The 144,179-nt window shown below is 38.1% G+C and overlaps 1 pseudogene; it reads right to left on the reverse strand.

Moving 5' to 3' along the window:
- Window positions 1-19,399: 19,399 nt before the first annotated feature.
- On the reverse strand, window positions 19,400-73,966 carry LOC127201793 (proliferation-associated protein 2G4-like; annotated as a pseudogene).
- Between the last annotated feature and the right edge of the window lie 70,213 nt (window positions 73,967-144,179).

Consider the following 144,179-nt stretch of genomic DNA (forward strand, 5'->3'; position numbering starts at 1 on the left):
GAAATTGTGCAAGCAGAACTCTGGTTCTTGGTTTCATAATGGAGTATTGAGGTAAGATGATACTGCACTGTCTCCCATATGCAGTCCTTATTTCTGCTCACCCAAAAAGCATGTCTGTAGAATGAGTGCAACACACATACTTGTCATAGGAGACTCAAATTATGTCTGACACTGAACACTATATCTGTTCCGGCAGTGTTTCTAAGTAAAGTAGAAGGCACTCACATAGGTACTGAACTAAGAAAGAACCTGAGTGCGATTTGAAGGACTTACTCAGAATGAATGAGTCAGAGTTAAAAGGTATTAGGTAGACAAAATAGAAGTATGATGTGGTAGGCACAGTAATACACAGAACTGATATGTCAGAGGTAGAATATGATAAGCATATGGGGCTCAGAACAGGTATATTGTTTCACAGACAGGATCTGGTAAGACACAGGAGGACTCAATACAGATGCAGTAGAAATCAGGTGTATCATAGGCAGGATGTGGTGGGCACAGAGCCAAAGAACAAGGACACAGAGAAACAGAGACCCATACCGGCCAATCCTCTTAGCGGCAAGATGTAGAGAGCTTGTTATAACGATTTGAGACCATCACTTAGATAATATTTGACAGATAACTAGTTTTACTTAGTGGGACACAGTAAATAACATGGTGGTCTTCACCATGCATATTTTTCTTGCTACTTTTGTCCTTGTGTGGCCTTTTATGTTGGCTATGTAAAATTTTACATTTGGTTGATGCAAAGCTTCTTAGATAATTCACCTCAAGTATTTTACAAACAAATATATGTGTGATATATGTTTATCAAAACATAAAATCTAATCTCTATTAGAATGAAAGCATAATTCCCCCAGTAATCTGAGGGAATCTTTTATACATATGAATATATCACAAGAATATCAACTGTTTTCAGATTTGCAATGAGAATGTGATCAAGTCAAGAGTCCCAGAAAGTCTCCACTGGGAAGCTGTGACTGATCCATGACTTCAGAAAGAATGGGGATGACCTACTGAAAGAGGGGAAAAAAAAAAAAAAAGGAAGACTCAGACAGATTTGAGAACACAATACCTTCCCTGTATTTTGACCCATCCAAACTAACACAGGTAACATACAAACTACCATGATTAATCTATGGAAACAATACTGAAGAGAATCCAAGGACACCAAAGAGATCACTAGTGTGTCTCATGCATGATTTGTAAGTCTAGGAAAGAGTTTTGTTTTCAGTCTGAGAATCACAGGCTGGCTGAACTTTTACCAGAGTCGTGATATAGATTTAAGCTAAATAGATGAACCAGGATAAAGAGTACTACGCATGGGAGAACAGCAAAATAAAAGGATCCAGAGGGTCCTAGAAATCTACAAGTAGAACAATATGATAGGCAGATTTGGGCCCAGGGGTCCCGCTCAAACTAAGGCACCAGCCAAGGACAATACAGGAGGTAAACTTTAAACCCCTTCCCAGATCTAGTCAATGGTCAGAATATTCTCCACAGTTGAGTGGAGAGTGTGATACGACTTTCTCACGTACTCTGGTGCCTCACATTTGACCATGTCCCCTGGAGGGGGAGACCTGGTGGCACTCAGAGGAAGGACAGCAAGTAGCCAAGAAGAGACTTGATACCCTATGAGAATATATAGGGGGACGTAATCCCCCTCAAGAACAGTCATAGGGGAGGGGAATAATGGGAAAATGGGGGGGGGGAGGAATGGGAGGATACAAGGAATGGGATAAACATTGAGATGTAACAAGAATAAATTAATAAAAAAAAAAGAAAAAAAAAAGAAAAAAATAATAAAAAATAAAAAAAAGAGTACTACAAACAAATTTTCAAATAGCTAATGAGTATGAAAAATGAATAATATGTGAAATAAACAGTATCAACATGACTGATAAAATAGAAATTTACTATAAAAAGGACTTTTTGTAAGATTCAAGAAAGAGGAAAACAAATATATTTTGTGATAGCATAATCTACCCTGAATTATTACAAGTGAGAAAAGAAGAGAATGTTTAGATTAATATCTGTAATTCTAAAGTCAATTGACCTAATGAAACCCAGGTCCTAGCAGGTATCAGTGGTAAAATGAACATCCAGGTGTCATCTATTTTCTGTGAACTTTACTGTTTGCTTTAATGGAAGGTGAATAAAAGAATGTGAAAAAAATGTGTACATCCTCTTGCATAGGATTTTGAGAAGGATTAAATGAAATGAAGTGTTTAAAGAATTTGGTGCAGAGTAGTTAATCACTAAAGTATATTTGCAAGTGCTTTTTAAAAACGGTAATACTAGTCTAGACTGGCATCTGCTGTCTCTTAATGTTTGCATGGCATTTGTCCAGACCCTTCTGCCTTTCATAGTCGCTGTTTAGAAGTCAGGCGCAATTCTGATGGGCTTGCATTTATATGTGACTTGACCTTATTTTCTTTCAGCTTTTACTATTCTTTCCTTGTTATGTACATTTCATGTTTTAATTATTATGTAGCAGGAGGCTTTTCTTTTTTCTGGTCCAATCTATTTGGAATTCTGTAGGCTTCTTGTATGTTTATGGACATTTCTTTCTTTAGGAGGGGGAGTTTTCTTCTATGATTTTGTTGAAAATGTTTTCTGGGCCTTGGAGTTTAGAAGCTGCTCCTTCTTCTATTCCTATTATTCTTAGATTTGGTGTTTTTATAGTGTTCCAGATTTCTTGTGTGTTTAACACTAGGAACTTTTTAGTTTTAATGTTTTCTTTAATGGATGTATCTATACCTTTGATTGTATCTTCCACACTTGAGAGTCTATCTTCTATCTCTTGTATTCGTTTGGTGTTGCTTATGTCCATGTGTCCTGTTCTCTTCCCTATGTTTTCCAACATTAAGATTGCCTCACCTTGTGTTTTCTTTGTTGCTTCTAATTCCATCTTTAGGTCTTGAATAGTTTATCATTTATTTCTCCTGATTGATTGAAGATTCCTGTAATTATTTATAGGATTTATTCAATTCTTTCATCTGTTTGAATGTATTTTCTTGAATTTCTTTGAGTAATTTATTTCCTTCTTTGAAGGCTTATATCATTTTCATCACCTCATTTTAAAGTCTTCTTCTTGCACTTTATGGATGTTCATATCTCCAGGGCTTGATCTGGAAGGATCACTGTTTTGCAGTAGTGTTATATGGCTCTGGGTTTTGTTGCTAGTTTTCTTGCACTGGCCTCAAAGGCATTTGGTTATCTCTGGTGTTATCAAGCCTAGAGCTTCCCCTAATGAGGTAGCTGTCTTGTCCCAGGTGGGCCAGGCAGGTTGGGAGGAAACAACGAGCACTCTAAGGCACAGGTTGTTTTCTAGGGCTCCCCAAAGGCCTCCTCAGGATGGTGGATAGGGGGTGTGGGAGTCTGCACCCAGCTCATCTCAGCTGGGTTACCTGTCTGTGTCCCAGTTAGGTCAGGCAGGAGAGGAGTAGGATGATAGAATTTCAAGCCCAAATTTGCTCAGGTGCCCTTCAGTCCTTTGCAAGATGGCAGGGCTCTGCTTATGTTCTCTGTGTTCCAGATGGGTTAGGCCAGTAAACATCTAGCAGCCTGCAAGAGATCCAAGCCAAAAGTACTTGAGTGTCCCGCAGAGATTCTTGATATGGCAGCAAATGTACGTTATAGCCCATGCCCACTTCAGCTCTGCCCATCTGTTCTGTGTCCTAGATGGTAGGCAGCCCGAGGATTGAGGAGGATCTGAGCCCAGAGCTGCTGGGTCTCAACAGGCCTCGAGATGTCAGGGCTCTGCTTATCTGCTCTGTGTCTCAGATGTGCTAGGCTAGTTAGCAGCTGGGGGGAGAAGAGAAATTCGAGCCCAAGGCTGCTCAAGGAATGACAACTAAAGTGGAGTGTGTCCCACACAGGTTTCTGCTCTGCTGGCCTGCTCTATGACCTAGGTGAGACAGGCCAATAAGCTGCAGGTGAGCAGAGAGAGATCAGAGCCCGAAGCTGTTCATGGGGTGGCAGGTAATGCAGAGCATGGCCTGGTCAGGTCTCTGTTCAGCCCATCTGCTCTGTGTCCTAGCTGCATCAGACAGGTAAGCTTCACAGAGAGAAAGAGGGGGGGGGGGCGATCTGAACCCGAAGTTTATAACTGTTGCATGGAGTGAGCTCTGCCTGTATGCTCTGTGTCACAGATGGGCCAGGCTGGGGGCATGAGGGAGATCGGAGCCCAAAGCTTCTCTGGTTCTCCATAGGCCTTTTGAAAATGGCAGGAATCTGCCTATCATCTCTGTGACCCTAATGGGCTGGGCTGGTAAGCAGCTTGCGGGCAAAGAGTGATCAAAGCCCAAAGCTGAAAGCAGGATGGCAGCTAATGTGGATTGGGCCCATACTCAGCTCTGTATGTCTGTTCTGTGTCCCATTATCTGGTAAGTAGCAGATGGGCAAAGAGAGCCCAAATCTGCACGGTGTCTCACAGTATTTCTCAAGATGGTAACTAATGGCAGTTGTCCCCCAGGACTTTTCTATGGGTTAGCTGCGTGGCCAGGGGTTGGATCCATCTGTGTTCCACACAATGTGGAGCCCTCTCACCTGGGAAATCAGTAGTACTGTTGTTTTGTCACTCTCGGTGTGGTCTTTAGGTCGTTTTGTAATCCTGATTGTCCTGTTGATCAGAAGCGGTATGTGACCAGTGCCGCCATCTTGGATCCCCTCCGCGCTTTTAAAAAATGAACCGTGGTTGCCATTATTGCCATAAAGATGTTCTTAAACCAATATAACCACCAATGACTTAACATATTTGTAATCACGTTTTCTCGTATAGAGATTTTAAAGAAAATTTATCAGAGAGGACACTCATCAAGAGTCTTAAATGAGAATTTAGAAAGATGTCATAGTAGTTAAGAGCACTCATTCTTACCGAGAACTTGGTTTCAAATGTCAACAAACAAGTAATGGCTCACAACTTCTGATAATTCCTTTTCTGATGTCCTCTTCTTACCTCCAGGGGCACCAGTGACACCAGGCAAATGCACACAAAACATTAATGCATTCATAAAATAGAATATTTCTAAGTAATACTCAACAGTAGTGAAATTAATCTTTATTTTAAAAAAGGTTTATTTATTTATTTAATATGAGCTCTTTATCTCCATGTCTACCTGTATGCCAGAAGAGGGCATCAGATCACATTATAGATGGTTGTGAGCCATCATGTGGTTGCTGGGCATTGAACTTAGGATCTCTGGAAGAGCAAGCGGCACTCTTAACCACTGAGCCATCTCTTCAGCCCTCACAAAATTAATCTTTAACAGTCAATAGCAGTTAAACAATCAAAACTGTCAGGTAAGTATTTTTTACTACACTACTGTCTCTGTGTGGTTAAAACATGAGGTATAAAAAAGTTACCCAATTTATGTAGACAGTGAGTGAAGGAAATGGAATTTGGATCCATCTGCTATAAATTGACACAATTCACCATCTGGCAACTTCCCCTCAGTTATGTCATAATGAGCAGAAGAAACTGTCTGGTACAAAAATGATATTTGATTGATTGATTTTAATTTTTATACGTGAGTATTCAGTGCTTATTAAAAACAAGATGATAAATAGTAAATACACAGAGCTCCATAAATAAGATGATAAAAGAAACTATAGTCCTATAGCACAATGTATATTCATCACATAAATACAATGATGAAAAAGTAGGTCCCGTTTTAAGGAAAATAAGAGATGCTTTATTTGGGAGCCATTTTGACTGACCACAGCCAAGGAACACAAATATAGGTAACCTTAAATTTAATGTTCCAATGCTAAAACAGTTTCACAAAGTTGTATAGTTTTACAGAATCATAGAAACCATTCATCAGGAAAAATTAATAGGTTCATCACAAAGGCAACAGCAAGGAAGGGGTAAGGTTTGTGTGGTTTTGATTTTTAATTTTGTTATTTTTCATAAGCCTTAGAACCTACCCTATATGTTTTCAATTTTTGTTAAATCTAGGTTCAGGATCTAAAGGCCTCTCTTGGCATTCATCCAGCATGTACAGTACAGATATATCCATGCAGCCAAAACGGTCATGCCTATAAAAATAAATGCTTTTAGACAGAACTTGCTTTGTAATATTCTAAAAAAAAAAATCCTCGTGTCATTTACATGCTGATGTATGAGGGCTGGAACTTAAATGCAAGAATACATATAGTACATGGAAAAATAATTGAGAAAATAAAACTTTCAAAATGGCAAACACTGATGGAGTCATTGCACCCACATGACTGGAAAGGCTGCTATGTCATTATTGCATAGCTATCAATGTGTAGATAGGTTAACAAAGAGACTTTTAAAGTTTTGAGAATAAAACCAAAACTAAAACATATTAGTAACATCCATATTGTGAAAAAGATATGACTATCCTTCTCTCTTCTATGTGAAGATTATTTTTTTACTGTTTCATAAATATTGGTCTAGGGTCAGGTGGACATGGCATTAATAATTAGAATCTTATTTCATAATTATATGCCTTGGGGAAATGATTTTATCTTTTTGTGTTTAAATTTACTCATCCATAAGATTCTAATACACATCCACATATTTAAATACCAGATAAAGCATTTGAAGTTGTTGGCAAGCCGAACATGTGGTAAGTTTTAGGACTATAATAAACTAGGCTCTTCACTGTAGTACTGTTTTATTCAGGAAGATAATGATACTTAAAACACTCTGACAGCTCAGAGAACATAAGAGGATTAATTTATCTTCCAGTGATGACTTTTGAAGAACCAAATTGGGTTTAAAAATGTGAACTTTGTCGACATCTGCTTGATCTGATTGCATAAGGACTTATCTCTCTCAAATGGTAGGGATCTCATTATTTACTCCGTATGATTCCACTCTAAAGTCAGTGGATAAAGTCACAGGGAGGCAACACAGTTGGAACAGACAGAATATGTTTTGGACTCAATAGTACACTATAAAAAATTTAAGTCAGAGAACTGGAATTAGAGTTCCGGGCTTGTGTTAGTTTTTGGACATATCTCTACGTGGAGGAGCCTCATATTTCCTTGGATCAAAGAGGTGTCAGTGAGCCTTCCTACTTCTATAGCAGATGTCAATCATAGCCATGAATGAAACCATAGCTACTCAGCTCATTGTAACATTTGTGTATAGAAGTTGTGGAAAGATGAATTCTTAATTCTTCATCACTCTCTCTAAGTATATATTAACACACAACTAATTTATCAATGGGAGGACATTCCCCTAGTTTAAAAATATTATAAAACATAATTTTTGTTATAATGAAAGGGTACTAAAACAGTGTGAGATGTATATACTCAGAGGAAAATCAAACAGGCTGAAATATTTAGAGTTATTATTGCTCTAATGAAACACCATGATCAAGACCAAAACGAAGTTGGAGAGGAAAACGTTTACTTGCCTTCCACTAGTGCTTTGTGGTCTATCATTACAGAAGGTCATGGCAGGCAGAAACTCAAGCAGGTCAGGAATCTGAAGACAGGAGCTGAAGCAGACACTATAAGGAGTGCTGATTACCAACTTGCTCCTCATCACTTGCTCATCTTTGTTTTTGTCAAACCTAGGACTACCAGCACAAGGGCTGTATGTATGACCCTAATAGGCTGCCTGTCCCCATCATTAATTAAGAAAATGCCTCACAGGCTTCCCAACAGCGCAATCTTGTGGATACACTTTATTCATTGAGGTTCTCTCTTCTCAGATAACGTTGAGTTTGTGTCAAATTGACATAAAACTATCCCACACAGGCCACACATAAGAATATGTTAGAATTCCATAGTGTATATGTACCACAGTTTCTTTATCCACTCTTCTACTGAGGGACACTTAGGCTGTTTCCATGTTCTGGCTATTATGAATAAGGCTGCTATGAACATGGTTGAGCAAATTTTCTTGTTGTGTGCTGGAGCATCTTCTGGGTATATTCCAAGGAGTGGAATAGCTGGGTCTTGAGGAAGCCCTATTCCCATTTTTCTGAGATAGCACCAGATAGATTTCCAAAGTGGCTGTACTAGTTTGCATTCCCACCAGCAATGAAGGAGTGTTCCTCTCTCCCCACATCCTCGCCAGCATGTGGTGTCCCTTGAATTTTTGATCTTAGCCATTCTGATGGGTGTAAGATGGAATCTCAGAGTTGTTTTGATTTGCATTTCCCTGATGACTAAGGAGGTTGAGCATTTCTTTAAGTGTTTCTCAGCCATTTGATACTCCTCTGTTGAGAATTCTCTGTTTAGTTCCAAGCCCCATTTCTCAATTATTAAAAACAAGGAATTCCCGAAATTTGTGGATAAATGGATTGAGCTAGAAATGATCATAATGAGTGAGTTAACCCAGAAGCAGAAAGAATCAAATGGTATATACTCACTTATATCTGCATACTAGCCCAAGGGGCATGTCCCACAAAAGCCTTCACTTACCAGGAAACTGGGACAGAGGGGAAGGCATCCTATTGGGACTCTAAATGAGAGACGCATGGGAGAACAGCAAAATAAAAGGATCCAGAGGGTCCTAGAAATCTACAAGTAGAACAATATGATAGGCAGATTTGGGCCCAGGGGTCCCGCTCAAACTAAGGCACCAGCCAAGGACAATACAGGAGGTAAACTTTAAACCCCTTCCCAGATCTAGCCAATGGTCAGAATATTCTCCACAGTTGAGTGGAGAGTGTGATACGACTTTCTCACGTACTCTGGTGCCTCACATTTGACCATGTCCCCTGGAGGGGGAGACCTGGTGGCACTCAGAGGAAGGACAGCAAGTAGCCAAGAAGAGACTTGATACCCTATGAGAATATATAGGGGGACGTAATCCCCCTCAGGAACAGTCATAGGGGAGGGGAATAATGGGAAAATGGGGGGGGGAGGAATGGGAGGATACAAGGGATGGGATAAACATTGAGATGTAACAAGAATAAATTAATAATAAAAAAAAAGAATATGTTAGAAGAATTTATATTCCTTTCTCCAAATTTAAATTTGTGTGTTTGAAAATAGCTAAATTATTTCTTATCTTTTGTACTCCTCCCCTACTGAAGTGATGATAATTATACTTACTATTCTCCATGGTATTTCAGCTATCATAGAGGTCATTTTACATACTATTCTTCTGTTTCCTAATGTGGTTTTGCATTTAACAGTCACACTCAAGGCTGGGCCCAGATAACTCCCAAATATATACCCACTAACTAAGTAAAGTTCTTCTATTGCTGTGATGAAACACTATGGGTTTCAAGAACTTGGATTTATTCAGGATCTGCTTCCCCATCACATCTTATCATAAAAGGAATTCAGGAGAGAAATTCAAGTAGGACAGGGACCTGGAGGCAAGAGGTAATGCAAAAGTCATGGAAGGGTTCTCCTTAGTGACTTTCTCCTCATGGCTTTCTCAGCCTTATTTCTTATAGAACCTGGGACTACTAGGCCAGAGACAGCATCACCCATATGGGCTGAGCCCTCTCTTATCAATCACTAATTAAGGAAATATCCCAAAGGCTTCTATACAGCCCTATTTTGTGGATATTTTTTCTTAATTGAGGCTTTCTTCTTTGATGACTCTAGCTGTGTCAATTTTACATAACCTGCCAATACACTCACCTACCATTTCCCTCTACCAGGGTACTGAGGCTAGGTGGACCTTTCTTTCTGACCTATAGGAGAGACCACTGATTTTGGAATCATGGTTATGGAACTTTATGGGAATAGATATATTTTATACACTTCTCTATAAACATGGCACATTGAACAGACGAGTGAAAGTTAAGATATCATTTCATTGAACAATATAAATTATCAGATCTGAAAGCCAGAGACCTCAGTCCTTAGATCTCTCTCTCTCTCTCTCTCTCTCTCTCTCTCTCTCTCTCTCTCTCTCTGTGTGTGTGTGTGTGTGTGTGTGTGTGTGTGTGTCTCTCTTTCTGTGTGTGTGTGTGTGTGTGTGACTCAATCATTATTCACCCTTTTCTATTCCTATTGCAGATTCTAAATGTCAGCAGTTTCTTTCTTTCTCTCTTTCTTTCTCTCTTTCTTTCTTTCTTTCTTTCTTTCTTTCTTTCTTTCTTTCTTTCTTTCTTTCTTTCTTTCTTCACTTTACTTCCCAATCTCAGAAGGAGCACCCATCCTCTCCTCCAAGTTCCCTAATCAGAAAACCCTCTCCCATTCTCCCCTCTCTTTTTACTAGGAGAAGGGGAGATCCTCCATGGTAACCAACCTGCCCTAGCACATAAAGTTGCTTCAGAAATAGGTGCATCCTCTCCCACTGAGAGCTGACAAGGCAGCCCAGTTAGGGGAATGGGATACTAAGGGAGGCATCAAAGTCAATGAAAGCCCTTGCTCCAGTTGTTGGAGGACCCATATGAAAACATTTTCTGCTACATAATGTGCAGGGGCCTAGGACTACTCCATACATGCTCTTTGTTTGGTGTTTCATCCCCCATAGGCCCAGGTTAGTTGACTCTGTAGATCTTCTTGTGGAGTATTTCACCCTTCCTATTCCCTCAATTATTTCCTCAACTCTTCTATACCACTTCCTGAACTCTGTCTAATGTTTGGCTGTGGGTCTCTGCATCTGTTTCCATCAGCTACTGAGTGAAACCTCTCAGACAAGTTATTCTAAACTGCTCAACTCCTGTCTACCAGCAAATCAGAGTAAGATTAGTAGTCTCCCATGGATAGGTTGCAAATAGAGCCAGTCATTGGTTGATCATTCCCTCAATCTTTGCTCCATCTTTATCCCTGCACATTTTTAAGGTAGACAAATTTTGGTTTGGAGTTTTTGTGGGTAGGCTGGTATCTTATCTCTCCACTGGAAGTCCTGCCTACTATGAGGTGGCCACTTCTTTGTGCCATATCCCCTGCTGCTACGAGTTTCAGCTAAAATGACTTACTACTTCCTGATTCCTCCTGTCTCTGAGGTCTTTTGCAAGTCCCTCAGCTATTAAAAAGAAGGACATCATGAAATTTTCAAGAAAATTGGTGGAACTAGAATATATCATCCTGAGTGAGATAAACCAAACCTCAAAATACATGCATTCTATGGATTCACGTAAAAGGTCATTCTAGTTCTAGGATCACCATGCTATAATCCATGGACCCAAAGAAGCCAAGTTACAATGGGGCCTAAGGGAGGATGATTGAATCTCACTCAGAAAGGAACATATAATAGTTTTTGTAAGTGGATGGAGGGAGAGAACTGGGTAAGAGAGGGGATGGGGAGAGAAGAAGGTGTGGTGATTAGGAGTAGGGAGACCAGAGGATAGAGGACCAGCTGGGTGAGAGAACAGAAATCAGAGGTGGAGGGCATCTTTGGGACTTGCCAGCATCTGTGTTAATAAAGCCTCATTATACCCAATTTTAGAATGGGAATGATAGCCATCTCAAGCATTCGTCATTGTTGACTTACCTTAAGGAATCCAATCACAAGGGCTCTTCATCTGAACACATTCTGAGTGTTTCTCTGAGAAGAACACATTACATTGTAAATGGCCTTGTCTTTTTCAGCATGGTGACATGTGCTTCAGGCTAAATATACATAGAAAATATATTGAAAATAAATATTAGCAGAGAAGTGATTCTGTAAGCTCAGAGACTGTGGCCTGTACTTTTCTCTCAGGGCACTTTGATACCAAAAGAGAAATAAAAGAATAGAACATTTCTTCAAAAGCTATTTTGTGGACACCTTCAATTTTATAAATGCTTTTGTTCCTTGTGGCAACAACAAAATGAACAAGCACACAATAGGAGATGTAGCATAAAATCGTCACAAAGTGCATGAGCTACAGCAATGCTCAGACCTGCATACATGTTTTATCAAGTTCTATCCACACTAGCTGAGGCTGTGCAAGGAAGTGCTGTGGAAATGTTGAAAAAGGCATGCCTGAAGAAGAAATAAGGAAATTATATAAGCCCAGGATTAAGGAGAAATATATGTTAAATGGCAAGTATAGAGTGTGGCAAAAAAAAAAAAAAAAAAAAAAAAAAAAAAGACAGAGCAAAACACTCCATAACGCAGGCATGCCAATGGATGTGTGCTTCACTGGCTCTGGTTTCCAGAAGGAGAAGAATTATAGTAATTAGGTACCTTTATCTGTTGGGTAGTTATAGCATCATGAGATGAAAATGAAAGAAAGAAATGGAGATAAGGATGTGAAGAAGGAAGGAGGATAAATGACAATAAAAGGAGGATGCTTGTCTACAAGGTCATTTTCTAAGGAGGAATAGAAACTTCTGTATAAGAAAAGATGATCATTGGTGTATGGAAAGATGGTCCAGTTGTTAAGAATATTTACTGTTCTTTCCCAGGATCTGAGTTTGGTTCAAAACACCCACATAGCCACTCATATTGGCAATTCTAATTACAGAGGATTCAACACCCTTTTCTGGCTGGAATAGGCACTATGCAAACATGTGTCACAGATATATACTCATACATATAAAATAAATAAATCATATTCACAGAGAAGTGGATGTGTACTACCTACTGAATGGAGGTGTTTCCCAACATAGCCCTGTTGCACTTTCCTCATGGCAGTACCCCAGCAGCATTGGCCTCTATTGTTATACCTTATTCAGAAGTCAATATTTTGCTAGTTGTTAGAAACTCTAATCAGAATGTCTATCATAATGCCTTTTGAATCACCTTAAAAGAGACAGAAGAAAACAGTCTTCCACACAGTAGTTGCCAATCACCCCTTGTCCTTTGGTGTAATAAACACCCCACCTGGACTCAGACAGACATTGATAGATTTCGTTACCTACGTTTGGACACTGATATTAAAAACTAGTCACATTAATTTTTTGCCGCAGTCTTTACCCTTAAAGACAGGCCGTTGGATGAAATTGTAATATCTGTATGGTTGTAATTTTAATAAATTGTATACTCTTAAAATCTGGCTTTTCCTTGGTTAGATAATCCATTACTCAGCACTTGCTTCATTTTTTTTTTTTTTTGATACCATCCTCTTTATACAGAAGAATGTAGTAATTATAATTACTGTACTCATTGGACCATTATTCTGTGAAGTTTAGGATCTCTGGGGATAGCTCTTTTGGTAAAGTGCCTTCCATACAAGTATGGGAACATTGACATATCCCAAGCATACATGTAAAAGCTGGACATAGTTGCACAGCTATTACCCTAGAAGAGGCCCAAGCATGTGAGAAATGATTTAGATCCCTATGGCTTTCTAAACCAGTCTAAATAATTAGTGAGTTCTAGTTCATTCAAAGATTGCCTCAAAAGGTAAGAAAGATAATGATAAATGGAATGTACCCATTGTTAACTTCTCTTCTGTGAATATGTATGTATTGGTACATACATACACAAATTTGTACACACATTTATTCACATATACACAAATTCTAAGTTATGTCTGATCGATGAGTACACAAAGTATTTGTTCCTGTGTACAAAACTATTTGTTCATATATACATAGTGCAGTATTTGTTATATAAAATGAGTTATTTATGCGGCACAGTCTCATTACAACAGATATCATGATTTAACTCAAAGTTCAGTTTCCAAGGTCAACAGCTTAGTTAACTCAGATGAACTTTGGGCTTGTATTTTTATCCTTTCTGCTCTAGTCTGCACATGTGCTGCTCCTTGCCATTCTCACATTTGTGCTGAAATAAATTCAAACCATTCTACCATCTGGCCTGATAAAGTTTCCTTTCAATGCTTTCTTATTTCTCAAAGATTCCCAAAAAGGTGAAATTTATTTATTTTTTTTTTATCTTGGAGCTCAAGATGATCACTCTCTCCACTGAATACATTTACCTCTGTTGTCTGCTTATGATTTGCCTACTGTGATGCCCTGGATAAAATGGTTGCTAGTGATTCAGTATTTCTATTTTGATAAGCACTTACATAAATGCCAGAAATGTACTTATTTAGTATTCATTCATTTAGAAAATACTGAGCTTCAAGTTACACTTTAGTGTAAGTTAATGTAAACAAATAGGGTTTTCTCTTACTTTCACATTAATTATGGAAAAAAAGTAAGTTCCTGAACATCATTTTATACCTTTTCAATGTTTTAAAGTCAAACAAGAAAAGACTTACAGTGCCCGGAGTTTCTCACTGTGACTTGAATTTTCAACTCCTGGACATTTGACACAAATTTCAGGTGCCCAAGGATGCCTGTACTCACGAATCCAAACCCATATGCAGATACATTCTATTATACACATTTAAAAAATATCTAAGATCCCTGGTTTCAAATATGTGCTATAATATAAACCTGTAGTCACCAAGGAAATATAATTATCCTTTCTGTCAAGGTGGGCATGGCTTAGAAACTGAACAACAGCGGCTAAAATCAAAGCCAGTGGAAGTGGCACTAACTCACTGCTGGTGCTAGGATTTCCAAGGTCACACATTTCAAAATAAATGCCTTGGGATATCTGCTTTTGAAAACTCCAAAGCATCAGTCATCAATTTCTCTTAGAGAATAAAGGAGGCCACTAACTGTGGTTAAATTTTATGAACCTAAGTTAAGACCCAAGCAATTATCCAAAATCAACCTTGGGCCACAATGTGTAGCCCTTCAAAAGAGATTTATTATGAGGGTGATCCTGGTCTTTTCTTCCTCTTTGTCTCTCTGTCTCTGTCTCTATCTATCTATCTATCTATCTATCTATCTATCTATCTATCTATCTATCTATCTATCTATCTACCATCCATCTCTGCCTCATTGTCTCTTTGTCTCTGTCTCTCAAACATTTGGTCTCTGTCTCTGCGTCTGTTTCTGTGCATCTTTGTCTTTGTCTATTTCTCCCTACTCATGACCTCTCATTATCATAAACTAAGCATCTTTCCCTGCCACATGCTTACATTATTATGTGCTGCTTCTCCACAGGCCCAGAAACGAATGGATGAACAGATCCCCATAACACTGCCAGAAATTTAAAATAAACCTTTCTTTTTCTCTGGGAAAGCATTATTTGCTTTTTGTTGTTATTGAGATGGAATCTTGCTCTGCAGCCCTCACCTAGAATTCACTATATAGGTAAAGCTAGACCTAAACTCAGTGATCCTGATTTAGCCTTCCCCTTAATTGTGGAATCACAAACATGAGCCCCTAAATCCAGCTAAGACATTCCTCATAAAGTGACAGTCTCCTGTGTTTGTTGCCATAGCAAAACATTGTTTAGCACAGTCTATTGAACAAAAGATGATAGATGTTTCATGAAATCGCTTTAGAAGGCCAATGCAAGATCTTTTGTGCTATTTTGTGATCTAGATCTAGTCTCCTTCAGAATTTATTTTCTTTCTCCAATAAAAATTACATTCCCCAAGTTAGTTTAAATATTCTCACAGGTAAAATTAAGGGTGCTTTTTGGTTGCTTGGGGCTCCCTTGTGGGATCTTGTCTTATCATAACTAAATGAATTTGAAAATGGTCTCAGATGGAGGATTAAGGACATTTTTATTAAGAGTTTGAGAGAAGCAACATAGAGGTCAAGCTGTAAGTCTCAGAAGATGCAGCAAGGAGAGAAATGAAACAGAAAAAGAAAGACATTCCCTTTTCAGTTACTGTCTTTAAAATGAGGCTTTTTTAATAATGGAGGCCAGTGCATAGCAGTATGGAGGAAGATAATTTGGAATCCCAAGAAACAGCAAAAAGGTCAATGTTGAGGAAATCACAATTAAGCTTCTGGCCAGTTTCTTTAAATATAATATAGCAAAAGAAAAGACATTCTCAGTGCTGGGCTCAGTTCATGGTGCATCATATTCCAGGATTCCTGTGCCTGGTCAAAGGATAACCCTCAGCATTTGGCTAGAAACTGAAATACAGATAGTTTACTTAGAAAGGGCAAGCTCTCTAAGAGGTCCAATAGTGCTGAACCATGAGGCCTAGGAATGTTTATATGGCATTTTCATCACACCTGCCTCCCCTGCTTGTGTAGTAGAGGCTGGCCTTGATGTATTCCCCTTGTTGCATGAATCCCAGGTGGGGAAGGGATCCCAGTCTAAATCTGCAAACTGCCTCTGTTACATAATATTGGCCTTGTTTTATTACATCTTTGAGAGTGTTATCCAATGTATCTTGATCATAGTTCATCCCCTTTACCCATCTTCTTTCAGACCTACTCCCTAGTCCAAACTCACACAATATTGTGTCCTTATTTTCTTACGAATCTCATAAAGTACTCTTTGTGCCACCTATATACCCTTGGATGCTTGGTTTTCCATTGATGGATAGCATTGTTGACATACCTGTGGCTACAACTTTAAGAAGACTGACTATCCCTTTTCCATCAGCTCTAATTACCAACAGTATAGCTAGAGGTAGTAATTCATGGCCATTTCTGTTTTCCATGTTGGGACTACGTCTGGTTTGAAATTGCACCTGTCTTTTACATGACTCCAAACTGTTTTGAGCTCATAAAAGAAACTGCAGTACTGTTTTTATGTTCTGGCTATTGTGAACAGAGCAGTGATGAGCATGGAAGAGTGCAGGCTTTCCTTTTCATAACAATTCATTTAGAGTTCTTTTTTATGTTAAGTTTATTTTTAATTCATTCATTTTATATCCCAATTGTAGCCCCTTCACTCATCTCCTCCCAGTCTCACCCTGCTTCCTTCTTTCCCCCTCCCCCCTCACTTAGTCATCAGAAAGGGGAAGCCCTCCTCCCCTACCATCTTACCCCAGCCTATCAAGACTCATCTGGACTGTCTGTCTCCTCTTCCCCTGTGGGCTGGCATGGCTGACCCTCCAGGAGGACGTAAACAATGAGTGGCAAAAAGGGGTCCATGTCAGAGGTATCCTCTATTCCCCATATTATGGGACTCACATGGAGACTGTGCTCCCTATAGACCAAATCAGAGCAGGGGGTCTAGGTCTTCTCCATGCATTATCCTTTGTAAGTGCCTCATCTCTGTAGGTCTCTCTGGGCCCAGGTTTGTTGGCTCTGATGTTCACCTTGTGGCTCTCCTATCGCTTTCAGGTCTTTCTATCTCCCAACTCTTCCATAAGTAGCCCTGCTCTTTGCTCCAAAGTATGCCTCTGAGTCTTAGCATCTGTTTCAATCTACTGCTGGGTGGAGGTTTTCAGAGGAACTCTGTGGTAGGCTCTGTTTCTGTTCCCTCTCTTCAAGAATGTCCAGTGTTTAGTCTAGTTTCCATTCTGAATGAGCATTAAGCATCCTCCCTAGGGGCCTCCTTGTTATTTAGCTTCTTTATGTCTGTGGATTGTAGTGGGATTTTCCAGTATTATATGGCTAATATATAGTTATAAGTGAGTATATACCATGTACGTCTTTCTGGGTCTGGGTTACCTCACTCAGGATGATCATTTTTAGTTCCATCCTTTTGCCTGGACATTTCAAGATTTCCTTGTTTTTAATAGTGGAGTAGTATTCCACAGTGTGGCTGTACCAGTTTCTTTATGCATTCTTCAGATGAGGGACATCTAGGTTGTTTCCAGATTCTTTCTATTATGAATAAGGCTGCTATGAACATAGCTGAGCAAGTATCCTTGCTGTGTGATAGAATATCTTTCATGTATATGCCGAGGAGTAGTACAGCTGGGTCCTGTGGAGTGCAAACTTGTACAGCCACTTTGGAAATGAATCTGGCACTTTCTCAGAAAATTGGGAATAGGGCTACCACAGGTGAGTCTGGGCACCTGAGATAGGAGCTTTATGTTTCTTTCTCAGAAGGTAACCACTTCACCGGAGGGTCTGAGGTTGGGGCCATCTAGCTGCGGTATATGGAATGTCTCTGCTCAGTGAAAGTGTGCCCCTGTGGTTGAAGCTGCATGGCCCAGGACCAGAAGGCCTAAAGATGAGTCCATCATGGCAGGAGCCCATGAGTTTTTTCTGGGTTTAGCGGGGTGACCTGAGGTTGGGCCAGTGTGTTTCTCACGCTCTGGGCTCTCAGATTACCTGGGAAAGACAGCAGCTTAGAGTTTTGAGGTCCACCGCAAGCGTTTCAGTTGTCCTGCTCTCACTGCTGTTCCTTTACATGCATACTCGGTGCCACCATCTTTGATCTCCTTTATTTATTTAGAGTTATTAAATACTTCAACCTCACTTCTAGTCTACTGACTGGAGGAAGAAGAGGACGAATGTTAATAGGAAAAGGAGGTTGTAGACTGGTTTAGATGCAGTTCTATAGGGGCAATTCCACCATGCATTGTCAGGATACCCACAGTAAACAAAACAAAAAAAAAATAGCAGCATTAATCTGTAGCAGTGGCACCATCCAGCAGAAACTGCAATGTTCTATTGAATTGGCAAGAGTCAGCAGAAGCAGCCAGAAGCAGTTGGAGTATCTCAGGAAGTTCTCTAGAATGTTTTTCTCTGTGAAGCGAAGACCAGCAATGGCTAGTCAAGATCAGCAAAGACCAGCGACATGTTGCATGGGGTGGCAATGCGAAATTGTTGTCTGTCTGTAGGGTTCTATTTATAGTCTTTCTAAACATCACATACCCTCTCATGTGTCTGTTTTCAGCAAAATATCTCATGCCCTCTCACAAGACTGTTTCCAGAGAAACATCACATAACACAACTGTATTTGTAAAGAAACCAGAAACTTCCACTTCAGACGAACAAGTATCTCTATAGAAGGATATAGAGGGATAGATGAGTCATGTGTGAGATCTATATCTAGGCTTTTTGAAACCCCCACATTGATTGACATAGTGGCTGCAGCAGTTAGAATCACACCAACAGTGAATACGTGTTTCCCATTCCCCACATCTAGTCTAACATTTGTTCTTTAGATCTTAGTGATTCTGACTCATGTAAAATAAAATTTCAAGGTAGTTTTAATTTGCATTAACCTGATGACATTTGATGTTGAACATTTTTCAAAATGTCTTCTAATCATTTGTATTTCATCTTTTGATAACTCTGTTTTATCCCATGACTTGTTTTTAACTGTTGTTGTTATTATTATTATTATTATTATTATTATTAATTATATCTTCTACTAGCCTAGAAATGAATCCTCAGTAGATGTAATTCTTCTCTGGTATGGTGGTAGTGTTCTTTCCTTTATAGAAGTGTTTTGGTTTTGCCAGACTTCAGTAATGACTAAGAATATTAATGGTATCAAGACTCAGAAAAATTATACATGATCATCTTGATGTTTCATCTCCAGTTCTCATCTCTTACCCAAGCACCTCTTTTTAAAGGTCTCTAAATGCTAAATAATTTATGCTGGCGCACTACAGAGTGCCTTTCCTCACTCCATGGCCTTGATTCAGTCATTTATCCTTATTGGTGAGAATATCACTTTGCCAAGTAATGTCCTAGAGCCCACTCTATGCTTTTGAGTTTAATAGAGCCAAACCTCAATATCCAAGTTTCTAAAATGTTATTGACTAAATGTTATTGACTAAAATAGCACCAAAAATGCTATTCATTTATCAGTTCTATGTTTCACTCCGCTTGTTGCTGGGGTTCATCCAGGTTCTTGTGAATCAAAAGCACATGCTGTACAGCGAGCTACACTCCAGCCATCACTAATGTATTCGTGAGGGCTGGTGTGAACGTGTTTCTAAAAGAAAAACACCATTATGCAACATTTAGATATTAAGATTGTTTCTAAGGACATACACAGATTTTTGACAGGTTAGTTTAGGGTTGATGAATACTCAGTTTTTGACATTCAGAATCAAAAATAACCACTGTGTCTTAGCAATCAATAGCTAATACAACACAGATTACAGTTGCAAAATGACTGAAGATGGGATGTGGCCTCATGAATATGCTTGCAGCTTGTATGGGTTCTTTTGAAGACAAGTTTCTATTTTGATTTGAAAACAGGTGTTTGAGATATATTTTGAAATAAGTTGAACAATGCTTATTCATGAAGCATTTAGCATTTTGTGACAGCTGAAGTTAATATTGACCAAACTAAATTTCCATATCAGGCCCCAGTATTTTAAATACATTGCAATTATAAAGGTGTCAGTAATTTAGTCATTATCATTAGCACAAGACTCTCTGGGACATTTTAATTGCAGATCATAATGACAGAACATTTATAATGTGCTGTTCATTAATACATTATTTAATGCAAACCTATGAAAATTTTAATTGCTGTTAAATGAAGTGTAAGAGATAACATTCCAAGAGAATTGATTTGCCATAAAAGGGGTTGCTTACTGTTTGATGATATGGACCAGTCTAGAAAGTATTATTTGTTGAAACTTTCTTTTATATGAAAATAATTTTAGGGTCTAAAAATATAAACCACTTATATTATAAAAAAAAATCTTTCTCATGCAGTACAGCATAGTTTCAGAAATAGTTACTCGAGGAAATTTCTTCAACTATTATCTAGACTGGAATTGTGTTATTAAGCCTGCATAAAGCCTGAATTTCCTCACCTGTAAATCTGGGTAGTTATGCTGAGCCTCTGTCACATTGAAGGGTAACTGTCCACAGGAAGACCTTTATCTCCCTACAGTATTATCTAGTGGCTTCATTTTGAGGTCACAAACAAAAAAATCATCTTTGCAATGCTCAACATCTTCTGGAAAGGTACTGAAGGCCTTGCCTGGGTAAGAAAACAGAATCAGGAGACTCAGCAGCTGTTACAGTAAAGAGAGAAGAAAAGAAGAGAGATCATTTGTTTATTAATAGCCATGAATGGCTTCTGATGAATTTTAGTGGATTTAAAAAAAAAAATCAGACAGCTTAAGATTAGTGGGGAAGAAAACTGCTTTCATTATTAAATATTTTTGAGTTCGTGTTAAATTGTTATATCTCTTTGTTTCTGTCTCTGTGTCACTCTTTCCTCTCCTTTGTGTGTGTGTGTGCATCTGTATGTGTGTTCAACACGTGTGGGTGTGCACATCAACATGTGATGGCAGTCAGAGGATACGTGAAGATTGAATTCCTCCCTCCAATATGTGAGTTCTGAGGCTGAAGTCAGATCGCCAGACTTGTCTGTAAGTGCCATTAAGACAGTTGCCTGGACCCTAGAATATTCTGTTTTGACTGTTAATCCCTCCTTTATTTACTGGAAAATCTCATTTTTCTGGAATGTAAGCCTTCTCAGATCCAGTCAAGGGCTCCTTTACTGTTAAAATTAGCTGCAGGTTTTCCATCTTTGCTTGCTGGTGGTAAGAGGTCCCACTGTCTTTGAATAACAGATTTGATAGCCTTTCCTTGATACAAGGACACACACCAATAACATTGCTATTTCTTTTGAGACAATTCTGTCCCTTTCATGCTGAGCCCAACAGGTTCAGTATTTATGAATTATTACTAGGTGACTCGGGCTATAACATATGAACTCACTGCCTATAGACTTAATGTAGAAAGATATGAAAATAAACATATTGGATATTTGAGTTCATCCATATGGGAGACTAGTTCACAATGGGAATCATCCCTATGAAATGATCAAATCTTAAAATATTTAAATGCATCAATGAGAGTAAACAAGAACTCCTGAAGATGGTATGAAGACAGAATTAAATAAATTTCAACAGCATGATAAATATAATTTAATGGGCAAACTTTGTGTCTCTTAAATAAAAGGTGGTTGGATATTATACACAGGTGTGATAGTTCAAAAGTATAAGCCTGGGACCTAGAAAGATGTCTCAGTGTTTAGTTGTACTGGCTGTTATTTGACAGAACCAGGAGTTAATTCCCAGAATCCATATGATGGCTCATAACCTTCTGTAGCTCCAGGTCCATGGGATTCAGGTGTCTGGCTTCCAAGGACGGTGTATGCATGTGATACAAACATATATGCAGACAGAACATGCATACACTTAAATCATTCTCTCTCTCTCTCTGTCCCCCCCCCCTCTTACTGTGTGTGCGCGAGGGGGGGTAGGTAGGTAGGTGAGTATGCTCAGAACAAAAGTTTTAGAATCATCTGTCAGGCCATATGTAATTGCAGATTTCATCAGGACGAATAAAGCAAAATACTCCAAAGAGGAGGTAACGGCAATGGCCGGCAGCTACAAGGGCGTAGCAATTGTTGAGTTATCCTAGAACCTGCTCTTTGGGAATTCTCTGTTGTCCAGTATCTTTGTTTCACCACACTGATGTGGTTAGTGGGGAGATGAGCCTTGCTCAGAAACAGCTTCTAAGAATCTTTAACAACCAAATGTGCTTTCAAGTCTTAGATGTTGGCTTTCTTGTTCCTGTACTTCCTTGGTCTCTGCCTGCTGTTCTGACAGACACTGTATAAATCTCTGTTTCCTTTTCTTGTCTTTTTCTATCTTTACCAAACCAATATTTTTCAATCTTCCCCTTGTACATCATTGTTTGTCGAAACAAAGACAGTATTGAGGGTAGATATGCACTGATAACACTGAAAAATATGCATTATGGAAAAACTCAGTAAACCAAGATCATACACCCAAACTTTTTGTTTGTTTATTTGTTTGCTTTGTTTTTGTTTTTTGAGACAGAGTTTCTCTGTGTAGCCTTGACTGTCCTGGACTCACTTTGTAGACCAGGCTGGCCTCGAACTCACAGCGATCCACCTGCTTCTGCCTCCTGAGTGTTGGGATTAAAGGCATGCGCCACCACCCATACACTCAAACTTAACACCACCTAAACAATAATTAAATGGTCACATCCACATTCCACTGCCTGGCTTCACATCCTTATCTTTATTTTCATTATAAATTATTATTATTTTTATGTGTATCTGCACATGCATGAACATGTGTGCAATGTGTACATGAAGATAGTGTGTCTATGTGTATGTGTGTGTGTATATATATATATATATATATACACACATACTTGTGTGGACCAGATGTATCCTCCTCAATCTCTCTCTAACCCTAAACTTGAAATAGGAATTTTAATCTCCTGGTGTTCACTGATTTGTCCACAATGGCTCTCTAGTAAGGCCAGTGATCCTTCTCTGGCTGTCTCCCCAATGCTAGGATTTATAGGTGTAGGATCCCAACTCAGTTCTTTATGATTGTATAGCAATTTACCAAGTGAGCCATCTTCCCAGCTCCGTCTTTGTTGTTTTGATAAAAGCTGTGAAATATCAGAAAGTCAGAAGCCATCACAAGGTGGTTGACCATCTTCCCTTTCTATTTTCCACCCCACAATCTTTCCAAGTCTCTATATCAGATCTCTTTCTCGTTTTTTATATTTGTAAACAGGAACAAACAGTTGCCAACACCTTACCACCTTCTTCTACTCAGCCACTTCTTCTTCAAGCCTCATTCAGCGCTGAGTGACACGTGCTCTTTCTGTTGTGCTTTCACTGGTGACAGCTTTTCAATTGTTCTGTGTCCCTGCAATGTGAAATTCTAGATCTTTAAACCATGGAATTCATTTTTTTTTTAAACCAGGAAATCACTACCAGTTATTTTGAGATTTAGTCTATCTTCTCCACCATTAGGCAAGGTTCCTGAAGATAATGGAGATGGGAGGAGAAATGGTGGTTGAAGGAAGAGAAAAAGGGGTAAAACAAAGATAATGGACCTAGTGTATCTTTTGGCCATTCTTTCTGTTCTTTAGGCATGCACACTTGCTCTGACTCCTTCCCACATGAGGAACCTTGCTGACTAAGAAACAAGCATCCAGGGGAAATGTTTTCCAGTAAATTTGTCCTTTTCTTTGGGTATATGGTAGTTTCTTGGGAACCAGTTTGTGAGCTCTTGTGTTCTCCTGAGGTCAGGACATTCTTGCTTATATGTTTCTTTAGTGAGACCTTTCCTTTTGTTCCAAAAAAGCATCCTCAATATCATGCTGTTTTACCCTTCCTTATTTTCTCCTTGATACTTAACCATTGTTAACACTTAACACTTGCCTCCATTGTTTGGATATCTAAAATGCAACGAACCAATTTTTTTTTGTCAAATTTCTTCTGTTCGCTATTATTTCTGGGAAAAAATGTTGAGGAATCATTGGCATGTAGAATTTAGTAAGTACTGGCTGAATTGACCTCAAGTACCAAATATTAATAAGAATTCAGAAAGTGGGAACTTGGTCTTATTGTTGATTAACAGTGGTTGCTACAATCACTTTGAAGTGCAATTCTGAAAAATCTGTTAAAATTGAAGTGGATATACTCAATAGTCTAGTAATTTTCTTCTGGAGCAGATTTAGGTATAAGGACAATCACAACAGTACAGTTATGATAAAAATGTACCAAAACCGGAGTACCATTTATTTATTTAATATAGGCATTTATAAGCGAATGTCATTAAAAACCTATGAAGAAATTATATGTCCTTAAAGTAGAAAAATGAAAACTTTACATTTATAAAAAATTTAAATCATGTTAAATAGAGATTTTTTTGAAAAGTATGCATATGCCATAATGACATGTGTATAAATCCTAAAATAATGGAACTATGTGTTGTTATCAATATTTCTGAATAATATTTATTATTTTAGTAAAACATAATGAAAAACGTAAAAATTAAGTATTATAGCCAGATGAGAGATACTGCCCCTAGGAAACAGCTCAAGGATAAAGCTCTAAGTGTGTTAAATTACTATTTATTGTTTGAGAATCTGGTTCATACTTGTACTGTGTTTTGATCAGATCCACCCTGTCCCCTCCCTGTTAACTTCTTCCCTCCTCACCATGACGTTAGTTTCAACAAAACGCATTTTCATCAAAATGTCAGAGAGTTAGCAGTCAAACAGGCAAATGCTTTTTTTTATGATTGCTTATGCTTCTCTATGAGTTTGGGACAAGTTTTAGGTAATTGCCAATAAACAGGCAGGCAAAACAACAAAAACCTGACAAAGGTTGACAATCCCAGTGGCAGCAACTCCAAATTACTCTTTTCATTGTCATTTTCATTTCACTAATGAAGTAACCCTCATTAGTGATCTGTCTGGAATCACTTCTCCATCTTTCCTCTTTATTTGTTTTACCCTAATTTATTGAGTCAAGCCAGATTTGGTTTCTATCTTTGACAATCGAAAGGTCCTTTTTCACAGAAAATGACAGCAAAATCAAACCCCTGTTAAAAGACGTTTTAAGAGCGGAAGCAAAGCCAAGGTAATTTCATCCAGCAAGACTAGTTGCATAGTGTTGAGACACCTGTCTGATAACTTAGAATAAAAGATTTCTCATAAGTGAAGCATAGTGTTATGGGATCTAGGGAATGGTCTGCAAAAGCTGTATTTTGGGTTTTAAGTGAGTGAGTTTATTGAGTATACAGCAAACTGAAGTAAAAAAAAAAATGACAAGTAGATTAGCTGGTAGGTGGATAGACAGACAGATGGAGAGACGGACAGACAGACAGACAGACAGACAGACAGACAGATAATAGCAAAACAACAGTAAATTGGGCTTTCAAAACCTCTAATGGCAATTTACTAGAGACAACTTAAAGCTAGTAACTCATGTTTCCTGTGAAACATCCTCTCCGTGACTAGAATTCCGCACTGCTGAGCCTCTAGCTTCTTCCTCTCACCACAGACAGTTATACATCAGGGAATAAGCAATAGTAACATCTGCTAGATATAGCTTCCTTTCATCTGTTCTCAAAGGCACAGTGCTTTTATTTTCATGCTCTCTTACTGTTCTCTTCCTCCTCCCTAGTATTAGAAGAGACCATCCCATTCCTAGATAGGATACACTTGAAACAAGCTTAGGTCTGATATGGGTTGGGGGAAAGCTTAACTTCAGAGTGAGTTTTTCAGTGATCTCAAATAGCTTGTGATAATTTACCAATACAATGTATGTTACAAGCATGAATATAAATTATGACTGGATGTTGTAGCTAAAAATTACATCAATCACAATTTAAAATACTTTTGCATAAAATAAAATTAGCCAATAGTTACTTCCTTTTGTAATGAACAAGAATTAAAAATAACTTTGAAGATATTTTGGCTTATCAGGGTTGTTTCCATGGAAAGGTATAGTAATGAAAACCATCATCCAGTAAGGAGACATTTGATGTCTTTATTTTTTCTTAGGTTGAGTCACTGCAGAAGACATGGGTTCAGTTTATGTTTCTAATCTATCTCCGCAGGTGTCTCCACCAGGTCTCCTAAAGCTCTGTGAAGTGGTCCTTGACATTTATATGAAAGCTGCAGGAGTGAATTATAAAGGCAGTCTACACTTCCCAGACCAACTCTCAGAAGATAGAGCTAAGAACTCATTGGCTCTTGGGAAGAGCTGGTGGTGTCAAGTGGGGAGTTGAACAAAATGAAATTGTACTCCTAAGGTCTGTAAAGGACCCTCATCAGAAAGTACAAGGTTTATGACAGAAGAGCTTGGCCTCAAAGCTCTCAGCTTTTACAAACCTCAAATAATTAAAAGAGCCTTGTTGCAAGAGTGGGAATGCAAGACACAGATCAAAAAGCAAAATTTTATACTATTACTTTTATTTTAAATATAATTTGATCACATTCGTTATATTATTTCCCTCCCAGAACATATTTACCTTCCTATCTACAAACTTCATGTTCTTTCTCTCTCTCTCTCTCTTAAAAAAAAAATAACAAAAGCAAAACAAAAAAGCAAATTCAAACCAACTAACTAAAAAAGAAACCTAATAAAGTCACAATGTACCAAAGGTAAAATTTTAAAATACAACTATTTGATGCAACAAGGTGGTGGTTGCACATGCCTTTAATCTCAGCACTAAGGAGGCAGAGACAGTTGGATCTCTGAATTCAAGGCCAGTGTAGTCTACAGAGTGAGTGCTGCACATAGCAAGCCTGTCTCAGAGAGAGAGAGAGAGAGAGAGAGAGAGAGAGAGAGAGAGAGAGAGAGAGAGAGAGAAACTTTGTCCTAAAATGGAATAATTATATAAAGAATAACATCCTCCTGGATATATAACTTTGAATCTAAAAAGATGAGAATTATACAAAACGAGAAAAAGCACTGGGATGATAAACTTCGAAAGAAGATTAAAAAAATAAATTACTTTCCTTTCTCAGTACACTTCTAATCCACATGAAAGAATAATAAATAACAAGGAGAGTATAATGTCTTAACCAAATTGAAGTGACAGAGAGTGTAATAGAGGGGAACTAAGTGGCTGCAGAGAGGAGTAAGCGCCAGAGATGGGTCCTATGTTACTAGCATAAGGTGTCTCGTAAGTCTGAGGAAAAAGCTATAAACTAAACAATGCTAGGGAAGGCAGCTTGGAGACACATGAGTTCCAAACGCTCAAATGCTCTCTCCTTGTCAAACATTATCGTGTTAATAGATGCATGCTCCAAAAGATAACTTCTTAGGAAAGATGTTGAATCACAACACAACCTCACAACAGCAAAACTTAACCCCCAAAATTAAGAAGTTAAAAGAATACAGCATTAAAAATAACGATTGTCAAAATGCATTGATCTACCAGTAAAGAAGTAGAAAATGTTCATAATTAGAGGCAAACAGACGACAGAGTCAACATTTTGAGTAGACAATAACTTTTAATTTATATGAAATGTATTTTATTAATTAACTGTTATTTGATAGCTTTCTACATGTGTTTAGCATATCCAAGGTACTCTCATTCTGCCTTCTGGAATTTTCCTCACACTATATCAAACTCCTTCCTGTCTAGGAATACTTTCCCATTTCCAAGTATTTACAGTTTTAGTTCATTTGCTTGAAACCCAGTGCATTTAACCTTGGCTGTTTGTATGACAGTTGAACTGAATTAACCGTTGGTACAAATAGGCTCACTAGAGCCTGCACATATGAAGTTAATGACTTTACTTCCCCTAGGAATCCATCAGTAGCTAATAGTTCCCCAGGGCATGAGAGTTCCTGCTAATGTCCTATGATTAACTGTCCAGAGGTCCAGTACAGTGTAGGCCCAATTTAGGCAACCATTGCTGCCCTGAGAACATAATTGTCATCACAGAAGATGGTTTCTATATTAGGATTGATTTATGTTAGTGTATGCTGTATATTTTTGTAATGATTAGGTATATCAAACTAAATATACTTATATATACACTCCCATATGAAAGTTCACACCTAAACACACACTTGCACCAATATACTCTAGGCTTTTAATTATGAGGAGACTTGGAATAGATGCTATTGAGCACAGTCTTTCATTTTTCTTTTTCCTTTTTCTCTCATGACAGCTACTAAGCCTCCTGGTTTTCCTCCTTCTTTCTAGTTAGACACTCTAGTTCTTTATGCTTAGGCTCTCAATAAAAGAGATTTCAACAGTGTATAATCTTACTATGTGGCAGAGGACCCTAGAATGGCCTGTAATTCCTGGGCCCTGTTGATCATTGATCATGTTTTGATCTTCTCTTACCCAAGTGTGTGGCTTCTTTCTTCTTCAATGACCTAAGGCAAAGGTAGAGTGTCAGGCAGCAGCTGGGTTATTACACATGAATGTTTTCAAGCAGTGTGCATAAGTTGCTGCAAATCAGTGTGTTATGAACCACTTACAGAGGAATACATGGAAGGAGATAGCAGGGGCTGGACACCAGCCCACAGTCAGAAGAAACTGATTTGTCTTACAGCTTCAATAACAGAAATCCTAGGCTCCTCCTGAATGAAGTGAAAGTGGAGTATTGTCCCGTCCTTCACTGAGGATATAACATAGACAAGAAATACAAAGCGTCCCCATCAGACGGAGCCCAGCTAAGTCAATCTGCAGGGTTAAAAGGGGATATTGTTTTAAACCACTCACTGTGACTATGCTGTACCTTTAATTTAATATTCCTTATATGTGACACACAAAAATGAATGTTTAGTATATAAAAAACAAATTGCTTTCCTTTCCATAAATCCTTGGGTTTAGAGATAATCTTTTTTCAGTAATGCTTTTTAAAAAGCCATTGTAGGATGCTAATGTTTACATTGATGTCTTTTGATCTCTCTGTTTATCGTGTATGCATTATTTTATTATCTTAAGCTAGTGAAAATTATGCCTTGTTTTATGGGCACTTGTGATTTAGGCAAACACTCCATGTACTACAATGGTTCTCACCTTGCTTTGTTTGCTCCTAATATACTCCTTAAAACTTTAGCATTGTTGTTTTGTTTATTGTTTCTGTTAAGGCAAGATTTGAAAACCACTGCAGTGGTTAGTCCACATAAAATTAACCTTTTCTTAGACCTATGCAGAAATATATTTTATAAGAAGGTGGGCAATCTTCATTCACACTGGGATGAATTAGTTGAAACTGCTACAATATTTCCCTGTATACATAATGAGATTATTAAACAGTCCAGAATGTCTTTGAAATAGGTGGAAAAATCCCAAATATGAGTTGATTTTCTATTGTTCATTTTTGGTAAGTTATCTCTAATCTGTTGCTGAATGGATGGAGTTTTAGTGAGTATCTATACTGGGCCAATTTTGTTATGATGTTATAATCAGCCCAAAGATGATCCAAATATCATCAATAATAAGGATGCTGAGAACAATATGAAATGAGAAGAGTGCCTGGAAGTACAATGCTTCCTTATCACAATCTCTAGAGCCCTGCATATTGTCAAAAGCAGTGGAGGACAGGGAGGATATGCAATGAGTGAGCCATTTATCTGCGCCTGATGCCATCCACAGGATTCTTTCACAGTATCCAAGTACCAGAACATGTTTTATTAGACAAATCAGTAAATAAGGAATTTCAATGACTTCTTCATGTTCACACGGGTTGTAGAAGAGACTCAGAATTAAACTCCAGATTTCAGAGACAGCAAATGGGCTCACATCTCATGAGACAAATGACAGTTTAATCCTATGGTGTTTCAGGGTTCTTTCCTTGAGTTTCCATACAACACTGCCCTCTGCACAGTAAGCTAACAGTTTAAATATGGATCCAATAGTGACGTGTTACACCAGTCCTTTTCAGTGCACTACAATGAGATATCCCCAAGTGCTAATCTTAAAAAGATCCCCTTAATGTGTTAAAAAAAAAAAAAAAAAAAAAAAAAAAACTAAATGCATTCTGACTGAAGATAAGGCTTTTTCAGTTGGGGAAAGCTTTATGGTATTCTCCTCATGTGTGTGGTACCTAAGTGTGCCCTCTTAGGTGAATCGGAGGATAGTTTGGGGGAGAAAATGGCCTCTTTCTGATTGCAAAACTCTAGAAAATTAATTTACCAATTGAGTTCAGAGAGGACTAGAAGCCTGTGAAGGTACCTGTTTGGGCTCAGTTTCAAAACAAGTAACATGCAAGTTAACAACAGCTTAGGGTGGCTAAGTACATAAAATACTAAGTTTAAACTTAGGTAAAGAGGGCCTTTCTTCTATGAAATTTTACAATAGGTGGATCAATCAAACACAAGATCCTTTTGCACTTCAAAGCTCAAGGAGAAACAGCTTACATCTTACAGAAATGAGCAAATAGGGTCAGAAAGAAATATAGCCAAAAAGAAAGTGAACAGGAAATCTGACTGGACCAGAGAGCATGGTCCACTCAGCTAATTCTTTCAGTGCACCAAGGGGAAGAGCTGAACATTACATTGCCAGAATAGAGTCCCAGAGCCTCCACCAGGAGTGGAGAAAGCTTCCTGGACCTAGAGAAGGGCAGGAGTCTGGGACAGGATATGCTGCTGGACAGTTTTACACATGGGACAGTGGAGACAATTAGTCCAGGAGGGCATTTATATAAGAAACGCCCAAAGTCTTAGCATCTGGCTTTAGCATGGCTGAACAAGATGTTCATTCCTGAATTTGATCTTAATTAATAATGGAAAAGCCTATAAATGTAGGTATCTCCCAGAACACCAAGAAACCTCATCCTAGGAACATAGTGCTCAGATAATATTCACAATTGGCCCCCAATTAAGACCCTATCACAGAGAAGTATGGAGCACATTACTGACACTGTCTTTTCTCCTCTCAATCCGGAGTTCTTTCTAAAGAAATGCTAATTTCTGCATATGGTACTTGATACACTTATTTTGAGCTAAACATGGAACCTTTGTCCACTCCTTCCATGCCAGATATTATGAGTCATGTTCTTCACTGGTTTTGCTAAATAATTCAGATAACCATTCATCCCTACTACTTTCTATTTACTTTCCAAATAGGTTGGAAAAGTCAGCTCTCTTCGATCCGGTCTCTTCATCTGAAGAGAAGGGATGATTCCATTTACCTCAGTGGGCCATATGTAATGCTAGTTCCAACTTGTGCTATCTGCAGTTATCTAGGCTTAGACCCACATTACATTATAATGTATAAGCCGTTCCAATTTCCACCAATTTTTAGGGATGCGTTTGAGGTTGTAGGGATGATAGAATGACAGGCGTGGAGAGGGACAGATGCCCAACTAGCAACTAGCTCATGATCTGCTGCATCACAGGCTCTTTAACTAGGCAGATAACTTCAGATTCACAGTGAAAAAAAAAAAACCCTCTTCCCTTGTTCTTTTAGCTAATTAAAAGTTAAGTATATCAAAAGACAAAACTTTATATCTTTTGAAGTATGCTTAGATAAATAGTACTGATAAATAAATACAATAATGATATTTAAGTCAAAATATAACCTCAATATCATTTGAATTAAAATGCAACCTTTTCTTGTGAAACAGTGAGTAATATATGTAAACACCCACACACCACGCACATAAACACACACGTGTTTTTTTTTTTTTCTGACTGCCTTATTGATTTGAAGCAATTAGTCAGTGAAAGTAGGATGTAGCTAGTTAATTAACTCACTATCTCATGCTGATCCTGTGGGAGCCCTTAGAATGTAGATTTACAGCTTTCTGTGAATTAAACAATTATCAAGAGGAACCTGGTATATTTGTTTTAGAGAAAATAAAAGTATGAGAAGTGATCTCAGCAGCTGTATCTAAGAACTGGGTCTTAGAATACAATTTAGGTCACCCGTGATAACATTCTTACTACATAGCTCAAAACGGAGTTTAATTTATAATCACCTGGAGGTTCTTGGGAGAGATGTGTTTATCATGTCCTATGGATATATAAAATGTCATTAGTTATTTAATAACCTTCTAGGTGTAATTGTAAAGATATGTTTTTAAAATGTATTAAATAAGTACTCATAGGGTTAAATTGTATATGGCATTTAGAAGTCAAACATATGTAAGTTTTATATTATCTTATGTTCTTTCTTAATAATATTATAATTTAGGGAAGAGCAGTTTCTGCTCATTAGATGTGCATGCCCAATGACTTCACCAGGTTAGATAATGATGAGTTATATTCAAATAAGTTGTCTTTGTGGATGAGAAGACACTGCAAGTCTCCTGAAAGACGAGAAGGTAAATAGGTGGAGGAAATAATTCAAGCTCTACTGTCTTGATTTTTGTGAGAAAAAGAAATGCATTGTGTTTCTGCATTTTGAAGTAGAACAGTCCCAAAGAACTGTACATCACAGGAGGTGGACTTTCTGAACTCTTGAGATAAATGAAGAAACCAGCCTGAGGACCACAGCAACACTGCTGAGGGAGCTGTAGACCAACAGGGTCTCTGGGCTAGAGTGAGGAGGCTGCCTGGATTTCTGAGAATACAAATGACAGCAAGATTCACTGCATCTTGGAAAACATATTCAAAAATAAAACAACAACACAAACATTGGAAGTAATTTTTTACAATGTAGCATTTTCATTTTTAGCATGTTTCTTATCTTCAAGATTACTTATCAGATACAAGAGAATAATCCTTGACATGTTTTTAAAGTCCTTATAAACTTCAATGACTACTGAAATCATTTCCAAAGTGGGGGCTAAGTAATATCTAGTTATTAATTCTAAGCATACATCACACATTGTATACCTCTTTGAATTTTAACTCTGATTTTTATAATTTTAAAAATACATAGTTCTCTCACACAATACATCTTGAGCACAGTTTTCGCTCCCTCCACTCCTCTCACCCACCTGCCAGCCTCTTCTTTTCTCCAGATCCACTCCCTCTCTACTTCTCTTCACAAAGGATCAGGCCTCCAAGAGAGAACAACCAAACATGACAAAACAAGATACAATAAGACAAAGACAAAAATCTCTTATATTGAGACTTGACAAGACACCTCAAAGAAGAAGAGTGCCAAGAGCATGTAAAAGAATCAGACACACACTAGCTCCCACTGGTAAGAGTCCCACAATAACACCAATAGGAAAAATCAGATGTTTTAGAAAAAAAATAATTTGAGAGTACTGAAGGGAACCCCTTTAGAATCTGTTGTGGTTGGCCAGAAACAGCTGTTTGATTGACAGTTATGTGTTGCTCATTGATATTTCCTAAAAAATAAAAAAAAATAAAAAAATAAAATAAAAATAAAAAAACTTTTTCTTAGTTTCACTGTGAAGTGGATGCACTCTTACCTTTCTCCCTTGGAGTAAAATGAACCATCTTTTCTATGAAGAAAATCAAAAAGGCACAGAATGAAGAGAGAACTGGGAAGTAGCAGTTCTTTGAACTGGTCGCAGAGGCTTTCCTGAAACAGAATTCCAGCAGGAGGAAACCAGTGATGACCGACTTAACAAAATACTCAACTTAGAATCCTAGCTCTGCTTCTAGTTACCCAGGCTTGGAGAAACACTCCTGCTGAGTTTGTTTTAGGAGGCTGAAAAAAATCTCAGATGCATGCCAAATTACTCCACACTCTGTTATAATTTAGGATTCCTCCCCATTTGAAAATCCCAATTACAATGAAAGATGAAAAAAATCTCAGCAACCCATGGTGAAACTTATTTGCCTAGTGCATTTGAAATCCAATACCCTAATTTTATTACTTATTAATTTGTACAAAATCATCAGTTGTGATGTGCTTTCTTAAAATTAGTATTATTTAAATTGCCTGAACTCCATCATTTTATCATTATTTTTAAAGTAGCTTCAGAAAAGTTTGAACTGCCAAATCTCAAGCAATATTGATGACCAGAGAATGGCAAAGGCATAGGAGAGATCAGAATGTCATTTTGGCTCTGGTATCTAAATAATTGGGATTTTGAGATTTAATTAATATTCACTTTTACCAATTCAATCTATGATGATATGTGAGAAGAAAAACAAGACAAAACAAAACAGAACTGCCCTCTTTCTTTGCTCATGGGTATATCCTCACCACAGTGTGTAGCATCAGGCATGATTAATCTATTTGATGGAAAATTAGATAAAAGATAAAACTAAAGTCATTTTGCATCACGTAAAAATTCAGAAGGATAGGAGGCCAGCACTGCCTACCAGATAATTCTGTTGTGGCTAAGGACAGGACTCCAAAGGCTGTACAGCAAATGATGTGAGAATGATAAATAACTTGAACAGATATTAGCTAAGATTTCAAATACATCACTGTTCTGCTGAGATCCCTAAGACTGTGTGTTTGGGGAAACATTACTAATAGTAATGTTACTAATAACATTAGGTACAGTAGCAAAGCACTAATTTGTTATTTTGAAGCATTTTTAAAAAGTTTGATGAAGCATAGAACTAGTTTCAATAGAATTTTGCTAAGTCAAATCAACCAAACAATGTGAGTGTTGTGTATGAGAGTAGTGTATTTTTTTTTTAGTTTTTTTTTTTTTATTAATTTATTCTTGTTACATCTCAATGTTTATCCCATCCCTTGTATCCTCCCATTCCTCCCCCCCCCCATTTTCCCATTATTCCCCTCCCCTATGACTGTTCCTGAGGGGGATTACGTCCCCCTATATATTCTCATAGGGTATCAAGTCTCTTCTTGGCTACTTGCTGTCCTTCCTCTGAGTGCCACCAGGTCTCCCCCTCCAGGGGACATGGTCAAATGTGAGGCACCAGAGTACGTGAGAAAGTCGTATCACACTCTCCACTCAACTGTGGAGAATATTCTGACCATTGGCTAGATCTGGGAAGGGGTTTAAAGTTTACCTCCTGTATTGTCCTTGGCTGGTGCCTTAGTTTGAGCGGGACCCCTGGGCCCAAATCTGCCTATCATATTGTTCTACTTGTAGATTTCTAGGACCCTCTGGATCCTTTTATTTTGCTGTTCTCCCATGCGTCTCTCATTTAGAGTCCCAATAGGATGCCTTCCCCTCTGTCCCAGTTTCCTGGTAAGTGAAGGCTTTTGTGGGACATGCCCCTTGGGCTAGTGTGCAGATATAAGTGAGTATATACCATTTGATTCTTTCTGCTTCTGGGTTAACTCACTCATTATGATCATTTCTAGCTCAATCCATTTATCCACAAATTTCGGGAATTCCTTGTTTTTAATAGGTGAGTAGTATTCCATAGTGTATATGTACCACAGTTTCTTTATGCACTCTTCTACTGAGGGACACTTAGGCTGTTTCCATGTTCTGGCTATTATGAATAAGGCTGCTATGAACATGGTTGAGCAAATTTTTTTGTTGTGTGCTGCAGCATCTTCTGGGTATATTCCAAGGAGTGGAATAGCTGGGTCTTGAGGAAGCCCTATTCCCATTTTTCTGAGATAGCACCAGATAGATTTCCAAAGTGGCTGTACTAGTTTGCATTCCCACCAGCAATGAAGGAGTGTTCCTCTCTCCCCACATCCTCGCCAGCATGTGGTGTCGCTTGAATTTTTGATCTTAGCCATTCTGATGGGTGTAAGATGGAATCTCAGAGTTGTTTTGATTTGCATTTCCCTGATGACTAAGGAGGTTGAGCATTTCTTTAAGTGTTTCTCAGCCATTTGATACTCCTCTGTTGAGAATTCTCTGTTTAGTTCCAAGCTCCATTTCTCAATTGGGTTATTCGGGTTGGTGGTGTTTAATTTCTTGAGTTCTTTATATATTTTGGATATTAGACCTTTGTCAGATGTAGGGTTGGTGAAGATTTTTTCCCAGTCTATAGGCTGTCGCTTTGTTCTCTTGACAGTGTCTCCTGCCTTACAGAAGCTTCTCAGCCTCATGAGGTCCCATTTATTAATGGTTGACATTAAGGCCTGGGCCGTTGGTGTTCTGTTCAGGAAGTTGTCTCCTGTGCCAATATGTTCCAGGCTCTTTCCCAATTTTTATTCTAAGTGGCTTAGTGTTTCTGGTTTTATGTTAAGGTCTTTAATCCACTTGGATTTGAGTTTTGTGTAAGGTGACAAATATGGGTCCAGTTTCATTTTTTTACACATAGACCTCCAGTTAGACCAGCACCATTTGTTGAAGATGCTATCCTTTTTCCATTGAATGGATTTGGCTTCTTTGTCAAAAATCAAGTGACCATATGTGTGTGGATTCATATCTGGGTCTTCGATTCGATTCCACTGATCAACCAGCCTGTTGCTGTGCCAGTACCATGCTGTTTTAAGTACTATTGCTTTATAGTACAGTTTGAGATCAGGTATGGAGATTCCTCCGTAGCACCTTTTATTGTACAAGATTGTTTTAGCTATTCTGGGTTTTTTGTTTTTTCCATATGAAGTTCAGAATTGAACTTTCAATGTCTTTAAAAATTACGTAGGTATTTTGATAGGGATTGCGTTGAATCTGTAGATTGCTTTTGGTAGGATGGCCATTTTTACAATGTTAATTCTCCCGATCCATGAGCAAGGAAGATCATTCCATCTTCTCAGGTCATCTTCAATCTCTTTCTTCACAGTTTTGAAATTTTTTTCATACAAGCCCTCACTTGCTTAGTTAGGGTAACTCCTAGATATTTTATATTGCTTGTGGCTAATGTGAAGGGTGTGGTTTTCCTAATTTCTTCCTCTGCAAGCTTGTCATTTGTGTATAGGAATGCTACAGACTTTTTCGAGTTAATTTTGTATCCAGCCAATTTGCTGAAGGTGTTTATCAGCTTTAGGAGTTCTCTGGTGGAATTTTGAGGGTCACTTATGTACACTATCATATCATCTGCAAATAGGGATAATTTGACTTCCTCTTTTCCCATTTGGATACTTTTGATCTCCTTTTGTTGTCTTATTGCTCTGGCTAGAACTTCGAGTACTATATTGAAGAGATATGGAGAGAATGGGCAGCCTTGCCTTGTTCCCGATTTTAGAGGAATTTCCTTGAGTATCTCACCATTTACTTTGATTTTGGCTATTGGCTTGCTGTATATAGCCTTTATTATGTTGAGGAAAGTGCCTCGTATCCCCGATCTCTCTAAAACTTTAAACATGAATGGGTGTTGAATTTTATCAAATGCTTTCTCTGCATCCAAGGAGATGATCATGTGGTTTTTTATTTTCAGTTTGTTTATATGGTGGATTACATTGATGGATTTCCGTATATTAAACCATCCCTGCATGCCTGGAATGAAGCCTACTTGGTCATGATGAATGATATCTTTGATGTGTTCCTGTATTCGTTTTGCAAGTATTTTATTTAGTATTTTTGCATCTATGTTCATAAGAGAAATTGGTCTGAAATTCTCTTTCTTTGTTGAGTCTTTGTGAGGTTTAGGTATCAATGAGACTATGGCCTCATAGAATGAATTTGGTAATTTTCCATCCATTTCTATCTTTTGGAATAGCTTGAAGAGTATCGGTATTAGCTCGCCCTTGAAGGTCTGGTAGAATTCTGCACTGAAACCATCTGGCCCTGGGCTTTTTTTGGTCGGGAGACCATCGATTATTGCTTCTATTTCTGTAGGGGAAATGGGACTATTTAGCTTGTTTATCTGTTCTTCATTCAACTGTGGCAAGTGAAATTGATCAAGAAAATCGTCCATTTCCCTTAGATTTTCAAATTTTGTGGCATATATGCCTTCAAAGTAGGATCTTATGATTCTTTGAATTTCTTCAGTGTCTGTTGTTATGTCTCCCTTTTCATTTCTGATTTTGTGGATTTCAATACTGTCTCTCTGCCTTTTAGTTAGTTTGGCTAAAGGTTTGTCTATCTTGTTGATTTTCTCAAAGAACCAGCTTTTGGTTTTGTTGATTCTTTGGACTGTTTTCTTAGTTTCTAATTTGTTAATTTCATCCCTGAGTTTGATTATTTCCAGGCGTCTACTCCTCTTGGGTGTTTCTGCTTCCTTTTTTTCTAGGGCTTCCAGTTGTGTTGTTAAGATGCTTATGTGCGATGTTTCCAATTTCTTTTTAAAGGCACTTAGTGCTATGAATTTTCCTCTTAGCACTGCTTTCAATGTATCCCACAAATTTGGGTATGTTGTTTCTTCATTTTCATTGAATTTCAGAAACTCCTTGATTTCTTTCTTAATTTCTTCCCTGACCCAGGCGTCATTTAGCAGAGAGTTGTTTAGTTTCCATGTACGTGTAGGCTTTTTGTTATTTCTGTTGTTGTTGAATTGCAGCCTAAGAGCATGGTGATCTGATAGGATACAAGATATTATTTCAATCCTCTTGTATCTATTGAGGCTTGCTTTGTGACCTACGATGTGATCAATTTTGGAGAAGGTTCCATGGGGTGCAGAGAAGAAGGTGTATTCTTTCTTGTTTGGGTGAAAGGTTCTATAGATATCTGTTAGATCCATTTGACCCATGGCATTGGTTAATGATGTTATTTCTTGGCTTAGTTTCTGTTTCAATGACTTATCCTTCAGTGAGAGTGGGTTGTTGAAGTCTCCCACTATTATTGTGTGGGGATCGATGTGTGGTTTAAGCTTTTTTAGGAGATCTTTTACAAATGTGGGTGCCCTTGTATTGGGAGCATAGATGTTCAGAATTGTGATGTCATCTTGGTTGACTTTACCTTTGATGAGTATGAAGTGTCCTTCCTCATCCCTTTTGATTAATTTTGGTTGAAAGTCTATTTTGTTCGATACTAAAATGGCTACGCCTGCTTGCTTCTTGTGACCATTTGCTTGGAATATTTTTTCCCAACCTTTTACCCTGAGGTAATGCCTTTCATTATGGGTGAGATGTGTTTCTTGGATGCAGAAGAATGTTGGATCTTGTTTATGTACCCATTCAGTTAGTCTGTGTCTTTTTATTGGAGAATTGAGGCCATTGATGTTGAGAGATATTAATGACCAGTGACTGTTAAGAGTCTTAATTTTGATGTTGTTTCCAGTCGAGCGTTTGTGTAGTTGTGTTTTTGCCATGGGATAGTTATCTATTTCCTGGGTAGTTTTGGTTGGAGCTTGACCCTTTGGGATGGAGTTTTCCTTCTAGTACCTTCTGTAAAGCTGGGTTTGTGGATAGGTACTGTTTGAATTTGTTTTTGTCATGGAATATTTTGTTTTCTCCATCAATGGTTATTGATAATTTTGCTGGGTAAAGTAGTCTGGCCTGGCATCTGTGTTCTCTTAGGGTTTGCAGGATCTCTGTCCAGGCCCTTCTGGCTTTTATGGTCTCTGTTGAGAAGTCAGGTGTAATTCTGATAGGTTTACCATTAAATGTTATTTGGCCCTTTTCCCTTGCAGCTTTTAATATTTTTCTTTGTTCTGCATGTTTTGTGTTTTGATTATTATGTGGCGGGCAGTTTTTCTTTTCTGGTCAATTCTATTTGGTGTTCTGTAGGCCTCTTGTATGTTTATAGGCATCTCTTTCTTTAGATTGGGGAAATTTTCTTCTATGATTTTGTTGAGAATAGTTTCTGGGCCCTGGAGTCTGATGTCTTCTCTTTCTTCAATGCCTATTATCCGCAAATTTCTTCTTTTCATGGTGTCCTTAATTTCTTGGATGTTTTGTGTCAGGAGTTTTCCAGATTTGGCATTTTCTTTAATGGTTGATTCAATATCTGTGATTGTATCTTCTAGACCTGAGATTCGTTCTTCCATCTCTTGGATTCTGTTAGAAAAGCTCACCTCTGTGTTGCTCGCCTTCTTCTCTGAGGTCTCACGTTCTCGTTTTTCTTCTGTCTGTGTGTTAATCATTGAATCCATTTTCATTTTCAGATCTTGAACTGATTTTTTGATTTCTTTCATCTGATTTTTTGTATATTCCTGAGTTTCTTCCATTGCCTCCTTATAGGTCTTCAGAGCTTGAACCGTTGTATTTATTTCTTTCATCTGGTTGTTTGCATTTTCCTGCAATTTTTCCAGTTCCACTCTATGTGCTTCTTTTATGTCTCTCACCTGTTTGTCTGCGTCTTCCTGCATTTGATTACGAATTTTATTTGTTTCCTCCATTATCATCCTCATTACTAAGGATTTGAGGTCATTTTCTTGTATTTTCATTGTATTTGAGTTCTCTGGGTTGTTTTCTTTGGGATAGCTGGAAACTGGAGACGCCATGTTGTTTTGGGTTTTTCTGCATATGCTTTTTCGTTGTCCTTTAGACATCTTGCCGTCTTTGTTTTTATTGGGTAGCTTCCAGAGTTGAATGAAGGGTGTCTCACGATAGATTCACTTGTTTTCTCACGATTTCCCTAGGCTGCGAGCTCAAAGCTTCACTGATGTGGATGTTAGGAGGTTAGCCCTGTTGTTCTGGTCTCTCACAGCCAGTGATCCTCAGCCCCCCTCTGCTGTGGATCTTGCAATTGTTCTGGGTCTCTGAAGGAGCGTTGGGTCAGGCCAAGGTATCCACAGCCTTCTGTGTTCCCTGCCAAGTCCAGCCAGGAGCACTGGGACCGAACCACGGGCAAAACTCAGCTAGATTCTCAGGGCCTGAACCGTCTGCCAAGCTCAGCTAGGGATTTTGGGCCCAAAATGCACACAGGGTCCAGCCAGAATTTTTGGGCTGGGACTACGCACCAAGCTCCACTAGGGCATTTTGGCCCAAAGTGCGTGCTGTGGTCAGTTCTTGACTCAGGGCCCGAACTGACCACCAATCTCAGCCAGGAATTCTGGATTCAAACTGCACACTGTGTCCAACCAGAGTCTTAGAGCTGGTGGAACTGAGAGCTCTGTCCAGCCTGCACCACAGCAGGAGAACTGCGGCTGCTCTGAGTTAGCGCCAGTGGTGGAACAAGTGCTCCGCCCAGACTGTGTCACCGCAGGGGAGCTGCCGCTGAGCTGAGGTGGTGCCTAGGATGGAACTGAGCACATCACCAAGCCTGCGCCACAGCAGGAGAACTGCAGCTGCTCTGAGTTAGCGCCTGTGGTGAAACCAAGTGCTCCGCCCAGACTGTGTCACCGCAGGGGAGCTGCCGCTGAGCGGAGGTGGTGCCTAGTGTGGAGCTGGGAGCTCAACTGAGCCTGCGCCACAGCAGGGGAGTTAGTGCCTCAGGCAAAATTGCTTGCTGGGCCGGGCCAGTACCCAGGACTCTGGGGCCGAACTGTCCGCCGAGTCCAGTCTGGGTCCAAAGGCTCCATGTGACCCAAATCCTGCCCCAAGTCCCCTCTCCCGCAGCAATTCCCGCCAGCCACCACACCAATCGCCTCCACAGGAAGGCTATGAGCTGCAAACCTCAGCCGCCGCTGCTGGTGCCGCTGGTGCTGCTGTCTCTGCCGCTGCCGCTGCCGCTCCGATCAGAGAAAAACCACGCTCCTCCCGTGTGCAGGGGCATGCAGGTCCTCCGCACCCTGGTCCCTCCGAACCGTGGAGCACTCCCGCTGCCGTGATGTTTGGACCTCGGTGTTCCTGGCTCAGAAATCTGTGCAATTCCCTGAATTGTTCACTGGAGCCTCCAAACGTGGTCCACACTGCTCGCCGCCATCTTGGATCTTCCCGAGAATAGTGTATTTCTTTCTAAAGGTCTATGATGCTGTGTTTCTAGTTAAGAGTGGCTTATCTATTTGGAGTCATAGGGGTTTATGAGCAACCTTTATCTTGTCGTTCTATTGTGAGAAGATCTTGAAGATCTCCATACGGTATACAGAAAGAGTGAAGGAATGGGAATTCCAACTTACTTCCTAAAATCACCAACTCTGTAATGATCTGAAAGCTAGTGCATTCTGAATGTTGTCGAGGCACTATGCAAGGGAGCTGAGTGGTGTTTAGAATGTGGCGGTAGCCATCTATATGAGGAATGGGAGGAAATATTTAAATAACTAGCTAGCTCCCTTTAGTACATCATATCATGGTATCCAAAGCTAGGGTAGTTCTGGCACTTGGTATATATACACTCTTTGAATAACGTTGCAGAATAGGACACACTATGTACTTCATATAATGGAATAGTAGCCATAAATACATGTTTAGTGTCACTAATATTAAACCCAAACTAATTTCATAATCAAGACTATTAACAGTAAAATCAAGCTGCAGTATAGTTTACTATTCTTTAAGATTAATATGTATTTATTTTCAATATGATCATAGTAGCAGAATAATATTGCATTATATCTCAGGTGGAGCAGTGTTTAAATAAAGTCTAAAATATATTAATTTGTGGATATCACTACTATGCCATACCCTCACTGTGAGGTGTTTTGTTGTTGTTTGTTTGTTTGTTTTGTTTTGAGCATACAAAATTTACAACATGGGAACTACAGAGATGGCTCAATGTATAAAGTGCTTGATATGCAAACACGGGGAGGAAGGAAAAGCTACACATGCTTGTAATTTCAGTACTTGTGAGGTTCAGCAACAGGAAGATCAGGAAACTTGTTTGTCGCCTATTTAGCTGCAGGTCAGTAGGAGTGAATATTTCAAAGGAGCTAAGGGAAGAATGGAAAAGGCTACTTGTTTCCTCCTCTGGCCTCTGCGTGTGAACTCAAATGCTTATGCATATATACGCCTATGCCTCACACAGTTCTACATAGTTACATGCATGCAGAAAATATGGAATTTAATTCTGAGCACAGTTCAAGTAACTGATAAGCAACTATATATACCACATATATTACATTACACCATTATGGGTATATTGTATATGAAATAAATTTCTCTATACATTAGGAGCAGTTTTGCAGTTGGATCAGTGTTATAAGTGTCCACAGCCCTAACGTGCATAGGTGGTTTGCATCCCCAGCTTCCTTGTAGTTATGTGTACACAAATGACTTACTTATAGCATTTTATGCCCAGAACCAATTAATTTTTATAAAATCCTTCCATTACAGTTGTTCACAGAGTTCCTGCTTGCAATGACTATGTAGGTTGTATGCTCTGAGAGATTGAAAGCCACCTGTAAATACAGTGAAGCTGATATTAACTGTGGTCTGTGAGCCATTCCTCAAAGGGCTTACACCTTTTCCAACCTGTCACATAATGAATAAATCAAGCTCTTACACTTCGAGCATGTAAAGTTTGGGATTTAGTTGTTCCTATCCCTTTATCTATGCTAAAGAAATCATGATTACAAAGGTGAGGAGGCCATAATTTCTGAGCTTTGGAGACAAATTCAAGACCTCCTTGCTCAGGTGAAACATTCACAAGGAAGATAGCCAACATGCAAAACCAGGGCAATTTTGTTACCTTCTTCAACATGTGAGTCTTTCATGTGGCTTAGCATCTCACAAAGGACATGGCCACACAGCATGTCTTCTGTGCCATGCCAAGTAAAAACATAAAACAAAATGACCTCATTGAAAAGCTGCTGTTTAATCTGGCTGATGCTAATAGTGAGGTTCTTTTCCAAACCTCTTCAAAGGTTGGTGTGTGGGCAGCTGGTATGGTTGATGCCCCTTCGATTTTCTACACAATGGAGAATTTCCTTCCCACTGAGAAAGTTGGAGGGCCTGTGGATAAGATTTATAGCTTTTGTTAAGCAAGGATATAAATAGTAATTTTGCTAATAAATGGAACCAGAAATGTAGTTTTAAAACTACTGCCTGCCTTGAAATAAATGGTGTTTCTTTGAGTAAATTTTCCCACCAAATAACTAATCCATCACGGATAATTCATTTTATTAAGTAAATTAGTAAAGGGATTTAATTTACTTCTGCTTGTTTGTTCGTTTGTGTGTTTGTTTGTTACAAGATTTCTCTGTGTAGCCTTGGCTGTCTTGGAAGTTGCTCTGTATGCCATGCTAGATTCAAACTCAGGGATCCACCACCTCTGCCTCCAAAATGCTGGTTTAAAAGAATGTACCACCACCACCATGAGGATTCCTTCTCTTTTATTTACTAAATATGTAAAGTTTTTTAAGTAGACATATGATAGAGGCATTTTAAGACTATTTTGGTCAAGAAAACACAAATTCAAGAAATATCACTCAAAAAATGCCATAATTGCTCAAGCTCACTAATTTAGTTAGTCTGTACAAGAAAGAATTTAACTATAGAAGTTTGTCTAAAAAAAGATTTTAACTGACTTAAGAGTGAAGTGGTCTGTCCTCTGGATACGGAGACCTGGTGGCACTCAGAGGAAGGATAGCAGGCTACCAAGAAGAGACTTGATACCCTATGAGCATATACAGGGGGAAGAGGTCCCCTTCAGCCACAGTCATAGGGGAAGGGAGTAAGGGGAAAATAGGAGGGAGGGAGGAATGGGATGATACAAGAATGGAATAACAATTGAGATGTAATCTGAATGAATTAATAAAATATATTTTTAAAAAAGAGTGAAGTGGTCAAGGAGGATAGGGGAAACAAGAGGATTTTGAAAATGGTTGTCATAAAAAAGGGAGCTCCATGAATGCCATTGTGAATTCTTATTTATAGTTTTGTTAATGAAAATATTCACTTCGGGTCTTTAGGAAGGTTTCTATTAAATGAGGTATATGTGCCACAAGTTCTTTCCTATTAGTCATACAAAATATTGGATCTTCACATAGAGAAAAGATGAGAAAGCTAGCAGGATCAACTATTTGCTGAAGATGTTAAGGATGTCATCATAGGCAGGAGAAGCGTATTCTAAGTTAAAGACGCAGGTCACTGAGAAACAGTTTCCTGAATCTCTCTGTAAAGCTTGAACTCTTCCAAGGATTGATAATTTTCTTCAATTCAGACCAGTGGTTAAAACATTTTGGTTTCTCGTTTCTATAACATTATTTTTCATTTAGACACAAAGCCAACAATGGAATATTTGTATTTTGCCAGAGTAAATAATGCATTGTTCTTAGAGATATAGCAAAAAGAAAGAAAAAGAAACTCATTTATTGCAAAAAGAAAAAGTTACAACTCCTATAGTCTTCTATTTGGACAGCTTCAGAACATCTGAGAGTCCGGTGCTGATTTAGTTCTTGCCAAAGGCTTTGTTTTTTCACTTCAATTTTTCATTGGTCTGTGAAAACCAAGCATCTATAGAAACCCAGGAAATCCTATGACTTATGGTCTATTCTTATATTTTTTCCATGCTTTAAAATAGGCCAATGTTTTCAACTCATCTTTCCCTTATAATAACTTGTCAAATACAATCAATAGAAAATATCACACAATATTATGTTCTAATGTGATTGCTTCTCCCTGGAGATAAAAATTCATTAGAAAATAGTATTAAAATGGCTGTGGCAGAGTTCTGGCTTGAACATGGTATAAGCCATTTTTGTCTTCTGGTATCAATGTTAAACACAATTAAAATCTCCACAAATTAAATAAGAGCAATGTGCAATGTACAAAGAGTGTCAGAGGTGTTATTCTCCAGCACCTAGAACTTGAGTTGAAACAAGTGCCCAAGTTTTTAATAGCTGAGTAGTATTCCATAGTATAAATGTACTACAGTTTCTTTATCCATTCTTCCACTGAGGGACATTTAGGCTGTTTCCATGTCCTGACTATTATGAATAAGGCTGCTATGAACATGGTTGAGCATATGTCCTTGGTGTGTGGTAGAACATCTTCTGGGTATATTCCAAGGAGTGGGATAGCTGGGTATTGAGGAAGCCCTATTCCCACTTTTCTAAGAATGAGCCAAATAGATTTCCAAAGTGGTTGTACTAGTTTGCATTCCCACCAGCAATGAAGGAGTATTTCTCTTTCTCTACATCCTCGACAGCATGTGGTGTCACTTGAGATTAGACTAGATATGATCATAATGAGTGAGTTAACCCAGAAGCAGAAATACTCACATGGTATATACTCACTTATAATTGGGCACTAGCTCAAAAGGCATGCCCCCCAAAAGTCTTCACTTACCAGGAGATTGGGATAGATGTGAGGACATCCTACGGAGACTCTAGGTAAGAGAAATATAGAAGATGGGGAAATAAAAGAATTCAGAGGGTCCTAGAAACCTACAAGAAGAACATCGCTGGATCAGGGCCCAGGGGGGTCTGCTCAAACTATTGCACTAACCAAGGACAATACAAGTAGTAAACATTGAACTCCTACACTGATCTACCCAATGGACAGGACATGCTCCACAGTTATGTGGAGAGTGGGGACTGACTTTGACATGAACTCTGGTACTCCATATTTGACCACCTCCTCTTGGTGGGGAGGCCTAAAGGCACTCAACAAAAGTACAAGCAGGCTACATAGATAAGACTTGATAGCCTATGACCATATAGTGGAGTAGGATGTCCCCCTCAGTCTTAGACCTAGTGGAGGGGAGTAGGGTGAAAGCAGAAGGGAGGGAGAAATGGCAGGATACAAGCGATAGGATAACCATTGAGGTGTAATGTGAATAAATTAATAAAACAAAAATAAAATAAAAGAGAAAAGCAAAAGAAAGAAAGAAAGAAAGAAAGAAGTGCTCAGATTTTTCCTACTCAACATAAGAAGGCATTTGCCTACCTTGAATGTGTCCAAGCCTCCTAACCTAAATCTCAGGCCTCTGGATGGACCAAGAACCTTCCTGAAAGCAAGAGCAGTATATTACACCACCAATGAAGAGGACACATTGGAAAGCCTGTTACAACTCTGGACAAAGGAGATGTTCTTCATCCATACTGGTTCTCAGCCCCCAGCTCTGTGTGTGTGTGTGTGTGTGTGTGTGTGTGTGTGTGTGTGTGTGTGTTCACGTGTATCTACTGTACAGGTATGGCCATGTCTCTGGAGTCCAAGAGATGACCTTAAGTGACATTCTTATTTTTGTTGTTGTTTTGTTTTTGTTTGTTTGTTTGTTTTCTTTTTATTTATTTATTTATTTTATTTTATTTTATTAATTTATTCTTGTTACATCTCAATGTTTATCCCATCCCTTGTATCCTCCCATTCCTCCCCCCCCCATTTTCCCATTATTCCCCTTCCCTATGACTGTTCAGTTTCAAGATGCTGACCATTTTTTACTTCCTAGAGAAAGGATACCATATTCATTACAATGCCCTTTTTTTTTTTTTTTGGTAGTACTGGATTTGAAACTCCTGTCCTCATGTCTGCATGTTAAACACTTTGCTGATGGGGCTACCTACACATCCCTACTAAAAGTTTCTTGATAGCACTTTATAGAGGATGAAAAAAAAAGACCCAACAAAATGTGTGTCCAAGCACAGTGGCTTCTCTTACTTCAGGATCTTTAGTTCCCTTTCAACAATTCATTGAGGACCCAGTGGGAATTGGTAACAGCCCTCACAGTCTAAGAGGCACTTGGAGACATGACATTGGTATGAGAGTCATAGAAAGAGTAGTGAATAAACTCAGAATACCAAAATAACACTTCATAAGTTCTAAAACTGAAAATTTCCTTGGACTAACAGCCCATAAAGGTCTGAGAAAGCCTACACTATGCTGAATATTTATAGTATAGTAGATGTACAGAATTCAATAAAAACAATACTGTATCTTATGAACTATGGCATAGTAGTTTGTGTATCAAGAATATCTCAACTCATATCAAGATGAGGATGAATACAATGCTGGAGTGATGCATGCTGGCATGTCCCTTGGTCCTGTACTCTGGATGCTCAGGTAAGATGATCATAAGTTTGAGAACAGCCTATGCTACAGATTTGGTCCTCTGTCTTGGGAATCCAAAACCAATCCAAATTAGATGGAGTCATCTAATAAGAAATTCAGATCAGCAATAAAATAATAATGTATTTAAATAATTCATTATGGGTGTTCTTTTTAAAAGAATAAGAGACAGGACATCCTCCATAGTTGAGTGGACAGTGGGGTCTGACTTTCACACGAACTCTGGTGCCCCATACTTGACCACATCCCCTGGATGGGGAGACCTGGTGGCACTCAGATGAAGGATAGCAGGCTACCAAGAAGAGACTTGATACTCTATGAGCATATACAGGAGGAGGAGGTCCCCCTCAGTCACAGTCATAGGGGAGGGGAGTAAGGAGAAAATGGGATGGAGGGAGGAATGGGAAGATACAAGGGATGGGATAACCATTGAGATGTAATAAGGATAAATTAATAAAATATATTTAAACAAAGAAATTCATATCAGCCATAAAATAATAATGTACTTAATTTATTTTGAGTGTTCTTTTTAAAAGAATAAGAAATAGTATAGAAAATTTTAGAGAGAGAAAAGCGTAAAAAGTAATTAAGGGAAACAATTGAATTAAGAAACCCAAAATAAAGAGTAACAATAAAGCATGTTTTGTATTTAGATGGAATAGAATTAGAATAAAAAAGGTGACAAAGAGAGAAATTTGTATGTATGACAACAACATCAGAAAAGAAAAATAGAAGGAACAAAACTCAGGGGTATACAAGGAAGCAAGATCTATCATATTTACTGTACAGTTCTCAATGAATTAGTCATAAAAGAGAACAAAAGAATTTTTTAAAATATGGTGGCTGGAAATTTTTTAATTTGGTGAAGTAAAGAGATTCAGGCATATGGAATGACCTTCAGACAGTTAGACTCTCAAATTTCAAAGCACACCAACAAAAGTTCATTTTACAACTTTTGTGCTGGCTTACAGTTAAAAAGAGAGAAAGGGGAGATCTCTGCCTTCCCACCTGAAGCATACTGCTCTGATACAGCGAAGACACAAAGCAAATAGCCTGAGCAGAGCCCTGCTCAGGCCACAATTCGCATTAGCCGCTATCCGGCTAGCACCTTCTGACTTTGATCTCACCCCACCCACCACAGCCTATTGGCCTGATTCATCTTGGTCACAGTGCAGACAAGCAGAGCAGAGACATGTGCAGTCCATACCCTACATTAGCTGCTATTCTGTGGGCAGCTTTGAGTTCGAATCTCTCTCCTCCAGCCATCGGCTTACTGGTGCAGCCCAACTGGGGCACAGAGAAGATAAGCAGAAATCTGTGATATCAAGAAGACCTGTATAATAACACCAGCAGCTTTGGGCTCTGGTCCCCCGCAGCCCTCCAGTTGCTTACCAGCCTGAGCCATCTGGGATACAGAGCAGATAGACAAAACTGAGTCTGGCATAGAATAAGACTCATATTTGCTGCCATATCAAAAAGGTCTGTGGGGCATCCAAGCAGCTTTAAGCTTGAATTTCTTGCAGCACCCCAGCTACTTACTGGCCTAGCCCATCTGGAACACAGAGCAGATAGACAGAGCCCTGCCATCTCGAAAAGGACTGTAGGGCACCAGAGAAATTTTGGGCTTGGAAATATATGAGCCTACTCCTCTCCTGCCTGACCCAACTGGGATACAGTCAGGGAATCCAGCTGAGCTGAGTTGAGTGCAGGCTCTAAAATCCACTGTCCAACATCTTGAAGAGGCCTCTGGGGAGCCATAACTAACAGCCTTTGGATTGTAGCCCTCTTTACTTGCTCCCAACCTGCCTGGCCAAAGTGGGACACAGACAGCAACCTCATTGGAGAAACCTCTAGGCCTGCTAATACCAGAGACAACCAGATGCCTCTAAGTCCAGTGCAAAAAGACTAGCAACAAAATTCAGAGCCATATAACACCAAAGGAAACCAGTGACCCTACCATAACAAGCCCTAGAGATATGTACACCCAAGAAGATCAAGGAGAAGACTATAAATATGAGGTGATAAAAAATGATAGGAGCTTTGAAAGAGGAAAATAAATCACTCAAAGAAACACAGGAAAATACATACAAACAGATGAGGGAATTGAATAAATCCTACAAAGAATTACAGAAAATTCAATCAAATGGGAGAAAGAAATGAATAAGACTATTCAAGACATAAAGAGGGAATTAGAAGCAACAAAGAAAACCCAAGTTAAGGCAATCTAAGAGTTGGAAAGCATAGGAAAGAGAATAGGAATGACGAACACAAGCCATGCCAACCAAATGCAAGAGATGGAAGAAAGAATCTCAACTGTGGAAGATATAATCAAAGTTATCAATACATCAATCAAAGAAAACATGAAAATTAAAACGTTCCTGACACAAAACACCCAATAAACCTGGGACAGTATAAAAAGACCAAATCTAAGAATAATAGGAATGGAAGAAGGAGAAGACTCCAAGCTCCAAGCCCCAGAAAACATTTTCAAGAAAATCATAGGTGAAAACTTCTCCAACCTAAAGAAAGAAATACCCATAAACATACAAGAAGGCTACAGAACAAAAAATAGATTCGATCAGAAAAAAATTCCTCTTGCCACATAATAATCAAAACATTAAATGTATGGAACAAAGAAAGAGTATTAAAAGCTACAAGAGAAAAAGGAAAAGTCACATATAAAAGCAAACCCATCAGAATTATACCTAACTTCTCAACAGAGACTATGAAAGCTAGAAAGCCCGGACAGAAGTCACGCAAACATTAAGAGACCACAGATACCAACCAAGACTACTATCCAGCAAAACTATCAATCACCATAGATGCAAAAAACAAGATATGCCATGACAAAACCAAATTTAATCAATACCTAACCACAAATCTAGCCCTACAGAAGGTACTGGAGGAAAAACTCCAACTCAAGTTGACTAACTACACACCAAAACCACAGGAAATAAATAAGCCTAATCCACAAATACAAAACAGAGAAACACATACACTACCATCACCAATATCAATACAAAAGGAACTAACAACCACTGGTCATTAATATTTCTTAACATCAATGGCCTCAACTCCCCGGTAAAATATACAAACTGACAGAATGGATGGGAAAACAGGATTCAGCATTATGTTGCATAAAAGAAACACTCAGCAGCAATAAAGATAGACATTATCTCTGAACAAAGAGTTAGAAAACTGTATTCCAAGCAAATGGACCCAAGAACTAATCTAGAGTAGCCATTCTAGTATCTGATAAAAAAAAAGACTTTTAATCAAAACTAATCAAAAGAGATGGGGAAGGTCACTTTATCCTCAACAAACGAAAAAATATGCCAATATAACATCTCAGTTCTGAACATCTATACCCCAAATGCAGGAGCACCCATATTTGTAAAACAAACATTACTAAACCTTAAATTACATATTGAACTCCATACATTAATAGTGGGAGACTTCAACACCCCTCTTTCCCCAATACACAGTTCATCAAGATAGAAACTAAATGGAGAAACAAGGAAACTAATATATACCATGAAACTAATGAGTCTAACTGATATCTACAGAATATTTCACCCAAACACAAAGGAATACTCCTTCTTTTCAGCACCTCAGGGAACCTTCTCCAAAGATGGCCACATACTTGGTCAGAAAGCAAACCTCAACAGATACAGGAAATTTAAATAATTCCTTTCATCTTATCAGACCACTATGGATTAATTATGGAACTCAACTACAAAAGAAACAACTGAAAGCCTGCAAACTCAGGAAACTGAACAACTCCCTACTCAATGACATCTGGGTAAAGGTCTAAATACAAAGAGATAATAAAAACTTCCTAGAATTCAAAGAAACTGAAGGCACAACATACCCAAAGTTGTGGGACACAATGAAAGCAGTACTTAGAGGAAAGTTCATAGTAATAAATAGTTTTATAGAGAAACTAGAGAAATCCCATGCTAGAAACTTAACAGCACACCTAAACGCTCTAGAACAAAAAGGAAGCAGACACACCCAAGAGCAGTATATGGCTAGAAATCATCAAACTCAGGGCTTAAATAAATAAATTGGCCACAAAGAGAAAAATCCAAAGAATCAAAGAAAACAAGCACTGGTTCTTTGAGAAAATCAACAAGATTGGCAAACCTTTAGCCAAATTAAGAAAAAGTCAGAGGGAGACTATTCAAATGAACAAAATCAGAAATGAAATGGGAGAAATAATGACAGACACTGAGGAAATCCAAAAGATCATCAAGTCTTACTTCAAAAGCCTATATGTCCCAAATTTGAAAACCTAAATGAAATGAACAGTTTTATTTTTATTTTTTTAATTTTATTTTATTAATTTATTCATATTACATCTCAATAGTTATCCCCTCTTTTGTATCTTCCCATTCCTCCCTCCTCCCATTTTCCCCTTACTCCCCTCCCCTATGATTGTGCCTGAGGGGAACTTCCTCTCCCTGTATATGCTCATAGGGTATCAAATCTCTTCTTGGTAGCCTGTTATCCTTCCTTTGAGTGCCACCAGGTCTCCCCATCCAGGGGACATGGTCAAATATGAGGCACCAGAGTTCGTGTGAAAGTCAGACCCCACTCTCCACTCAACTGTGGAGAATGTCCTGTCCATTGGCTAGATCTGAGTAGGGGTTTGAAGTTTACAGCCTGTATTGTCCTCGGCTGGTGCCATAGTTTGAGCAGGACCCTGGGCCCAAATCTGCCCATCACAATTTTCTTCTTGTAGGTTTCTAAGACCCTCTGTATCCTTCTATTTGACCACATCCTCTTGATGAGAATGCCCAGTGGCACTCAGGGGAAGGATAGCAGGCTACCAAGAAGAGACTTTGTACCCTATGATCATATACAGGGGGAGGAGGTCTCCCTCAGTCACAGTCATAGGGGAGGGAAATAGGGTGAAAGTGGGAGGGAGAAAGGGGAGGATAGAAAGGATGGGATAACAATTGAGATGTAATATGAATGAATTAATAAATAAATACATTTTTTAAAAAGTCCTGGAGAGAGCTGGCATACAAGGCACATACCTAAACACAACAAAAGCAGTATACAGCAGGCCTATAGCCAACATCACACTAAATCTAGAGAAACTTAAATCAAATCCACTGAAATCAGGGACAAGACAAGCCTGTCCACTCTCTTCAGATCGCTTTAATATAGTACTTGAAGTCCTAGCTAGAGCAATTAGACAAGTAAGGGAGATCAAGGGGATACAGATCAGAAAGGAAGAAGTCGAACTATCACTATTCGCAGATGATATGATAGTATACATAAGTGACTCCAAAAATTCTATCAAGGGACTGCTACAGCTGATAAATATGTTCAGCAAAGTGGCAAGATAGAAAATCAACTCAAAAAAAAATCAGTAGCCCTCCTGTATACAAGTGATGACAAACAGGCTGAGAAAGATGTTAGAGAAACTAAACCTTTGACAATAGCCATAAATAATATAAAGTATCTTAGTGTAACTATAACCAAGGCAGTGAAATATATGTATGAAAAAAAACTTCAAATATCTGAAGAAAGAATTTGAAAAAGATTTCAGAAGATGGAATGATCTCCTATGCTCATGGATCAGGAGAAGCAACATAGTAACAATGCCCATCATACCAAAAGCAATCTACAGATTCAATGCAATTCCCATTAAAATACCCACAAAATTCTTTACCGACCTTTGAAGATCAATTCTTCTGGACAGAACACCAACAGCTCAGGCCCTAAGGTTAACCATTAATAAATGGGACCATATGAAACTGAAAAGCTTTTGTAAGGCAAAGAACACTGTCAACAGAATAAAATGACAGCCTACAGACTAGAAAAAGATTTTTAGCAACCCTATATCTGACAATGGGCTAATATTCAAAATATATAAATAACTCAAGAAATTAAACAACACCAAACCAAATACTCCAATTAAAAATGGGGTACAAAATTAAGCAGGTTTCTCAACAACAACAAAAAATCAAATAACTGAGAAACACTTAAAGAAATGGTCAACATCCCTAGTTATCAGGGAAATATGACTCAAAATGACTCTGACATTGCATCTTACACATATCTGAATTGCTAAGAACAAAAACACAGGTGACAGAACATGCTGTCGAGGATGTGGAGAAAGGGGAACACTCAAACTTGTACAGCCACTTTGGAAATCAATCAAGTGCTTCTCCAGGAAATTGGGAGTAATTCTACTTCAGGACCCAACCATATCACTCCTGGAAATATACCCAGAAGATGCTCCACCACACAACAAGGACATTTGCTCAGTTATTTTCATAGCAGCTTTATTCATAATAGCCAGAATCTGGAAACAACCTAGATGTCCCTCAACTGAAGAATGGATAAGGAATGTGTGGTTCATTTACACAATGTAATATTACTCAACTATTAAAAATAAGAAATCTTTAAATTTGTAGGCAAATGGATGGAACTAGAAAAGATCATCCTGAGTGAAGTAGCCCAGACCCAGAAAGACATGCATGGTGTATACTCACTATTAAGCAGATTATTAGCCATATAATACAGAATAACTACACTACAAAACAGAGTCAGAACCATCAACCAAACCATGTATGATGTGGACCTAGACCCTCTGCTCAGACATAGCAGCACGGTGTCCTTGTGCATCCCACATGTGGAGAGTAGAGACTACTTTGGACATGCACTCTGGCCACCAAACTTAGATCACTTTCCCCTGGCAGGATGTCCTTTACAGACTACAGAGGAAGAGGTTACAGGCAGTACAAATGAGATGTGGTAGGCTGAGGTCAGATGTTAGGGGAGGAGGGCTTCCCTTTCTGAGGACTAAGAGAGGGAGGGAGAGGGGATAAGGGAGGGAGGGGGATTGGGGGGATGAAGGAGGGGGATACAATCTGGATGTGAAGAATTTAAACTACAGAACAAGCAAGTAACTTATATTGATAATCCTACTATATGGAATAGCTCTGAGACTGGCTGAGACATGAATGTCTAGGCATAGACAATGCTTCTTGTTGGCTACAAAACCCCTATGAATTACTATGAGATGCCATTCTTCATATGGCATGAATGAAGATTTACAGATGTCTTTTTTGTGCTCATACAAAGAGTTGAAAACCAGCCTTAATTGTTCTGTGCATCAGGCACACTTTATACATTTGTAATTTTAAGACTGTGAAATGCTTGTGAGAAATTATATGTTTTCAGCACAAAAGAACCAGACACTGACATTGGATCAGATCTGATAGGATTCATTCCTCTTACCATGTTGGACACTGACATCCTATATCCTTCATGTGCCAGCATCAAGTGGTTCAATTGCTGTTCCTTCTCAGAACAAAATAGCTCCCAGGACACTTTCAAAGAAAGCTTCCAATCCCAATTGGTCCAGCATTTCAGACTGTCCCTCACAAGATTCTAATTAAGTCGGCAGTTTCTCAACAATTAGGAACTGTACCACAAATGCTATTCCTAGCTTGTTTAACTATTTCCCTAATTTCACTTTGGCCCCTACAAAGTTATTATTTATCCCAAATCAGCTGAAAGAGAATGATGCCTTTAAGGGTGGTCATGTAGGTTTTTGGTCACTTTCGTGGCCTATAGAGGGTTCTTATCAATGGGAGTTGCTTACAAGTTATTATTCTTATTTAGAAAGAAAACAAGGTAAGACTCAGATATTTCTCTCTTCTTTATTTTACATTCTTAAGTTTGGAGATAGGGGTTGAAAAGAAAGAAGGGAGAATTTAAAAATATACAGGGAACATAGAACGAAAGGTATATTAGTGAATCTGCTCCTCAAATTAATGCCTCAATTGTCACTCACAAGGTTATTTTTAATTCACTGATATAGAATTGTGTATGTAGATGCAAAATAAGTTTCATTTTAGTTAAAGTGACATAGAATTCAAATTTAAGATTATTCTTCACACACACTATTTCTACTCTAATATGAGGCATTGTACCCATATAACTCAATTATAACACAAGGGTTACTTCCAATACTTTGAAAGTGCTATTGCAGGCTATTTAGGATAAATAAGTAAGACAAAGTAATTGTTAGTTGATCAAATCATTGTCATATCAATTACTAGTCTACTTTTATCGCAAGAATATACATCTTAGTTGTAACAGATAGATGTGATTCTATAGAAAGATAAGCTAAAATAGTTAGATAAGGTCTTCAAAAACCTCAGAGACATACAGAATATGACATTTAAAGTTTTTTTTTTATTGTTTTAAATATTCACTGACAATGAGACAAAGAGGATGATGAGCATCTCCTTATGGAGATGGCTACAAATGTAGCAAACAAGCCACTGCACAAAATGTCCTCCTTTCTCCCACAGACAGAATTATGCCTATAAAATGGCAAACTTGGATGCAGGCAGAGTCGACTTGATGGCCAAACTCTGCCAAGACAGAGTAAGGAAGTCCTCAATAGTTTCTGCCTCACAAATATGTCTGTCAGATATATGGGGCCAGAAGGCTAAAGACGATGCTCCAAAATTATAGAGAGTTTTGGGTGACCATTCGGATAGAAAACTCTCTGTCATCTTTTCATTTGGAAAGCTACTGAACAGCACTTCTGGAATATTCAGGTAATCAAGTTTATTTCTTCTGAAGTCTCTGATGGGGTTGAAGACCAGGTAGTTTAGTTTTATAACAAAGCTTGGTTTTTTAGAGGTTAAGATATTTTTAGGTCTATATAGATGTTTTAAGTTGATAATGATAAGATGTGGTGTAGATTGATTTACGTTCAAAATTTTAGACACACCAAGATAGGAAAGATGTCTTCCTCAAGGCTGTGAAATAGAAAGAGACAAAACACTAAGGATGTAACATTTATGTAATTCCTGATTGTGTCATTGTTCTTCTTGATATAGGTAGTTTATTGTATGTATGCATCATAAACACACTGTCCCAAACTAACTGGACTACCTGAAAAGATGTAAAAGTTTCCCAACATATGGACAAGGAGAACAGTGTATGAATAAAAATAAATATAAATGGGGCAGCATCTATATTTTGTTGCTGGTATAAACAATTTTAGAAATGTGAAAAATAAAATGAGAATGCAAAAGAAAGTCCGGGCTCTCCTGTCACCTATAACTATTTTAGTTTTATTTGTCAGTACTATATCCCTTACCTAGGATTTGAGAATTGTTGTGCATTTTCAGTTATTCTTCTCTTCTTTGTGTTTTTGAAAAACATTTTCTCTATACCTAAATATGTTGGCATGGTGGATCCACAAATAAATCTGTCTTCTAATTTAGTACTTCTTGTAAGTAGGTGGGTGGCAGTCCCACTCTACTATGAAAGTCAGGGACACTGGTCATTGTCATGAAAGGAGTTGTAATAGGTTGAAGCAAATTATTCCTTTTAGTAGTAAGAGAAGATCGTGAAGCTTAGCTGTATTAGTGTGTGTGTGTGTGTGTGTGTGTGCGTGTATGTGTGTGAGTTTGTGTGTGTGTGTGTGTGTGTGTGTGTGTGTGTGTGAGAGAGAGAGAGAGAGAGAGAGAGAGAGAGAGAGTTGTGATTTTTTTTACCTTCTATATCTATCAGTATCCTTAGCTCCATGCATTCTCATTTGTCATCTCTTTCCTAGCTTTGTCATTAAATATAGTCATTAAACATACAAACAGGACAGTTAGAGAACACTGTACATAGAAAAAAAGGTAATATTTCTTGTTCAGATGCATCCAAGTGAAGACAGAAATCGGAAATCACTTTTATGTGACAGATTTATAGTGTAATATTCCCTTTTTCTCAAAAAAATATTTCAGTGCAGTACAAACTTCTTGTCCATAAATGAGTTCTCACTGTAATATTTCCTATGAACATAAAGTTAGTGACTGATCAGACTGTCTTCACAGTGGACATGGAAGTGATGGCAGACACAGAAGCATAATATTTGGTTGGGTGTACAGCTAATCTGAAGAGACATTGAGGATTTTGTATGTAGTGTGAGTTATTGTGAGTCCAGGTATGGTTTAGCTCCTGTGCAGACATAACTTGCATGGAGAGAAGAGTTAGTCAAGACCAGGAAAACCTTGTCAGTCAGTAGACTCCCAAGAAATCAGAATGACATGGAAAGGATCCAACTATGTAGAAGTAATGCCCTAAATCCAAGGACATGGTATAATTTGTTGAAACATGATTGAACATTATGGCTCATGATTTATGTTGGATTAAAGCTATGGTATGTTGCATTTCCAATAAACTGGTGCATGACCATGGATATTTCTAGATAAAAAAAACATTAAAGCTAAGTTATCCTGTCTGGAGTGGGACTATAAGGAAATCAGAAATACATATTTAAAATACAGATAAATAACAATGTTATTTTAAAGCACATTTGACAGTAAGTGAGGATGAAGAGTCTCATTGACTGTACTTTTAAATTGTGTCTGCAATGACCCTATCCCCAGTAGCTAAAGGATTGGACCTTGTCCTTGAATTCTATGGCTAGGTGATAGAGCTATTGAAGGTGCAGTTTAGTTGAAGAGAGTATATAAGTGGCATATGATTCTTTAATAATTTAATGTTAAGATTTCTCTCATTCTCTTTAGGCCCTCGCCATAGGCGCCACTACATGTTTCTTACCACAGAGATGACTCCTTTCAGGGTCTAGTGCAGTGGACAATATCTGTCATGGAGCAACATCTCCAGAACTGTAATTTAGTTTGGTACCTCAAACATTTGAGTATATATATACATATGTGTGTGGGGGGTATCCCCACAAGAAGAAGGTAGTTTCACAAGGGGGTGGGGGGAAGGCCATTTAAATAATTAAAGTCTGAACATTTCCATTTTATGGGAAGGTATGGTCTTCCAGGAACATGAAATTCAAAGTTCTTCAAACAGCTCCAAGGCTGTCCTTCTTATCCATGATTTTTTAAAAATGTAAATAGATTAAAATATCTAATCAAAGCTGTAAGACATTAAATGAGTTATAATGGAAAGAAAGAGACACTTACATTCTGCCTACATGAAGCTAACCAAATCTTTAAGGACACAAAGGCTGAACATGGAGGAATAAAAGGAATTTTTCTATGCAAGAAAAAATCAGAATATAAAAGTTGCATAAAAATTAATTTTTGGCCAATATATGTTACAAGAGAAAATGTGTTCATCAGAGAATTAAAAAAGAATTGGGTTATCACTGGGTATAAAAGGTATAAATATATAAATACCTAGGCCATATGCTTAAATATATGTGTAAATATAAGACAATGAAGATATTGGTAGAAATATAACAGTAGGCTTCAATTTCCATCTTTCAGGTGTATAGATAATTTAGGCAGAAAATTAGTAGGAGCCATGAAACTTGAGCATCAGTTCAACTGGATGTATATAATACAGTAGACCATTGCATCTAACAATAAGTGACACCTTCTTAAACACTAGAAGAACTGAACAAAGGAAATAGTCAAAAAGCAATTATAAATACATTTTAAATATATTTCAAAACATTGAGGTCATAATATGAATCCTTTGTGATCAAAATGATACAAAAATAGAAATAAAGAACTTGAGAAAAGACACAAAATTCATGCTATATTTCTGAGCCATCAATGAGTCACAGAAGAATTCAAAAAAAAAAAAAAAAAAGAGAAAACTTGATACAAATGAAATCAGAATTATATATGTAACTGAACAAGAGAAGTACAGTAGTGGCAGAAGCTATCTCCATAAATCCTAACAACATGAATGCCTAAACAGGAACTGAAACAGAATGACAAAAATAAGCATACACAAGTAGATAAGAAAAAGTCTACAAGGCCTCACCCTGACACAAAGAACTACAAGATTCTGGGGGATGCCAAGAGTGGGAAAAATAGTCTGCCTCAAGAAACAACATTTCGATTGGTTTTCCATTAGCAAATAGTCAGCTCTGAACACATGTAAAAAAAATAGCGTTGTACAACATGAGTAGGCAGTCTTTAGGAATGTACATATATTCCTTAATATATGTATATATAGACAATATATGAATGTAACGGCAGTTAATTAAATGAGGCTATGAATTTCAAAGAGAGCAAACAGGAGTATATGGGAAGATTTGCAGAGCAGAAACAGAAGAAAGAAATATAATTATCAAAACCTATGATGGACTAAATTCTAATTTCAGAAAAAAAGAAGGGAGAATTTGTGTCAAGAAGTAAACACAGTAAAACAAAGGAAAGACATTCTTTTAACCCAAATAATATATTTACGTATTTTATAAACTATACAAGGAAGTAAGAAAAAGAGGAACTTGAGCTCAGTTAACCAAAAGAAAGAATTTTAATGGGACAAAGCAGAAATAGATATAAGTAAGCCCTGGAGAAATTATAAATGAATCATTTTTTTTAAAGCAAAGGGTTTTTTTTTAAGCAGACAATATTTGTAAACCTTTAACTAGATTCAGAGAAAGTGAATTGATTTAAATTCAAACAAATATAATCAGAAATAAAAAATAAAGCAAGATGACTATGACCAGAGAGACAGAGAGGATCATTAGAGACCACAGTGAAGAATTAGAAAGCAAAGGTTTTATACTCCAAATGAACTGAATAAATCCATATTAAACATACCACATACAAAGACATTAGATTTTTCAAATACAGGCCTGTCAAGTGGTTTCACTGGGAATTTCACATAATATTAAAGAGAAACTGGACTCTATTCTTCTCAAACTTCTAACATTTAAGGATGCACTACTTCCAAACTCATTTTTGTGATGCTACTATTATGAGCAATTCAAACCATATAAGGATAGGGTAGTAAAAAAATTACAATTCAATGTCCCCGACAGAAATGTGACAGAATCAATAGCATATTCAAAAGAACCCACATCATGTTCAAGTCCATGTCCTCCTAGGAAATAAAAGGTAAATAAATAATTTCATACAAAGGAATTGTTAGTACATAAAAATATAATCATAAGGTCAATATATGCAGAAAAATATTTTGTAGAATTCAACACTCCACAATGATTTTTAAAAATTATGTGAAAAGGGGATACTTACAAAATATTCTTTAATATAATAAGGATTGAATATTGCAAGCAGAGATGTCATAGTTATTTATGAATAAATGATTATAATTTAAAATGAGAAGATTTTAAAGGTCATCTTTTACCATCAAGGGAATTTGAGGCCACCCTGAGCTAAAAACCTTTTCAAAAGAAACAAACAAAACAAAAGCAAACAAACAGCAACAGTAAAATACTGCATATCATAACCAACTCCTACCCAAGCTTGTATGAAAAGTCAGACATAGTTATCTCAAGACATCTGAGTTGCAGAAAGGATAATTCTTATTGCTTTTATTCTCTGGGACAAGCGCACAGAGGTTTTGCCTACTGTTGTGGAAAAGTCTAAGTTACCTAAGGGAGACCCCGAAAGTGAAGAGGCCAAAAACATCCTTCTTGTTATCCCCCTGGCTATTAGCTTCGTATCTCTGCTGCTTAGTCCAGGATATTCTAGGCATGAGCTGTGATTTCCATCCTGGCTTCTCTGAAGTCTGTGCTGCTTTTACAGTGTGCTTGAGTATTTAATGGGCCTCACCCCAATTAGATAGCTCAGGGACTATCACAAGCCTATTAAGGAAAGAAAGTTAAAAACTGTTAAAATCCTGATTTAACAAAACAGTGGGACCTTCACACCCCCATGTCTTCTTCTGTCTCCATCTGATGTTTTATTGATGTGGCAGCTGCATCTTAATTAGCAGACTTCTTCATTGTACATGTGCCCCGAGGCTGTTTGAGAAAAGACATGGTCTTAAAAGTCTACAGAGTAGACAAATAAGCAAATATTGCCTCAGACAACATTTCCCTACATGTGCTTGTCATAGGCATTAATTACTGGGTGGGGATTTTACAGAGACTAGCCAAGTAATGAGCGTATTTATCTGCCTGCCTTCAGAGGCAAGGTCAGAAAGGATCACACTGGAAAGTAATAAAGAGCAACAAGAAGACACTGGGGAATTTAATTAGCCTGTTATGAGTGAAGAATATGGAAATGTCAAAAAAAGTATAAGTTTATTATCTCTGTTTAGGTTCTCCCAGTGGCAAACTCTAAGGTCATAGTTTGAGGGGCAGGAGTATGTTTTCATGTTTATCTCAAGTGTCACCAGTAAGGATGAGAGAAATTCTGTAAAAAAATCAAACATAGACAATGAAGTTTCCAAAATTATCAATTAGCTCCCATGGCATCCAAATGAATTGGTGCAGCCAATCAGTTGTGCCCAACACATCCTGGAAAGGAAATTGAATTTTCCTGAAGGCTTGAATTCTCTGACAGAAGAATAGACTGAGTAACAATGCTATTGGGTAATGGGAATTTAGATAAAAAATCCTGAAATGAAACCTAAGCAAGTCATTATCTTCAAGTTAGAAGACTTCTTCAGAATACACATCTGTCATTTTGCAGAAGAAACAACTAAGGCAGCATTGTGTATCCACCACTGTGCTGCCTGGTTTTATTTCAGTTTGACACAAGATAACAGTCGTTAGGTAAGAGAGATCTTAACTGAGAAAATACCCCAAGCAGACTGGCCTCTGGGGAAATCTGTGGTGGATTTTCTTGGTGGGAGATTGATGATGGAAGACTGAACTCACTTAAGGTGGTACTATCTCTGGGATGGCAATCCTGAGTTCTGTAAGAAATCAGGCTGACTAAGCCATGGGGACAAACCAACAAGCAGCACTCTTCCATGGTCTCTGAATCAGCACCTGGCTTGAGTTTCCTGCCCTGAATTTCCTCCCTCATGGACTGTGTTGTGGAACTGGAGTCTGTTGCTCTTGTTATGGCATTGTATGACAATGATGAGACAAACACAATACTAGATTGACAAAGGAAGACTAATTAGAGCATATGAGAAAATAGGGATGCACCAATGGCTTCTATCTTACTGAGTGAGCCTCCACCAGGCCCACCCTGGGCACCCCAGAGACTTGTACCTGAACTCAGGTTCATTTTGATCTCCATCTCTCTGTGCTTGCAAGCTGCTAACCCACACTCCTGGTTCACTCAGGAATTTTAGTTTTATTCCTTCCCAAGTCTCTGAGGGGCATTGAAGACAAGATAGTATAGTTTTACAACCAAGCTTAGTTGGTTAGGGGACAAGATCGTTTTAGATCAAGATAAAGAAGTTAAGCTATTAGAACTGAGATAGGATCGATATTGAATCTCATTCGGAAATTTAGACACAACAAGACAGGAAAGACACTTACTTCACATGGGACAAATGCAGATGGCCAATTCACTATGAATGTGACATGTATAGAACTCATTATTCTCATGATTGTCACATGGCTTGTTTTATACATGTGTAATAAAATAAAAGTATAAAAAATTACCTAAAAAAGATAGATGATATCTTTATTGCTAAAGAATTCTGAGGATTTATGGACTTGTAGCTATAAAATTGCTTAGTATATAGTTTAGAATAGAGAAAAGCTTGACAAGGGATTAGGAATGGCCTTTACTAATCTTGTGATCAGAAGTTGCAGTTACTTGTTGATTGGGTAAGCCAATTTTTAAGCTATAATCCACCATCAGTGATACACCAACAAACGTATCATTCCAGACTTGCTTATCCTTGAGGAGTTTTTTTGTTGTTGTTCTTGTTTTGTTTTGGGTTTTTTTTTTTCTCTTTTGTTTGTTTCTTTGTTTATTTTTTGTTGTTGTTCTTGACAGCATAACCAAAAGATTAAACACAAGCAGCGAGTGAGACTCCCTCCAGGGCAATGGCAGTCTGAGCTGTCATTTACTCTCAGCTGTCATTTAGCACCCCTCCCCTACATTTCTTAAAGATTGAGAAGGCAGAGCCACTGAAGACCTGCTCCTGGACATGGTCAAACTTCTGCTTGAACTTGGACATGGTAAAGTACACTCAGAAATCTGACTCTGGAAGGGGAAAGACTCACAGGCCATCTGGTTGAGAGCAGATAAATTACAGTGTTCAAAGGGGTCAGAAACAAAAGGGTCATTTTTTAAATAAGGTCAGAAATGAAAGAGGATAGATACAGGATGGCAGCCCTGCCTATAAAGGTTTGAAATTGTTAGATTTCAGCCAAGAAATAACCTCATTTGAACTTCATTCTCCAAGGTGTAAAATACAGGTGCTTTCACCATGCCCTTTGAAAATTCAGGAGAGAAGAACGGTGTGATAAATTCACTTTGCAAATCAAAAATCTTCATACAAATGTAAAGATAGGAGTCACTAGCATGAGTGAACCTAGTGTAACATGTGGTCTATTATTTTAATACAAAAATTATATTGAAACTGTAAAGGAGTTTCTTAGACATTATGTCAACCAATGTGGTAATTCTCTGCACCCAAAAATCAAAGCTGAACAATCTTGCTAGCCTGGACCAAGGTTATATGTCAGATTTTATATTCCCTCTGTTGTGCTAATTAACCAGGTATATTGATGTAACTGGTCACAATGGACATTCCTAAAACCCTATATTTTCATCTTTGATTTCAGTCAACAGAGGGATCAGACCATGTCACAGAGTCACTGTTCATGTGCTTCCTTCAAACTGGTCAGTAAAATCAATCATACTGTTGTAGCCAAAAAGAACATGACAGCTATACGTAATTACAAACCAGTCACGTTTCCACAAAGCCATGATTAACTATTCAAATATATAACAAGTGATTATATTCTAAGAGCAATTCAGCTAATTAAATTGCATTAAAAAATTAAAAATAAATTAATTCTAAAAGCGAAAGTATAGACTCAAGATTTCCATGTAACAGCTTGGGCATAAATATTTAAAGCACATGAGATCTGTGATGCCGGGTGTTTGGCAAACATTCACTTGGGGTAGAAATCAACAAATTATATGATAATTGCTTTTGTGATGCTTGGTTCAAGAACTAGCATATATTTCACTTGAGAAATTTAGGACTCATCTTATTTCCTGATCCATTTGTCTTAAATCTTAAATCACTCATCTGGAATTTTTATGTATAATAGTTATGTTCCTCTTTCCTGATATAATTTCTTTCCAGCTGTTTTCATTTTACATTTCTTTTCTAGTTGACAAGTAGTTGAATGCACTCATGGTATACAACATGACCTTTTGATATAGCCAGACACTGGGGGCTAAATTAAATTAATTATTGCATCTATTATCTAAGATGCTTATCATTTTTGTATGAGAAAAAACATATTCTCTTAGCATTTAAAAAATCAAGTGCATTGTAATGAATTATAGTTATGTTAAATATCATTTATTGTGAGCTCGTTCATCTTTCCTATATTTTGTTTCGTGTCTTCTTAACCCTTGTATGCCATCCTTCTCTACAGTCATCATGTTATTTATGTCTCGATGCTTGACTCTTTTGGAGCTTACAAAAATGTGAAATTATGTGGCATTCATCCTTTCTGTGTATGTCTTATTACATGTAACATGATGTTCCCCAGGTTTATACATAGGTCTCTGATAAAATTCCATAAGGAGGACACGGGTTCAGTGTGTGTGTGTGTGTGTGTGTGAGAGAGAGAGAGAGAGAGAGAGAGAGAGAGAGAGAGAGAGAGAGAGAGAGAGAGAGAGAGAGAGAGAGAGAGAGAGACAGACAGACAGACAGAGAGACAGACAGACAGTTTTACTCCATTTGTATAGATTCTGATTGACATATAGTTGATTTGCTGCCTTAGCTCTTGAGCATAGTGCTACAGTGAGCATGGAAAAATATATCTCTGACATATGAATCTCATTTGTTTTGGAAATATGCCTGAATTTAGGTTGTTGGGTCATAATGTAGTTCTTAATAGCAAAAAGATCATTAGGTAACAAAGGTCATAAGGTAAAATGATGGAAACAAGTCAGATGTGAATTCCAGGAGAGCTTCTCATATTCCTAGGGTGACTTTGAACATGAGGTTTAACTCCCTGAGTAGCCACTATTCTACATTGTCACTAAATCATGGCTTAGCTATTTGTTCTAAAGTTGTAATTCAGAAAGTGTACCTTCTTTATACCATGATGTTTGATCTGAGTTTCATAGGGAAGTATTAAGGACTCTTCTTTCTCCTTTGTAGAGATACACTTCCAAGAATACTTCAGTTTTCAATAGGGTTTACTAACATTCTAGACTTTATTCTTGTCTTTTGAATTTTTCTGCTCTCTGAAGCTTTGAAGCAAAGTAAGACTGACAGTAGAGATAGTTTTTCCAGCTAAATAGAGTATCTCCTATGGGACTACTTAAGGACTTCTTTTCTCTTTTCTCTTTTCTTCTCTTCTCTTCTCTTCTCTTCTCTTCTCTTCTCTTCTCTTCTCTTCTCTTCCCTTCTCTCTTCTCCAAGACCCAGACTCCAAGTCTCATGTCCACCTCTGCAATAGAACACCTGTGGAATCCTTCCACACACACACCCATCTCCTGTGGATCCCAAAAATCTACCCCCCTCTTTCCTTCCTCCCCTTACTTGTTGCTTTCTGCAAGACTTCAACCACATCAGGGACTTTCTGCTAAACCAAAGGCCTTCCCTCTCACAGCAACAAGTAGGCTAAAAGAGGGCCTACACCTTTTGTTCTGCTCTTAAGATCTAACAGCCCTTGCCTATGTTTCTCATCCCCATCTCTATAGCAGGAAATCTCCAGTGATCTCCCTTCCCTCTTTGACATCATCCCCAATGAGACACACAGATATTATCCACCGCACTTTTCTTCCCTCTACCCATCCCATTATTACACTCCAACACCAAGAGACAGCTATGGAGAACACAGAATGCTAAGCAGAACCATTCCCTCCTCCACCTGAAATCCAGTTCCCCAGCCTTGTCCCTAGTGCTGCAACACAACATCAGCTACATATAGTCTTCCCACCTATATCTTCTGTATAGCTTACAGATCACCAGCTCCTAACCCACTTCTCCTCATTTTGTCACTATACCCCAGTCCATAATTCCAGCAACTACTTTTTGCTAAATCACAGGCCATTTCAGGTAGGCTGCTTGCATACCTTCTCTTCTCTCTCTGTTCCCCTAGATCCAATACCTCAGTCCTGCTACCAGCTCTGCAGCAGAACACATTTGCCAGCCTTCTCTCTGCCCGGATCTGATCCCATGTGGTTCCCGCAGAACTTCCTCTTCTAAAATCCCATTCCCTAATAACTGGGCTTTTTTTGCCAGTGCGCAGCTCCATCAGACACCCTCTGCTAACCCAATTGCTGCTCCCTGATCCTTTCAGGGCAAAAAGTAGGCTGGTGATGGACTCACATATCTCCTACTCTTCCTGAGATCCATTCCTCCCTTTCTCTTCCAAGCTCTGTAGTAGGAAACTTGTTGTGGTATCCCTTTCCTCTCGGACTCCAATTTCAACAGGTCACAAAGGCCACCTCCAACCTTCCCTTTCCAAACCCATCCCAGTATCCCAGCTTCTAACACCATCAGGCATTCCCTGTGAATACACCAGCTAAGCAGGCCAGGAGAAAAGGCAATACACAACCAACATTCTCTCCAGAGTTACAGAGTGGAAACAGAAACCAAAACCAACCAACCAAAACAGAAAAGAACAACAGAAATGAACACATAGACCTATAATCTTCACAAATTCTTAGCCACCATCATAAAAACACAATCAGTAACAGGCAAGGCAATATATCCCCCTAGATGACAGGTGTCATACCTTAGCAAGCTCTGATTATTCCATTATAGCTGAAGCACAAGAGAAAGACTTTAAAAACAATTATATGAAGATTGTACAGGTCTTCAAAGAAGAAATAAAGAAATCCCTTAATAGGAAAAAAAAAAACACCAAAAACATGGAGGAAATAAATAAGCCTCTTAAGGAAATTCAAGAAGGACACACACACACACACACACACACACACACACACACACACACCAAACAACAAAAACATACCAACTGATGGAGGAAGCAAAGAAAACTTTTCAAGACACAAAACTAGGAAAAAAAGAATTAATAAAGAAAACACAAACTGAGAAAAATCTGGAAATGAAAACTTTAAAATTTCAAACAGGAACTACAACAGAATACAAGAAAAGGAAGAAAGGCTCTCAGGCATTAATGATATGATAGAATAAACAAATAGATCATCCAAAGAAAATGTTAAGTCTAAAAATCCTTTGACAAATAACATCTAGGTAATCTGAGACACAATGAAAAAACCCAACATAACAATAATAGGAATAGAGAAAGGAGAACAATGCCAGCTCAAAGGTCTTGAAAATGTTTCAACAAAATCATAGAACAAAAACTCCTAACCTAAAGAATGAGATACTCATCAAGGTTTAAGAAGCATACAGAACAACAAATGAACTGGCCACATAATAGTCAAAATACCAAACATATGGAATAAAGACGTGATATTAAAATCAGCAAGAGAAAAGGACCAAGTATCATATAAGTGCAGACCTACTAAAATTGCACCTGACTTTACAATGGATACTGTCAAATCCAGAAGAGCCTGGAGAATTGTGTCGCACTCTGTGAGACCAGAGAATCTCTCCATCAGGCGGTCATTGTCTAGTAAGGACAATTTTTGGATTAGGACTTTCCAAAGGCAATACAACTGGAAACACCTATGACATGAGGAGACAAAGAGTCCTGTACTGATCCAGACTGAGATAGTTTGCAGGCTGTGTTTGATCCAGGGAAGTCTGTGTAAATGAGTTGACATTATTGTACAGCTGCTTGGTTTTCTGGCATTCACTTCCACATGGTAAATGATTTCCATGTACTTTGCCATAGACAATTTAAAAAAGCATTCAACCTCAACCTTAGTTACTATTAATGGTGTGAAAAGATTTAAAGAGATGCAGCTCCTGGAGGCCAGGAATGTTTAGCAGTAGAAAGATCTTACAGGTGTGACAATGGAAATGGCAGATTTGGTGACAAATTGTTGACTGTTAGGAAGCACAGGAGGAACTCTGGTTGCAAAACTAGCCAACCTAAACCTGTATGTCCTATACACAATAAATTTATTTGGCATTCTTCTACCTCCACAGCCTCTTAAAACTTCAAGACCATTTTGGGATTAAGTGTTCAAACACTCAATTATCTATCTATCTATCTGTCTATCTATCTATCTATCATTTTTCTATCTATCTATACCTATCATATTTCAGTAATCTATGTATCATCATCTATCTTATGATATATAGATATTTTCAAATATACATTTATGTATGTATTTATAATATTTATTTTTCATCTATTGATATCTATCACCTGTCTGTCTATCTGTCTATCTATCTATCTATCTATCTATCTATCATCTAGTCATCTAGTCACCTCGCTACCACCTTTGATCTCTTCATCATATTAAACTCAGGTTTACAGTGATAAATCTCACTCTGATCTTGCATAGCAGAAGTTGATCTATCTTCACTTACTTAGTTTTAAACTATCCACTTCAACAATGAGAAAATTTGATTCCATACATTTGTAACTTTATTAGCTATTTGTTGATGTCTTGTTTTCCTGGGAGGAAGAGTTTCTAATGATGATACCATAGATAATGTTTATGCAAAGTTATTTTAGTCTTTATCTTGCACTTTACAGGGAAAAAAGAAAATATTTTCTAATGTTGCATAAAGCAGCCCCTTTGGGTTATGCTTCATTATGTGGACAGTATCCACTGGTGAGATGAGTTCATTTCTCCCAGATTTATGTTTTCTGTATTTCCAGAATAAAAGTGATTTTGATTTTAATTTACTTATAAAAATTAACTTTTATATTTGTTTGGGTATGGTATAACAGCCTCCAACATGGCCATAAATGACCCCTATTACTGTATTTTCCCCATAATTTCTCCTCCATCTGTGGGGGATAAAATGAACTTATTAACTCAATTGTAGTCAATGAAATTTCCAGTGGATGTAAGCATATAAGCAATGCCACTGGACTACATAATCAGACTCATGCTTCTATCAATGGCATAGCTAATCTCTCTCTCTCTCTCTCTCTCTCTCTCTCTCTCTCTCTCTCTCTCTCTCTCTCTCTCTCTCCCCCTCTCTCTATCTCTCTTTCCTTCTGTACTCCCAGTATATGTCAATATATTCCCCATCATCAGATATACTACATACTGGATAAATCCTGTTGATATACACCCACATCTCTCTTATGCTCTCTGAACATTATCTTTCCAATTACAACTCTAGATACATTCTGTGAAATGCAGAGACAAACGTAGATTTATACTTATTCTACAAAATACCTAAACGATACCCTTCCAATTTTTCAATCACAAAACAGAAAGAGAAGCTGACAGGTCATCAGAGATTGGTCTAGACAAGGCTCCTGATGTATATGTGTGTTATCTGTCAGACTTGACAGAAGTCTGGGTCACTAAAAGGCTTCTGATAGAAAAAAACTTCAGTGTCATTGAAAGCCTGAATTTCAATGTTTAATTAAGGCTATTTTATTAATTTTAGTTATACTTGTATGAATATAAGATGTATGAAATCTAATTTACAGTATTTGCAATTTGTAAAGCCAGAATTAACTCAAAATAGGAAGTTAGACTCAGTTATTAAAAACAAAGAAATCTTGAAATTTGAAGGCAAATGGACAGATCTAGAAATGATCATGCTGAGTGAGGTAACCCAGAGCCAGAAAGACACTCAGTTATATATTCACTTACAAGTGGATCTTAGCCACACAAGGCAGGATAACGACACTGCAATACACAGGCCTAAAGAAACTAAATAATAGAAGTACCCTAGGAAAAATATTTAATTCTCATTCAAAAGGACAAACATAAAAGTGACCAGAAGCAGTTGAGGAGAAGAAGTAGGACAGGAGCCTACCACAGAGATCCTCTGAAAGACTCCACCTGCAGGGGATCCGAGCTGATGTTGAGACTCACAGCTAAATTTTGGGGTGGAGCTCAGGGAGTCTTATGGAAGAGATGGGGAATACAAAGACCTGGCTTTGTCAGGAGTTCCACAAGGAGACCAATGGAGGAAACAAACCTGGGCCTAGGTTGGGGTGTGTGTGTTGCAGACTGGTGCATCTATCAAGGATTATGAATTGTGAGTACCTAGACCTTCTACTTTTATGTAGTACATAGGCATCACAGGCATACACATTTCCATGTAGGTGCCATAAATTGGGGAGCAGAGGCTACTTCTGTCATGGACTCTGCTTTTGGCCTCAATAGACATTGTACTAACATGTACAGCACACACACACACACACACACACACACACAAACACAAATTTAAAATAAGAGTTTAGGAGATATTAAAACATTGGCTCTGGAGATTGGCATAAAACTTTTAGGAGCTGTTAACTATGAGGATGCAAAGTCAGATAGGTTCTTAGTTCAAAGTTCAGTAAGAAATATGTAAGAAGAGACACACAAGAAAGACAAGGCAACCTCAACTTTCACGTCAAGTCATAATTGCATTGTGGGGAAATCCTTTCACTTTGTTCACCTGGTGGAAGGAAAGCAAACATATATTGTGAAGAAAAGGATCTATGCTTTCTGTGGTTCTCTATCACACTAGTTTGGCACATGACAAACTCCTATAGGACACATGATGGGACAAGAGCATGTGAATATTAAGGAGATAGAAAAATAATAAAACCAGCCTTATTAATAAGGAAAATATAAGTTCAAATGACAATGATGAGTTAAATAAAGATATAAGTAAAGAAGAAAGAAAAGCAAAAACTTCAGATTTCAATGAAAACTTATTTTAAAAGCAAATAGTCTAAGTCTGGAATTTACATAGCATAAAATAAAAATTTTATTGAAATAATTTATTGGGAGTTTTGGTGCATCAGAGATTGATATCAAATGCTTTGAAGAGAGTTTAAGACAAACTATGTTTTTAGAGACAAAAAGGAAAGAAAAAAAGAAATCACATCACTCAGTGATAGAACCTCATCAAACACAAATAATGTGGCTTATTGGCCCTACAGATGGACAGATTGAATCCACATTTGATGATAAAGTAGCTGGAGCTGTTCAAGCCCAACCAAAGAATCAACTTGAACATGCAAGAGGTCCAGCAGTCTCATGAAAGGCCAGTAGGACACATCTTCCTTTTTTTCCTTCGGGTCTCTTTGATGTGAGAATGCAGAATTTCCATGTGACTCACAGCATGGTCTAGTATGCAAGCTGAAAATTCAGAGGATGTCTGGATACCCAGAGAAAACAATAATGGGAGATGTTTTTAATCTCTCTGACCTACAACAGAGCTGATGGAAACTATGAAATCAAATGTTACCTTCAGTTTTTAAAAACAAAAACTGTAGAAAGGCATAAGACCCATACTGCTTTTATTTCAATTACCAGAATTAGATAAAAGGGGACTGTATGGATGTAGCTGCCTTCTGCATCTTAAATAGTTGCTATCATTTTGTTTTTATTATTTATTTTGAGAATAGTTATATTTTAATCAAAGAATTAAACCATATTTCAAAGGACACATCTTTAGATCTTTGCATATTCAGTCAAGCAGACGTCTAGTGACATTGAATCTGCCGCAAAGTCCATCCCAATAGAAAGAAAGAGATAAAAATTTATTATTTCTTTTTTAACTCCTCATTTTATTATTAAATTTCTTTCTCTGCTGAAAGTAATCTTCAATGGCTAGGAAGCCTGGTGTCCCAACACCAGAGTCAGCTAGAGCTGGTGTTGTTGTTGTTGTTGTTGTTGTTGGGAGGAGTGGTGGGGTGGAGGAACTAGAATGAGCAGAGAAGACGATGCTCTGCTGGTGGTCTTGGGTGGAGAACACCAATAGTACTTCACAGAACCTGGGGCTCAACGAGAAGGTGATGAGGCTGTAATGGCAAGCTGGGGATATGGGACCCACCTCCATCCCCAGCTTCACGGGCATGAGCAGAACTGTAAATCTACTTTGGGGAACTCACCCTCCTTTTCATGGAGAACATTAACTGGCTGGTAGTAACTCATATTTGGCAAACTCTACCACATCCACATGAGCCTTCTCCTCTTCAAATATTCTTAAAGTAAACGGCACTGCATGGCATCAAAATGCTGTTCCACATCACTGAAAAGGGCTCACGAATGTTTTTCCAGGCCATATTGTTTAGAGGGTCTCATCTGTAAGTGGTGGTTCTGTGTCCTATGTCTTCGGCCTTCCCTTCTCCTGAGCATAAACTTCATATACCTCAAATTCTGTCTTTTTGTGGTCCCTCTTCTGCTGGCCTATAGGATTCTGGGTAATGTTTTCCCTCCATTGGTCACAGGCTGCTTCACCGGGTGTGCCAGCATACCTTCTTTTGGTGTGCAATTAATTAAATGAGCGAGCAACTTTGTTCCAGGCGTCTGTCATTTGTGTGTTCTCACTTTCAAGTTTGACAAGTCTTAAGGTAGCTCCGGCACAAGAGTGAGCTGCCTTAATGACATCTGCTTTCTGCCCTGCGGTGTGGAGAGCCTGCGTTACACCAATTACAGAAGTGTGAGCCGCAATGAAGCTATCCACATGGACCCCAAGGTCAAGTATTACCAAGTCATCTTTCTTGAGTATGTAGTCCTGGTCACTCTTCAAAGGGGGAAACATGACAGGCACAAATATTTACTGAAATGCTGCTGGGAAAAGCAATTCCTTTCATTATTTCCTTTTCTTTCTTGAAGATTTTTCTGGTATCTTCCATAAGCATGGCAACACCACTCTCAAACAGGCTCAGTACTGACACACCGAAGCTAGATGCTTTCACCAAAAATTGAAGTACCTAGACGGTGATGTCACCTCCCATCTGTACTTGGTCATGACTAGGCCCTCAGCAAGTTTGTTCCTGCTGTGTGTCTTCCCATGACATCTTCATATCACCACTACTGAAGCTCCATTTTCTCTGAGCTGAGGTCTCTGTCTCCCTTCCCAGCCACAAGCTATAGCCAAAGTCTTTCTGATCCATGAGGGAAGTCATTTATAATATTTTGAAGAAACAAAAACTGTGAAACTTTCAGCTCAGACAGTGATTTTAATTCTCCATGTGATGTTCATTTCCCAGGAACTGATTGGAGAACAACTGCGTAGGAAGTGATAATATTCTCTCCTACTATTTAAAAATTCTTCCAGTTTTATGTAGCTTTAGAGATAAGAGAAGTTTATACAAAAATATTTTTACTACAAATTACTTTTTCTTTATTTATCATGATTTATTAAATATTCTTTAAATCTGAGATTAGCTTTCATGGTAATAAGTGGGAATAATAAAAGAAAATTATATTGGGAAATGTTCCACCAAAGTTACCTCTACCCATCCCCAATACAAATTGGAAGTAACCAACTAACAACTGATTTGACGTAGGCCTACTCCAAAAGATGGAACCTATACATGTTACCACTTGGGTGACCAAGTGTCTGAGACTAGATAACCAGACATTATGTAGAGAATGAGAGACTTTGGAACACTCACCCTTAAATGGGATAAGTTTATTAAATTCCTCTACTCAGAACTCAGGGGACCTCAAGGAAGAAGAGACAGAAAGAGTGTAAGACCCAGATGGTATGGACAACATCAACAAAACACGACAAAAACAACAACAAAGACAAGGTTCTCTTAATCAATATAAACAAAGCTAATATGAACTCTCAGAGACTGATGCAGAATGCAAAGGGTGCGCATGGGTCTGGACCAGGTCAACTCTGTTTATAGTGTAGCTTCCAGTTTAGTGAACTTACGGGATTTCTAGGTGTACAAATGTGTGGGGTATCTGATTCTTGTGCATTCTCCTAGGTTATTTTCTTTCTTTTGGTTTATCCTGTTCAACTTCAATGTTACAGTTTTTGTTCTGTGTCATTATATTATATTTTGTTGCAGATTTTATTTTTAGAAAATGGATGCACAAATGAATTAATGAATGAAAACCTAGCAACTAAGGTGAAGGTTAACTAATGAACTTTCACTTATATCTGTTAAGAGGAGGTAAAAATCAATTTTCTCCAGTACAATGACACTTCTCAAGGCTATCATTCATGTTCATGAGTAGTTTTACCAACATATAATGAATTCCACAGTTTGTTGTTCTTTGTTGTGCATTTTGTTAGGGGTGTGTGTGTGTGTGTGTGTGTGTGTGTGTGTGTGTGTGTGTGTGCCTACTTGTGTGCACGTGCACAGGAGCTCATGCTTTTATTTGGTTACACTTTGTTGTCTTTTTTTTTTCTTTTTGGGTGTGGTGTTATTTTGTTTTCTTGTTTGAGGGGAGTTGTTATGTTGAGGTTGTGCTTTTTATTTTTCAAAAAGAATTTAAAGTTGTATGAGTAGAGGGGAAGGTGGTCTAGAAAATTTTGGGGGAAAGAAAGAACATGATCCAATATATTTATTAAAATAGGTTTAAATAATAAAACAAAACATATAATTTAAAAATGAAATAAATTAACATCTTATTTTAGTAATTTATCTCTGAATGGGCCCCTTAATATTATTAAATTATGGCCAGTCTCTCACACTTTTTAAAGGAGTAATTTACTTCAAATAAGTAGAAATTTACTTTCAAACTCCAGTGACCCAAATGATTTTTATGCCCCAAATTAACCCTGATATTACACAATGAATGACAGTTATCTATGTTTGTATTTTTTCTTGTTTTTGTTTTTTAAGGAAAATTCTTGGTATTTGTTTTAAAAGAGGAATAATTGATATTCTAAAGTTGAACAATAATTTTAATGTTGCTCATGTTTATGTGAAGAAAGAGAAAGTTTGTATTTGATTTTTATTTTCACATTTTTCCTTAATTAGAACTAGATGAAGCAATTATGAAGTGTAAAGTGATTTTACTTTTGTATGTTTCTTTCCTTAGTATCTTAACTTCTGAAGTGTTTGTAACTTCCTATTATGAGCCATAATCAATGTCAAGTACTTTGACAGAGGGATAGAAGCCGAGGACTGGACAGCAGACTACTGGCATGTAGGATGTGAGCAGAGATCTTACAGCAGATGTGTTTTTGGGCTTCTTAGGTCATCACAATTCTCATCAATTTATGTTTATTCTTATGCTTGAACTACATACCACATTGTTTACCATGTCTAATTATATTTGCTCAGACTTGTGGCTCAGATAAAAGAAAAATGGGAAAAGAGTAATGAACTCTCAGAATCTCTACCAGTCAAATGATAATGTCAAAGACCATGGAGAACATAGACTTCAGATAGTTAAGCTTTTTGATCATGTAGTTTGCTTAGTGGGCAAATCTTAGGGAATTGGAATGAGGTTTAAACATTGTATTTGCAAGAACAAAAATAGATTAGTTCAACAAAAGGAGAGTGATTGCAGTTTTGTTTTAACCCTCCCCTTCAAAAAGACCCCTATAAGCAAATCAATACTTTCAGTTCATCTGAGACCTCTGATTCTGTATGAGGCCCCTGCAGTTTAATGATTACTTCCTTGGCCCAAAGTCTTAAACCAGCAGTTTGAGAAGCTGAAATAGTACAAATTCATGTCATCCTTCATCCCTTCCTGGCTTGCTACTCTACATTTACGTTCATAAGTTTAGTGGATAAGTTAAAAAGTCAAGAGAAAGATGACTTGATACCATGGTTGCCCTGAAGAAGCAGATCCCAACCTACTCTAAAATTCTGCATTTGGGCAAATGTGTCAGCTTTCTGAAGATCCACAGACATTTCATTTCTACTAAACAAGGTATGGACACAAAATGTGAGCCACAAAACACATGTATTTTCTGCCCCCATTGAATCCATGGTCAAAGTGTTTTATCTTATATCTCATGCAAGAAGCATCACATTCATCGATTTACACAGTTTCATATTTCATCCACATATTCATAGACTATGATTTCTTCCTAATGAACAGGATTTAAAATATGTTGTAAAAGGAAAACAAGGCTTGATAACTAGGGGGAAAACTAACCACATCAACAGCTCTCATGTGTCAGTTTTTAATAAGCCTGAATTATGATGAAGTTATAATTTTGACATAAAATATTATGCAGAGCTGCAAGGAACAACTGTGAGGTGTGCTTATTGAATTAGACAGTATAAATGATGTGCACACATGATAAAAGCACACTTGTTTTCCTGTTCCAATAAACTATGTTTACCCTCTGCTATCATTTAAAATATTAGTATGCCATCCTATCAACCTACAGATTAAAATCTCAAAAGGAGATTTGCAAATAATTATATGAGAGTTGCTGTCAACATAACAAAGAGTTTTGGGCTGTTACATTTGTAGACTTTAGTTCAAATATCATCCTACCAGCTTGAAAGAAGTTATATCCATCTTCTACCATTTACTTAAATTTCCTCAAATATAAATTAAAGAAAACAATTCTCCTTGGAATTGTTTATCTTGATTGTCAGGTAGATGGTATAGTGGTTTCAATAGCAATGGCCCCTATAGATTCAGTTGTTTGAATGCTGGACCCATAAGAAATGGCATTATTAGGACTTGTGGCCCTGTTAGAGGAAGTATTTCACTATGGCGGTGGGCTTTGAAGTCTCATATGCTCAAGGTTGGCCTAGTATGACAGTCTCCTTCTACCGCTTGTGGGTCAAGGTACAGAACAATCAACTCCTTCTCGAGAAGCATGTATCTCCTGGAGCTATATCGAGGAACACCGTATCTTCCACCACGACAATAATGGAATAAACTGTAAGCCAAGCCCAATTCCAGGTTTTTCCTTCTAAGAGCTGTTGTGTGTCTCTTCACAGCAATAAAACCCTAACTAAGAAAGATGGGATATAGGACAACTTAAGATGGAAACCTTTAGGTGTCAGTTGGGACATTCCTGGAGACATTTAACTAAGGTGGAAAGGCCCATCCTAAATGAGGATGATGCTACATCATGGTCTTGGTTGTAGGAATGAGTAAAATGAAGCACTTCCTGAAGGCTGATACCATATAACCATCTGACACCTGCCTTCATGCCTTTGCTGTGGTTCTTTAGTTCACACTTGAAGGCTGGAGATACAGGGGTCTGTTGCCAACAGAAACAACTGGGTGGACACACTCACCAAAAAGAGTGAAGGCAGGATACAAAACAGCACTGTGTTTCCATCTACAAGTTGCTGCTCACTCCAGGGAAGGGCTTCTCTGCTCACTTAATCTGTCCTGGAAGTGAGCTCAATTACATGGCCAGAGATGTGTTTCTTAATTTATCCAATTGCAATCAAGTTGAAAATAAAGACCAGCCATCACGCTTTCTGTGTCACCAGCCTATAAGAGCTTATTCTGTCAGCTCTGGAGAAGCTGACCCCAACAGTGATCTGGTTGCTCTGTTTATATTGGATAGATGCAGCTAAAGCCCAGCATGAGAAGACGTCTGGCCTCTATAGGGGCAGGAGAAAAGTGAAATCAATTTCCAACTAGAAGTTTTTTGAAATCCTTAAGTAGGTTTGTCATTTTTTTAAAGAAGGTTTGATGAGTTTATAAGAAGCACAAAGCAAGGTAAAATATTGAGCAGATAACCTAGTCATCAAATTATTTGGGGAAAGTGCTCTACTTCTGGGAAAGTCTTTTCTATTTTTCAAGCAGTATTTGTATTTCTGGTGCCCTAATAGATGTAAGAATGTGGAACAGGTAAACTTTTCTTTTGAGATTGAATGTCTGTGTGCAGCACTATTTTATTATACATGGTGCCACTTGCAGGTAAATTGAACATTAGACTTCAGTCATTCATGTTGTATGTGACATTACCTTATTCAGTTGAGAATTCTTGTGTATGTGTATGTACACATATGAGTCTGTACATGTATGTGTTTATGTGTGTGAATGAACATATACCAGGAGCTGATATTGGCAACAACCACTCATTTGTAAACAAAGATATTAGCCTTGAAGATACTTAAGTATTTGTGTGGAGAGATACACAGTAGACATAACAACTAACAATTTCTTAATGTATATGAAGATATAAATTAAGGTCATTCAGGACAAGGGGAAAGAAGCTGCTACTTGAGGCACAGGCACACTTCTTGGAAGGGGTGATATTTGAACTGGGAACTGAACAATAAGAAGCAGGCAGATGTTTTAAGATGCACAGTTAAGGTTTTTACAGTGTGGTCTTGGGTTAATGATGGGAAGTAGGTCTGAGTGTGTACCCATGCCAAAGTGGAAGCACAAAGAGTGAAATAATTCAATTTTTAATTGATTCTGGTAGTGGTGAACATATCTGAGTGTCCCATGAGGAAGCAGGTGTACATTTGCTGTAACATTAGGGAGTTTTTAGTCCTTCCAAAAATGCTGACTATAAGACACCTTCCTAAATCCATTTCTTATAGGTATTAGGGACTTCTATACAATAGCAAACTAATCTAAGTTCATAATTAAGAATTTAAGAGGTTGGTTTCAACAACTGGTTCATTTGAGTGTCAGGAGACTGAGCTTACAGATTTGTTGATTCATGCTAATGCAATATTGCTGTCAATCAAGAACATCTGCAGGGAGGATGGGTGAGTCCCTGTTTTTTTCAAGAACAATGGTTTATGTGATCACCAACACAGAGTAGCTTTTGTTGTTATTTATTTATTTGTTTGTTTTACTGTCTACATTAACAGTAAGCCAATCAACTTTAAATTCAGAATGACACTAAGAATGTCATCAAAATTTAATCTTGGGATTGGCGAAGAGGCTCAGTTCGAGCTCTCAGCTCTCCTGTCTGCTTCTCAGCAGAAGTCTTCTTTGGCCTAATACCTTCATTCACAAATGTCATCTCTTGTGAGATTCCTAGAAAACTGGAGATCAGTGAATTGGCTGGTTCAACCGTAAAGGTGCCTGCTGACAAGACTACTGACCTGAATCCCATCCCTGGGAACTGCATGGCATAAAGAGAGAGCCAACTCCTAAAGTTGTCCTCTGGCTTCTACATTTACACTGTGGCTTTCATTGCATGCACAGGAGCACACACCTATGCATGCACTCATGCACATCCATATATTTGCAGGAAGATAAATGAATAAAAATGTGAATAAGAAGATATTCCTGGCAGCAGCGCAGGTCCGTGTGGCGGGCACAGGCCCATGGCGTCGAAGGATGAGTTCCTCAATACGTTTTGAGAAGGATAATTGTGTTCCAGAGCTACACAGACATGTTCACCCCAGAGAGCTGCCTGATTGGGAGGAAGCACTTAGCACAATGTATTAGAAATATCCAATCCAAGATGATCCAAGAAGGTGTCAATCACACACTGTGTCTGATCCGCAGAACAGCTGTGACTACACAACCACCAAAGGACCATATTGAGAGCTCCAAAACACAGTGCTGGTGTTTCCCAGAAATAAGGAAATCCTGTCATGTGGATTGTCCATGCCCTCCCACCTTAGGACCATGGAACCACACACTGATGAGCTCCCAGGGACCTTGGGGGCTACCGCTGTCTTTCTGGTTGCAGTTGGGTGCAGTGAGGGCCAAGGAGCAGGTGCTGTTCTAGTAGAGGCCAACTGAGGACTCCACCACCCACACCACAGGCCTCACAGACCTCCTCTCAGGGGCCAGGGCCATGCTGAGAGCTGCATCGTGAAGAGGTGTATACTAGGGGCAGCACTGAGGTGGGAGCCCAAGGCAGATGGAGCATACAATGGAACCAGAGACTCAGGAGGCACAAATCAACAGAGCCACCAGTTTCCCAGGACAAGAACCTGTGCTGGGCCAACATCAATGGTTTCTACAAGCTACTCAATGAAGACTTGAGGGGTCTCCACTTGCCACCTGCTTGATGGCTCACAAGATCTAGTACCCACAGGAGTAGGAGGCCATATCCAGGCCTTGACAGTCAGCAACAATCTGGTGAATTGAACTGGAGGAGGAGAGCTGGCCCTGAGGATATGGAAGCAGGAGAGCTGAACCTGAAGACACAAGAACAAGAGAGCTGGCCTAAAGGACATGGAAGCAGGTGAGCCAGCCCTGGGGACATGGGAGCCTGAGAGCTGGCCCTGCCTTGAGGACACAGGAGCAGGTGAGCTGGCCCTGCCCTGAGGACATGGGAGCAGGAGAGGAGTCCCTGCCTTGAGGATGCTGGTTTGGTCGAGTGAGCCAGCCCTGCTATGATGGCAGGACAGCAGGAGAGCAGGCCCTGCCCTGAGGACACAGGAGCAGGAGAGTGGGTCTTGCCCTGAGAACAAGGGAGCCAGCCCTGATCCAGGGCTCTGAGTGGACTTCACCCCAACATCTACCCCATGTATGATGTGATGGAACACATGAAGGGGCCGAACATGAAGATTCTAAGACTAAGAATCTCCTTGACACAAGGCAACAACTGGATTTCTGACAACAGTCCCAGTGAGCATGCAATAACGATAGTGTAGGCTGCCAACCAGACCCATGACTCATAGCAATGAACATTTGAAAGTAAACATATGTGGAGAAAAGGCTATACTGTGTGGTGCACTATAGCTTCTGTGACAAGATTTTTGTCTGTTTTATTTTACTGGGGATAGGAAAGGGATTTTGGTGCATGACATGTAAATCACAGTTTTTCAACAAAATTTTTAAAAATAAAAAAAAAACGTAATCTTGACGCTACTTTATAGACAATTATAATAAAGTATGAATGTCATTTTAATTTCTTTAGCTAATTGTGTGACTATTGTTTTTCTAGAAACACAAAAAAACAAAACTATGAAACCCTTCATGGATTTCCATGCTGCCATTACACAGAGGTACTTTGTACCAGTTCAAATTTGGTGCATGTGTGGGTGAAGTCCAAACTATTTCTTTGTTTATTCCTGTATGTATCTGCAGTTCATTAGAACTGCAAGAGATATCCTGGGGAAATAAGAAGCTGAAAATAAACAGGCCGGTCCTCTTCTCAGAGTAATAGGCAAGATGGACAAATTTTGAGCACTTCTTTATAAAACATCATGCAAGCTGAGGCAGCTAAGAGTAAAGATATGGGGAAATCACTCGCCTCATTTTGTCTTAGAGAGCAGAGAGTAAGCAATCTCTGTGGTGAGAGAAAAGGAGCAAATTCTTAAAGGTAATGTTAAGATAAGTGTACAATGATCAAAGTAAATATTTAACAATTTTATTTTCTCTGAATATTCTCTTAGCCCCTTTGGATTACAAGTAAGCAAGAGATTATCTCCAGTCTTTGAGGAGAAAATCCACAGCAAAGTAGAACAATATGATAGGCAGATTTGGGCCCAGGAGTCCCGCTCAAACTAAGGTACCAGCCAAGGACAATACAGGAGGTAAACTTTAAACCCCTTCCCAGATCTAGCCAATGGTCAGAATATTCTCCACAGTTGACTGGAGAGTGTGATATGACTTTCTCACGTACTATGGTGCCTCACATTTGACCATGTCCCCTGGAGGGGGAGACCTGGTGGCACTCAGAGGAAGGACAGCAGGTAGCCAAGAAGAGACTTGATACCCTATGAGAATATATAGGGGGAGGTAATCCCCCTCAGGAACAGTCATAGGGGAGGGGAATAATGGGAAAATGGGGGGGGGAGGAATGGGAGGATACAAGGGATGGGATAAACATTGAGATGTAACAAGAATAAATTAATAAAAAAAAAAAAAACAAAAAAACAAAAAACCCAAAGGGAAAAAAAAAAAAAGTATAATACTGGCATGTAATTGGCCATCCATTTACTTCATCTGGAGTTCAGAAGTATTTCAAAGTGGAGTGGTGCTTAGAAACAACTATCTAACTCACATGTACATTTCTGTATGGCTAAAACAGTTAAAGCACTCAGCAGATGTAAGTTAACATCATATAGTCCCACTTTATTTTGTGGGTCCTGCGCATGTTTCTCCACTATTCTTCTATGAAAGACCTATTCCTTTGAACTAGCCTGTTCAAGAAGTTCACACTGCATGCTTCTCCATCCCTAGCCCTATCAATGGCCCAACACTGTTAAAGAATGTCCATCAAGAGGACAGCTGTGAAATGTTGTTCTCTGTATATGAGATGTCTGCTACACATGTGAATTCAGAATAGCTGTGGTTATGGTACAAGACATGTCCAAGGCCAAGCCAGTTACAATTTACATCATGAACCAGGAAGAATCAGCCAATGCCCCATTCCTATCTGAAAGCCATTGGCAGCTGATGTATGTTGAAAAAGAAAGTGCCACATTTCTCTGGAGCTGGGTGAACTGCCATTGATAAGAGGACCAGGAAACTGAGACAGAGAGGAGGACATCCTATTGGGACTCTAGATGAGAGAAGCATGGGAGAATGGGGAAATAGAAGGATCCAAAGGGTCCTAGAAACCTACAAGAAGAACTTTATGATAGGCACATTTGGGCCCAGCGGTCCCGCTCAAACTATGGCACCAGCCAAGGACAATACAGGCCATAAATTCAAACTCCTACCCAGATATAATCAATGGACAGGACATTCTCCACAGTTGAGTGGAGAGTGGGGTCCTACTTTCACATGAACTCTGGTGCCCCATATTTGACTATGTCCCCTGGATGGGGAGGCCTGGTAGCACTCAGAGGAAGGATAGCAGGCTACCAAGAAGAGACTTGATACCCTATGAGCATATACAGGGGGAGGAGGTCCCCTTCAGTCACAATCATAAGGGAGGGGAGTAAGGGGAAAATGGGAAGGAGGAATGGGAGGGTACATGGGATGGGATAACCATTGAGATGTAATATGAATAAATTAATAAAAAAAAGAAAAAAAAGAGGACCATACCACAATGGATGACATAAAAATCTGCATAGAGCCAAACATTATCTGAACTCAGTGGTTTAAAAATCATTTTAAGGAGAATGCAAAGTTGTGAAAACATGTGTTTGAGGATCTGGCTGGGTAAGTAGGAAGGAGAGAATAAGGGTGGATATGACAATGTATCTACATTGTATACATTATGCAACAGAATAAAAGAAAAGAAGATTCATCTGTAAGGTTTCAGAATACAAAATCAATAATATAAAAAAGATGTGTGTAATATAAACTTGAATACTAAAAATAATATAATGTAACATAAAATCTATTCCCTAGTTGCTGAGGATAAACATAAGCTATTTACATGCAGTCTTAGAAACAGAATAAAGCATCTATATCCACCACAAGACATTTCTGTGAATCTTTCATCACTTCTATGTTCATATCATAGTCTTATATTCATATATTGATTAAAACAATCAATATTATAAAAATATCAATTTCCTGACATCTTTCTATCCATGCAATAAATCAAAATCAATATCTCAACACATATGTTTATGGTGTATGTCTGTGCATATACAAAAAGTAAAAAATTGCTTCTAAGTTTTATGCAGAAATCAAAGAAAAGAGAATAAAAAATGATGCTGGAAATAAAAAGGGTGAAAGAGTCACATTAGCAACATTATCTGTTCTAAAGCAATGGCCTTAAGATAAAATTGTTGATACAATGATAAATCTATGAGTATTCCCATGAAATAAAATGAAGACGTTGAAATTAGCTTCACAAGTGTGTAGCCAGATGGTTTTACAGGAAGGTTAATGTGATGCATTTGGGAAAGGTTTGATTATTATATAGCATTTAGATTCCTTGGGCATTTCTGTGGAAAAACAAAACAACACCATGAGGCACATTCTCTTCATGTTCATGGAGTAGATAAGATTTTCAAATATTTTTAAATGGACACAAAATTTACAAAGCAAAACAAAATGAAATATTATCCTAAAAATCAGAAATTTGAGTACTGTATTTATAAAAAAGTTTTCATCTTGGATTCTGTATTCATAACATCTGTACTTCAATATACACAATTGTACTTTATGTGATCTTGATAAGATTAATCATCCTGTCTTCAGTATTCTCATTCAGGAAGAATAAAAAATAGAGCATATTTGACAATGAAGAAATGTCAGTATGATTTCAAGATAATGCTACACATTGCAACCCACACTGTAAGTTATCATGTCCTGTGTTTTGCCATGCTCTTTAGTGTGTTAGTGTATGTATTCCTTAAATTTATCCACTTATATAGTATCAGCTTTTGATAGATAATGTAATTAATTCAATATTAGCCTTTTCTGATTACTATGTTGAGATGTATGTATGTTTCCATTTGTTTCTCTCTATTCCCCATCTATTACATACACAACCCAATGTGGGAGCCCTGTGGTATGGTGAAAACTTCTAATTTTCAAATACTTACTTGTTTTTGCAGTAATTAGAGTATTTAGCACTGTCAGTGATTTTAACGTCTAATAAATAAATGAGTGAGGAGTTTGGCCTCAACCTCATTTGGTTTGTTTATCAGGGTGATGTCTGTACATGTAAGTAGTTACGTCTAGCAAAGTACAATAATTAAAGGCTATTTAAGGCCTCCACCCCCACCAGGTAGAAAACAGATAATAAGACAATATGTGCAATAAATATACCATATATACCTGCCGTGTATATAATAGTAGCCTATTAATGGAGGCTCTGAAGAGTAACATCTGAGTTGGATGTCAAAGCTATCATGAAAATTCTGAGAATAAGAACACCATGTGTTGTGTGCTCAGGGATGGACTCCTTTAGGGTCCCTACTCCCCTTTGGAGAATCTGATAGTTACTTACTGAGAACAGTAGGATTTAGATCTGTCCTTAGTTCACTCTTGTTCATTCACTATTTTATTTCCTTATAGTTCCATGGCCATATGTTCCTTGGCATTCTTTTTAATTAGCAGCAGATGGATGGAAAAACTTTAGAGCCCATATTCCCATATTGTATTCCATGCTGCTCATGGTCTTTTAGGATGGCAAAAATACATGTTTCATAAGCAACTTAACTTTTCCTGAACTCTATTTATACATGGACATTCCAGAGGTCGGGGCAGAGTCTGAGTCTAGGTATAATGTTTGGGCATGTAAGTCTCGGGGAAAGAAACATCAACTTCATTGGCTGTGCAGGCACCCGCTCTTTCTTTTGACAGTTCTGATTTTCCAACAGATCCAGCATTGTCCTAACTGATCTGGCATATGCTGCATCTTGAAGCTTGTGGAGGCTCTCTGCAGAAGAAGAAGGAGGAGGAGGAGGGTGTGTGTGTATGTGTGTGTATATATGCTAGAATATCATCTAAGCTTACAACTAATGTCCAAGCCAAAGTAATGCTCTCTCTCCACTCTCCTTTCTGACAGGCTGTAATTCCTATTCTGTCAGTCTAGTGTTATTATAATTTCATTACTTTTTATCCTAGAATGAAGAATCAGAAGTACAAAAGTATAATTTCTCCTTACCAGGATGACATGGGCAGGCTTTGGGGCTCCATGACACTCAGTGTCTGGCACAGGATGCCAAGGTATGGTTATGAGGGCAGATCCTATTGCATACTCTTCTGAGATTATATGTAAGCCATCCAACAGCTGTGTATTCCACTGTCCTCCAAAAGCATATAGTCAGCTCAGATCCATGTATACTGTATGTCACCATATACTGTCCACTTCTGCAGCATTATAAACAGTTATACAACTAAACTTTGAGGATTCTATTAGGCTCCTCTGACCAACCAAGAACATAAAAGGAGAATAGTCAAAGTGATTTAGTTGCCACTGCATTAACCCCTGGGTGTTAATAGACAGTCACCTTTTTCCTTCTGTGATCTATATTCTCTTTTGACTAACTCTCTTGATCTCAATGGATTGCATATGTCACACCCTAAAATATTATAATTATTATCCTCAAAGTCCTGAATACCTCATCCTCAAGATCTCATTTGTACTGTCTCCCTGCAGCCACATGGGGCACTGAGAAACAAGAACTGCCTATGGAGCTTATGGTATAATACTTTGTTATTAGAATACAAAATTTTATTTCAAAATAATCACATTTCCTTTAAAGGTGTGACAAGATCCAACTACCTCATAATGAGATCAGTGGCTTAACCAGAAAGTTGTCTAATTTTTTATACCTTTATGTTATAGACACAGGAAGTAAAAGTTCATAAACAGCAGCTTGTATTTTAGTAGGGCTCATTGTGACTCCTGAGAAAATGTGACCAGAGATACCTCTTTTTTCAGTATGAATTAAATGTGACAGAAGGTAGGACACACCTGCTATCATCTCCAGGTGCCTGGATATCAGTAGTATTCCTGTTGGGTGTGAGCAGACATAAAAGTCTTGGATTAGAGCATACCATTTGGGCTCTTGCTCCACTCTGAAATGATGCTTCCATAATAACACTTTCAACAGATTATGTCAAAGGTATAGCAGGACAGTAGATTCAAGATGGTATGAGATAGATAAAACTAGTTGACTAAAAAGTGGAAACACTGTATTATGTAAGTGTATATATATATATATACATATTTTTTTTCTCTCTCTCTCTCCTTCTACCATGGGGTTCCCAGAAATAACTTCTGGTCAAAAGGCTTCCTAAAAAACACTTTACCCACCTATCCCGACATCATGTTTGAAAATTCTTTGAAGAGATTTAAATATTATGTTCAAAGAGGACCCTTCTAAGTCATTAAAATCCCCCCAGTTGAATGTTTTATCTCAGCGCTTTTGTTAAGCACCCTCATATTGCAGATTTACACACACACACTATACCTACTCTAGTGCCTTTTCCCTCTGATTGGGTAAGGACCTCCATCATGGGTCATGGGCAATTTTATCTCTTGTGTAGAGTAAATCCAAAAGAAGGAGTAGGAAGCATGCTTTGAGGAGACACCTCTTTTCTGTTTCCTTCAAGTGTATGTGTAGTACGAACTCACTAGGAATAGATCAGTTACAGCTATCAACTAATGAATTCTGAGGAGTCTGTTCCATCAAAGTCTTTATGGCAATTAATCCAGGTGACTGCATCCAATGTGTTGAGGTTTCAGGCTTTTCTCATCAAAGTATTAATTCCTTATTTAGAACTGTTGTTTTTAACTTTTTGGGGGGGCAGGGAGAAAAAGGTTTATTTAACTTATGATTCTACTCAATACTACACAATCTAAAGAAGTCAGGGCAGGAGACTGGAAGGAGGAACTGACACAGAGGCCATGGAGGAGTGATGATTCTGGCTTGCTCCCCATGGCTTGCTCAGCCTGCATTATATATATGTATATTTCATTTATTTATATTACATCTCAATTTTTACCCCACCCCTTGTATATTCCCATTCCTCCCTCCCTCCCACTTTCCCCCTACTCCTCTCCCCTATGACTGTGATTGAGCGGGACCTCCTCCCCCTGTATATGCTCATAGGGTATCAAGTCTCTTCTTGGTAGCCTGCTATCCTTCCTCTGAGTGCCACCAGGCCTCCCCATCCAGGGGACGTGGTCAAATATGGGGCACCAAAGTTCATATGAAAGTCAGACCCCACTCTCCACTCAGCTGTGGAGAATGTTTTGTCCATTGGCGAGATCTGTGTAGGGGTTCAAAGTTTACTGCATGTATTGTCCTTGGCTGGTGCCATAGTTTGAGCGTGACCCCTGAGCCCAGATCTGCACATCATAATGTTCTTTTTGTAGGTTTCTAGGACCCTCTGCATCCTTGTAATACCCCATTCTCCCATGTTTCTCTCACCTAGAGTCCCAATAGGATGTCGTCCCCTCTGTCCCACTTTTCTGGTAAGTGAAGACTTTCATGGGACAATTTTTAACTTTTAAGTGGGCTACTTCCTAGCATTTTCTCTTTTTTATGTTGTTGGGGCCACTGAAGATCCTTCTTAACATGCCACAAAAAGGAGCTGCTCACTTTCACATCTGACTTTTCTTTCATCCTTGACCCTCAGATTTTCCTAGATCACCCAAACCCCCAAACAGTGGTTGTCCAGCTCCACTGTTCTATACCTCATTTTTTCCCATACGTGATGAACATGTTCACTAGTGCTCTTCTCTGTGTAAAGCTGCCAGGGCAATTTGAACCTATAAGAAATGTGAAACATATAAACCCCCAAAATTTCATTTGATTACTCCATTTCTCAGACTGCCTTTCGGTCTTGCATTTGAAACTTTGTTTTATGGAACCAAACACTTGAGATAGCTTTTTGCTATAGAAAATTCTTATTGTGCATCACCAACTGAATGGCAGAAAGCAGAAGAAGAAGTGAGTGTGTGGACAAGTCTAGCATGAAGACCTCTCATCAGCGTTCAATGCACCAGCCTGAGTGGCCAGCGTTCACTGCAATCAGCTGAGATGGTTTTCATCAGTATCTGAAGAGTTTGATGTTAGGAGATTTCTGATGGGGATAAACACCATTTCTCAATGAGCCCTTCTAGGGGTTGTATGCTTGATGAACACATTTATATGGCTACAGAGAAACTGTCAAAATCAGAAAATAAACTGAGATAGCATGCTGATATTTTGAAGGTGGTGCACATTCAAATTCCACCACGAGTTTCATTCATTTCTGTTTTAACATGTTTTCCTAGAATAGATCCCCCACTCAGGGTTGTGTTTGGCACTCAGTGAAATGTATTATAATATCCCTTTAAATCCTGAGTATCCATCAATGTTTCCTTGTCTTACACATTATTGAGCATTTGTAGTATGTAAGGATTAATTACGTTACATAAGATTACTTGAGATTGTTACTTATAGTCTCAAGACCAAGAAGAGACTTGATACCTTATGAGCATATACAGCGGGAGGAAATCCCCCTCAGGAACAGTCATAGGGGAGGGGAATAAGGGGAAAATGGGAGGGAGGGAAGAATGGGAGGATACAAGGGATGGGATAACCATTGAGATGTAACAAGAATAAATTAATACAAAATTTAAAAAAAGAAACTCAAAAAATAAAATAAAATAAAAGAAGCATTACATAACCCTCTACACAAATTTTAGCATGTTTGTAATGCCTTGCTGAAAAAAAAAAACACACTAGAAAAGCATTGTTCACCTGTACAGATAAGAAAGTGAGTCACACAGTGCCTACAGAGACTAGTAGGCAGGAAAGCAGTGTGATCCAACTTAACCTTTTTCTAGATGACCTTATGGAACTTACCAGCTGAAAAGCTGAGATTATACGATACATTCCAATTCGTCAGGATCACCATCGCATTGGTGTAAAACATCCAAACTGCATCCTAATACTACAGTGAAAGATAACTACAGCCCTCCCGAGCTCTGATGTGTAAGAGAGTGAGATGAGGGCTGAGCAGCAGTGATTGTTTCAGTGTGTCTCTTGACTTTAGGCTGCAGTTCTTTTAGAGCATTACAAACTCTCTGAAGTTTACCATACATGATGTCACAGGCCATCTGAAGTTAACCTCACACACCACCACATTGTCTCTGGTGCTCACCTCACATCATATGCCACTACAGGCTGTCTGGTGCTCCTCATCTGGCTCCTCCAGCATTCGATATCCCTTCCAGAATCATGATTTCAAGGAGGAGCACGACATTAGCTGTGTTCCAGTCCTCTCTTTCACAGATGACTTCAACATCCAGCTTCATCACCAGGTACTTGAAGTTAGTTATATTTGCCTTTGATGCAGTTTTAATGATAGAACCAGGGGTGGCCACCAATGGACAAATAATAGGTCTGAGTAAATTCTGTTGTCTCTGCTGTGTTAGTGAAAACCCCATATCCGTTTTCCATCTTACTCTGAATAAGAAATATCTGGATGGTCTTTTTTTCTCCTAGTCTGTGGCATTCACCCTCAACTGTGAGTATCCCCTCAATTATGCATACATCAGAGTCTAATTTGCATTAGGATTTCAGCTCCTTCACAAGGCTTTGTGATGAACAAAGCAGAAAACCCACTTACAATAACAGATGGTATTTTCTCTTACAGAGATGATGTCTTCATCCACCACCTTTTCCTGAATAAAAACCTAAGAGAAACATTTTTATTTGGGAAAGTGCTTATCAACAGATACAGCAGATGGAGACACAGATAGAGCAGTACGTAAGTTGATAGACAGGCTTGGTTTATACTCTGGACTCCTTAAACAATCTAAAATTCCCTCTGGGGAAAATGGCCCTTGTGGTATTTTCTCCATATAGAAAGTTAGCAGTTTATCCTACACCCAATGGAGATGAGAGCACACCTCACAGCATGCCTACCTTTGATGCTGATTTTAATTTTCTGAATAAATATCACTGGTGAGTGGCATTTCTTTCTGCATTTATCTGAAAATAGGCTTTCCCTCAGAGAAATCCAGCAAGTTAGTCCTGACAGCTTCTGTATGAAAATAGAGGACAAACAGGGTGTTTAAGCACCTTTCAAAGGAAAGATCAGCCCCACTCTGGATGAGTGTACAGATATTATGTGCTCATTGAACTTTGAATAAGCAATGGGGATACAAAAATTATTACATTGTCTTAATCTGCAAATAGCCAAGTATTCTATGTAGAAGATAATTTGGATTGTGCTGATTAAAACTGCATAGCTATTCAATAGGAAGTAGAGCATATAATTCAAAGAAAACTTTTCCCCTGACTCAATGCATCCTTTTTAGTAATTCAATTTCTGGGGAAAAATAATTAATTCATGCCATTTGTTTGTCTTCTTGTTGGAGGCTGAGATAACTTAGTTGGTGTAGGAACTTGCTGGCAAGTCTGACCACCTGAGTTCCAGCTTTGGAGCTCACCAGTTAGACGGAAATAACTGACTCCGGCAGGCTGTCATGTGACTTCAACGTGAGCAATAGAGGAAGAGCATCTCAAGTATACACATATGGATAAGTAAATGTAGTAATTAAAAAAACATTTAAAGTCTCATGGTTTTAGGTTACATAATCATTTTTCCTAATAGTGGTTAAATGATGAGTATCTAACTTTTCTGATTAAAAGTGAAAATTTATTACAGACCATGTTTTTAATAAATCATAATTCTGCTCATTACTTCTGTGTTGTGATACACTTTTATGTCTGTACCTGTGTACAAGTATTTTAACCTGTGCATGGAATTTGATGTCCTGTATTCTTCTATGACTTTTCCACTATGTATATTTTCTCATGACTATTCCTTGGAAATCTCTTCTCATACTTACTCTATCTGGCTTTAAATTAATTTAGCAGTGTTTTTTATTGTGTGCGATGTAACTATATTAAATTTATAAAATATATGAAGAAAGTTTTAATTTTCTGATTAATTTCCACAATATATTTTCCTTTTTTTGAAATATTTCTTTTAATTTATTCTGGTAGCTTCAGTTTGAAACTTATGATGAAACCATTTAAAATTGGGAAGAAAGGTAGGAAGGAAAGAAGGAAGGAAGAGTAAAAGTGAGACATGAAAAGGAGGAAGCAATGGAGGGCAAGAGGAAAGAAGGAAGGAAGGTCCAATTCACAGGATTAATATAAGTGGATGATTATTGATATTTGTTAACTTTCTGGTTTTTACAACCAATTGTAATAAGTATTCAAAATTTCTATTACATGGGAAGTAAAAATAAATCTATGAAATGAAAGAGCTGATGCATAGTTGAAAAGTCAAAGGCATGCTCCTACCTTGGACCTGGAAGGAACTTTACCAGCAGCAGCTAAGGGTGACCCACACAGCAGCAGCCATACATACATACATACATACATACATACATACATACATACATACATCTAGCGACAATACAAGCATCATCTGGGAATGATGAGAATATATCTGGTTGTATTTGCATGGTAACACTCTCCTTCAAGCCTAATCCCTTGTCCACGATGTTCTTATATCATGGTCATAGTGCAATTATCTGAAAAATTGCCAGCAGCCTTCAGTTACTTGAAGCTTTGGCTATCTTAAGTTAGTGTGACTCAAGATAGATGGCCAAGAAATGCTAGGTGAATGAGTGAATGTGAAAGAATGACATTGGCTAAGGTACCGATATCATACTTCTATTTGTCGTAATAATATTTTAATGGTGAAGTTGCAATCAATACAAAGTCTTAAGGGCAGCATATATACACTCCTTTTCATCTTGAATTAATATGTAATAAAACACAGTCTAAAAGGTTTTATTGATATGGGCCCTTAAGTCATGGTGATAAATGTCTGTTGAAGGATGAAGTGACAAAGGTACATGTTATAATAAAATTTTGAAGAGAAATATGTAATTTCTCCTTTGCCTGTGTTTAAAAACAAACATCAGTTAAAAATCAGTCATTTATTGATCATCTGCTTCATGCAATGAGATGTAGAACTTTAGGCCACAAGAACAAATGAGGAGCAGCAAATGGATACATACTAGTTTTGGACAAGAAAGTTTGATCAAATTCTCTTGCATGTGTACATATGTATAAATATATGCACTATATTTAAACAATACTTATAAACTATTTATTTTTACATAAACATCATTATAATGCTCAGTAATTCATTTATATAAGTATTTAAAATGAAATATATGTGAAATTAAGTATATGGTACAGAGATAAATATGTAAATTTTAGGAGTAATTATATGTTCCTCAATATATATGTGTCAGTTGGGGTGCAAGTTACCTTCTCATTTCAGTTTCTGAGTAGCAAGGACAACTGGTGCGCATCATACCAAGTGGCTCTTAAGTAATCTCTGTGGTAATTTTGGTACACATGATGAAACTGAGCAAGATGGTGCATGCCCATATGGCAAGAGGATGAGGAATTCAAGGCCAGCCTGAGCTACACTGAAAGTTCCAGTCACAGAACAAAACAAAGTAAATAAAAAGTAGTTTGGGGAATGTTTAGGTATTCAAAGCATGGGAATGGACAGTTATTAGTCATAATGATGAATGAGTTATATTATATATATCAAGGAAAATGGTAATAACTCCAGATAAATATAAGTAGGGTTGAGAACAGGTGGTTGAAGCGACTGAACAGAGATATTAAGCAGCTTCAAATCTGCTTGTCTGGCTTCTGAAACTTGTCTGATATTTCTAATTGAGAAAAATGATATGGATCCATGAATAAAGCCTATTATAGTACAGTCTCCAATTTAAGAGCTTGCTTTGTTTACCTCTTGGTCTTTTATTTAATGATTATCAATTTAGTGTTAGAACTTTCTCAATGAGGATTTTACATATCTAAAATCACGGACACTGATTGCTTGTTTTTTTGTTTGTTTGTTTTGTTTTGTTTTTGACAATGTCTCACTACCTAGTCCTGTCTGTTCTACAACTCACTACTTACGTCACTCTGGCCTCAAATTCAGAGAGATTCACCTGCCTCCCAAGGTCTGGAATTATACATGTGATCACCACACCCAGTGTACACATACATTTCCAATGTATTTAAATTTTTTACAATTCTTTTCTTTAATTATTTTTGGTATTTAGAATGACATTTATTTTTTTTGACGTTTTCATCAGTCTTTGTAAATTTTAATTAACAATAATAGTGCTTACATTGAAAAAATAATTTCTCTCTTATATTACAATTGAGTTTCTGTTTAATTCTGACATCTTTCGATCATTTATTTAGCCATTCAGGCATTCCATGATGCCTATAATCATCTGTATGCTAAGCTTCAGTTGTCATAACCACTATCTAAATTTTATGCCCAAAGCCAAAAGAAATATCTCAGCATTTTATGATGAATATCATGATAACTATACTTTAATAAGTGTAATAGATCTGCCTTCTATCTTAGCTTTCTTCTGAAAAATATTCATTTTGTTTTTTGTAGTGAACAAATTCTTTGAGGGGAGAGATTTTTCTGAAACAAAGCAAAAAGGGACAGGAATAGGGGAGCGACACAGGAAGAGGGAGAGAGTGACCCAGAGGATCTAAAGAAGTGTTTTAATAAAATGGAATTGATTCACTGTGGGCTCTGTGGCTGCAGAAACTGCAGTGCGGCTGCTCCACTGAGACTCCTGCAAATATCCGTCCCAGTTGAACCTGTCAGCAGAATTTTCTCTCTATGTTTAGTCAAAGAGGAGTAGGATGGTCCTTTTCTCTTAATTCCTGAAGCTGTCCTGCTTGATGGAGGGTTTCCTGATTTACTTAAAGCCGGTGACTATATAATCTCAGCACTTTGAATGCAAAAGCCTGGGAATTTCTGAAAAAAATCAAGGCCAATCTGATCTACGTGTGATTTGCAGACTTGTTATAGCTACAGAGTGAGGACCAGGTACAGCCTTAATGAATTAACTAAAAATAAAATAAAGAAAGCACACAGATTTGATTGTTAATCATATCTGTAGTTAAGTTTGTTTCAACTCGATTAGTTGAGAGACACCCAGGAGATTAATAAAGCACACTTAGGAATGTATCTGAGATTGGATTTCTCATTAATAAGACCTTCAGGGCTCCAAGCTAATCTGTAGTTTAATTAATGGATAGACTTAAATTCTGAGTTGAAGGATGGAAGAGATTCAGAAAATGGGACCGGTGAAGGAAACATGTCACTGGGGTGTGATGCGTCTTTGAAGATTTTTAGCCCTGGCTGTCAACTCTCTCCCATTTAAATTGTTGACTTGTGTATTTTTCACAGTGGTAAAAAGGTTCCCATAAAACAGCGTCTTATATCAAGTGCCATTCTAATATAGACTGGTAGTTGAACCACTTGCCTTGGTACTATTCTCTGGCCAAAAATGACATATAATTAAAAGCCCCACCTTTATCTTTACTCAGCCTATTGGTACCTCAAGTGGCTACTGAACTTCAGTGGGACGTTTTTCTATACCTATTGAGGAAAAAGTCACTTTTCTAATGATTTGAACGGTAGTGCATTGTGATGATTCATTTTCATGGTGGTACATAACACTTGGATTGTAGAATAAACCACATTATGACTGTATTGTTCAGATGTGTATGGGTATTTTGCTTGCATGTGTGTCTGAGTACCACATATATGCAATGCCTTTGGAGGAGAGCAGCTCCCTTTTTTCTTGCTGAATTTTCTGATGAATAGGACTGGAGTTTTCTAACAAGTCAGAATTTTATCTGTTCTTTTCTGAGACCATAGTGTTATCAAGCTATTAAGGCCTCATATAAAAAAACCTTGTGTCAGAACGTTGTAATTTATATCATATTGGTTTTATTTTTTCTATTTTTAGGACATTATTAACACATCCTGATTACCCGTAGGCAATTTTTTGCAGCTGTGGGAACTTGGATGATGGCAAAATAAACCTCATCGCTTCTCATTTCTCAGTGAGTGGAAGAAAGAGGAAGCGAGTGCCTGGCTCCAGGCACAGTGTTGTGTCTTGATCTCCAACAGAGGCCTCTGAGGACAAATGTTCAGCTTCTTTTTACAGAAGCTAGCCTTTCCATCTTTTCCATGAGCATGATCACTTAAAAGAACTTATATTTGGCTTGTGAAATGGAAGGGAGAAGGTCATTCCTGCATCTGGAATCACACCAACTATACTTGCTCCTATAATGCCTTCCTTCTTTGGGGAATATAAGACACCCTTTCTAAAATTGTCCATACTGGTGTGTGTGTGTGTGTGTGTGTGTGTGTGTGTGTGAGAGAGAGAGAGAGAGAGAGAGAGAGAGAGAGAGAGAGAGAGAGAGAGAGAGAGAGAGAAGTAGATGTTGATCTCCCCTATCTCTATTAAGTATATTGTAACTGCTTTAAATCCCTAAAAGGTGCCTAGCTCCTCATGGACCATCCCCAATAACCTTTAATGTTGTTGTTATACAGTGAACATGAGAGTAACCTTTGGGTTCCGTCTTTCTATGGTGAATTCACAGATATTCAGTGGCACATCCTGAAGGTGAACAGGTTCCTGTCCGGTTTTGGTTTTGTGTTCTCTGTTCTTTATTATGTAAAGGGAACATGATGAAATACAGGCATAGAAGGTGCAGTGTAATGTTACCAGGAGAATGACTGAATTCAAGGACTTGCCACTGATGCAACACTTACTATTTATTCATCCAAAGTCTTTGAACAATGAGTGTACTAAAAGGCACTTTGATCTTAGATGTTAGCTTTGTTCTCTAGTTAAGACTCACCCACATTAGGGCAGACAAGAGGTTTCAATTCTCATCAGTGTTGCATGTATAGTTATAATCATCAAAGTCTAGAGAGGAGGGACTGACTGATTAATTTGTATCATCAAATACAAGGCAAAAGTTTTAGATGAGGCATGAAAGTCATTCACAGGAGGTTAACACGTTACTTCAAGGAGATATGGTGTGGGGACACAGTCCAATAAAAAATGCTAATTATCATCACATGCAAACCCTTTCTCACTAACATGAGCACTATCTTTGACATCAAGGATGAGACCCAGAGCTGTATCAGGATACACTGAGTTCACAGAGGTCATTGGTATAAAGTTTGAGACAAGAAATTTCAACAACTAAATCCTATTTTATTTACCTTAAGAGAATTTTTTTTTTTTTTTTTTTTTGGTGGTGGTGGGGGGAGAGTCTACACACTAGATATTTCACCTTTATTTCACATTGTTTTTGCACGGACAAAAAGTAAATTAGAATTTCTCAGGGAAAACAAACTATCATCCACCAAAGATCTGTTCAGATTATTTTTTTTAAATAATAAAGTTTTATTCCTTGTCCCCCAAAACATCACTTGTTCATAGTGCAAAACACAACCCAACCATTAAATTTTCAATTCTTTATACAACTTGCAGTACTTCAAGAATTAAGTCTTTAAAAAGAAAAGAAAGAATTAAATTACATAATTTCAACATATTATATCACAGAACGTACATTGTGCTTCCAAAAGGGAACAGAGTAAGTAAACAATCACAGATTTAAAAAATTTAGTAGATGGTACACTAAAATTAAGAATAAGTATTCCCTGTCAAGGATGCATTCTCAAAGAATTTCCCAATAAAATGTCTCCTAATCATACTTGCCAATGACCTTAAGAGAATTTTTAAACTTAAAAAATGTGTATATTATTTATGACATAAATTGTTCCGGCCTTTGGGGTCTTCAATGGGTACCTGTCAAGGGGGAAAACAAGTAAGGGGACAGGAGACACAAAGAAATGAGGGTAAGTCTGGATTCTGATCAAGCCTTGTTTATTGACAATTTTCAGAGTTTAGCCACTCAGGCATGGGTATTTGTGTAAGCGAGGATTGCTATGGATACCTAACTCTGGAATGCTCCAGCAGGTGTCTGCCTTGACAGTTGATATAATCACAGAAGATGGAGAAATTCCAGAGAGAAAGGGAAGTTGTAAAAGATGTGGTTAGTCAAGAAAAAATTCCTGGAACTGCTGCTCGCAGGCAGCTGGCCTTTAATCTGATTTTACCAGTAGTCTTAGTGGAAAAGCTAGTTTATAGCCAGAAAGGAGTAGCTCTTACTATGAGCTCAGGAGTCTTAGAATGACCGTCCCCCACAGTAAACCAGAACAAGTGTCTAACTGCTGAAACAAGACAGGGTCAGCTGGTTTCTGGTAAGTGGCAGACTGCTGGAGAAATAGAAACATAGGTTCTGACAAGATGGCTGAACATTGACCATATGGCCTAACGTCCCCAACAATAAAAGTAATGGCTCAGGAAAGTTCTAACCTCTTCTCAGGAAGTAAATCCTTTTATTCATGTAACTTATGAAAGAACACATGTCCTTGTGGTAACAGAAGGCATCTGTCTCTACAAGTCATATTTGATTACAGAGTGGAAATACTCTGAATGTGACTTCTGGATGTACATCTTAAAGCTTGGAGGCAGTGTACTGACTCTGCCTCATCCTTAAGCACTGCCTGTCTTCCAAAGAGAATGGGAGGGTTAAAAGTATTGAGACCAAATCGGAGAGGACTGTATATAGAGTAAGAACACAGTAGATTCAGTTTAACTTCTAAAGGAGGTACTTGTGTTCTAATCCACAGTTAATTTCTGATATGCATGATGTGTACAAGAAGGACTTAACACAAATACATTGCCAGAGAGCCAAGCTATGACGTGTGGGTGAAGTCGGCAGTACATCTGCTAAGTCAATATTTTTCCATGTGTTCTTTGTGTATCATTTCTATAAATCTGAAGTATGTTGGGGATGATTAAAGATGAATCTTAGTTACTCCTTTTTGTACCCTTTAAGCCACTTTTTTAGGAAGATGTTCATTGTTACTGACCTACCAAACAGACAAGGACATGGAAAGGAGGAAGTGAAAATAATGATTGTGCCCAGGCTGTCATAATGGGGAGGAATTTCCTTATTATGTAATAAATTCACAGTCAACAGGAGAGATTTTAGAGTAAGAGACTTCAGGCTTATATCCTTAGAATAACTGAGAACTTCACAAAAGCCAATTTAATGTGTTTGTGCAATCATAGAAGAAAGATAATCCACTTATGATACAAAGACAAGGAGTGCAAATGCCCAGATACGACGGGAAATGAAGCACCTGGTTGCTTGTTAGTGCTCCGTGTTGTTTTGTTTTTAGTTATAGTGCACTGGGCTCCCTGATCAGTTGAAAACAGACCTGAATCGAATTCCACCCGGCAGTAGTTTCTCTTCTTGGCAGTGGAAATTGGAAAATTGAATTTTCCTTTGCATTCTAATCTGATTCAAAATTTATTTTGTTTTTAGACTCTTTATATAATTATTGCCATCATCATTATTTAGCAACTTTTGCTTAGTCTATTAATGAGAAATTGATATTTTCAATGTTGGAGCTCCACAAGGTCTTTCAGGGATAATTATTGCCAGAAGTAGGGTATAGGGGTAACAAGTAACCTTGGAAACTGCCAAATAGGCCTGCTCAGAGTTCTGAGCTGCCAGAGGAGAAAGTAAGGGGATAAGAGAGAACTACAAATAGGAGAGAGAAACTGGGGCAGGATATTGACAGTCGGAGCATTCAGTCACAGACATTTATCTTGTTGCTATGTGACTTCGGAAAAGAAATTCATAAATTACTAATTATAAGATTTGTGGCATTAAATCTATAGCTTACATCATTCTGAGATGGACTGAAACAATGTTTTGAGGCTGGGGATTAAATCCCTGGTGGAGCAGTTTGTCTAGCTTAAGCACCTGGGTTCAAGCCAAACACCACAGTTTTTAAAAAATAAACAAACGTATTTTCATTTCAGAAGCTGCTAACCTGTATACCCTGTACACTCAGGTAATTAATTGTATTCTTTTTCAAGCCTCTGATGGGTTGAAGACCAGATAGTTTAGTTTTACCTTTAAGGTCAGTTGTTTAGGGGCTAAGATGTTTTCAGGTATAGGTAGATATTTTAAGTTGATAGAGATGAGATATGATAGATATTGATTTACATTCAGAATTTTAGACTCACCAAGATAGGAAAGATTTTTTTCTTCAAGGCTGCCAAATACAAATAGCCAAGACACTAAGAACGTAAGATTATATAATTCCTGATTGTGTCATGGTTCTTCTTGCTGTAGGCAGTTTACTGTATACATGTGTAATAATATGAATGTATATGTAAAAAGTAAAAAATTAATTTGTAATAAAATTTTGATGACTATAAAAAGATTTTTGAATTGTCTTTTAATTATGTGTATCATGTATGTATATATGTACATATATATGTATATATATGTGTTTTTATATATACATGCATGTGTATGGGTGCATGTCTGTGTATATGCGCATGTGCATGTGTATACATGCATGTATTTGTGTTTGTCTGCATGTATGTGCGTGTGTGTACATGTGTATATTTACCAGATGCCTCAGGTCCTCCTTTAGGCAGTTGTTACCCCAATGACTTGGATATTCTGAACTTCTCAGGGCCTCTGTAAGAACAGCCTGTGCTCCAAGCTATTTCTTTGGTCCCAAGAAACAGTATTGTAATGTCAATGAGATTCCATAGCTCTGGGTTCATGTGATATCTTTTGTGGGCTTACAAATGGCACAGTCAATCTCAGATTTTTCTGGTTTTCTATTCACGTTGTTTAGCAACCTCATTACCAACAACAAAAGTTTCCCACAACAATCACATTTTGGGGACACTTTTTAAACTGAGTCATTCTCATGGTTTTGAGACAAGAGTATATCTGGGACATGGCTCAGCCATTGCATCTCCTGTAGGCACCTGAGTTGGAGCATAGCCTTTTCTCTTACCTCTATACTTAACAGAGTAAATTCAGGTCCTTTGATGAATCTTATTGTTGGAGAACATAGTACGCTCTTAGCTTGGGATGAAGTGTTCAGAAGCATTTTCCCCTACAACTAAGCCACCTTCTCCAGTAGTTTTATAATAAGAACATTCTGCATTTTGTCTTTCACAACTGGCTTCTAATATAGACAGGAAACCATTGAGAGCCAAACACATATACACATTACGAGGAAAATTTTGTTTTCCTCTCATATGCCCTGTCATCCAATACGGTTATGAAGAATTTATCTGAGGACATTTTTAAGTAAATATAAAGAATACTATTTTCTGGGTAGTACAAAACTTTGAACTCACCCGACTTCACAAATGATGAAAGACTGAGATGTCATGTGACTCCACAAACTGAAATGGACAAGAAACCAACCAAGTGTGACTCACGCTATCTTCTATTTATGTCCTTTTTACATTCATGTGAGTGCCCTTCATGGGTGGGTTAATGCAATAAATGATATAAAAAGTTAGGTAGATACAGAAAAATCAAAAGTAGCTTCACTGCACTGTTGAATGAATTTACCACACATTTTTTTCTGATACACTACAGTACATATGTAGAGCTGTTACCGCTGGATATGTTTCAGTGTCCAAAGACAGGCAGAGCTCCTTCTGTGTCTTTGCTTGTGAAGTAGTCAGCTTTAGAAAGAACTAAAAGTGACTATATGGCTCATTGCATGAGGGAATATAAGTTCTTGCTGAGCTGTAAAAATTTGCAATCATTCATGAGGGTGAAGAGTTTTGATACTCTCAACCCTGATGAGACTTCATAGGGAGTCTCTCCTATCTGAGGAATAGGGGTGGGTGTAGCGGGAGGAGAAGCTGGGACTGCAAGGAGATGAGGGAGGTAAAGTGAATAAATTAGTTAATTAAGACAAAAGAAAAAACAAAGAATTTTGTCGCCAAAAGTCATGCTTAAAAATGCAGACAGCAGCATATACTTGAAATCTCAGCACAAAAAGGTTGAGATAGGTGCATTCTAGTGACTTAGTTGGTAGCCACCTTAGCATACTGAGTGAGTTCTGGTCCAATGAAAGACCCTTAAGCAATGAGTGCCTGAGGATTTATACTTAAGGTTACCCAGAGCCTGCACAGACATGTGTATGTAGTACACATATTCATGCACACTGACTAATTTCTCAAGGTCAATACCACATTGTCTTCTCAATCTAGAATGGAATGCAACAAAGGAATCAGTGCTGACATAGAATCCCAAACAATTAAATGTCTCTCAGAGTTAGAATCTCAGAAATGGTGTTCAGGGAAACAGACTGATCCAAGGTCACTCATTCTGATGTTCTGATGATGCACTGAGTCGGGGTGGGGGTGAGGGATTCTTGAATGTCAATTGGCTTATCAAGTATGTATACTCCCTCATTCAGTGTGCCATGCAACCCTCCTCGGTTCAGCCTGAACTTGAATATGTCATATGCAAAGGGATTGAAGCAGTTACCAGGAGGTTTCATTCTGGATAGAATAGAGAAGGCCTAAAAGAGCAAGCAGAAGAGTTTAGAATCTAATTTTCTTATATTGAAACAGACTGACGCAAAAATGTGATGAAAATAAAAGTGCTTAGTTGACTGTAGGTTTTTTTTTGTTGTTGTTGTTTGTTTTGTTTTTTGGGTTTTTGAGACAGGGTTTCTCTGTGTAGCCTTGGCTGTCCTGAACTTTGTAAGCCAGGCTGGCCTCCAACTTGTATCGATTCACCTGCCTCTGCCTCCTGAGTGCTGGGATTAAAGACATGTGCCACCACGCCCAGCCTGACAATGGGTATATTTAAATGTTCATTCAGTCATTAGACCATAAAACAATATTTACTGTATTTATTTATTTATTTATTTATTTAATCACTTCATGGCTTGATCCCAGCCCCCCCCTCACTCTTTTCCTCGCTGTCTCACACTCAATCCACCTCCCCATCCCCTCTTCTCTTTCTTCTCAGAGAAGAGGAGGCCTCCAAGGGGTACCAACCCACTAACCCTGGCAAGTCAAGTCACATCAGGACTAAGCATATCCTCTCTCACTGAGGCCAGACAAGGCAGCCCACCTACGGGAAAGGGATCCAAAGGCAGGTAACAAAGTAAGAGATAGCCTCTACTCCCATTGTTAAGGGACACACATGATGACCTTGCTACATATCTGCTACATATGTGTGTCTTATTATTACATCCCTGGCTATAAATTCCAAAACAGTGACTCTCACAGAACACAGATCCCCTGAGATTCTAAGAAGAGGTCATTTTTCTGCTTTACATTGGTAACTAAGAAGTAGTTGGTAGCAAGGCACAGCTTCGTTTTCTTTTTTTGAAGACCCATCGCTTGATTTTTTATTTATGGGATTTAGAGAGAAACCAGAAAACATAAGGCTAGTCTGACATGAAAATGGAGAAAAAGATTGCCAATGTTAGAATTGCTAATACATGTTCAGTTTGTCAGTCTGGAGAGAGTCAGGGGGCAAAGCGAATAATCAAAAGTATCATGTCAGGTGCTCAGCTGCACTTTCTCTCACAGGTGTGTTACGCAGCTGAGGATGGTGCCAGAGAGCAGGTGCAGATGGCAATGCTGTTGGCAAGGGGAACCTGAAAGAAGAAGCCAGGAGACTCTGAACCATAACTTCAAATATGATCTACCTGAAAATTAAGTAAAATATGAGTGTCTAACTGGGCTTACCCTACACGTAGCGAAAGCCAGATTGAAAGTGGGAAGTAAAAATCCTTACATCTGTTGGGGTGTTTCCTATCTGTAGCTGAAGGAAGAACTGGTGGAACAGGAAAGCTTCACGTTTTCAAGGACAAAATAAATCAGGTTTAAGCTACCCTCAAGTCCCATTCAAACTCTTTGAACTGGTTGATATAAAGCAATATAAATGTAGGCTCTTTATTTGCATCGTGTGAGATGGCCACACGGAAAGAAAACAAGACAAAGAGTCAAACTGTTAGGAACTTTCACCAAGCAAAGTTATAATTTATAGATCTCTGAAATCCATAATAAATAGCTGGAATTTTATCCTAATATCCTGCCTAAATACTTTCAATATATAACTGAAAAATTATTATTAAAGTCATAACACCTCTGTCATTATTTGATGGACCCAAAGCAACTTCAAATGTTAGGGCCTAAACTCTGAAGGATCTGAGCCACGATGAGAGTACCTGTGCGGGAAAGTTAGGGCTGGGCATATAATGCAGGAAGATCTTCCTGATAAGGATCCCATCTACAAAGGGGAAGTGTGCTTGGTACACTAGTTCACAGAGAATTCATGGAACTTGGTAACACAAGTAAAACTTCATGTGATATGAGTCTGTGAAAATTGGGTGGAGGCATAAGGTACAGATTTCAAATGGTAACAGAGTATTTTTATGACCATCATGTAAAAGTTCCAACCATGCTACAAAGGAACGAGTCTGCACTTATGATAGATTCCGAATGATAACCACTAAAACAAAAATTAATAGTGGCTCTCAGGTGTGTGGAACAAAAAAGAGGATCACAATTATCTTAATGTTTTTTGTTTGCTTGTGTGTGTATAGAAAGCTTGGAGAATTCTGAATCCTCAATATTAAAAAAATAAAATTCTGTTCCGAGATTATTCATAATGTAGTGAAAAGGATTGGGGAGATTTAGCTTATAAAAATAGAAGGGAAATGTAAAGCTATTTATGGCAAAGCAAAATTATAGACAACAGATACAGTGCTAAGACTTGGGTACATACTAGAAAATCAAATCACCAGCAGCACTGTGTTGATCAACAGAGATACTGCACGTATCCTCAAGGCATTTGAACCCCACTCTTGGATATGTTACCATGCTGTCCTGTTGTGTGCTCACAGGCAGGAACCAGGGAGTCCACGTAAAGGACACTCCAGTGGAGACTTTATGCAGCATGGCCTCTTCTCCACTGGTCGATTGTTACTCCTGATGATGTCATCTACAATCTGCTTCCCAGGTCAAGAAGAATTGAACAGCCACCTTCCCATTGACTCTGTAGCACTGGAAGACTCCCTGGTAAGGAGATGTTTAGGATGGAGGAAGTTGCAAACAGGTAAAGGGCAGTGAGCCTCCTCTGATGGCCCCTGCGAAAGGCAACCACTTACCTAGTTCAAGTAGAGTCAGAGGTAAGACCAATTACCGGGGGAGAGAGGGGTCTGACACAACTAACAACACTAGAGTTCTTCCTTTACTCTAGAAATAGCAGATGGTCTCTTTAGGAAGAAAAATGCATTTGCATGTGTTTTTCATTACTTTCTTTTCACATTCTGTTCCCTATATCCAATTATCACCATTTTTTTTTTTTTTTTTGTCTTGGATCTTAAAATTCCACCCATGCTGGAAAGCTCCAACCACTCAATCTGCTTTCTAAAGTTTCCCTGAGTCCCTAGTTAAAATTGGTGTTCGAATCATATTCCCTAAAAGCAGACTCATCGGAGCTTAGAGCACTGTGCTAGAATGAGGCTTCGGTGAATTTTTCACTCAATGGAACCATTCAGAACTTAGACACCAAGCCCCATGCAGCTTACCACCTAACAAGCCTGCCTCCTAGTTGTGTCACACAGCACAAAATGAATACAAAGAACTGTTTGCTTGAGTCAGGAAAGCAAAATCCTGCTTTCACTTCTTTCTATAGTTATTTTGTCGGGGTAATTTTTCCTTTTAAGACTTAGCAAGATTTTAAGTAAGAAAAAAATTATTAATATGTATGATATTGTTCCCTTTCATACTACGAGGTTAGAATCTTATAAAATTAATCAGGACATTGAATTTGAATATCTTGTTTTGTTTTACGAGACACAGTTTCTCTGTGCAGCCTTGGCTGTCGTACACTCACTTTGTAGACCAGGTTGGCCTTGAACTCACAGAGATCTGCCTGCCTCTGCCTCCCTAGTGCTGGGATTAAAGGCATACGCCAACACACCTGGCTGAATTTGTATGTCAACTCATCAAAACCATGCAACTTATATTTGATAACTAATAACTGCATGTATTTTTTCTGTCTTACCAGATTAGAGTAAAAGCAGAGAATAAACTCCAGTAATTCAGTAGATTTCGTGTCACACGTTCCACACTGTACATGAAACCTCAGAACAGGAAAGGGAAAACAAGGCGGGAAATCACTTAGGCTGTCATTCCTTCTCATACCTCATCATCTGGTCTAAGTCATAGTCTGACATAGAAAATGACATATGGGGAAAGAGTATAATGGAAGTTATGGATCATTTACTAAAACATCCCAGTTTGAACACATGGTTTAGATTTTAGGTTTATTCTTAAGTACCCAGGATAGAGCACAGTTGCCTTAGATTGTTTCTAAATTGAGCTAAATGCCTCCATGGTTTGTATCCGGATAATGCTTAATTCCTATTCAATGAGCTGCATCATTTTCCATGAACTTTACTGGGGGAAAACTAAGCTTAAAGATAATACACACACACACACACACACACACACAGAGAGAGAGAGAGAGAGAGAGAGAGAGAGAGAGAGAGAGAGAGAGAGAGAGAGAGAGAGAGAGAGAGAGAGAGATGATAAAATGGTGGCACAGAGTCCCACAGCATCAGCCTGCTCTTCCATGGGGTATCAAAAAAGCAACAACTGTGTCGTGTGTGTGTGTGTGTGTGTGTGTGTGTGTGTGTGTGTGTGTGTGTGTGTGTGTGTGTGTGTGTGTAGGTGAATGTGCTTAAACACCTGAAAATAAACATTATAAAAGGCAGATTTAGGTGAATTACAAAGCAAGAGAAATGGAATATTCAAGAAGTTGGTGTTTGACATTTTGTTCTGAGGAAGGGGGAAAAACTAAGGAATGCAGCTGCCCACAGAGTTGAAATCAATGACGTGTAGGCTGGATAATGAACTGGCCCAAGGTAAGCTGCTCACTGCATGTCTATGAAAACTCTAAGAGTGTTACAGTCTGGAAGAGAGCTTGGGTAGTGGCATGCTGAGACCATGATGCTCTAGGAGTCAGAATATTCAGCATAAACACATCAAGGGTCCCTGTCAATTTCTTGATATATTGACTGGTCAGACACCAATCAGAGCAGACAGTTCTGACCCCAGGCAGTATATATAATTCAGACTGAGAATTTCAGCAATTCAGAAAATCAGGCCTCTGTGAATTTGAGTAACACCAGTCACATGTGGTTTCATGGAAGCCCAGCTCCTAAGGTACCAAGTTAAAGGAAATGGCCCACACTGTTGTAGTAAGAGGTGACTGATTTCTAACCATAACCTAAGGGTCATTCTCTTTAAAACTAGGCACACAGACCAGAAACCACCCAAAAGAAAAACATACCTGGAGTGTCAGGCCAAGAGCAGAATACACAAGACTGCTAGGGTTTTCCATACTCCTGAAGTGCAGAGTATAAACCTCTACAGAGAAAACACACGTTTGCCCATAATTTAGCCTCAAAATATTTGGTGAGAAATAAACGGCTGAACCTGCATCTGGTTCTAGCATGTGCATCTCCATTGTTGTTGGGGGGGTGTTGTTAACAGCCTGCTGTGGAGCACCAGAAACAACCCCTATACTTTGCTTGTTAGCACCTTAAAAGCTATCGTCAGTCTAGCTCAATCCACAAAGTCTGTGATCAAGTGTGTTTAGAGGTTCCAAGGACAACAGATAACAGGTATGGGAGATTCCTATGTCACCACACCTCCCTCGCTCATTTTTCAATTTTAATAATTTCTGCATTTAATTTAGTTTTTATTTGGATCTACATTTTTTCCATTTTCTCTTTGTATTTTTATGTGCTACTATATTTCTCTCAGGTAATCTGGTTAATTTAATTTTGACTTTATTGTGGATGATATTTTAAGTATCTCACACCAAGAAAAACAATCAACACAATCATGAATGCATGATAAAGGACAAATTACCCTGGAAGTGTAGACAAGTCAGAAATAATTAAATACCACCAATGTAGTAAAATCTCAGATTTGTAAGATATACATGAGAGAAAGAAGCAAACACAGAATATTCAGAACAACCTAGAGAAATGAATATGACAGTTAACAAATATATACATTTGAGCCAATTAGCATGGTAGCCATATTTGGCCCAAGGAATTAGCTTCAATCTCTGACTCAAGTGACAAATGCTTCTCTGTGCTATGGTGAGTTAAAATGGACATTTGCCTTGTTTCTCTTGTTTGTTTTCCATTTCTGAATAATTGGTATTTAAGTAGCTACTTTAAGTCCTTGCTGTAGAGTATTGACAGGAATTGGCAGAACTAATTAAGGAAGGTCATTACTTTGCATGACTCTCACAAAGGCTTTGCTCAGTTGAACATAAGCTTTGTTTAACCCTTCCCCATGTTTATTGCTTTGGCATTTTCCATACTGAGTCTCAGACCTTATATGTGCTCACAAATAATTAAATTGACTTTTATTCAGTTTAAGGTTTTTTTTTTTTTTTTTAATTATGGACTAAATTTCAAATATGTGTTTTTCTTTCCTGTATTAACAAGATTTATTTATGTGCTTATTTGTCTGTTTATTTATGTTTAGAAATGCAACCCTTGTTGCATTCACACTTGTGAATTTTAGGCAAGGGTTTTACACTTGAGCTACACCCACTACTCTGAAGTACATTTCACAGAGTGGTTTTGAGGATTACAAAGAAATTGGCAAAGTCCCCGTTACTCAGATCATTTGTATTACTCATACAAATTCCTTATTACTACACAGTTATTCACTCAGAAAACATTCACCTGAAAGGTGTAGAATGAAGAATTCAAAATATACTATTTTCTAACCTATGAAAAGTCCAAGTTTGAATTGAGCCAGTGGGGAAAATGGTATAATTGTTTCATGAGATGAAATATCACAATTTGATAATTTGAAATCAGTATGAGTTATTTATGTGTGTTTAAGTGTAAGCTTGTTTGTTTTTCTGCCACTAAATGTATGTACTAAAGTTTTAAGGACACACTAGAATAATAATGAAAAGTCTTTTCTTCACATAAATAGGAATAAAATCATATTTCATCTATAAACTGATAAAATAATATGTACTGTATATTTATATTCAATTTTGATTTGAGCAAATCTATTTCTAGAATGATTTATTCTCAACTATTTTTGAGTAATAACTGTGTTCCTATCACTATTTCATAATCTGAGAACATATAGTTAAATGAATAGGTATCCGTTTAACAGTCCAACTAGGAATGGCACAAGTGTTTTTGAAAATGAATAATTCTTACAGAATGAGATAAACAAAGTACAATCTGCTCTTACAGGTGAGATAAAGGGATGTCTCACAAGGTCTAAAGGGAGTTTTCATCCTGAAGTACTTGGCAAAGGTTTTTGATGTTTGAACAGAGCGTAACAGAAAGTTTCCCCAAGGGACCAATGAGGAAGCAGAAGATAAAGGAAACATTGTGAGTAAAAGTTGCCACCAACCAGACCAGTGGGGGTTCGACTAAAGCTTGGGAGGAGAATCATCTGAATATGGGACAGAACATAAGACACAAAGAAGAAGACCAAGTCTGAATGTTGATCAAGCTCTCAAACTTTTATTTTTCAGGCAGCAGTTTATATAAGGCAGGAGATAGGAAAGCATATTGCTACAGCAACCCAGCTGCAGGCTATCTCAAGACATGGGGAATTTCAAGCAGGGTCATAACATCCTGCCACACAGGATATCTTGCTCTATCTTTATCTATCTTTAGTCTAACTGCTAAACCACCACAGGGTTGTTCCACCTGTATCTATCTTTAGTCTAACTGCCAAACCACAACAGGGTCAGCAGATTTCTGGTAAAAGGCAAGCTCTGGAAGAAACAGAAACTTAAAGGTGCAGGCTTGGACAAGATGGTGAGACCCTGGCCGTATAACCCATGGCCCCTAGCAAAAAGTGTGTGCATACATGTGTGTGCATGTGCCTGTGTGTATGTGTGTGTGCATGTGTGTGTAAGTTCCTAAATAAAACAGCAGAGTGCAGTGGAGAGAATTTTTTTTTTTTTTTTTCACTTACTCATTGATTTATTTAATTTTTTTGGATACAGGATTCCATGTAGTCCAAGATGGCTTTGCATATACAATGTTTAGCATGTTTAAACTGCTCTCTCATCTTTTTTTTTTTTATTATTATCTTTTTTTTTATTATTAATTTATTCTTGTTACATCTCAATGTTTATCCCATCCCTTGTATCCTCCCATTCCTCCCCCCCCCATTTTCCCATTATTCCCCTCCCCTATGACTGTTCCTGAGGGGGATTACCTCCCCCTATATATTCTCATAGGGTATCAAGTCTCTTCTTGGCTACTTGTTGTCCTTCCTCTGAGTGCCACAATTTTTTTTTTTTTAGTGAAAGAATGTATCTCCTGCTACATTACAGCTTGCCTGTCACTTGGAACTTTTAGAGTAGATATCACAGAGTAGAACTCTCTTCCTCAGAAACAAGATAGAGGTCTCTATTCTCTTGTTTGGCAAATATTTATTGTATTCCTAAGATGGTGCTATGTCAAGTGTGTAGGCACAGATATAAATAAGCACTGTCTCCAACTGTTCTGCCTTCCAGGTGGTGAGGGAGACAATTGATTGACATGGACTGATCACTTGTCAGTTAGTTGTATGCATGTTTCATATTAAAGAGCAGAGATGAGCATGTCTTCAGATGCAAGCAGATGCAGAGTCCCATCATGTTCGGGCATGTCTTTCCAACCAGGTTAGGCCTATTTTGTTTGAAGAATTATCTTAATTCCTTCTAGCTTCTATCACACCATCTTATAGGCACCAATAGGGATAAGTTTACTAAGCACCACTCTGAAAAGCTCAAAAGATATTCATGGTCATCTCAGTCTGAGCACGTGCGTCAACCACTATGTCAATGGGAGAAACTTCATTATGTTTTAGAGGTCTATTCTATGCAATTCTATGCATACACATGAACATCAGGCTCAGGTTCTCTTAGCAGCATGGTAATAAATGGAAAGGTTGGATGAAACAGAAAGTTTGGAGAGATGACTTCTGCACTGAGTATGATTGTGCAAGACATAAGAGAAGAGATCAGGTAGTATGTAGAATGGAAATTAGGAAGGGGAACCGTTTATGAGAAATTCATGGGAGTACACAAGCCTAATAAACTATCAGAACTGATTGTGGACCAGAAATAGAACAAAAATATATAACCAGAAGAACATGGGTGATACCATAACTTAGTGTAGTGATGCATTATTAATATGTCTTTAACAAACTAAAGAATGATAACGATAAGACAATAGTCATTTTAGTGCCAGGGTATATTAATATCACTATTGGATTACACACCTTCCAATACTCCTTTTAATAAATTTCTTGAGTCTTAACTAAATTAAATGGTCATGCTTTTTATATTAAGTATCTAAATAAATAACAAAAGAAAGCTAGTTGATAGTAATAATAATTTGCCTTAAGTTGTACCTGCATAGACTTACAAATTTCATTAGAAGTTGTTTTGTTTATTTGTTTGGGTTTTTTTTTGGGTAGGTTTGGTTTATTTTTTGCTTGTTTGTTTGTTTTTTAAATTAATTAATTTATTCAGATTACAACTAAAATGTTATCCCATCATTTGTATTCTCCTGTTCCTCCCTCCCTCCCTCCCTCCCACTTTTACCCTATCCCCCTCCCCTAGGTCTAAGACCAAGGGGTACCTCCTCTGCACTATATGGTCATAGGCTATCAAGTCTCATCTTGGTAGCCTGCTTATTCTTTTGTTGAGTACCATCAGGCCTCCCCATCAAGATGAGGTAGAAGTTTGTACTCAAATTTTCTTCCAACACTACTCAGTCTCTCTTGGTTAAAGTAGGGTCAAAGCATAGTACTGATGATAGTGTGAGAAGAATCTCCCAATGCACTGGCTACCCAACACCTCTTCATCTTGAGATTCTTTTCTCTCCATTCCTTGGCAACTATTTTGCAACTTAGCTTAATTAAATCTTCTCTGTGACTTTGTTTTTTTTTTTTTTTTTTTACATTTCTTTTCTTTTCTTTTTTTTTTTTATTAATTTGTTCTTGTTACATCTCAATGTTTATCCCATCCCTTGTATCCTCCCATTCCTCCCCCCCCCCATTTTCCCATTATTCCCCTCCCCTATGACTGTTCCTGAGGGGGATTACCTCCCCCTATATATTCTCATAGGGTATCAAGTCTCTTCTTGGCTACTTGCTGTCCTTCCTCTGAGTGCCACCAGGTCTTCCCCTCCAGGGGACATGGTCAAATGTGAGGCACCAGAGTACGTGAGAAAGTCATATCACACTCTCCACTCAACTGTGGAGAATATTCTGACCATTGGCTAGATCTGGACAATATGATAGGCAGATTTGGGCCCAGGGGTCCCGCTCAAACTAAGGCACCACCCAAGGACAATACAGGAGGTAAACTTTAAACCCCTTTCTCTGTGACTTTGAAATTCCTACCATCTTCAATTAATGCTGCTTAGAAAGCTTGGGCATAATGAAATCATCTGATCAATTTTTATGTTGGTAAGAATGAGCTGCCTCTATCCAAACTAAGGAAGATGTACTGTTTTGGTGCTCTGGTGAAGTACATGTCTGTCTTTTTTTTTGAAGAGTGACACTGTACATCTTTCAAGAACTAAAAAGTCCCAAGAATGTACCCTCCCCCACTCCCAATGACTTGACTGTATGTTTTGAGTTAACTTAAGAGTTTTAAGAAAAATGTAAGAGTAAATCAGCTGATGCTACTGTTCCACAGGCTTTGATTTCTGTCATACTATGCTCTCCTTTCCATGCTGAAGCTGCTACAAGCCTGGACATTCATTTTCTTATTGTCTCCATTATCCAAAGAAATGGGCCTCTTTTTTCCTAGTCATACTTTGTCTCTCATTTCCTTTGACCTAGTCAATGCTTAGCCATCCCTCTGGTGTACTTGAACTGTGCAGACTTACTCTGTGTAGCAAACTGCCCTACTTTTGACAATAAATTATTATGTGACATTTTATACATTTTGTGAGTCTCAGTGAAAATAATGGTTAGTAGACTAGGTTCTGACTTAATTTGGCCAAAGAGTAAAGTGAGAAAAGAAGGGAAATTAATTCTGGTGACTTCAGAAAGTACTGACCTACCCTTCCCTGCAACACATGTACAATGCAAAGTGTGGTCAGATGCAATTTTACGCTTATGTCTCATACTTGAGATGAATACCTTCAGTCCATAAAGAGTCACATGAATTATCTTTTTCATTTCTCCAGGGAACCTCACCTCTTCTTTATATGAACATTTTCTTATCCTGGCTACTTAATAAATATTGAATAATATGTTTATGACAATGTTCAGTTGATAATTTTATACATGTGTGTGCATGTATAAATTTGCAACCCCCTTATCTCCACTCCAATACTTCTCCCACCACTTCTACTTTTCCTGTTAATTGAACGATCTCTCTCTCTCTCTCTCTCTCTCCCTCTCTCTCTCTTTTCTACTGAGCCCACATAGTTCTGCTTTTATGTGTACAGGTTTGGGATCACCTACTTGAGCATGAGCAGATAGCCTCTCAAAGATACCATTCATGAAGCAATCTGACACTCTCTCTCCCAGAAGCCATCAATTGTCAATATATTCTCATCTGTGCCTTAGATATCATAGGACTGACTGCCTATTGACTATGCTGGAATTTAGACTGCCTAACTTGATCTTAAGCAGGACTTATGCTTTTCAGTCATTCTCCATGAGACCATGTGTACAAAGGCTCTATCCTGCCCAGTAAATAATACTTGGGTGCAGACCGTTGGGAAATCCTGCCTCTAAGGTTCTAATCCACTATGACCAGGAATCCCTGAGCTCAGCACAAAATGAAGGAATCCCTTTGTCAGCAGGGCTTTCTTTAGTCTGCCCAGGGAGCCCAGGTACCCACATCCTCTACTTAAGGAATGTCATATAGTCCTTAGGGAAATTACAGGTCTTCTAATAAGAACCCATACAGCAAACACCTGGGATTCCTGGAATTCCTCTCACTGCAAATGAGCACTTCAGTACCTTAAGCCCCTGAAATTTGAATTTGAATGAAGCAATGTTGTGGGCTACTTTTTCACATTAATTTTTTTTCAAATTTAAATTTATAACTCCAAGAGGATATATTCCACAATGCTGTTTTCATTTACTAGAGTATTAGCAGGCAGCTCATTCTGACAAGCTAAAGTTAGTTGCTAGTGAACTAAAAACTCTCTTCATAGTTTTTTTTATCTTATTTGTTAAAGTGGATATCTCTAATCTCCAGCCATATATACAAGGTAAGGAAACAACTTCTGATTTCTTTTGGTATATTTTTCATGTATCATATTTCTATTGAGAGTAATATACTTAATTTGGAAAAATTATACAAACCTTAAAACAGAATTAAAGGATTAACTCACTGAGGAGTACCTTGTGCTATTGAGCTACTATCATTTATTCCGTTTGATTTTCCACAAAGTTTTTTGACAACTGTGACAATGTGTTTTTATTAATTACCTCCTATGTGTACATTTGGAGTCAATTAGTAAACTAAACAGACAAAAATCGATGTCCACCTGGAGCTTATGTTCTATAAATGATAAATGTTCAATGGATGAAGATGAGACAACATATTAAAATGAAGTGACACCATGGAACCATTTACAATTAAATTACAAGGCATAAAATCGGGTGTGTTGTGGTTTACAAAAGGTCTACATGGGAAGAAAATGAGGGTGACTTACCTTGATTTCCACAAAGAAAGGAGACATTTCACTATCTACTCAATGGAAAAATTAAACGAAATGTTCTGGGACATGTCTCAGTTAGTAGAGGGTTTACCCAACAAGTATGATGGTCTCTGTTCAGATTCCAAGCACTCAAAGAAAAAGCCAGACATAGCAGTGCACACCTGTAACCCCAGTGCTGGATTGGGCACTGCATAGATGGACAACACCTAGTGCATTAGTCAATCCCAACCCTTGAGTCAGTAGATGCCAGCACCCAGCTATTGAGTGGATGACTGAGATAGTGAATGTATAAATCATTGTCATGTAGCTGCCAAAGTATGAACAGGATTCCAGAGGTAAGCTTTACAAATCTTGACACTGAATTCAGCAGAATACTGCTTTCTTTTTTTTAAATTTTATTTTATTAATTTATTCAGATTACATCTTAATTGAGTATCTCTCCATTTAATTGGATGTTGGCTATCGGCTTGCTGTATATATATACTTTATTATGTTTAGGTATGTGCCTTGTATACCTGATCTTTCAAAAACTTTAAACATGAGTGGGTGTTGGATTTTGTCAAATGCTTTTTATGCATCTAAGGAGATGATCGTGTGGTTTTTATTTTTTCTTTCAGTTTGTTTATATGATGGATTACATTGATGGATTTCCATATATTAAACCATCCCTGCATGCATAGAATGAAGCTACCTGGTCATGGTGAATACTGTTTTTTTTTTTTTTTTTTTTAAGGATGCCCACAATGCTTAAACTGAAAGGAGGGCTTTGTATATTCAATTCAGAATCTTTACAAAGGGAAATTATGCTGTGTTATTGTGCATAAGGAGGTACTGATCTTACAAAGATCTTCATAAAATGAAGGTTGTAATGTCAGATAAAGAGGAGACTTGACAAGCGGAGCATAGCCCACTGTGGTGCACCAATGTCCCAGTAATGTGCACATTCCCATAACTGGAAAATGCATCTTCATCCCTTGCTTTCAGAAGGAAGAGATTTCTCTGAGACCTTAATTTTAGCCCAGAAAGACCTACTTCCAAGTTCTGAAGTCCAGAAGAATGAGATACTATACTTTGTTATTCTCCCTACCTCCTGTGTATACATATGCATGCTTGTATTTGTATAGAAAAGGTATTTTTGTGCACATCCATATACACCTGTTTCCATGTGTATGCAGAGCCAGAGGTTGACACTGGGTATTTTCATGGATTACCCCTCATCTTATTTATCTAGGCAATGCCTTTCAACTAAATGCTGAGCTCATCTATTTGAATAGTCTATACAGCAAACTTGCACACAGAATCTCTTGTTTCTGCCTTCTGAATGCTAGAAGTAACAGATGGGTTGTCACATCTACCTGGATTTGGATGGGTTTTGGGAGTCTGGATGCCTATTCATATTGCCTGTCAAGTGCTTTAACTGCCGAGATATCTATTTGCTTACCTGTGTTGTTTTAAGAAATTAAAATGGAGAAAGTTACAGAAAGTAGAGAGTAAGCTGAACAGGCTGCATTTTCTAAATACAGCAACATGAATATCTCTAATGACAAGTGATGATCTCTTGATAATAATTGGGGTATCTTCCCATGAATAGATATGCTGCAGGAACCTTTATCTTGAACCTGAATGTGTTCTGGTCCTGCCTAAGCTGGACATGACTATATTAATTAACAGAGTTGTTACTAAAAGACAATGAAGTCCATCTTGGGTCTCTGTAGATGCTAACTCTTGTTATACAAATTCTATAAGACAATGGAATCCATGTTTCTCTATTTAAAGAGATCCCATGCAGATTCCATGCATCACTGTTCCAGTTGAGAGATCAACTGGAATCAACTGTCAGTAGGTAGGAATGAAAACATCTCCAAAATATTCTAGCACTGCCTGGTGTTTTTAAAAAAATATTTTATTAATTTATTCATATTACATCTCAATTCTTATCCCATCCTTTGTATCCTCTCATTCCTCCATCCCTCCCACTTTACCCCTACTCCCCTCTCATATGTCTATGACTGAGAGGGACCTCCTCCCCCTGTATATGATCATAGGGTATCAAGTCTCTTCTTGGTAACCTGCTAATCTTCCTCTTAGTGCCACCAGACCTCCCCATCCAGGGGACATGTTCAAATATGGGGCACCAGAGTTCCTGGTAAGTCAGTCTCCACTCTCCACTCAACTGTGGAGAATGTCCTATTCATTGGCTAGGTCTGGGTAGGGGTTCGAAGTTTACTGCACGTATTGTCCTTGGCTGGTACCATAGTTTGAGCAGGACCCCTGGGCCCAAATCCTCCAGTCATAATGTTCTTCTTGTAGGTTTCTAGGACCCTCTGGATCCTTCTATTTCTCCATTCTCCTTTTCTTCTCTCACCTGAAGTTCCAATAGGATGTCCTCCCCTCTGACTCACTTTCCTGGTAAGTGAAGACTTTCATGGGACATGCCCCTTAGGCTAGTGTCTAGGTATAACTGAGTATAATATTTGACACTTTCTGCTTCTGGGTTAACTCACTCATTATGATCATTTCTAGTTCAATCCATTTGTCCACAGATTTTGGGAATTCCTTGTTTTTAATAGCTGGATTAGCATTTCATAGTGCAAATGTATCAGTTTCTTTATCCTTCTTCTACTGAGGGACACTTAGGCTGTTTCCATGTTCTGCCTACTATGAATAAAGCAGCTATGAACATGGTTGAGCATATGTCCCTATTGTGTGGTGGAGCATTTTCTGGGTATATTCCAAGGAGTAGAATAGCTGGGTCTTGAGGAAGCCCTATTCCCATTTTTCTGAGAAAGAGCCAGATAGATTTCCAAATTGGTTGTACTAGTTTGCATTTCCACCAACAATGAAGTGCCAGATAGATTTCCAAAGTCGTTGTAAGAGTTTGTATTCCCACCAGCAACGAAGGAGTGTTCCTCTTTCTCCACATCCTCACCAGCATGTGTTGTCACTTGAATTTTTTATCTTAGCCATTCTGATGGGTGTAAGATGGAATCTCAGTGTGGTTTTGATATGCATTTCATTTCTCTGATGACTAATGATGTCCTGTCTCTCGCCATGGCATACCGATCCTGCACCCCCCAACAGACAGAACCTAAACTGGATCAAGTTCCACAAGGTCAGCAGGATCTCCCAAGCTCTCAGGAAAGGCTGGACACCCCTGCGGTGTCTAGACACCGCCTGGTGTTTTACCACCTTCTCTTCCCCAAAAGATGCACACAGACCTCATATTTTTCCCTCCCAATGAGGCCACAGTCATCATGGATAAAAGACCATATTTCACTTTGATCTACAGCTCAATTTCTGGTCCATAGAATCCGTTAGGATATTAAAGCAGTTGTTTTATTAAACTTTAATGGTGATATGTTACACAGATGTGTTAATACTCAAAAAAGAATATGGAAAAATACAGAGAAAAGTAGATAAATGAAAGTAAAAGAATATATTTTCGTTCAAATTAACATGTAGGACATGCAATCAAGAAATTTACAGAGCCTTTTTGCACACTTTTTAAGCATTCTTGGGTAAGCAAAAGAAACATCTGTGGTGATAGTTAAGCCATCCAAGTCTGTGCTAGAAAATGAAACTTATGGCAGAGATCTGAGAATACAAATAAGGTTATGCTGAGAAATGAAGCTGAGGACAGCCTAGATTGTGATGAAACCTAAGTATGGCATAGGGAACACAGCCAAGACTGAATCAGAAGGAGTGTGCTAGCTCCTTTACTTAGTAAATTTAAGACAAAGGAAGCCAAAGTTGAATGGCATCTCTTTTAGCAAAAGATTTACATTCATATGTTCTTCCAGCCCATGCAACTAACTATTACCATACCTTTAATGACATGCTAAAATCCTGTTGCCAACCATGTTCATGAGGAAGTCAAAGTCTTTCCCTACAAGAAATCAGTCAATGTCCTTGTATATTTCTTTGTTTGTTTTGTTTTTGTTTTTTGTCAGCTTGGGACAAGCCATAGTTATCTTGAAAGATACATCAATTAGACTGGCCTTTGGACAAATCTGTAAAATATTTTTAATGATTGGTGTGGAAGAGCCCAACCCACTATAAATGCTGCCATTCCTCAATAGATGGTCTTGGGTGACATAGAAAAGCAAAGTGAAGAAGCCATGGGAATCAATTAGGTAAGCAGCACTCTTCCCTGGTCTCTGCATCAGTTTTTTTTACCCAAGTTTCTTGAGCTAATGCTTCAATTTCCATTCATGGTGGGCTCCATGTGTAAGCTGGAATAAGTCTTTTCTTCCACAAGTTGTTTTTGGTCATAGTGTTTATCACAATAATAGAAATCTAAGTAGGACACTAATCTTGTAGGGCTTAAAATATCTCCATGGTAGAATATTTGTCAAGCATAAACATGGTCTTTGGTTCAATCTCAGGAATTGGCAGGGAAAAATAAAATTTCAATCCAACCCTGCAGAGTTAGGGTGACACACTCACATTTGCTGTGTGAAACACTTAGCACAGTGTTTAGCACAGGGAGAGAATTCAGTGAACAACCTGGTACTACTTGATTGTTATTATTATTAATTTCATAATTAAAACCTTCAGCGTTATCTGCAAAACTAAATTATGCCGTGAAAATACCTTCTATTTATGTATGAATTTGCCTGAGCATTCAGCTCACAGCTTATTTGTATATTCAATGGCTGCTTCATGAATGTGTTGTGTAAGTGCAAGACACCTACGTCTTGGCAGATCTCAACAGTCCTTACATACTGTGCCCACATCTATCTACAGGGTTCACATCAACAGAACAAGAGCCTAGGTGAAGCAAGCCATTAGTGAGCTATCACCAAGGAAATACAGCCCAGAACTAAAATGACTCATGACCTAAAGTGCATTTTACAGTGTCATTTTTCTCCTGTGGCATTCTGTGCCACATTAAATTTTATCCAAAGCAATTGAGATTCTAAATCCAAGCTTAAAGGCAGAGAAGGCCAGGGAGGGAGGCTATGATTATGGTGATATTGGGAGTAATGACTGCACTCAGCAGAGGAAGGAGGGCTCTTCAGAGGATCCTGCTTCAGAGTTAGCATGTGGTAATTAACCGGGAGAAAGCTTTTTCCTGGCCCCAGGTGGAACAGTTAAATCCTGAGTCAAGATGCTGTGCTGAACAGAAGATAGAATCAAAGTCCTCCCCAGCTCTCCTGTCTGTCACATTCACAAGGCACTTCAGCGTGGGAGGCAAATCTCATTCTTACAGCAACTGAAATTTGATTGTTCTGTGTTGTTTCTCTCAACCATTCAGTCATTTTACCTACACTCAGACGAGCATCCCCCATGAGATATACGTCCTCTATCCACTTCATTCCCAAAACATTTCCCCAGAGCACAGTGGTGTACTATCTATAACCAGCCATTCACAGTCCATATTCCTCTTATCATTGGAAAGGAAAAGCTGACCTCTGGATTGCTACTGCAGGGAAGATGGACCAGCACTTTCAAGATATTGACCCCCCCTCTTCCCTCCCCGCCCCCTGAAAAAAAGATGGAAGTTTTGAGTCATTTTTTTCCTCTAGCTGTCTTGTTGTCATCAATGGTTCATATACTAAACCATTTCAATGCAAAAGACGAGTTTTCAATTCCAGGGTGATCTAAGCACTTTTCACATGCACCTTTTGATGCTTTGTTAATAATACAAGGGCCTTGGTAACTTGTCATCAATTGTCCCAATGCTTTGGCCATTGAGGATGAGTTGTTTACTTGCATTACTTTATGCGGTCTTGCTGCCCACTTTACTCCAGCTTAACACATGTTTGGCCATGGTCATATGTTGTTACTACCAGCTTCCTTGATTCTCCAAATTTAACATTCCCACGTCTAATCACCTTTTCCTTTCAGTCAGTACCCTTCAGCATGTCTTGATTTCACTCTGGATTCAGAATTTGTATGCCATAGTTCTTTATTATAGTACATTTCATCTCCATTCAGGTTTTTTTTTTTTAATCCTTCCCTTTTAAGGATTCAAAGGAATGTTGGCCACTGTCAGACTTGGTGACTCACTGGAACCTTCATCTGGAAAGTAGGATGTAACCAAACAAAACATAAAACAACAGAGATGAAAGGGAATAAAATTAAAAGGATCATCATCTAATAAATAAATAAATAATAAATAAAGGCAGAAGACAAAAGCAAGAGCATGGTGATCCAATGCAGCACTGGTGGCAATTAGCAGCATTGCATAATGTATAATATTTATTAGAAGCTTCTTTTAAGTTATTTTAATATACTGTCAAAAATTAATGTACTCACTGTCTAGAGGTGAAATTAAGGTAGTAACTGGTCAAACAAGAGAACAATCAAGGTAAAACCTGGTAAGCTTTTAGTAGTTCAGTTTAATTCTCTCTGTCATGAAAAAAAGGAAGAAACTTCCTCCTTCTTCATTTCCTTGAAATAACTTTTTATAAAAATACATGGATATAATTACAGCTTATTTCTGTTCATCCATAATATATAGAATCTTTTCCAAAGGGAAGCACAGCTCTTGTCAGCGTTGCAGCTCAGTGTTGACTTTCCAAGGACCTTGAAAGATAGATACACTTTGTAAGACAGTTACCATGGAAGAATGTATCTAGATATCCCAGGTTGGTGGAGACACAGGAGTGCAAATTCAAGCTGAACTGGCAAGGTCAGGATTACAAAATTCTCTCAAGGTTTGAGGCAATTGTTTTCCTTTTGCATAAAATCAGTTAAACTACACAAGTGCCCGCTCCCATTACCAGGTGAATCTAATGTGAATATCAACAGGAGCACCAGAGGAGCATCATACCCCCATTGTTGACCTATAGCTGCTGCTTGACTTCAGAATATGTGTGTGACAGTCTGCACTCATCTGTATGGAGTGTGAAGTGTCTTTATGCTTTTCTAGTTTATAGGGATCTACACTCTAAACTGGTCAATATTTGCCTTGTGGTATGATTGTCTTCTTTCTCTGATATATTTTATGGACATTTTTCTGTATCAGGAGCATATTTCCTAATTATATGTCACGCCCAAAGTCACTAGAGAAGAAGATAAGATAGGATCAGCACCCTGGAGATTATTCCTTGAGACTTCATTTTATACTTTAGAGCAAATTTATGCCTGAAGGCAGGTAGAAACTAGAGTAGGTAGAACTTCATGTTCAACTCTGTATATTTGTCTGTTGGCTCCTCACCACGGGAATGTCAACTGTAAATTTTAGTAGGTATACTACATAATACAATACACTGTATTTAGTACATACAGAGACTCCATGGACGATGAAAGGCCCTGTATCATTCTAGGCTTTCCTGGAGGTAGTATTTCTAAATAGAAAACAAAAAAGTGTGTACATTTGGAAAAAGATTTTCAAGCTATATATCAAATTGAGTATGAGGAGACAAAATACACTAAACTTTGTATAAATACAGAAGGAAAGCAAGTAACTAGTTAAAAATGTGTAGAAGAAAATCTGATTAGACATTTCTCAAAAAAAAAAAAAAAAAAAAAAAAAAGCAGCCAGGAGACATAAAGAAAAATGTTTACTATCAATTACTGTTACTGTAACAGAATAGTCCCAGATAACCTATGAAAAAAATACATATTTAACAGTCTTGCAAACTAGAAAGATCAGGATATCAGGAGCAGAACTAATGAAGTGCTCTCAGCTTTCTTAGCTCATAGGTTCAGCGGGATTGGTAAAAGCATGATGAAATTGGGAGATCAAACTCCTAGTCTTAATGTCTACTCCATGAGATATTAATCCATGAATAAGAATGGGGCTATCACTATCTAAATACCTCAACATAGTACACAGAAAAATGGTTCATTAGCTAAAAATGGCTTGCCAAGAAAGCCTGGAGGCTTGAACATTCAATATCCACATAAAGGGATAAAAACAGCTTCATAAAGTTTCCCCCTGTCTCCACATGTCAGTGCGATGTACACATCTACACACACATTATATTTATTTATAATAAACACAAAGAAAATGAAGTCATTCTTATTGGGCTCCACCTTCCAGGTTCTTGTTTAGGAATATTTTGACGCTTGTTTCAAGAAGGTGGGCTATGTATAAAAACCATTGCAAGCTTTTAGGATGGTGACGATGACGATGACCAAAATACAGTAAATATTTGTGAAGAAGTAGAATAAAAAGGAACACTGTGCCCTGAGCATAGAAGTAACAATTAGTACACTCATTATACAATACCAAATGCTGGTTTCTCATGAAATTAAGAACTGGATTGCGATAGGACCAACAAGTCCCATTTACTGGTTTGTTGGCTTCGCTTTCCACTGCTGTGCCAAATGCATGATATGCAATAAGAAGATTAAATGGAGTAGTGTTGGCATCTACCAGTCAGTCAGTGAGGGAAAGGCAGTGATCTAGTTTGGAGGACCACAAGGTGATCAAAACTTTGTCCCTGAACAAATGTCTAATTTTATTTTGTGGAAATTCCTTAAGTGTTTTCCCATTAGACTTAAGGTTGAGAAAACTTGCGGTGAGTGAGACAAAATCACCACAAGTAGCAAGTGGCTATGAACAGCCATCTACTGACTCAAAGCTCTGGTCTTCTACACATCACACTCAAATCTACATGTGGAGTAAACAAACCAGGAAAGAGTGATGAAAAATTTACTTTGCAGCAAGTAAGATAAGATATTGGACTTAAAAAATCATGTGTATAACCATATATATTTTATTAGTATTATGAAAAATTTTGTACAACATAGTCTAATCACATTAACCCTCGTTCCCTCAACATTTCAGTTATCAAGCTCTACTTAAGTTCCCACTTAATTTTGCCATCTTTTTTTCCAATCCAGGCTATTTGGTGCTGCCTAAATATTCCTGAATATTGAATACTTTTTAAGATAGCAATTTATTAAACAGCGCTTGTCAGACACTGAACTTTAAAAGAATATTTAATTTAACATTCACAACAAGATTGAAATATGAGACTTTGCTTGTGTGTTTGTTGGTAGTGGATTTGGGTTAGGACTTTTTGTTTAGAAAGATTTAAGGAAACAGACAAGACGCCACTCCCTCCTTGTGCCATCTGGAATTAGAATATGGGATTTATCTTGAAGGCTTCAAAGCTTACGCTTTTTTTCTTCAGGCAAAATGTACACAGTGAAGGGCACACAGGCAGGGCCGTCAGGATAAAACAGCAGAGTGAGCCATTAAAATACATCAGTAATCAAGCAATGTGGGGAGTTTTATTGGCTGAATGAGAGAGATATGGAGCAAGCCACACAAATGTAAGTGATTATAAACCTGAAACTGGGAAATTCACAGGTTCCAACCTGTATATTTACTAGTATTTTTTGAGTATCTGTTTTTTTCCCTCAATCTTAAAGTCACATACGTACACAGGTGCTAGAAATACCAATATGAATAATACATTATGGATCATGGTATGTTGTAATTTATATTTTATTTGGAAAAAGAGTCAATGGCCAATACATGTATCGAGTTTGCTATGGGTCACATGACAGCAGGGAGGATTTTTCTGGCATCTGGGCTGGAACTGTGATTAAGTGTGTATGAACTTGTTGCTACATCTCAAGAAATGCACACACCCTATGCATACACACATACACGCACACACACACACAACACAAGCACATACACATATACACATACACTCACATATGACAAAAATGTGGGCGCGCACACACACACACGCAGACACACACACACACACACACACCACTACACACACACACACACACACACACACACACACACACACCACAGGTATATCCTAAGCCTAGTTTGAAAACAGCACACATGGATTTACTGTGGGAGACTGAAGGTGTAAGATGGATAAGTGGGAGGCTGGTTTAGGAGGTCTTTTCACAGCATCTCTGGATTACAACTGTTTCTTGTTCTCTGGTCATTTCCCATAGTAGCTTCAAATGTCAGCTGCTTCCATATGGTCACCTCTCCTTGTCTGAATTTGACATATGAATTTAATGTCAGGGTTGGAAAAATGGCTTAACAGTTAAGAATCAGTATGACTCCCACAGAGGACATGAATTCAGTTCCTAGTACATACACTTGGCATTCACAAAGCCTGTAACACCAGATCTGGGTTAGCACATGTTGTCTACTAGACCCTGTAAGCTCCTGTGATCACATATCAATGTTCATTCAGAAACACACACTTAAATACATAATTTAGCTTGGAGGTGGTGCACACTTTTAGTGATAGCACTCAGGAGGCAGAGACAAGTGGATATCTGTAAGTTCAAGGCCAGCCTAGAATACACATCGAGTTCCAGGATAGCCAGGGCTAGCTACACAGAGAAACTCTGTTTCTAAACACCAAAATAAACTCAACCCAAACCAACCCAAAAACCCCATAATTTAAAAATAAATTTAAGAGAAATATTTTTTATAACCTCGGGCCTTGCCCTATCTAGAGCTAACTTTCTCTCCATCCATGTTACTATGTTTACCACTCTTCGTTTATAATATAACTTTTGTTTTCCTGTTTTCTCAACCCATCATTCTGTATAGAAGCCATGCCTGACTCACTCTCAGGAAGATGTGTACTTTCTCTATGTTGTGACAAAATGTTGTTCTTCTCATCCATGCAGTATCTTTCAGAATTTATCTTATTGGATTTCACCCTCACTGACCCAGCTTTCCTTCAAAGCATCCTGGACTATCTACTCTGCTCATCATGAACGTACAGTCTCAGTGTTTAATGTTCATTACCAGTCAGTACTCTGAAAGAAAAAATACATGTCACAAGTTGAATCCCTGCCTTTGAAGAGAAAGTCTAAATCAGGTAGGGCTGGGTGGGAGGGTACCAGGTAAAATGCATTCACTGAATAAAGACAGATAGGAATACCAACATGGCTGAAATTTGAAATGGGGTAAGGGACAGATTGGAGAGATTAGGAGGAAATCCTGTGAGTCTTAAACTGAAAGATCATGCATTGTCTAGTCATGTTGTAAAACTTTTTGTCTTTAGTCACTTTTATCTCCAACTCTCTAGCTCCTTCCTTTCTATTGGACCTTGTTTATATTATATTATCATTTTAACTCTCATTACTACACACACACACACACACACACACACACACACACACAGAGAGAGAGAGAGAGAGAGAGAGAGAGAGAGAGAGAGAGAGAGAGAGAGACCCTACCTAATAAAAATAAAATTATATTTAAAAAATATTCCTACAAAAGCCATGTAATTTAATCTGATACAAATTTTAAGCTCAGAGATTATACAAGAACCCTGAGCTGAACCTTGATCACATCCGGAAGTGCTGGTTAAATAGCAGTCCCTGTTGATCAGATGTGAATGAAGAGGGGAAGCCAGGTCTCAGGCAGGAACATGTTAAACTCCTGTGCTGCTAGTCAAATGTGAGCCAGACTTACTTTGTGCGTAACACTTCATAATAATTATGTGCTCAATAAATGTCCACCCTGAATATGGATTTCACAAAAATGCAACACTATAGCCACCCCCAGGGTTTATGATCCATAATTCATTTTGGAAAATGGCTTGATTCACTTGAAGCAGTAAAATCTGAGAACTTCATGGCTCATAATAATGTCAGAGGGAGCAATCTCCCATGCTAACTGTGGTCAGAGAATTAAAGCCTTACTGTCTAAACACCACATCCATCCTGTCCCCATACAAATCAGGTGGGGCCCACACTGAACACTCTGGTGAGAAACAGATATGCTCAGATCCTATTTCCCCATCTAAAAAGCAGGCTGCGCACTTATTTGGGCCTTCCCTACGAAATAAACCAACCATGGGTGGGTGAGTGGGAATTTGAGTCTTTGCACCTCAAGGCTTTTTCTGTGAGACCCTAATTGATTTCCCATTAAGCTTCCTGTTTTCTCCTAGCTTCTGAGTCTGGCTCTCTTGACCCATTCCCACATCTTTATTTTCTTGCTAAAAGTACCAGAATGAGGTGTGTCTCTGCATATCTTACTTTAGATAAATGATTATTCCTACTTAAAATGTACCTACTCAATCCTCAAAAGTAAATCGAATGTCACTTTCAATTTAGGAATACCTATTTTATACTGTAGTTACTTATCTCTTGAAGGCAAGCCTATTTTCCGAAGCAACTTGGTACATATTACATAATAAATATTACATACAGGTATGAGTGTGTAGCAGTCAGGACTTCCATGCACAGCTATTTGAGAGTCCCAATGGCAATTAAGAATATTAACCAAGACATGCGGTGGAAGGGGCTTGTTGGTCCTCTTTTGTCAGAGTATCTGTCATCAAGTTGAATACTTGGCCCTACTGTGCTAGTTCTGTTTTCAAACGAATAAACCGAGGTACTGTGGAGGGAATCCCCCCATGAAATGTGGCTTTTTAGGCATCTCGTGGTGGCACTTACTGTTTCCAGGCTTCATTGCTGTCATCACCACTAGTGACTCGGCATCTGACTTATTCTTTAAACTTTTACCTAGTTTTCAATAACAGCTTTGAAATAAACATTACCATTAATTTATATATACAAGGTTGTGGTTGAAACCATTGCCCAGTTTTCCATATTGCATAAGAAATGTTCACACCTCATTTTTTAAATTCTAATGTACTTGTTCCATCCTTCTGTGTACACACATTGCCTCATCAGTCCCAGCACAGTTTGAACTCTGGCAATCTTTGGGAAAATGTAGCTCCTGAATTCTGTGATGCTCTTGTCTTATTAGGTAAAAAACTAAAGCCTATGACTGAAGAGCCAGCACATACTTTTCTAGACTAGGTGCTTCAGGACACTGTGCGTTTCTGAAAGAACAGCGATGTGTGTGTTCATTTGATCAACTGAATTATTGAGGAAAGCCTGCATTGTTGGAGTGATGATAAGTTATTAGGAGGGAAACATTTTAAGTGCATTGTGAAACAAGATACAGTTTGAAAACTGTCCTATGGATGGCACTCCAAGTCTCCTCTGGATGTGGTAAAAACTAGGTTTCCCATTTGGATAAATACTTTTCACAAAGAGGGGGGCAACCTGATGTACTCTTCCACAAATATTTAGTGAGCACCTGCTAAGGAAAGCATATGGAATGCATGATGAATGACAGCAAAAATAGAATGCAAATCCCTTGCTCTCAAGACCTGGAGCCCCTGGGACTCTCTAGCATTGCCAAAGGGGATGAAATGTGTTAGCTGCACTTGTGGTAAGTGGCAGAAAGTGCTAAATCTGAGCATATATATCTGCCCGCTGGCACTGCAAGTGTATATTCTTAGATATACAGCCATGAGCAATGAATGCATATGCTAGTGCAAAGCTTGGACAAAAATGTCCAAAGAAGCCTTATTTATAATAGACTCAAACTGGATAGAATGGATCAGGGATAGAATAGGTGAATAAATTGTGATCTATTCACAAAGTGAAATAGCAGCCAGCAATAGCAGAATGCAGTGATTGCTACGAATATGAACATGGGTAAATCTGCAAACTGAATATTGAACAAAGAAGGCAGCCATCAACAAACACAAATTTATGATTCCATTTACATGATGTACAAGGAAAAGAAAACCTAATTTCAGGTGAGAAATTCAGGATAATAATCAAATTTGTGTACAGAGGTTGTAAAGGAGAAGGTAAAGAAAGGGGCCTTTAAGATAACGCAAACATTCTGTGCTGGTGCTAACATGTAGTGTTTTCAATATTTTATATATATACATATTAAATATTAGAAATTCATTAAAAGTTTATATGTAAACATATATACATATGCATATATACATACATATATACAGAGAGAGAAAAAGACAGAGACCATTAACATCTAACCACTATTCTATTTACATATGTAAATGTATGTGCTGTGCGTATGTCTGTGAATCTCTGTTTGAGTGTGTCTGTGTTTTATTACACACTTGAAAACATAAACAATGGAAAATCAAGTAAGAAACATATGGCAGTCCAATCTGTTTCAAGATCAAAACCATGGAAGTTAATTATTTCTCTTACACATTTCATAGGACGATTGCCCCTGATCAGAAATAAATGAGATAATGTGACAAGCTTTCCACAGTGCATTGCACATTTTAAAGCTTCTAATGATGGCTTTTAACGTCAGTAGCTTGTCATCTAGAATGCTCCAACATCCTGTACTTTTTAAATAGTGATGTGATACCAAAAATGGAGAAGTCCCACATCTGGACTTCTAAGAGTATTGAGATGAAATATTATAATGTATTGAACACATTGTATAAAAACATTTTCTAGTTATATGTGTTAGGTGTGTATGAAACAAAACTAAAGCTTTGATTTTTATCTCAGCCCTAAGGTGCCTCATTATTTATGTGCAAATATTCTAGAAACTGCATGAAGTTATCCTCACATTTCTACATCTAAGCAATTTGACAAAGGAAACTCAAAATTATGATAAATGGTAAGAAAAACATGGATGTATAAGTAATATATAGTCTGCATTTGTTGCTTCCTCCTCATCCTTCTCTTCCTCCTCTTCCCTACAAATCCTTCTTCCTTTGGCATTGTCTCACTATCTAATCCTAGCTTGCCTAGAATTTGTCATGTAGGCCTCACTCAAACTCTAATTCTTATAAAAGTTGTCTAATCCTTCAAACATCTCTAGTGGTCAACATCACATACCCTTAGAATAAAGAGAAAATAAATTTTAAATAAAACCCTATGTGAGGATTTGAGCAAAGCTGATAATTTATTGAAAAGAGGGGGCTGCAAAATATTGGGGTGTGAGTTAGAGAAGGCATTGAAATGTAATGTACCGGGAGAGTCAGTGAAAGCAAATCTCCCAGCGGTACCTCTGCTTTCTCAAGTCTTCCAGCTCCTAGATAATATTGAATCCAATGTCCCTTGTTATGAAAGACTGAATACAAAGTGGCACTGCTAGATGGCAACTCTAAGATTTGCAGAAGTGTTTGTGGGTCAGTCTTGGCATGAACACTTATTCTGTGGACAGATAACATTTGTGCTATGCAGCCTACACCTTGTCAGATGCCCAAAGTTGTGAACATAATATAATTTGGCTACTCCTGACAAAAAACAAGAAGAAAAAATCAAGATAGAAGACATTAGCAGAATTACAGAAAGAGGATTTGTAATGAGAACACCTAGGTCACTGATAATATTTTAGGTGTGTCTGTTGGTTGTTTCCTTGCTGTTGTCATAAAGCACCACAGTTCAAAGCAATTTGAGGAAGTGAGTTTATTTTAGCATGTGGTTTCAGATATTAGAGTTCATCATGGCAGGGGACATATGACAATAAGCAGTAGAAACAAGAAGCTGACTGATCACATTCTCTATCCATACAGAGGAAACAAAGAGAAAATTAGTAGGACTGAGGCACAATTATAAAATCACATAATCTTCCCAGAGTGAGGTACTTCCTTCAGCAAGGTGATAGCCCTAAATATTCCATAACCTTTCCAACAGCACCACCAATTGGGGACCAAATATTTAAATCAAAGAGCCTATGGGGAGCATTTCTTGTTCAAAGTGTCGCAGCTGGAAAAATGAAAAGAACCTTGTTTATGTGATGACTTCATCTGAGCATTGTGTGGAACTCCTTTGAGCGCTTGAATCATACTCTCTGTCTGTTATTATCAGTACTGTAGAGATGCACACTGATGACTACTTGCTCAGTGAGGTTTTTGGTCATCTGCGCTCTGCCCAAGGATTCCCTAAGGTTACGACTATAGTACACTTTAAGCTTTCATAGCTGAATAAGCTTAGGACAAGAAAGTCAATGTCCACAAGGAATCCTTGGAAAACAGTTAACACCTTTAAGATAAATGGTTCTCCTCTCTTTCTCTGGTCAGATGACTGGAGAGTTTGCTGTACCAAGCTTTCCCACAGATGTTAAGCACAAGTTGACCACAACAGAAACCCATTTTTAAAAGTTCTTTGTTCACTGGTGCTTACTATCTTCTTATAACACATCCTAAATGGCATGAAATCCTGTGGTAGTTTATGATTTCGCAAGGAAGTCAGAGAAGCAAAGTCCAAAAGTCAAGAAAGAGCCAGTCGTGTGCAGGGGAGGAGAGACATTTAGTGTGGGAGGAAGAAAAATTCCAATAAAACATGTCCAGGCTTACTTTGACCATAAAACTCCTAATATTTTTCAAAGCCCTGGGGTTCCATAACTGTGGATAGGAGCAATTGTGAGTTTTATGTCATAAGTGAAATCTAAGGAACACTTAGTATTTGTTACACTTGAGAAAAAAAAATCAAGATATAGGGGCAAGTTAAGGCAACAAAGGTCAAGAATTATGTAACAAATTTAGCAAGAATTGATTATAGAGCTCTCAGTGTAAGAAATATGGAATACAGGATGCTCTCTATTGCTTATCAAAGCTTTACTTAACTCAATTTTCCCTTGCCATTAGGCTTCTTCCAATCTCACTTTATTTTAGACACTGTAGATGTATGTGTGTCCTTAAATATCTTTTAACGTATCATATACATTTATAATACACAATGCATACTTGTGGAGTATCATTTTAATGCATATTTGCTGAATAATGGCTATCCTCTCTCTCTTTCTCTCTCTCTCTCTCTTTCTCTCTCTCTCTCTCTCTCTCTCTCTCTCTCTTTTGAAGATTGATTTCAGGACTTTCTGTATAGGCTTAAGTGATATCCCCTGAAGTGGATGGATCCTCAGCATAAACATGCTTATCTATTTTTCAAGAACACTCTGTGTAGCTGCCTGTATGTGTGAGCATGCATGTGGAGCCCAGGGAGAACCCCAGGTGATTTCCCTCAGGTACTGCCCATTCTTTTTCTTGAGATAAGTTCTCTCCTAGAATTCTCCCAAGCTGGCCAGTAAGTCTCAGAGATCCTCCTGACTCAACTCTCCCAGATCTGGAATTACAAATTCTTGCTTCCTTTCCTGGATGTTTTTTTGCATGATCTCTGGGGACTAAACTAAGGTTTAAGTTTACAGGTCCCACTTGCTTAAAGATCTCCCAGATTATGGACCTGGAGGTAGCAAAATTCTTACCTGTGGGTAAACTTCAAGTGCATCAGAGAGTCAGGGAAGCACAGAGAATGTAGAACTGTGCACTGGAGAAGATATAATGATGCTGGGCACTCTGCCATTTTACCTAAAAGTGTGCAGATTCTGCGTCACTGTAAACATCCCTGGATGAGGGAATGGGGCAGAAAAGTCAAACAACCTGAGCTCTGAGTCCCAGTTTCACATAGGAGTAGCCACGCACAGCAGAGAGGCAGATAGAAAGCCAAAAAATCCACTGGCCACACATTCTAGGCTGTCTACTTCTACAGCAACTTTTGGGAAAGGGGCTTGTTTCTGGCCAGGGAAAGTGGGCCTACTAGCTACTGTACCCTTCAGAACAAATTCCCTGCTGCCCCAGCTTTTTAATGTGGCTGGTCTAGCCCTCCTCTCCATTTATTTCTCTCACGTCTCTATAAATATTTTGGTAGTTCTATACAATATGTTTTCATCTTACTCACCACTTCTCCAAATGCTTCTAGAAATTGCTTTTCCTACTCAACCTACTTTGTGTGCTCTTCTTTTCTTTGTAAGCCATGTCCACCATGTTCCCTCATAAACTCCAAATCCAAGAATATAGAGGCAGTACACACTAGCCCTCCACTTCTTACCAATTGTCTCCTGGACGCTTCCTATGCAGACTCTGCGGCAGCTGTTCCCAGAATCCATGGCTTGTGCTTGTTCCTTGTATTCAGGGAAACAAAGACATTTATTCTTAAAAAAAAAATAGTTGTTTAGAGCTTAAGAATTTTTAGGTCTAGATAGATGTTTTAAGTTGATAGAGATGAGATATGGTAGATATTGATTAACATTCAGAATTTTAGACTCACCAAGATAGGAAATATGTTTTCTTCAAGGTTTCCAAATACCAAAAGGCAAAACACTGTGAATGTAAAATTAATATAATTTCTGATTGTTCTGTGGTCCTTCTTGCTGTGTTTTTTAGTTCATATATGTGTAATAAGTCTAGTAATAAAAAATAAATAAAAGTATTTATAGAAATAGGCTCCGTCTCAAGATGGCACCCTGGCTACTGCATTCTTTGATATAGGGAACACAAAATGGGCTCCATTTTCAGTGCTGTTCGATCATACAGAGTCACTTTCTCTACAAATACTTCCATAGGGTTTTAAGTTTTTGAGAACTAGGAGGTTGTCCTGTGGCTAAAGCCCAGCATTTTCTCAAGAGATCCATTCCCTTTTGTTCGATATCATCACAGCTTGTTGAAATCCTGATACATACCAAGCCATTTCTAAAAAAACATTATGGAGATCACAGTCTTTATGAGACAATGAAAAATAGACATTAGCCTGAAAAAAGAGAAGCAAGGAGAAAAAGTTGTTTATATGTATAAGAAATCTTGAGTTATACTCCTAAGGTAAGCAACAAGAGAAATTGAAATGAGAGGACAACTATAAATAAATAAATAATTTCAATACGTCATTCACTATAGAAATTCTTATTAGTAAAATGCAGGCTTTTAAAGTACATATTGGATGGCAACAATATTAATAATACGAAGAGTTCTATAATCATCTTTGTGAATGGTTCATTGGGATTCCTGCTTCATGAGTCTGTATGACTCTAATTAGTTGTAAGTCTGCCATCAGGGTTAGGAACACCATCTGGTCTATTGTGTGCAGTATAACTGTAATGTGGATAGCTGACCTAAGCTGTTAAACTAATAGGATTTTATCAGCATTTTAGGCTTCCTATAATTTTGCTCTTAGGAAATTTGAAATTTTCTAGATAAAACTAACGTGTGTTAAAATTGTGCAAAACATATTTGGTGTTCAGATATGCTTAACAATAAGGAAATCATGCCTGGTGATGGAAACCAAGTATCTATATAGGGCCAAACATGTGATTTTCTTTATCTTTGCACTCTAGTCACTGCCTAGAGATGATCTAAACTCTTCTTATCAAAACACTGGGAATTATATTTAAAATGGATTTCTTCATATCAATTTTGGAAGGACACATATGTTTCAAATCCAAAAATTTAATATCAAGAACACACACCACACATGCGCACTTGTGTGTGCGTGCGCACACACACACACACACACACACACACACACACACACACACACACACATACACACACACTCCACCATTTACAGAAATTTATATAAAAAATGAAGGTGGTTTTCAGGTTTAAATGACTGTTAGTACTTACCTTTGTCAACTGGAATTCAGATAATGTGGAGATATTGACATGTTGTCCCCTGGGTCAGTGAGTAGTATTACATCTGCCACTCACTTTCCCTGAGTAGCTCTCTCTGAGCAATAACATTTGAGTGGTGATTTAAGCAGTATAAAGTGAGCAGTCATGCTGGTATCCAAGGAAGAACACTTCAACAAAGAAATTTGTGATAGCAGGGCCTTGGCCCATTCAGAGTCTGAGTAAAATGACTAATATAGCTATAGCCAAGTGAAGAAAGGCAGAAAGGAGGGAGGCAGCTGCATGGATTCTGCAGGACTCCCATCACACACTAGAGGGCTGAAATTTATTATAAATAGAGTAGGCGTATCTGTGGATTGTTGAGGTTCATAGTCTGAAGTCCAAGTTGCTGTGAGGAGAATTAGACAGTGGGAAATGATGGAAGCAAGAAAACCAGTCAGGGCACTGTTACTTGATCAGCACACAATAGTTTTCATTATCACTACGTTAGTGAGGGAAATGGTAAACCCATGAGTTAAGAGACACTTGATCAATTTTAAATATACTTGATTCAGTTGCAATATGGATAAGGAATCCAGGCATATATTTTTGCATGTATGCATATATATTTAAATATATGAACATTCATATGCTAAATTACATTCATTCTGGTATGATAAAATATCTTAGACTGAGTAACTAACATCACAGGTGTCATAACTAGAAGTCAAGAATAAAGGCAAAACAGATTTGGTGTCTATTTAGAGGAATAGTTTCTACTTCCATTTCATATTTGGTTTCTTGTGGCTGCAGCTTCACATAGCAGATACAGAAAAACAAGGGAATTCCTTCAAACATTTTTTCAAAAGATATATTTATTTTATTTTTTGAGGTTAATATAATTTCATGATTTCCCCTTTCTTTTTCCTCCCTCCAAAGCCTCTCATAAATCATTCCTCGCTCTCACGCATGGCCTCTTTTTTTTTTTTTTCATTAATTGTTGTTATATACATATATGTATATAAATATATTTATATATTCAAAAATACATAAATACAACTTGATCAGTCTACATAATGTCATTTGTTTGTGTGTCTTGAGGGTTGCCAATTTGGTAGAAGACAACCTATCCATGTGGCCTTGAGTTTGTGTTCTTTAGTTCTTTGTCATTCTTTGTATGGGATTAGAACCTCCAAGCCTTTTCTAAATCCATCTTAGCAAGTCACTTACTGTTCTTCTTGGTCCATGCATATTTGTATTGTCTTGTTGCTAAAGTCTTTTGCAAGCAAACGGTTCTACTCAGTTATTGATGGCTATTAACCTCAAAAAGGACAAACATTGTGCAACCCCCATATGGTAAAGCAGTGGCAAACATGCCATGATGGTAAGCCACAACTCTCTAATTTATCTGAAGATCCACCCAACAGAAAACAAGAAACAATGCTTGTACTGAAAAACAAGTATCATTATAAGGTCACTCATCTATTCATTTGGTCTTTGTTTTCACAATCTGAACATCCTGTACAGACCTTACATCTAATTATAAAAGCATTAAAAGTTAGATTTAGAGTAGATTTCAGTATATAAATTTTAGGGGGATACATACATTTAATATTCAGACCCCTAATAACAAGAACACACACACATACACACACACACACACACACACACACTCACTTACACACCCAATAACATCTACAAAAAAAAGATAAACACTGCCTGAATGAACAACAGAGTTATAATTGTTGCTTTCGAGATGTCAAAATTCCACTAAATAATATTTTAAAAGAAAGTTCTTATCTTTGGGAGAAATATACTATATTTTTGCATGTAATGAGCAAGTTCTCAGATTAGGTTTTTCTAATAGTGTGACAGAGGGAGAAGGGGTTGAGTATAGAAATATAGATAAAGAAATACTGACTGGTGAAACTTTAAATCTTCATAGTGGTAGTTTAACAGTGGATACTAAGATACTAATATAGGTTTTAAATTCCAGATATGTTGGTGTATGTTTAATGCCATACATGAACAGAAAAAAAGAGCAAAAGTATTATTATGGAGAAAGAGAGAGAGAGAGAGAGACAGAGACAGACAGAGACAAAGAGAGACAGAGACAGGCAGACAGACAAACAGACAGAGAGACAGAGACAGAGACAGAGAGAGACAGAGAGACAGAGAGTCAGGCATCGGGGGATATGAGAGGTATGACATAGGCTTTAAATATTTTATTTGTATCCAAAAGAAAATAGAAAGTAGATGTGAAGGCTGTTTTAAAGACAGAAGAGGCAGAGTTTTCCAGTGGGTAACAATGTCCATATATTTTGGGTGATGCCTTCATTCTTTAGGTAGTTCTGAGACACTTGTGTATTTGAATAAAGATAATTGTAACTTTTCCTGCTTTGTGGTTGGATGTGGCTGAAAGTAAAGGGTGAAAGCCAAAAACTGTGTCCATTTTCAATATGGAGATCTGATGCTTTTAATAGTACTTTATGGTCCCCTGTATTCACTAGTGCTCACATATACCTGCCCTTGGAACAAAAATAAAACTCAAATAAATGCATAAACTAATTTTTTTTAAATAAAAAATAAAAATCTCCTAGTGGAAGCTGTAGTATGTTACAGTATAACCTTTTGCCCAAACAGCTTTACTTGTAAATGTTCATTGCAATGAGTCATTGGTCTGGTTCAAGGACCCCCCATCTATGAACTGCTGGAGCATGTGAGGGGGCTCGCCCTGCCAATCCAAAGTCACAGGACCTCCATGGGGAAGGGCAACAGAAGGTTCTCTGAAAAGAGTCCTGGTGAGGATCCAGTATTGACAGTGTAGCCAAAAGCAGAGGCCTTCTTCTTTAGTCCATAAGATTTCAATCAACTAGACATTATCCCTCTTTTTTTGGACTAGAGGGTCACTGAGGGTAAGCAGTTTTTACAAGGTAGCTTTTAAAATAGCAAGCGAGATTGAGAATCTAGCCTTCCTCAAAGGCCATGCATTTCTGTGTATTGCATTCTGTCTCTTGTGCTCTAGGAAATTCAGAAGGGCAAGAATGCCTTAGTTCTCCATCCAAAGGCCTTGGAAGTAAGATATGTGGCTTAAAAATAAGCGATGGTCTTCCTGTGGGGCTCCTGAACCCCGTGGGTACTTCAATCCCCCTATTCTTCCATAGCACTTTCATCTGAAGTCCAGCAGTGTGTCCCAACTTCTGTCCCAATACCCCACTGGGTGGAGACTCTTAGAGGACACGTATGTTGAGCTAATATCCACTTATAAGTGAGTAAATACCATGTGTGACTTTCTGTGTCTGAGTTATCTTAATCAGAATAATCGTTTCTGCTTTCATCTGATATGGACTCGGGGGGCCTGCACAAACTATTGTACCAACTAAAGACAATGCATGCAGTAAACCTAGATCCCCTGTCCTGAAATAGACAATGGACAGCTCATTCTCCACAATTGGGGACTGCCTCTGACATAAACTCTGGTGCCCCCAATTTGATCACTTCCCCATAGTGGGGAGGCCTGAGATGCACACAGCAGAAGGGATGCACACAGAGGAAGGGGAAGCAGGCTATTCAGAAGAGACCTGATAGGCTGTGGTCATATAGTTGGGGAGGAGGTCCTCTTCTGTCAGAGGTCTAGAGGAGAGAAATAGGGTGAAAGAGGGAGGGAGGGAGGGCAGGAACAGGAAGATACAAGTGACAGGATAGCAATTGGGTTGTCATCTGAATAAATTATAATTTAAAAAATGATTCATGCATTCTGTCTCTGGCTGTGAGACCATTACCAATGTTTTAGTGTGTGTCTAAAATGCCTGAAGTGTCTTGAGCAGTTCAGTGCTTCCCCAAGGAAAGGAACAAGTCCATTAGCAAGATGAAAGTGAAAATGCCTACAGCATCCCAACCTCTAATGGAGAAGGAGCCAAGCGTCAGATTAGTATAGAATGTTCAATAAAAGGTGCTTCATATCTGACTGTCACTATAACTTAAATTCTACCTTGTAATTGTTATGCTATAAGTTTATCTTACACCGTATTTTGGCTCTGTCATGCAATATTGAGATTGTTTCCTAATTTATATCCTTTGATTTCCAATAATGATTAGATGAGAAAAAGTTCTTTTTGTATTTTTGAATAGTTACTATTTGTTTATTACATTTTATAAAATATAATTGCATCACTTCCCACCTTTGCTTTTCTTCCTTCACTCATGTTTCTATCCTCAAACCCATCCCATGTCCCTTCAGATCTGAAATTAATAGCCTCTTTTTTTCTTTCATTGTTATTTTTTTCAAGACAGATTTTCTCTGTGTCTTTTCTTTCATTGTTACTGTTACATATGTCTCTGTTTGTCTGTGTGTGAGTGTTTGTGTGTATGTAGATGTATGCAAAATCTATAAACACAACCTGCTGAGTCTATTTTTGTTGTTGTGTATATGGATTTAAGGTTGACACTTTATATTTCATAGGCAATCTAGGGTGTTATCATTGGGAGAACCTAATTTTTCATCTCAACAATCATTAGTTCTTTGTAATTCTTTACTGATGGAAGGTTTTTAATACTGTTATCAAACATAATGTATGGTTATGTTGTGACAATATATCACAAATTGTTGTCCATAATTTCTTATACAAATAACACATTTAAGATATGTATTATTCTGAGTGCCACCAGGTCTCCCCATCCAGGGGACGTGGTCAAATATGAGGCACCAGGATACGTGTGAAAGTCATACCCCACTCTCCACTCAACTGTGGAGAATGTTCAGTCCATTGGCTAGATCTGGGTAGGGGTTTGAAGTTTACGGCCTGTATTGTTCTTGGCTTGTGCCATAGAAGGATAGCAGGCTACCAAGAAGAGACTTGATACCCTATGAGCATGTAAAGGGGGAGGAAGTCCCCCTCAGTCACAGTCATAGGGGAGGGGAGTAAGGGGAAAATGGGAGGAAGAAATGGGAGGATACAAGAGATGGGATAACCATAGAGATGTAATATGAATAAATTAATAAAACATATCTTTTAATAAATAAAAACATAAATAAAATAAAGTTCCAAGACAAACGTAAAAATATATATGTATTATTCTTCATTATATGCATGCATATGTGTCTCCGTGTATATTTGTGCATGTGGATACAAGTGCCTATTGAAGCCAAGAGAAGAAGTTGGGCCCTCTGCAGCTGGATTTACAAACATCTGTGAGGCAGCTGACATGGGTGCTTTAATTTAGACTCAATTCCTCTGGAAGAGTAGTACATGTTCTTATTCTTGCATCTCATCCATACTTTTTATATATTTAATTTTGTGTGGCAGGTATTTTCATTGTAACTGAGACAGTGACTCAGCTAGGACTAACTGACTTAGTCTGCCCTAGTACTATATGTCTCAAGTTGACCTCAAATTTACCTAATATCCTCTGCCTCATCCCAAAAGGTAGAATTTAGAATGGATGTTTTAAAAATAACTTTTCTATCTTCATAAAGTTATCTAGTACCTATCAATTATTTTGTCTCACATTAACTCAAAAAATAGTTATAATGGCACAAGAATAATACGTGAACTTTGTCTTGGTGCCAATTCTTGCATTAATTATGAAAAAGTCACCATACTTACCCCCAAAAGTTCACTTAAAACAAATATACATAAGAAATCGTGGAAAGTAATCGAAAGTCTAAGAAACAAAACAGACAAATATATCAAAATATATTAAAAGATGAAATAACACCATGAAGCAGTTTATAACTTCAACTTTCTTCTAATTTGTTTGTTGTGAACTGAGTTTCACCCCTGTGTTCTCATTACTCCCAATCTGCTCTCTTGCAGGAGCAGTCATGGGGGAACATTGCCCAAGTAGACGTAGGAATTGGGAAGTATAACTCTGAGGTTTTTCCTTATCCATGTGGAAATCTAGAAATTGAAAAGTGTGACACGAATAGCATTGCAGATTGATTACTTCAATTTGGCAGAAAGCTACAGCAATGAAAACAATTTGTTTGACTCATAACTAGACCAGCCCAATAATGCTGAATACTGCCATGGGTGTGGAATCTGAGGCTATATTGCTTTCTCTACATCAGTAGAGTGGTGACTCCTACAAGTTAATTTTGTCACTCCACAACTAGGAGAGATGTCTACAAAATGTATGTTTTTTCCAACTTTATTGACTTTTCCTCATTCTAGACCACAGAAATTATTAAACTACATAGAATATATATGCTTCTTTCATATATACAGTATAAATGTGGGTTAGTTAAAACTGTTTGATCTAGGAAGCCCTGCCCTGTTGATATTTCTTTTGGAAAAAAGTAATTTTTAATTGCCATTTTTTCAATAAAGGAACAAATTGGACCACGTAAATTTGAAGTTTTTTGTTTGTTTGCTTTTGTTTTTTTAAATAAACATTTTTAAAATTTTACATATACATTTATATTATTACACACATATATAATAAACTACCTATAGCAAGAAGAACCATGACACAATCAGGAATTACATAAATGTTACATTCTTAGTGTTTTGGCTATTTGTATTTGACAGTCTTGAAGAAAACATCTTTCCTATCTTGGTACATCTAAAATTCTGAATGTAAATCAATCTCCATCACATCTTGTCATTATCAACTTAAAATATCTCTCTAGACCCCAAAACATCTTAACTCCTAAACAACTAAATTTCATTGTAAAACTAAGATACCTGGTCTTCAACCCCATCAGAGACTTAAAAAGGAATACATTTGATTATCTGAGTATGTCAAGAGTGCAGGTTAGTAGTTTCCCAAATGAGAAGATGAGAGAGACAGTTTGCTACTTAAATTGTCACCCAAAACTCTCTATAATGCTCCAAACAATTAAATAGTTCTGGAACTCCCTTTTCTATTGCAATATGATTTCCCCAGGTGTTAATAACACTGCATAGGCCTTGGTTTCCACTAAATCTAGCTGCTTATTTTTCACAAATTTATCATGATGTTGAGATTTTACAAATTTTCCTCTTTGTCTTACTCCCTTATTCACTCTAATTTTACTTTATAATTGATAATATTTTCTACCACACTTGCAATTACCATACTCCAATTGTGAATATGCACTCATTCACCTATTTTACTTTTTTATGTGTCTTCTATATATATCTGTGTCCAAATAACACTTGTATCTGTGTCTAAATAACCTAATGTATAACATTAGCTTTCATTTTCATACCTCTCACTATGCTAAGTTATGGTTTATTTAAAGCCAGTGTGTCACACCATGTCAAAGTAAAGGACTGGTTCCTGCAAGTGCAAGGTCAGTCTGAATAACGAGTTCTTCTGTACGTACTTTGCTCCCAGGTTTGACCATGTCTTGGTCATGATTGAACTCCATCTCTGGAGTCTGAGCAGGCACCATACCATGTTCTCTTCAGGGTACAGAAGACCAGCACACTGTACACTCAGAATCTATGTCTCTGACATGTACCTCAGAGTCCCTTCTCAGAGTTTGCTAAATAGGCATCCTGAGAACATCGATATTATGGATACCAGTTGGACACCACAGCAAGTGAAACTGCTCTAAGATCTAGGTCTCTTATGAGATCCACAGTGTTTACTCCATAGAATCTGACATATACCACCAAAGAAAAATTTCAGTACCAGGAATGAATTATAACTTGTTAAATCACTGTCCAAAATGATTTCCAAACATCACAGACTATTCCCAAGGCTATTGACTACCCTTCTTACCTGATGGTAAAGCCCTATTGCAGTAGATAAAGGCTTACTTATGTCACTGGACATGGAAAAATCAAGCAGGCATCAAAGCAGAAGCTTCACCCATACTGACTAGCTGGAAGCTCTTTCATGCCACTTAAAGCAAAAAAGAAGTATGAATATTGCCCAGTTACACACCCTGTGACCTACAACAGTGACTTCCCTGGCAAGATACACTTGCTCAACACCAGCAAAAATGGTGTTACTTTTTGACTGGATTTCAAGCTCACTGTATGAAATGGAACCTAAACCTGACACTGCTAAAGTTTCCAAAACCCTGAGTCAAGATGGAACATGAGTACTCTCAGAAAGTCTACTACTATCTTTCTGCTGAAGGAGCTCTCCCCACAAACTATAATGTGACTCAATTTTCACCCCTAATCAAGAAGCAATATCCCATGGATACCTTCTAGGAAAGGGAAAATCATTTTTCTTCAGTGCAACGTGACTGGGTCTATCAACTGCATTCCAAGGTAGGTTTCATGTCCAGAAGTAGTTAAGTATCATAAAATTCATGCCATATTTACTTTATATATTGCTTTTTGTTTGTTTTCAGGATGTCTTTTGTCTGTCTGTATTGAATTATTTTTTAATTTGTTCTGTTTGAGAGATAGAGATAGGGAGGAAGAAGGAGAGATCATGATGATGATGATGATGATGACAGATAGATAGATAGATAGATGATAGATAGATAAATAGATGATAGATAGATAGATAGATAGACAGACAGACAGACAGACAGACAGACAGACAGACAGAGAACATGAAGTTGAATTAATAGAAAGGAAGGCAGGATCTGGGAGGACTTTGAGGAAAGAATATGATCAAGATAATTTTTTATGTATGATATTTTGTTTTTCAAGACAAGATTTTTCTGTGTAGCCCATGCTTTCCTAGAACTCCTGCTGTAGACCAGACCGGCCTCAAACTCAGAGATCCACCTGCCTTTGTCTCCTCAGTGCTAGGATTAAAAGTGTGGTGATGTGCACTACCATTGTCAGGCTAAAAGATTTAATCATTTTTATGTGCATTGGGGTTTTGTATTTGTTTTTTAAAAACATGGGTTTTGGCTTTCTTTTTAAACATGGATACTGGAGATCAGAACTCCACCTTTCATGCATGAACAAACAGCACATAGCTCACTGTCACCTTCATTCATTTCTTCATTCATGTTCTTTTAATCTAGGTTAGCCTCAAACATTGAGTCTTATTTGGAATGTAGTTTTCAAACCTCAATTAGTGTGCTAAGCATATATGCTAACCCTTTTATTCTGTTTGGGATCTACCCTTTCACCTCAGGCAGAGAGTATTATTACTGAAATCTGTTTACCTCTGGGGGGCCTCGAGGCTAAGGATTCTCAAATCCCCTTCTTTAAGGCCCAGGTCTATATTTTAAGCTTTCATGGATTCTTGAATCATTTTTGTTAATGTTTCTTGCCTAATTCCTAGGATCTAGGAATTCAGCTATGAATTACTTTTTGGCTCTGTCTATCTATTTATAGCCATTACAGTTTTCAGCATTCCAGTTGGTTCATTGATACATTGTCTGTGAATTCCAAGCCATGCTGACTTCCTGATGCTTGTAACAGCCTCTGTAGCTCAGGAAACTCCCTAGCACATCTCACCCGAATGTCCAAACAATTCATCCTTTCCATTACCACTAATCACATATTTACCCAAGAGCAAATCACTATGCCATAGAACTGAATAAGTGAGCCCAGCATTGAGCAGAGTGATATTTAAAAAATATTTTCTCGATCTCATTGCCTTTCCCCCAAAGCTTGTCTACTTGTCCATCTAAAAAGAAAATCAAAATAATAGAAGCTCTACTCCCCTTAGCCCCTTTGTTTCCCTGGCTAGAAATGTATCACGTACTGTCATTCTGTCTCTCTATGGAGTTTCATAGCTCTCTCTTCTTAGCTCCATGCATCCTTGGTTATGATTTCTCCTGGTAGTCTCTACAGTCACAATGAATGGAGGCATTGTGGTTATTAGCCAGATCATTCCAGGCAGAAATACCGCTAACTACACTTGGCTGGGATAATCATATAAGCCCTTTATCATACGGGAAGCAGAAAGCCATTTTAAGTTGAAGCACAATTAGAGACAACGTACTTCAAGGCAAGTGCTTTTACACGTGGGCTAATTTAAAAAAATCCTTCACAGAATTTAATGTTATGGTACATTGAGGCAAATATATATTTGGGCATATCTCCCTTTCACAAAGCTAAATTGTACAATAAATACATATTCATTTTAGAATGCTCAAGAAATTGTTATGGAAACTACAATTTTGGGTCACACAGAGAGTCTACTTTTGTTGTCCTTCCCTAATCCTAGAGAAATTGAGTTCTTAACATCTGATACAGGTGTTGATCATGGTTGGAAAGGAGAAGGTTTATTTCTCTGTCCATGAAGTCATTCCTAACTATCCTCTTTTCCGGTAACTTTTATGGTGCCCTAAATATCTCACCTACTTCCTAATGCAGCACAAAATAATCTAACCCCAAGTAATTTATATTTAATGTGTATGAGTCAAATTTGTTTGTGCTATTTTTAAAGAACACACATTTACTTACGTAGCTACTAAGTTGAGAAGTTTCCACCAGAGAAGACTACTTGGAGTCAGATTCATGTGAGTAGAAAGTCTTTATTAGCTAGCTAATGGCGAAGCTGTGTGTTCTGGACTGAAGAGTAGTTCCAAGTCCTTCGCAAGGTGAACTTTTAAGCACAAAAATCACACACCTGCTTGACACACCTCAGTTACCAAGAGCAGTCAGCCAGACACACAGCTACAGAAGCCAAAAAACAAAGTTAATACATTTAGGGAAATGTTTTTTCAGAACTGTGAAGTTTGGAGGATGAGATCTGTGTTCCCATTTTGGCATGTGCTGGTATTTATATCCTAGGTTCCAGGGACTGCATGGTACTGCTGTCGTGGTGTCATTGCTCTAAGGTCTGGGTTCCTACTACAGTAATATTGGAAGAATTTGCTCAAGCCCTATTTCATGGTCTGGGGAGTGCCTTCTATCCGTTGTTGTTTCGGTTTCAATGAGAACCGTTCTCCAGAGGCTTTAGGATCTGGACAGTTGGTACCCAATTGGTGATGGCAGCTAGTAGAATCCTTGAAATGTAGACCCTAGCTGAAGAAAGGAATTGCTTTGGATGGGCTTTGAAATTAAGGCTTCATGCCCAGAAGAGTCCACTCATTCTGCTTTCTACACGCATTTGAATATATGAGCTCTCACCTACCTCTCCAAATACCTTGCTTGCCTATTTCCCTGCCTCTCAAAGATGGGCACTATCCCTCTGGAGCTAGAACCCTAAGAACATCCCTTCCTTATTCCCCAGGTTATTTTGGTTATGATAGTTTATCACAGAACATAAAAACAACCAGAACAGTGGCCATATCAATAAAACAGGCTTCATTAAACATGTACTCTCAGAAGACTAGAATAAAAGAAGTAGGTACAATAGAAGAAACATTTCATAAAATAGCAGCCTGTCAGCAGGTGGCTTACCATGCATTCCCAGCGCTTTCCTATTGCTTAGTCATTCAGAATAAGGACAATGCATTCGATATATGCCAGTGCACATAA

This window comes from Acomys russatus, chromosome 17 (genome assembly GCF_903995435.1).
Source record: "Acomys russatus chromosome 17, mAcoRus1.1, whole genome shotgun sequence".
In the NCBI taxonomy this organism is placed as follows: Eukaryota; Metazoa; Chordata; class Mammalia; order Rodentia; family Muridae; genus Acomys; species Acomys russatus.